General features: G+C 41.4%; 6 protein-coding genes and 4 pseudogenes across 12 annotated transcripts in view; 8 read left to right on the top strand and 2 right to left on the bottom strand.

The window, feature by feature from the left end:
- Positions 1–2,553: 2,553 nt before the first annotated feature.
- LOC308361310 (cytochrome P450 2J4-like) lies at positions 2,554–15,295 on the top strand (the record flags this gene model as incomplete). Its single annotated transcript, XM_080833605.1, has 9 exons — positions 2,554–2,748; positions 5,712–5,874; positions 6,103–6,252; positions 6,511–6,671; positions 6,780–6,956; positions 13,092–13,233; positions 13,342–13,529; positions 14,225–14,366; positions 14,558–15,295. The coding sequence occupies 9 exons, from the start codon at positions 2,554–2,556 to the stop codon at positions 14,731–14,733; spliced, it is 1,494 nt and encodes a 497-aa protein (XP_080689731.1). The 3' UTR covers positions 14,734–15,295.
- A 5,114-nt stretch (positions 15,296–20,409) lies between these two features.
- On the top strand, positions 20,410–22,879 carry LOC308382760 (cytochrome P450 2J4-like; annotated as a pseudogene). Its single transcript has 7 exons — positions 20,410–20,416; positions 20,532–20,681; positions 21,255–21,349; positions 21,566–21,705; positions 21,833–22,019; positions 22,309–22,393; positions 22,704–22,879. The product of its transcript is annotated as a cytochrome P450 2J4-like (transcript).
- Positions 22,880–26,732: 3,853 nt separating this feature from the next.
- LOC308361308 (cytochrome P450 2J2-like) lies at positions 26,733–32,021 on the bottom strand (annotated as a pseudogene). Its single transcript, XR_013969101.1, has 9 exons — positions 31,786–32,021; positions 31,177–31,339; positions 30,908–31,057; positions 30,153–30,310; positions 29,702–29,878; positions 29,146–29,284; positions 28,131–28,317; positions 27,735–27,876; positions 26,733–27,480 (listed from the first exon to the last, which is right to left on the bottom strand). The product of XR_013969101.1 is annotated as a cytochrome P450 2J2-like (transcript).
- A 3,128-nt stretch (positions 32,022–35,149) lies between these two features.
- Positions 35,150–44,046, top strand: LOC308361311 (cytochrome P450 2J4-like; the record flags this gene model as incomplete). The annotated part of the gene is made up of 9 exons (XM_080833606.1): positions 35,150–35,344; positions 38,944–39,106; positions 39,335–39,484; positions 39,743–39,903; positions 40,012–40,188; positions 42,390–42,531; positions 42,640–42,827; positions 43,496–43,637; positions 43,863–44,046. The coding sequence occupies 9 exons, from the start codon at positions 35,150–35,152 to the stop codon at positions 44,036–44,038; spliced, it is 1,494 nt and encodes a 497-aa protein (XP_080689732.1). The 3' UTR covers positions 44,039–44,046.
- Positions 44,047–63,105: 19,059 nt separating this feature from the next.
- On the bottom strand, positions 63,106–68,318 carry LOC308361309 (cytochrome P450 2J2-like; annotated as a pseudogene). Its single transcript, XR_013969100.1, has 9 exons — positions 68,127–68,318; positions 67,511–67,673; positions 67,242–67,391; positions 66,588–66,745; positions 66,137–66,313; positions 65,583–65,721; positions 64,561–64,747; positions 64,163–64,304; positions 63,106–63,908 (listed from the first exon to the last, which is right to left on the bottom strand). The product of XR_013969100.1 is annotated as a cytochrome P450 2J2-like (transcript).
- A 3,187-nt stretch (positions 68,319–71,505) lies between these two features.
- On the top strand, positions 71,506–79,439 carry LOC308361313 (cytochrome P450 2J4-like; the record flags this gene model as incomplete). Its single annotated transcript, XM_080833610.1, has 9 exons — positions 71,506–71,700; positions 75,302–75,464; positions 75,693–75,842; positions 76,088–76,248; positions 76,357–76,533; positions 77,763–77,904; positions 78,013–78,200; positions 78,896–79,037; positions 79,264–79,439. The coding sequence occupies 9 exons, from the start codon at positions 71,506–71,508 to the stop codon at positions 79,437–79,439; spliced, it is 1,494 nt and encodes a 497-aa protein (XP_080689736.1).
- A 2,185-nt stretch (positions 79,440–81,624) lies between these two features.
- LOC308361307 (cytochrome P450 2J4-like) lies at positions 81,625–96,932 on the top strand. Of its 3 annotated transcripts, XM_080833602.1 has the most exons (11): positions 81,760–81,850; positions 89,865–89,904; positions 90,410–91,435; positions 92,848–93,010; positions 93,240–93,389; positions 93,653–93,813; positions 93,921–94,097; positions 94,469–94,610; positions 94,753–94,940; positions 95,724–95,865; positions 96,092–96,932. In XM_080833602.1, the coding sequence occupies exons 3-11, from the start codon at positions 91,229–91,231 to the stop codon at positions 96,265–96,267; spliced, it is 1,506 nt and encodes a 501-aa protein (XP_080689728.1). In that variant the 5' UTR covers positions 81,760–81,850; positions 89,865–89,904; positions 90,410–91,228; the 3' UTR covers positions 96,268–96,932. The 3 variants fall into 3 exon arrangements, with proteins under 3 accessions (XP_080689730.1, XP_080689728.1, XP_080689729.1); XM_080833603.1 differs by lacking the exon at positions 81,760–81,850 and having other exon boundaries at positions 87,542–90,527; positions 90,664–91,435; XM_080833604.1 differs by lacking the exons at positions 89,865–89,904; positions 90,410–91,435 and having other exon boundaries at positions 81,625–81,850.
- Positions 96,933–99,318: 2,386 nt separating this feature from the next.
- On the top strand, positions 99,319–101,507 carry LOC308382758 (cytochrome P450 2J2-like; annotated as a pseudogene). The gene is made up of 5 exons: positions 99,319–99,502; positions 99,650–99,799; positions 100,299–100,471; positions 100,688–100,829; positions 101,332–101,507. The product of its transcript is annotated as a cytochrome P450 2J2-like (transcript).
- Positions 101,508–106,302: 4,795 nt separating this feature from the next.
- Positions 106,303–137,043, top strand: nek1 (NIMA-related kinase 1). Its single transcript, XM_080833685.1, is given in 38 exon segments — positions 106,303–106,343; positions 108,144–108,292; positions 108,491–108,587; positions 109,490–109,587; positions 109,980–110,063; positions 110,576–110,643; positions 110,812–110,898; positions 111,538–111,592; positions 119,558–119,758; positions 119,962–120,034; positions 120,148–120,320; positions 120,633–120,698; positions 121,284–121,343; positions 121,569–121,616; positions 121,736–121,816; positions 122,084–122,244; positions 122,732–122,878; positions 123,283–123,385; positions 123,831–123,917; positions 124,622–124,705; positions 125,013–125,090; positions 125,326–125,421; positions 125,676–125,837; positions 126,186–126,251; positions 126,381–126,633; positions 127,411–127,536; positions 128,290–128,460; positions 129,092–129,292; positions 129,409–129,504; positions 129,507–129,560; positions 129,783–129,882; positions 130,660–130,739; positions 131,081–131,289; positions 133,914–134,077; positions 134,416–134,774; positions 135,051–135,184; positions 135,792–135,924; positions 136,946–137,043. Coding segments are annotated over 37 exon segments (4,386 nt in total). The 5' UTR covers positions 106,303–106,343; positions 108,144–108,175; the 3' UTR covers positions 136,960–137,043.
- A 6,442-nt stretch (positions 137,044–143,485) lies between these two features.
- sh3rf1 (SH3 domain containing ring finger 1) overlaps positions 143,486–144,179 on the top strand; it is a 48,292-nt gene continuing 47,598 nt past the window's right edge. The window contains exon 1 of the mRNA XM_080860439.1: positions 143,486–143,773. The gene's annotated coding sequence lies outside the window, so the exon portion shown is untranslated. The remainder of the gene's footprint in view (positions 143,774–144,179) is intronic.

The following is a 144,179-nucleotide window of genomic DNA, read 5'->3' as shown; positions in this document are numbered from 1 at the left end:
TGACTTACCTCAGGTATGTGGAATTTGCATTTTTTTGAGCTGGACAAACATGTCCCATACAGGCTGTTCAATTTACACACATCCCTTCCGGGTTCTGAAATGCGGACTCTACCCTTAAACGTTTAGCTGTGTTTAGCTCATTTATACAATTTAGACCCATGTTGCTGATGTTCTCAGCAAGTGCTTGAAAGCCTTATTGTTTAAGCCTTTTCATTTTAAATTTAAGCCAAATAAATCATGCTTTGATTAAATAGTCTCTAGTGCGATGACCCTTATGTGGACCTAGCCCTTAGTTTGGTAGTTGCATCATGTGATGTGTAATCAGTCCAGTATCAGTATAATATGCACTGGTTAATAATTTCACCAACAAATACATGACCTCTCTCCCTATCTGTGATGCTTGAAATTGTTCAGACAAAATTTGCAGAGATATTTGTTGCTGATTATATGAAATAGTAATTATACTACTATAAGTAAAGTCCATTCAAAAGTTTAGTTACTTCAGAACTCTTTTCCACTGTTTTCTCATTGCATTTCAATAAGTGCTTCTTGAAAGATCCTATAGAAAGTGATCGGTGAAATACATTTTTGAAAGTAACCTTTCACAGGACCTGCACATTTGCGTTGAACCAGAGCCGGTCCTGGCCTCCCTGGGGCCCTAAGCAAAATTCTGTTAAGGGTTCACCTGACCTCGTAGGCCAGATAAACAACTGCTGTTGCCACACAGTCACACCTGACAGCCCAGGGCTCTCATTACAATCCCTCCTTTAAAACTCCCTCCTTGCTCCTTCTGTCTGTGTAAGTGTAATTAGGCCTATACAGAGCAGAATGAGGTATAAACATACAATATTTATTGAATTGAATATTTTCTATAGAAACTAAAAATAACTGAATATTTAAGAAATTGTAGAAAATAATAAAATATAACACTGCTTTGGCGTGATACAGCTCTAAGCAGGCCCGGGGTGGGTAATCGGGAGAATCGGGAGAGTTCCCGGTGGGCCGCTTCACTTCTGGGCCGGTCGAGAATAAAATGGTTTGACATTTGTCACGTTTGTCCATCTTCTCTTAAAGTAGAATACACACGATGTGCATTATGACACAGCAGCCTCTGCATGGGTTGTACCATGCGAGGAAGTTCTCCCCTCCCAAATACAGTTGGTTGGGTCCATAGCCCGTCTTTTCCAAAAAGTTTTCTCAGATAGGCTACCGATGGGCCGGCCCTACCTTAACGATACGAGGCAGGGAGGATGGATGGGAGGGAAAGGCCAGGAGGGGCTGAAAAAGCCAGGTTGAAAAAATGAAAGGCTTTGGAGGAGGATGCTGCCAAATGTGCCAAGCTTACCAATTTATTTTCAAGAGGACAAACTGGTAAAGAGAAAACAACTAACGTAGTAGCGTTGGTTAATATTGTTGCAGTGTTGTCAACCTATTTGCAAGCAAAATAGTTAAATTAGCCTTTTTATACCCAATATATGGCAATAGACTTAGAAATATTATGCAAAAACTCAAACTTGATCTGTGTATGCAGTAAAATGACTCCTGCTGAAAATGATGAGCCCAAAATGTGCAATGAGGAGGCCATGACTACACGTACAGGTAGAGAGGATAACAGAGTAAACCATATGAATTCAAGTTATTTAATGTAAGAAAGAGCAGTATATGACAGTAGCCTACTTGATGCAAGAAAAGAATTCCAGGGGAGATTTTAGATGATGAACCAGTAGCCTCATCTGATGCTGCCTTTGAGGTGAATGTCCATTATGTTGTTCTGGACACTGTGGCAGGTAGCATGGATAGGAGGATTTTAGCAAATGCAAAACTTGCCTCATTTCGCTTGTCTTGACCCTAAAAACGTTCCTGAAATAAAGATACATGAGCTCCCTAGCTCAGCAAGAAATCAGCAAATGTCTGCTTACGTAAGATGACAGAGCTACTGTTAGCACATTACGAACTGAGCTGTCTAGCTTGGCATACCATTGGAAGAGACTGAAAAAGTCCTCTCTTGAAGGTTATACTGTAGTGAGGTGGCACAGGAAGGTCAGGAGGATAGTGGCGCAATGTAACTATACTGTACTGTGAGTTGACCTGTAAACATAAGTTTAATATGTCTCCTTGTTGAAGAGTGGGATATGTTTCAAATGCTTTTTTTCTGCTTTTGTTAATTTATCAACCTATCCTTGTGCTGCAGTTGTCCGTTGGCGTTTATCGAATATAGTAAATAGTTTTTCATTCTCACTTTTGTCAGGCATAAAGTCACAGCCCTGGCTGGCAATAAAACAAGACACAAACAGACCAAGAGATGTACTGCCCAGGTAAGCAGGTGGGGAAGAAGAGAAAACTAATTTGGAACCAAATAACACGGAGATTTTCCTGTCCTGGTTGCTCTCTGACGCATAAGAACCTCAGTGTTGAGCAGCCGCAAAAGCCGCCTTCACTCTCTCTTTAATTGCTTGATAGTCCACAAAACAGGAAGTTGGCCTTAACCATACGCAATAGTCAACTGCTTGACTGCAGAGCAAGGTTCAACACGGACTTTGTCAGCTGTGCGAAATGACGGCGCTATTACATATATTGGAACTGTTAGACATCAAAAGCTTTTTGCTTTTTCTCTTCATTTTCCTTCTGGTGTTTGATTATATCAAAACCAAACCACCAAAGAATTTTCCTCCTGGACCGTGGTCATTGCCTTTTATAGGCGATTTGCATCACATTGACTTCACCAAAGTCCATCTACAGTTTGTCAAGGTAAATCATGCATATGTGAGACCAACCCCGGCTATGCGGACAAAACGAAGCTGTAAAGATTATGTTTGAGCTAGTTATTGCACTTCCAACTAAAGGAAGTGTCTACTTTAGGTAACATTAAAGACGCTGCGTTTTATTGACGTCGTATTAAAGGCGCCCAAAGCAACATAAGGGCATCAAAATGGAAATATTCTGGATAAGACAATCTTTATGATATTGACATTTACTTCACCATATTAGCACATTAGCATCATTATTTGATACTTTGGGCGTTAAAAAGAGCGCTAAAACAAGCCGCAAGAGCTTAGCCCTTTATTTATTGGTGCCAATGTGTGTCTCTTGGGTAGGAAAATTAGCTATTAGCTTAGTGTGTGACTCGGATCTGTGATGCCGGTGGACCTACTGACAAAGATTACATATTGCACTTGCCTTTTTTCCGTATTGTCTTAGTAGTAAGGTGTGGCAGAATCATCAATAGAAAGGAAACAAAATGTACATGTCCACAACACCTTTGTAACAACACGAAAACACTTGTGCTGTCAGTTTAAAGCGTTATTAACAGCGTTAAGGCAAACCTACGGAACCCTGGAGGGGTCTTTACAAAATGTTTCACATGTGCAGAGAACGTGCACTCGTTTAACTAGAACGTGCGCTTGTTTTACTACAATGTGCTCTCGTTTTACTATAGTGTGCTCTCGTTTTACTTTATTGTGCGCTCGTTTAACTAAAGTGTGCGCTCGTTTTTCTATAGTGTGCTCTCATTTTACTAAAGTGTGCCCTCGTTTTACTATAGTGTGCTCTCATTTTACTAAATTGTGCTCTCATTTAAAGCATTGTAAAACGAGGGAACCATTTATTAAAACGAGGACACTATTTACTAAAACGAGGGAACGATTTGGTACAATGAGAGCATCACTTAGTGTGTGCACGATCTACTTAACAATTTGTAAAACGTGCACTCGATATTGTCTTGAGTTGACACATTTAAACATGAGCACGTTACAACAATCCAGGAGATAGTGGAAACCTGTCTAGCGAGATGGATCTGGTCAGGGTATACCATGGTTTGGGCATGGCGTACAAGGATATATTGAGAACTTTAGCCACCCAGCATTAGCCTGGCCATTACCAGCCTGTGACTCCATTTCATTCCGTCTTTCAGTCTGGGCCAACCCAATGCATTTTGGTTTCCGAGATCGGCGGGTGCTTATCTTGAGGTTTAAAATCATTGGAGTTCCCTTAACCAATCAGCAACGTTTAGTAAGCATTCGGTAGATTAAACTCTTCTCAAAGCCAGTTGGGAGAAGAGCTACGACGTCCTTTCCAATCATAAAACTTACAAGAAAATACTCTTGTTCTCCTTTTAATTTTCTGATGTTCTCGAGAGTTGAGACAACTTTTCCGATAGCTTTTCGTGTCTTTTCCTCCCAGGCGAGTTTTGCGTCACAGCTCTGAACTGTTCGCTGATTGGTCCTGCAAAATTTTGAGTTCTGGAGACGATTGTCAATGGGGTTGGGCCAGACTGAGTATGAGCTTGAAATCAATTCAGGCGGAAATACGTAGGCTGGTGTCACCAGGCTAACCCAGCATGCCATGGTTATGAGTTTGAGCACATTAAAAAGGATGCTGAGAGCGAACCGTCTCCTTCACTTTGTTTCCACACCTCGCATGTGATTGAACTCCTCCTACAGATTTAATAGTAATGCCTTCAAACGTGGTCAGGTTACTCTTCAGCAATGGGGAATTAAAAGTTATGAGAGTCTTTTACAAAGTGTGAAGGGTGTGGGCGTGGCAGACCCTCAAACTATGCACTCTTCACAACTCCAGTCACTTATAACTTATGCATATATTGTCGAAAGTGCACGAAATTGAAAGTGGTGGGTCATTATGAGACCCTCTGAATGAGCAGAATAAACCGGGAAAATATCGGAAATGACAAAAGTGAGCACATTTTATTAAATCGAGGGCTCGATTAAAGGAAAACGTGCTCACGTTTTATTAAATCGAGGGCTCGATTAAAGGAAAACGTGCTCACGAATTATCACGGCCAGAAAAAATATAATTTAACGTGACCTCTCCCGGGTTCCGTACAAACCCATTTTAACGCCATCAATTTTTTTATCGCGCTTTTTTTTTTTTTTTTTTAGATTAACATTCTTTTTGGCCTCGCAAACTGTGTAGTGGGCTAACGTTACGTTTGAGTGAATGGTGAGCGAGATATGGCGAAATGGATGATAAAAAGATTCTGAATAGAACGTTTACCTTTAAAAGTTATGTTGTGCAAAAAAAGCGAGCTTCGCTGTTGTCTGAAAATGTCAACAGGCAGCTGGCTGAAAGCACAGAAGTTGTAGGCTTAACTTTTATTGGTAACCTAACTGTTACGGTTCATTGTTTTTGTAATAAGAGGCCTGACTTCTATGTTCACAGCAAACTTGAAAAAAATAAAATTTTAAGCCATGGTTTAACTGCACTATAGGCTGAGTCCTTGTTTATCTGAAATTTGCACTTTATAATTTTATTTTCTACTGCCCTGTTTGGCAATGTTGTTTTTCAATAAAATAAAACATCCACTTTTCCATGTTGATAAGAGCATTAAAATAAATAAAAAATGATGGGAAAAAATTAATTGAAGGGACATTAAGAATAGGTAAAAATGTGCGATTAATCGCGATACATTTTGAGTTAACTGTGACAAAAATGTGATTCATTGCGATTAAATATTTTAATTGTTTGACAGCACTGGTATACACATGTTAAGGGATACAAATTTCAGTGACACTAATTGATTTAAATGTAAACCCTTCCATGATGCTATTTCTGTGAGCTTAATTTTTTATAAAAAACCCAATTACCTCACCTGATTCGCTTGCTTGATGGCTGCACGTCCCTTTAATGCAATGTTGTGTGGATATTTGTATTTGGTTTATTGTGTCTTAGTAGCAGTGATATTGTGTCTCTTCCAGTTTGCTGAAAAATATGGGAACATTTTCAGTATTAGATTTTTTGGACCAAGGATTGTTGTTCTCAATGGACTCAAGCTAGTGAGAGAAGCATATGTCCATCAAGGAGAAAACTTTGCTGATCGTCCTTCCTTACCTATATTTGCTGATATTGTGGGAGACAAAGGTGATTTTCCACTACACAAAGGAGAAAAACCAAGATCATTGTCTTGAGTACTGTTAGCACTACCAGAGCTGGGGTGTCCCTCTCTACCTTTAAGACGCTTTGGATAAAAGTGTCTGCTAAATGACTAAATGTAATGTAAATGTACTGTGTAATAACTGTTACATACTCAACCTCTCCGTAAAGTACCATTCTGTTGTTTCAATCGTTATCTGGTTGGTTTCTGCTTAGGAGTTGTTGTGTCTAATGGATATGCTTGGAAACATCAGAGACGGTTTGCTCTGCACACCCTGAAGAATTTTGGATTGGGCAAAAGAAGCCTTGAGCCTTTCATCCTTCAAGAGTGCAGATATCTAAATGAAGCATTAGCTAATGAGCAAGGTAAATGAATAAGGCATATAATAATAAGGAAAAATCCAATTCAGTTCTGAGGAGCCTCAAGTTGGTGTGTGTTATCTCTGTACTTGTTTCATTCAGTAAATTCTCGTAAGTTTTGGATGTGTGTGTCCATACAGTCTTTTTACTTTGGTGCTCCCTGTTAAATCCCTCGACCCGCAGTGGCTTGTTAACAATGCTGTGTCCATCCCTATAAAAGTTGTGTGTGGCCTATCAAAATATGTTGACTTTTGCTTCTCCCAGGTAAACCATTCAATCCACTTTGGCTTGTTAATAATGCTGTGTCCAACATCATCTGCGTGCTGGTGTTTGGGGAGCGCTTTGAGTACTCCAACAATGACTTTCAGGCTCTCCTGAAGGACATCAATGAGGTCATCTTTCTGGAAGGATCAGCATGGGCTCAGGTGATCCTCTCCTCACACTCTAAGCTCTTTGCATATCCAGAAAATAAAACATGGACAGTTGATACCCTACTGTCTTCAAATAAGTGTATTCCTTTTTTGTCTTCTTAGTTGTACAACATGTTCCCGTGGTTGATGCGCAGAGTGCCTGGCCCACACCACAAAATATTTTCTCTTTGGGGAAAACAGATGAGCTTTGTAAAGAAAAAAATTGAAGACCATCGAGCAGACTGTGATCCGTCAAACCCTAGGGACTACATTGATTGTTTCCTTGGAGAAATGGAAAAGGTGAGTTCTAAACCTGATTGTTCAAATCCTTGATTGTGATTGGCTAAAAGCCGTTGTAAAATCCAGCATTACCTTACAATTTGACCTGATTACATTCCATATTACTGCGCAGCGAATGGCAAGGCATTCATATAGCGCATTTCATACCCAGTGTTCCATCTGGCTGTTGCGTTGCTTCAAGGGTTGCGTGGCAACGATTTATTTAGGAACTATAATTTTTAGTGGCGGAAGAATGACGGTTTATCATTAAACTGTTGTTTCTTAAATTGAATTGTCTTTAATTATGAAACCATATCAAATATGTGTAGTAACAGGTTTAGAAAAGCAATAAGCCCCGCGAGTCCGTGCTTTGCGCTGATTTTAGAACAGGTAAGGGGGTTTAACGGCACTCCGCTTCGCGTCGTGCCTAACAACTCCCTTACCTGTTCTAAAATCAGCGCAAAGCGCGGCCTCTTGGGGCTTATTGCTTAATTGAATCATTCCAATAAATGATTGGGTCATATACAGTTATATGTGAGCTGGATCCTTGATTGTGATTGGCTAAATGCAGTTGTAAAATCCAGCAGAACCTTTCAAGTTGTCCTCATAACATTCTAAGATTACATTCCATATTACTGCGCAGCGAATGGCAAGGCAATTTTATTCATAGCGCATTTCATACACGCGTGGAGCAACATCATCTGGGACACTGAAGCGTCAAAATCAGGATATCCCTCTGGCTGCACCAGCAAAGAGGAGCCCGTTTGAAAACTATTTCAACAATTGCACTTTTAATGGCGATATACAAATTAATGTGAATAAATAAGCACCCCTTTTTTGTTGGTAGCGCAAGTGTTCCATCTGGCTGTTGCATTGCTTCAAGGGGTTGCGTGGCAACGATTTATTTAGGAACTATACTGTGTAGTGGCGGAAGAATGACGGTTTATCATTAAACTATTGTTTCTTCAATTGAATTGTTTTTATTTAATTAAACCATATCAAATATTTGTTGTGACAGTTTTAGAAAAGCAATAAGCCCCGCGAGTCCGTGCTTTGCGCTGATTTAAGAACAGTTAAGCTTTGCGTCGTGCCTAACAACTCCCCTTACCTGTTCTAAAACCAGCGCAAAGCACGGCCTCTTGGGGCTTATTGATAGTTTTCAGTGACATCACTGCAATTGTTAGCTGACGGGCAAAAAGAACAGCGAAACAGCGAGAAACAGTAGTGAAAAACGCCGAGCAGTGCCTACTCAAATACGATTGCCATCAACCACAGACCATACCACTATAGCCAGACAGAAATATTCAGAAGGGAAAACAAATTAGGAACTTGTGATACATTTATTGCAGGTGTCCTGACATTTTTATTTCGTTAACCTCCCCACAGTCTTAAATTTAGTATACGAATAGAATCCTCACAACAATCACTTGGGAGATATACTGTACATTCATGCAATCATACAATCATAACATGTCTAATTTCAGGATCTCTCTCCCTCAACCCAGAATAGTAATCCATCTCTTTTTCACACACTGTTGAATGAATCGTAGAAATGTGAACACGCCAGTCACAAGATTGATCCATATACTGATTATCATTTAACAAATGCATGCTTACTGAAATTGCTTGAGTCATGTTTAACAAACCTATATAATCTATGCTTGCTGAAAAACTGCTTTAATAGTGAACTATGCTTACATACTGTTGAAAAGAGGTTTTGAAGTGAACACCTTATGTAGAACAATGTATGTGTTTAAATGCTGTTATAATTTTGAGTGTCTTTAGAAATGTGCAAGGCAGACAAAAAAGGGAAGTGTCATTTGGGGCCCTGAGTGTCAGGAAATGTGTGGTCAGGTCAGTTGGAGGCGAACACATGATGTTGGTGCAGATAATGAACACGTGTTTGTTAAAGTATGACATAGAGAAGAAGGTACTGAGCAAGTCTAACAAAGTTTAGAATGTATGACCTAAAAAGGAAAGGTCTGTGACTTGGGAGGAAGTAGACTGGGGATAAAAAGGGGAGACGCTGTGAGCTTTGAGTTAGTCTTTTGAGCTTGTTTTTTGCTGGAGCTAGTCGACAATAAATCTTTGAGGTACTAATTTATACCACAAACCCGATTCTGACTCCTTCAATGGGGGGGTAACTCCCCCCGCACTTGCTGCACGCCGTACCTTAGTACATCTGCTAGGAACCAGCATCCTGTTTTTGGAACGAGTCACCCGTAAGAGACCGGGACTCCTCTGAAACAGAAACCCTGGCAGCAGTGAGAAAAGGTATGTTTTCCTTCTCTTTCACGATAGAAAGAGAATACGAATAGGTGAACTCGTGAGAGACCTGGGATCCTGTTCGTATCTCGACTAAAACACACTAAAGAAGGAGTTTTGGAGTATGACATGATTTTCCGAACTAGTCAGTACTAAATGTTAGTGACAAAGTGCCGTCTTAGTTAATTGTGAGAGCTGTCGAAAAGGCTCTCGGCGTCGAAAAGCAAACAATTAATTATTTCTAGGAGGTTACTGAAGGATACATTTAACATGGCGCCCAACGTGTCGGCGTATTAAAGTCTGTTGGATACCGGGGTAAATTTCTAACGATAGACATTAATATTCCGTGAGCACGAACTCATGCTGATTTCCGTTCCTAGGATGGGAGTCTGACTTACCACCAGATAGGAAATTCAGACGTACAACTGTAGAGAAGAGTGAATTTGAATACGTGGTAAATCTAGAGCCCGTGTTTAAAGGTTAAAAAAAGGCACTTTTGAGGGATACCGAATTGATCATTCGTGTATTAATAAAGTGCGCTTCTCTCTGACGTGGGGCTATTTACTCTAATGATTGTTAGATACCAGGGTAATTTCTAATAATCGGGATAAGTAGTCCAGGTGCACGAACCCATCTGATTTCTGGTCCTATTGGAGGATAAAAAAAAATCTATGGTTAGTGCTTTTTAGTGTGTGCTGCTAATGCAGGTGGCGATACTAAAGTGTATCCCAGCAGGACAGCCACGGGCAAGGTCCTCCAGGAAGGAGGGCTTTGTATTCAACTAACAAAAACCCAAAGACAGTGAGAATGGATAATGGATCACATTCCAAAAATGCATTGCGTTGTTGTAAGAAAAAGGGAAATCATGTCATATCATCATGTCAAATCTAACTCCTGTGTGTTTGTCGAGGGGAAAATGGTTATTAGTGACAGCTAATAACACAGTGTGTCAGCGAGTGTGGAGGAATCGGTTCTAATTGGAAAAAGCAGCCTCTGGATTGCCAGAGGAAACTTAGGTAACAAAGTACAAGCCTTGCATTTGTTTAGATTGCATTGGATAGATAGATTAATTGAGTTAAGGTTTTGAGTTTTAAGTTTAATACTTTTAATATTCATTTTAAAAAGTTTAATGAATTCATTTGAATAAGTTTAATGAATTAATTTAGCTGCGTTGTTTTTTAGTATTTCTTTTTTTAGTTTTTGTTTTTTGTTCTTGTTACACTTTTCAAGCTGTTGTTCTTTGCGAACCAAGTGATTGAAGCAAATTTTGCGGAAGGGGCCAATCCGAGAGTCAGACGGGAGAGGCAAGCTGCTGTGGATGGAAATCCAAGCAGAGCCTCCTCGCTTTACTCACCGGAGTCCCCACTGCATGTTGCGACTGATATAAACCAGGATGAGCAGTTAGCCAATGATTATGGTACTGAGTTAACTGTTACTATACCTCATGATGATGAGATTGGGGCATATGCTATGCCTACTCCTAGAAATAGTCCGGAACCCATTCCGGCAGCCGCTTCCGAGAGAACCGACGATAAACAGTTTTACACAGAAGTAGCCAAAAGTAGCTACGGCTTTCCCATGGGGAGCCTTATGCGAAAATATAGAGATAAGATTCCTAGTACAAAAGCCAATCGAGGAACAATACCTACTACAAGCCCTTGCTGCGAAACGAATAAAACGAATAAAAACGTTCAAACGAATAAAACGAATAAAACGTTCGAGTAAAAACGAATTTTTGCAACATAGTTTACCTTCTTCGAGGCCGATGAGACCTGGAACGCCAACTCCTGTTCGACATAAAAGCCCGGCTAGGAGTCAGGGCCCCATTTGCACAGGGGTCAATGATAATTCAGCCGGAGCCATTAATGCGTTCAGAGGGCGCAGCCCAGTTAGATAGGCCGCTGTGAGATTGAGAGCGAGATGTAAAACAAGTAACTGAAGCAAATTTTGCGGGAGGGGCCAATTCGAGAGACAAGCGGGAGAGGCGAGCTGCTGTGGACAAAAAACCAAGCAAAGCCTCGTCGCTTTACTCTCCGGAGTCCCCGCTGCATGTTGCGCATGATATAACCAAAGAAGAGCCGTCAGCTACTGATTATGGTACTACATTAAGTGTTACTATACCTAATGATGAAGAGATTGGGGCATGTGCTATGCCTACTCGATAGAAAGAGAGTTGGGGGCAAAAAACCGATCTCCCATCCTGAATTGGTTTCAGAGCATTGAAGCATATTGAAACCTGATTGGGACTGGGGAGGCCGACCAAGAACCGATGATAAACAGTTTGATAAAGATAGTAGGATTTAGGTCATGTGATGGCTTAGGCTCTGCTCTGCATGCAAACTGGTGGGGGCAAGAAATAAAAAACAAGACAAAGAAAGCCCCGGGGAAACTGTACGAAGTGGCCTGTGAGTTCTGAAATCTCACATGAAAATGATATATGAAAATGATGAATGAAATTGATATATATGTAGCCTATATAAATATGACTGCATGTTATTTCTAATGAAATTAAAAGATGGTTTTCTTGCTGAAAATAAAGACGCTTTAGTCCTCAAGAATAATGATTGGGGTGGGATGAGTCATACTGGTCCGAAAGAGAGACTGTGTCTGCAGGCAAATGGACTTTTATTCTGGAGAAAGATGTGCTGGCAAAGAATCACGGTCTGGAGAACTCCTTGGTGGTCGTGTGGAGAGGACGGGTGCCAATGGGGCTGGTGGCTGGTCGGTTCAAGAGGAGGATGTTGAATGAATCGTAGAAATGTGAACACGCCAGTCACAAGATTGATCCATATACTGATTATCATTTAACAAATGCATGCTTACTGAAATTGCTTGAGTCATGTTTAACAAACCTATATAATCTATGCTTGCTGAAAAACTGCTTTAATAGTGAACTATGCTTACATACTGTTGAAAAGAGGTTTTGAAGTGAACACCTTATGTAGAACAATGTATGTGTTTAAATGCTGTTATAATTTTGAGTGTCTTTAGAAATGTGCAAGGCAGACAAAAAAGGGAAGTGTCATTTGGGGCCCTGAGTGTCAGGAAATGTGTGGTCAGGTCAGTTGGAGGCGAACACATGATGTTGGTGCAGATAATGAACACGTGTTTGTTAAAGTATGACATAGAGAAGAAGGTACTGAGCAAGTCTAACAAAGTTTAGAATGTATGACCTAAAAAGGAAAGGTCTGTGACTTGGGAGGAAGTAGACTGGGGATAAAAAGGGGAGACGCTGTGAGCTTTGAGTTAGTCTTTTGAGCTTGTTTTTTGCTGGAGCTAGTCGACAATAAATCTTTGAGGTACTAATTTATACCACAAACCCGATTCTGACTCCTTCAATGGGGGGGTAACTCCCCCCGCACTTGCTGCACGCCGTACCTTAGTACATCTGCTAGGAACCAGCATCCTGTTTTTGGAACGAGTCACCCGTAAGAGACCGGGACTCCTCTGAAACAGAAACCCTGGCAGCAGTGAGAAAAGGTATGTTTTCCTTCTCTTTCACGATAGAAAGAGAATACGAATAGGTGAACTCGTGAGAGACCTGGGATCCTGTTCGTATCTCGACTAAAACACACTAAAGAAGGAGTTTTGGAGTATGACATGATTTTCCGAACTAGTCAGTACTAAATGTTAGTGACAAAGTGCCGTCTTAGTTAATTGTGAGAGCTGTCGAAAAGGCTCTCGGCGTCGAAAAGCAAACAATTAATTATTTCTAGGAGGTTACTGAAGGATACATTTAACAACACACATCTTCTTCATCTCCCTATTTCTCTGTGTACTAACACACTTAACACTAGGCCTACTAGTAGTAGTTACAAAATATTATCCTCTCTCACATTCCATCTTTTTTTATCTCTACATTTCTTTCTCTACCTTTCTCTTTCTCACTAGTTTACGGATGATGAAGCATCAGGCTTCAATGTGGAAAACTTGTGCTTCTGCACTATGGACTTGTTTGTAGCAGGAACTGAGACCACATCTACAACCCTGCACTGGGGGCTGCTCTACATGATCAAATATCCTGAGATTCAGCGTTAGTGTTTGCACAGTGTCATGAAAGATCTGCTTAGATTTAATGTCCAATTAGATTTAAGGAAACCCCTCACATTTGTTAAACATTTCTAATATAAATCATTTTTAGAAAAGGTGCAAGAGGAGATTGACCGTGTGGTTGGATCCTCACGACCGCCCTCCTTAACTGACAGGGAGAACATGCCTTACACTGATGCTGTTATCCATGAGACCCAGAGAATCGGAAACATTCTGCCCTTGAATGTGGGCAGAAGTGCCACCAAAGACACCCAAGTTGGCAACTACATCATTCCCAAGGTGAGCTTGGCTCACTGTAGGCTCTACTGAATTTGAAATGGGGTATCTTGCTAAATAACTTCCAATAAATCAGCATTTTCTTGAATACTGTAGCTGCTTTTCCACTGCATGCTACCGGCACAACTCAACCCGACTACTCGCCTTTTTTTGGTTTTCCATTGAGCAAAATGGTACCTAGTACCTGGTACTTCTTTTGGTACCACTTCCGTCAAGGTTCCAAGTAAGCTGAGGCGCTACCAAAAGGTGAATGAAAGCTTTCTAGACTACTGAATGGTCAGAGGATCATTGGTCACTAAAATCATCATCACACATATGATATGTTGATGTTAGCTACTAGGTAAGCTTACCCTATTGCATTGCCTTTGAGTAACCAGAATCGTCTTGCATTCTGAGCTCTGATTTTTTTTTCAGCAGTCTTTTGTCTAGCTGCCTTCAGCCTCTCCTGAAACCGAATTTGTCTCCTTGCTATGACAAACCACATGGCAGTTTCATGCGGCATTGTTATGACGACCAGCTACATTGAGGGGTTACTAAACTGCAGTGGAAAATAAGTAGCTGTTACCAAAAGCGGTTAGAATCCAGCCGGTACCATGCAGTGGGAAAGCGTCTTATGGCTAGAATAATTCCCCAAATGCTGTAGTGTTAAGCCTAGCACTGTTTTGATTTATTTATGAACTTTTGCGTTGGTTCTTCAGGGCACAATGGTGGTGGCCAGCCTGACCTCTGTGTTGTTCGATGAGACGGAATGGGAGACCCCTCACACCTTCAACCCAGAACACTTCCTGGATACAGAGGGGAAGTTCAGGAGGAGGGAGGGCTTCCTGCCTTTCTCTCTTGGTGCGAATTTAGTACTGAACATGTCAGCAATGAGTCTTAAACATGTCATTGTAATTATGACACACATGAGCTTATGATATGATTTTGTCATTTAGTCAGATGTATAATTGGTAACCTGAAGAAAAATGTGTTCCCTAACACGTTTCTTTGATATTTCTTGACTGTGTGGTGTTCTGTTTGCTTTTTCTCAGGGAAGAGAGTGTGCCTGGGAGAGCAACTGGCCAGAATGGAGCTGTTCCTGTTCTTCACCTCACTGCTCCAGCGGTTCTCCTTCTCAGCACCACAGGGAGTAGAACCCAGTTTGGAGTACAGACTCGGAGCCACTCACAGCCCCCAACCCTATCAACTCTGTGCTGTTCCTCGCTGAGACACTTAGCTGAGCACTTTCTTTAAACTGCTGTGCTGCTTTCCGATACAAATATTTTTATGATTCCAGTATGTTGAATTTTACATATAATTCCACATAATATTATTAATATGGAAATAATATTATTATTATGTTGGTAGTGAATAAATGTTAAAATCAAATTTGTATACTTTACAAATGTATGAGGTAAGCAGTGATCAGTCTTAATTGTTCTTCTGCTCCCCATGCTGTTGTAGGGATTCTTGAGACAAGGGACAAAATGGGTTTTTAATTTCTAAAAATAAAAAGTTGATTTTTCCTAAATATATTTATATATCATAGTTGTCCCAGGTGTTGGCCTTTTGATGCTGTTGAAATACAATCTCCCAGTTCTAACATTTTTAACCATTTTGTCATGTTTGCCGGACAAGCCTGGGATTTTGTCAACACCATAAGACACCAAGAAACATTAAAAAAATGTATTTTGAATAAACTTATAGCAGTATTTTGACTTTTGGAGGTTATTTTAAGTTGTGTTATTCTATCTATGTTTTTAAACAAATACATTTACTTTAAAATATTTATATGATCAAGCTGCCGATTATTATAACTAGGGAAATATACATTTACAAATGTATGTTTTATTCTCAAAAACAAACAATGAGAGTCAGAAATACAGGTATTACAAATTTATTTAGGAAATACAGTGTTTTTATTGAGATAATCTGAGACAATGTAATAAAATGTCTTTTTAACAACAAAAATGAAGAGAAAACTCGTCTTATGGAGTTGACGCACAACAGAAATTATGATATTCATGAAATATTAAATACACAGAAGATATATTATTAAAATAGGAAGTAATGACACTACAATAGTAATGTATAAAATGTAATTAAATGGGCAAATGGTACATTTAAGTCCCATTTGTCAACACCATAAGATAAGTCGTCAACACCATAAGACAAAATGTCTTATGGTGTTGACGTCTAATGGAGTCTTACAGTGTTGACGAAATCTTCTATTTTTCATCACAACATGTGATTTCTTTGCAGAAGCCATCTTGTTTTTCACTAGCTGCATGTGGCCTCAACAATAAAGTTAGATTAAACTTTTATTTCTTAATAAAATCACATTAAACTTGAATTTTATCTGACACTCTATCTGACACTCTATGGTTGTGACATAGCTGGTTTTATAAAAGAAGATAATTCAGGAAAAAATTAGAAATATTTACTAACCAGAGCAGTGGCCTCATGGCATGTCCACCAAACAGGAAGTGGAAAAGGGGTCCTTAGAGAGTGAGTTGGCCAATATAATGCCTGATTTTTTGCATTTTTAGAAAAATCTTATGGTGTTGACAGAAACTCCGGACACAATTTCAATCACGTAAAAAGTACATAAATATATTTTTTAAGTAGTACATTTCTATACAGTTTGAATAATTACTTAAAATACATGATCACAGTAGCTATTGTGTTTGTTTTATTTTATTTAAAACTATTATTTAAGTATTGTAAAGTCATGAATCTTACTTTCGGACAAGGGTATTTTTAGCTTCAGGCAGCACACTAGGTGATATAAAATAATAAAATATTTGTAAAAAACATTAATTAACGTTTTGTGGTATAAATAAGTTCTTGTTTTATTGTTTGATCTAATTATTTCACATTTTTAAAACACATTTTAAGAATTACAATGAGTTTTATCTCACGGACATGTTTTGTCCCTCATCTCCAGTCCGTGATTGTAATCCAATACCTTTTTTTTTTATAAGATTCAGTGAATTGCTCCTCAAGGTCCTTAAGCTGTCTGGTCTGTGTGCGCCCCCAAAAAACAAAAAAAATAGCCCTGGCTTTGTATATGCAAAACAAATATAGTCGCTTAGACCAAGCATTAAACAATTCCAGCCAATCAACATGTTGCTTCAGAAGCACGGAAGGGAGGGTGTAATTTGATTGGCTGTTGAGCTCATTTATCAACAACAACATTCCCAAATGGATGGGTGAAAGAACAACAAAACGTTTGGAGCTAAATCAACTGCAATTTCCTGCTCACAAGCAGTCTTGGGTATTAATGCCAAACACCTTGAGGTTAATTTTTACTTCATGCCCTACAATAGGCAACAATTTAGAGCTTTGTTTTTCCACTCTGATATTCGATGGAGGTTTGCTCTTTAATTTGCTGTGGCATCACTCTAAGTCCACATAGTGGGCTCGAGACTAAGGGCCTGATTTACTAAAATGCGAGCGCTGCTTAATCTGCGTTCGCAAATTAACGCACAGTGTTTTTGCGCATTTTCCGTGGTATTTATCAAACCACATCTGCGCTGGGCACTATGTGCTTACTCCACCCTTTAAAGGACCTGATTTACTAACATTGATTTGCGAACGCAGCTTAATCTGGGCCTTTGCCAGGCGCACATTAACGCACGGTGTGTCCCCGCATTTCCCGTGATATTTATCAAGCCAGATCCTGGGCAATCATTATTTAGCGCACCGTTAAAAGACGGGAGAAATTGCCTGCAAGTTACTGCCCACCATGGAGATTCGAGGAAGAAAAAACTAAGGTTCAGTGGAGAGGAGATAGATATATTGGTTCACGTTTGCTCAATCATGATGAACCTGATTCAATGGGTTATATTGTTGTTTTGCCCGCCATCACCTACAGCGAGATGTTTAAAAGAACACGATTATAAATAATATGCTATTGGTGGCATTCATGCATAAACTGTCTATTATAACAATATAGGTGTGTACATGGTGAGATTAATACGTTCTGGGACATGGGTTCACTACAATATATCCCCACTGAAACAAATACATTTACCAAGTCAGGCCTCTCCAAAATCACCGTTGCTCACATGAATAGATGGCACTATTCCGGAAGATAAAACTGTCATGGACAGACCACTACCACGTAAGTCATGGTCATGTTGGCATCACATATGACCTGGACATTCATTGAATATGTGTGCTTTCTGTTTCGGTAAACGTGTTCGTGGATTGAAGGTGGGACTGTTTGCATGTGGGTGCAAGCAATGGTTCCAATTACGTTCGGAAAGTTTGCGATTTCAAAAAAAGGCCTGTTTGATGTCTCTAATTTCAGCTATGGCAGTGGGGAAATGTATTGACCAGCGCACCGTAGCAATGCGTCGAGTACCTGGGTGAATATTTGGCTGAGTGAAGGCTGAGATATGACAACTGCTGATGCTTTAACTGTTTGAAATGATCCGATGCCAAAATTTGTAATGTTGTCCTGAGTTTAACAACTGATGGAATGGAATGTGATCTCCGGTTGGAGGCTTCGATGTCTCTGATCTGGTTCAGAAGTATTGCGTGGCTGGTTAACCTGTACCGATTTGTGGATCGCTTAAAATGAAAAAGTATTATACGAGTTGAAAAAAATATTTCTGTGCGCTGTCTCTGTATATATCTTCGCCTTGCTCTTATAACTGGTGCAATATCAACGCTTTCAGACTCAATGGAAAATGCGCATCCTGGTTAAGACGTGCGTTTAGGAGGCAGAGAATTATCCCGCAAATTGAGACGTGCGCTCGACAGGCAGTTTTAGTAAATACCACGCAATACATCTAAGGCGCACTTACCTTCTCTCCTCCCATTAAATTGCGCTCCATGCCCACGTTCCACCCAGGTTTCCACCCACGTTTCCGTGCCTTTCCCTGTTCACACCCACAGGCGTTAATATGCGCTGCGCCCCATTAGTAAATACCGTTTTATGTTTACGACCGCTATTTTACGCCAGAAATGGGCGCAATCCTGTTAGTAAATCAGGCCCTCAGAGGACAAGGTTTACCTGGTGTTGTGAGGTTAGCGAAATGATTGCTCTCCTATATATTGTCGCGACGAAAGCCACTCTCTCGCAATTCCACAATCAATGGTCAAAAGGCCACATGTATTGATCTGAGGTTTATTGTAGTCATTAAGCCACAAAAAGGAGATGGTCCATGGATTAGCTCGAACTCATTGTATGAATGTCTGGTCAGACTTTTTAAAGGAACCTAGTTTCTCCCATTGTCTTGTGATTGGCTGTTCGCCAATCAGAATTTTCTATCTTATATTATATAACTCCTTAATGTGGGTGTTACCCCCTGGTGTGTGGTTTTTTTTTTAGTTGTGGCGCCTGGTGGGGCCCCTGGAATGTTACTGGAGATCACTTTTACGGCCGCATACATGTTTTCAAGCTGTTCAGCATGTTCACTGGTTTAAATGAGGCCTTTTATACTGATGAGTTAATCCATGTTCATCTAGTCATAGAAAAATATCCTTGTTTGACATCGAGAGCATTTTGGTGTTTATTTCCATTTTTCTTCTGATATATGACTACGTCCAAACCAAACTACCAAAGAATTTTCCCTCTGGACCGTGGTCATTGCCTTTCAGAGGCGACCTGTATCGCATTGATTTAAACTGAAGTGCTTAAAGGTAGGTCATGCAGGGGCAGCACATCTGCATATTATTTTGAAACCAAGCCCGGGATAAATGCAAAATAGGCCACGTGTTAAGGTAAAACAGTTGCATAAAGATCGTTTTCTGTTAATTCTAACAAAAAAATGCAAACTATAAACAGGTATAGTAACGTTGTGTAGAAACCGACCACACTCTTATTTGGAAAGTCCCTTGTGACTATCTACAGATGCTCAGATTATAATCAAACTATCTGTTGAAACTCTGTTACATACAATTCATGGTACCGGTTAGGGTTGTGGGTTGGATTTGGTGAAGGTGATGTTCAGTAAACAATTACAAAGACTGAACTTGAATTTCAATAAACCACCTGTAACATCTCTGTCGATGGACTAATCAAACAAAGTGTTACCTAATAACCTTAGAAACGCAGCATATTATTGACAACTGATTAACATGTATATTATAGCCATGAAGGCTTATAGACGATACCTATGAAGTGATTTTATGAGCCACTAGACCTTTAAACAAAGATAGGACTAGATTATGTCCTTGTATAGAGTGTGTGGAAATGTATCCATAATTACATAACACACATAATCTGTATCAATATCAAGAGTAGGTTTTTTAAAAAATAAATAGGCTAAGGGTTTTTCTAGAGTTCACTGTGGTAACTGCAGCCTGGTTAAACAAAACATGAGTAGTAACAACAAAAGGTTGAGTGGGCCTTTAATTTAAGCAGCATTTAACTCTGCTACAAACAAACCTGTGTATTTTTTGGTATTAGTTTTTAGAATGGTTCCAGAGTCAATACTCTCATTTTAGTTGTGTTGTATTAAAGAATTACGGGCACTGGAAAGGACACAGCAGCCTATGCATAATTTGCTCAACTCTAAAACAAGCCTGTCCTGTATTACTCTCCTTGGCCCTCGTTGTAATTACTTTATCTGCAATAAAATATGAACTTGTCTTAGTAGTGTAAATGCATGAAGTGACTTTGATATAAGATGTGATGAGGCTCGACTGTTATAATGCAATGTTGTATTACATTTTGGTTTATTCTATAGTGTTTTCATAGTTACATTTGGAAAGGTTACAAACAAATATGTTTTCTTCCTTTCAGTTTGCTGAAAAATATGGGCATATTTTCAGTATTCGATTGTTTGGACCACAGATGGTTGTCCTCAATGGACACAAACTAGTGAGAGACCACTCTTTGCTGATATTATAGGAGAAGACAAAGGTGATGTTTCCACCAAAGAAAAAACAGATGACGAGTATATCATTTAGACAATTGTGGAATACTACTGCATGTACCGTAGCCTATTCATTAGCATTGTAAAGTACAGTTTTATCCTGTTTGAAGTGTGTCTGTCTGGTCTCTGTGCTTAGGGGTGGTGACATCTAATGGATATCTTTGGAAGCAGCAGAGAAGGTTTGCCCTTCACACCCTGAGGAATTTCGCATTGGGCAAAAGAAGCCTTGAGCCTTTCATCCTTCAAGAAAGTAGATTTTTAAATGAAGCCCTTGTTAACGAGCAAGGTAAGTGAGAACAATGTATCTGTTACACAAACTCTGATACTGGAACAGATTATCGTTTGTGTCATGGAAAGCATTAACAATGCATAGAATAAGAATTAAAATTGACTTGGTATTGGGTTTAACCTGTTGTTGAGAGGATAGAGCTTGAGAAATAGATTAGCAATGAACACAAGTGGTGGATGCTGCAACAAGAATAAGCCGTCATATCAAAGACCTCAGAGACATTTCATGCAAAACAAGTATGCACCAGAGGAGGGTGCGCATATAGTAGCAGTCTCTGACCTGTCTCTTATCTGGTGAGCTAAACCAGGCTCTCCTGAAAAACATCAATGAGGTCATATTTCTGGAGGAAGGAGTATGAACTCAGGTGATCCTCCCTGCACACTTCTCTTAGCTTTTTTCCATATTTATGTTATAAATAATGATTGATATCTGTGACATTTTAAGTCAACATTCCATCATAATGAAATTGATTTTTGCTTTGTCTTTTCAGCTTACAGTATATTCCCATGGTTACTGCAACGAGTGCCTGGCCCACACAGGAAATACTAGTTTTTTGGAATAAAGTGATAGGCTTTGTAAAAAAGAGAATTGAGGACCATCGGGCAGACTATGATCCCTCAGCTCCTACAGATTATATTGATTGTTTCCTTGGAGAAATGGAAAAGGTGCTTTATTATAAACAAATACATGTAGTATTTAAAATGGTTTCAAACTCTCCCTCAACTCTCTCTCTCAGTTTATATTTCAGACAGACCTTCCTATTTTTTCTGTCTGATCACACTTTCTGTTTCATTCAATCTGTGTGGTCTGCCCTATGTCATTGTTTGTTCTTATGTTTCTCATGCCTCCAGTCTCAAAGTACTAACCACTGCCCCCTCTAGTGGAAGGATGATGAAGCATCAGGCTTTAATGTGGACAACCTGTCCATCTGCGCTCTGGACCTGTTTGTAGCAGGAACTGAGACCACATCTACTACCCTGTACTGGGGGCTGCTCTAGATGATTAAATATCCTGAGATACAGTGTGAGCGTTTACACAGTGTCAATCAAGATCTAACCACTAATAAAAGAGGATACATAATCCTTCACCATATTAAAGGTATTCTACCATACAATTTAATACAACATTTTCTGTTGCTTCAGGTTTAGGAAAGTGCAAGAGGAGATTGACAGCGTGGTTGGATCCTCACGACCGCCCTCCTTAACTGACAGGGAGAACATGCCTTACACTGATGCTGTTATCCATGAGACCCAGATAATCAGAAACATTCTGCCCTTGAATGTGAGCAGAAGTGCCACCAAAGACACCCAAATTGGCGACTACATCATTTCCAAGGTGAGCTTGGTACTTTCTCCTGCATATTAACATCTGCATCCTGAATGATTGTTTATTGTTTATTTGGATCACCATTATCTTCCACAAAGTGGTCGCTAGTCTCCCTGGGGTCCGATATTCATATACATTTAAGTAAAAGCAGTTCAGGTTATAAGAGAAAAAACATTGGAGAGTAAAAATTCAAGTTATACAAAGGGTATACATAAAACATGAATCATTTATATTTGTTTGCCATGAACATGTGTGCTGGTTCCTCAGGACACAATAGTGGTAGGCAACCTGATCTCAGACTCCTCACATCTTCAACCCAGGTCACTTCCTGGATGCAGAGGGAAAGTTCAGTAGAAGGGAGGCCTTCCTGCCTTTCTCTATTGGTACTTGTTTATCATTTAACATGTTAGCGTTGAGTCTTGACAGGTCTTGGCCAGATTGGTCACTCTAATAAGCAGGTAACAATAACAAATTTGCCCAGAGTTTGTGGTATTATTTTGAAATGTTGAAATGTACTAATTAAATCAGATGTTAAGGTTTTCACAATATGAGGCACTGTAGGACTTGTTACCTGCATACACTATGCTATTACGTACAATGCACACCTCTTACACTGCACATAGTGTTTCTGTTACCTGTCATTGTATTAATTAAACACATGAGCTCTGTGGTGTTCTGTGTGCTTTTTCTCAGGGAAGAGAGTGTGCCTGGGAGAGCAACTGGCCAGAATGGAGCTGTTCCTGTTCTTCACCTCACTGCTCCAGCGGTTCTCCTTCTCAGCACCACAGGGAGTAGAACCCAGTTTGGAGTACAGACTCGGAGCCACTCACAGCCCCCAACCCTATCAACTCTGTGCTGTTCCTCGCTGAGACGCTTAGCTGAGCACTTTCTTTAAACTGCTCTGCTGCTTCCCGATACACACACATATTTTTATGATTCCAGTATGTTGAATTGTACATAATATTCTACATAATGTTATTAATAATGCCAATGCTGGTAGTGAATTAATGTTCAAATCCTGGGTTCCATTGTGCTTGCTCTAAGGGGGTTCAGGCCCTGGGCTCTGCTAATAGCCTTGAGACAATTGTATTGTTTTTGGGGCTATGTAAATAAAATTTACTTGAATTGTAATATTTGGATCTAGTGAAATATTGTACAGTATTTAAAGCATTATAGAGGATAGTGTTGAGTTTTCACAGTTTTTAAACTTTTCCTTTGATTTCCTTCCTATTTCAATTATTGCAATTAAAAGGTCTATAAAATCATGTTTTAATACAGAGATGATCCGGTATAACCAATCTGGGTGTAAGTGGTGAGGGTAGTTGTCCTAAGTTAAAGGTATGAGGCCAGTATTACATAATCAATAAGTGTAGTTGTTTACATTGTTTTCTGTTTGGTGTATTACAAACAGGGTAATTCAAAATACATCACTACTCTGATTTTAAGTAGCTGACGTGTCATCGAAATTGCACATGGAAATGTTTTTAAGTGACGTTTAATCTTGTGACCACTACACTGAGGTAACACAGAATCGCTTTTATTTATTTAAAAACTTGGCTTATTTGGGCTCTTTCAGGGATGAGTAGGGTCTCTTAGGGTCTCTTAGAAATAAGCTGTGAATTATTTTAAACTTGAGCTTGGATTTGAGAACATTTTAAAGTAGGAAGTAAATAGACATGGATTTATCTGAAGAATTTTGAGTACTACTGTTAATGCACACACACACACACACACACACACACTAACACACACACACACACACACACACACACACACACACACACACACACACACACACACACACACACACACACACACACACACACACACAAACAAACACACACACACACACAAACACACACACACACACACACACACACACACACACACACACACACACACACACACACACACACACACACACACACACACACACACACACACACACACACACACACACACACACAAACAAACACACACACACACACACACACACACACACACACACACACACACACAGAGACTCAGCCATCCTGCTCTATGAGAGCATCAAGCCTAGTCCCCAGTGATAAAAAAATCCAGTTTGCCTTACACTGCAGACATGAGACATGACTCACCAAAGGTGTTGACTTCTGCCCTCTGCAGTTCACTAACATATCAGCACTAGAATGCCATTTCTGTTTATTGTTTTAAAGGAAAAACATTTTTTTATTGTCACGATTTCTGACTATGGGCTTTGACTGTCTGGGTAGTTATTTGTGACTTGCCAAAACCCATGGCTATCTGCCTATCTACGGGCCTCTATTGGTTGTATGTTTGTTATATGTTGACCTGACTGGCCAATGTCTGTGACAGTTGCTGTAACATGTTTGTCATGTGTGGTCATTTCCTTCTCAAAACGCCAATTTGAGTTCTCTTTTAAAATTTGGTTCCTGTAAGCACACAAACCCCCAGAAGTGTGTGTTTCAAAATATATATATATTTATACATTCTTAAATGTTCTGTGAGGTAGGATCTGTTGTGTCCTGATCATGGTCGACTTAGGGAATAAAAGCTGGCTTGTGTTTTTCTGATGGATTTGATGTGTGCATCAAAGGACAATGAAGAGTCCAGCTTGACACCAAGGTTTGTGACGAGTGTTCGTGATTTGGGTGATACCGGCCTTTTTTGTTTGATGGGGCGTGCCAATTGCTTCAGACTTGCCACCATTTAGCTGTAGTGAGTTGTTGCTCATCAAGTGCTGGATGTCATCCAGGCATTTGGTAGTCTGTGATAGTGCCAGGTGTTTGTCGGGTGAAGTTCGGATGTAGATTTGTGTGTCATCTGCATAGGAGTGAAATGGGATGTTATGACCTCGAAGTATGTTTCCCAGGGGTAGCATGTAAATTAAAAAAAGCAGGGGGCCCAGGACTGACCCCTGGGGGACACCGGAGGTAACACACCTAATGCTGGAGGTGCTGGATATTGCTAAGGGCAACATATTCCTTCCGTCCTGTGAGATAGGAATAAAAGAAGTCCAGGGCAGTGCCTGTAATTCCCACCTCCTGGAGGCGCCGAAACAGGATATTATGGTCCACTGTATCAAAAGCGGCGCTCAGATCCAGCAGGACTAGTAGGCTGGGTGAGCCAGAGTCTAATGACATTAGGAGGTCATTTTCCACCCTCACCAGAGCAGTTTCGGTGCTATGGGAAGGTCTGAAACCAGACTGGAAGGATTCATAAAGCTGGTGGGAGTGGAGATGGTTATGGAGTTGGAGGGAGACGACCTTTTCCAGGACCTTAGCTAGGAAGGGGAGGTTTGAGATAGGACGGTAGTTCGAGAGGTCCTCACGGTCCAGATAGTGCTTTTTGAGCACAGGTTTGATGGCTGCCAGTTTGAGGGAGGGGGCTACTTTACCAGTAGAAGGGACGTGTTTATCATGTGGGTTGCAGTGGGGACAATGGCTGTGAGGCATGCTTTCAATGAGATTTGGGGATGGATCCAAAGAGCTAGTGAAGGAGTTCATTTTTAAAACAATGCTGGAGAGCTCAGCTTGGGTGACCTCAGCAAAATGATCTACAAAGGTAAGTTGAGGGCAGCTTGAGACAATATTATCAATTGTTAATCAGTTGTTGCATAACTTTTGCACATATTTGGCAGAGATATAGTAAAAACATTTACATTTGTAATTAACGTTTACTATTTTTTTTAAGTGGCCTACCCTTTTTATAATGGTCAGTTTACTTTGTCTTATCCCATAGGGAAATACATGGGCTTTTATGTCCATTTATTGACTTGAGGATTATTTTCAGGGAGAGGCACAGGTAAGGCTTGGTTGGCTAGATTATCATGTAATGAACTATAATAGCAAGAGGCCATAATCAGGCACACCTGCCAGCCACTGAGAGATTACTAACGACTCTAATAGACTGTCCAAAGGTTTCACAGACAGCCCAGCGAGCTTTGTTAGATAGCTTGGGAAAACATGGTGGAAATGCAAAGTCATGGTCAACACTAAAGCACTGCAGACTGCTGTTTTTGTCTCTGTGTGCTTAAGCACACCCTTGGGTTGCCTCCCCTGAGACAGAGCCGGAAGAGAGTAGTTGCTCTGTTGACGTGTGTGTGTGTATGTGTGTGTGTGTGTGTGTGTGTGTGTGTGTGTGTGTGTGTGTGTGTGTGTGTGTGTGTGTGTGTGTGTGTGTGTGTGTGTGTGTGTGTGTGTGTGTGTCTAGAGGGGGTAGGGCAGCTGGACTGCCTGTTATGTAAGCTGAGTTCAGGCCAGTTTTCCTGGAATATCTGAGGGTGAATAGAAGTGCACACATTCCTTTTATGCACTCACTTGAACCCCACTCCGAAAGGAGGCAACAATGTATTTTCATCAGAGTATAAAATAGTAAAGGGCAAACAGTTTCTGTGAATCCTCACAATCTCACATTAAACTTTTGTTTTGGTCGATATCACTGTTTGACAGTTCTATACCTACACTACACACTTTTGAAAATGTTTTGTATTGTAGCTCACCCCCTTCAGAACCCCTAAAGCGAAATGTATACCCGCCACACCTGTCGTTGCGCAGGCCTAAGAGTGAAATCATATTTGTAATCAAGACTTAAACACATTAGAGGTTAGTGTTGCAGTAATTTTATTCAGTAGACTTATCACTGTCAACTGTATAGCTCAGATACAACCATCAAACCTTTCAGCACTTACTGTGTGTCTTTCTGTACACCATTGGCTATACATTGGCTATTTTTTAAGGGCTAGTTAATGCATTGTTCTAAGCTGAGTCATCTGTGAAGTGGGTGTGGTCCTGGGAAATCAAGAAGTATTCTGGGTGGGAGAGGTGAGGAAGACACCTATGGTATCACACCTATGTAGGACACAGCATTCCAAATGGCAGGATTCTTATCCAGAGACCCCTACATTCTAACCTAAGTCTAATTAAGAGGCAAAAATAGAAATAGTTATGAGATTTAATGGTTTATTGTCAATCATTAGTAATTCTGATCTTTAATCATGATTTGCAACTCCTCCAAAAGACAACATTAAGCAGGCTTATACATTTTATAGGAACAACGATAACTGGGTTTTTCACAATTATTGACATATACTGTACATGCAGAAATCTAAAGTGCAGATCAAGGGAAACATGCTATCTTTACATTGTTCAGCAGTTATTTGAACATTTACATATGATACCAGATCAGTTTTATTTTGTGACTATTTTTGTTTGTTTGTTTGTTTGTATGTTTGTTTGTTTGTGTGTTTCTGAAGTGGCGGGGGCTTGGCCAACACATCATGCACTTGGGCACCGTCAGCGTGGCTTGACACAGATCTTGTGGGGAGGAGGTGAGTAGGCGAAGCCCATCACTCCCTCCAGACCTAGCTCCACACCAGGGAGTGAGGAGAAGGAGAACCTCTGCATCAGTGAGGTGAACAGCAGGAAGAGCTCCATGCGAGTCAGCTGTTCTCCTAGACAAACTCTTTTCCCTGGGGACATTAATAATTCATGTTACAACATGAAGATAAATACCAGGCCTACATGCACATAGATCCCCAAGCAAAAATCAAGAATCAACAACAACAACAACAGCAATATTCTGTCTGGTGAGCGATTAATCATTAACTACCACTGCAACAGCATGTTTGATAATGACTTTGTGTGCTCAAATGTGTAACTGATGCGAATGTGTGTTGATAGATTAAGAAAAAGATTCATGGCTTGATAAACAATATTTGGTCACCTGCTGAAAATGGAAGAAAAGCATCTCTTCGGCGGAAGTGGCCCTCAGCATTCAGGAAGTGGTCAGGGTTGAAGAGGTGAGGTGTTGCCCACTCATTTTTATCATTCAGCACAGACGACAGGTTTGCTGTCACCATTGTCCCCTAAACAGAACACATAACAATGTGCTGTTTATTACTAGTTTGTTGCAAATAATTCATGCTGTATTCACAAAGGGCTTGGAGTTGTTTTAACACTGTTCATACAATCATCTCAAAAGTCAAACCTCTTATGTTTCAATGCAGGATACTCACTGGTGTTATCAATGATCAATAGCTTACGCTTTATTGGTAACAAGGTATTGCTCTGATACTGGCTGGTCAAATGATTGTTTGTCCAAAGTTCAAAGTTTATTTACCTTGGGTATAAAGTATCCACCCAATGTGGTATCTTTGGATGCTATTTCGGAAATCCTAGTGGTAGAACATTGCCAAATCTCTGAGTTTCATGGATGACTGCTTCGGTATATGGCAGCTTTGGTCTGTCTGTCATATCAGGGAGCCGTGACTGACCAATCACACTGTCTATCTCAGCCTGGACCTTTTCTGCAGAAGAGAAGCAGACCTTATCACTTAGATATAGCCTCATAAAGCTGATGTTTATAGTCTAGGAAACGTCTGATTACTCTATGTAGGCACTGTGGTCAGTATTAATGCATTAGCCTGGATACCAGACCGAACTTAGCCCCGCCCACAACATTTGAGGTCTGGAAGTTCGGTCTGGCACTGCTCCGTTGGGGAGAAATTATCAGAAGGCAGGATTCTGCCGGACCAATCAAATTGTCAGGGTGGGCTTTATACGATGATGGAGAGATGATCAACCGTAACGTTATCAACTACGTCACCAACGCTTGGTTTGAGTTCGTATTTAACAAACATGGCTGCCGCTGGAGAGCTAAAATTTGGGGATTCAAGTCTGTTTTAGAAGACACTGACAGCGCATTCATTTTGAAAGAGGAACAGAGACACGCTATCAAGGTATTTGTCGATCGAAAAGATGTTTTTGCCGTCCTTCCTACGCGATACGGTAAAAGTTGAATGTATCAGCTGGCCACGATGGTCATAGTACGTTGCTCTGACTGGTTCTAGGTATATCCAATTGAGCGAAGAGGCATTTCGTTTGAAACATGCCCCATAATCACAGCCCAATGGAGCAGTATCAGACTCATATTCTGACTAGAATTATGAGTATGACATCGTCAGGCTATTAATGCATTACAATAAACATTAACCATAAGTTTTTCTCTTGTTACCACTGTTGTTGCAACTGGACATTACATGGTAGATGAGCATTTTCATGGCCCTCAGTGACGATATTGGAATGAATGATTTTGACCAGGCATCACAGTGGTCAAAACCGTACTGATCACATACCCTGTATCTCAGGGTACTTTATCATGAAGTACAGGCCCCAGCGTAGCGTAGTGGCTACTGTCTCTGTCCCTGCCTCCACCATGTCCAGGGCGCAGACGACCAGGCACTCCAGGTTAAATCCTGCCTCATCATCCTTACTCTGAGAGGCAGAGAGAAACGGGAAGGAAGAACATACTTATACAGGAACTGCGTATGGCTGTATGTCTGGGCTCTGTAAAGCATTTGGAGACGGTTTTATTTGTTTTGACGCTATATCAATAAAATTGAATTGAATGTCTGTCTGTATGATGGCAGAATAAGATATGGCTGAATCTCCCTTCAATGTCAGTCTAATTTAAAACGTCCATGAATGTTAATGTTGCCTAATGGTGTTCAATCTAAATCTAATGTAGAAAATCTAATGTAAAAAACAGAAAAATGTTTAACAGAAAAAAACAATACATGTCCTGGATTCAGGGCCCAATCTGACATTTTTCCAACAAGAACAAACTGCCTTAGGTCCTTAAGACCTTTCCATCTCACCCAGATAGACGTCACATAATCACGTGGGTCTCACCTTCTCTATCTCACCCAGATAGACGTCCACATAATCATGTGGGTCTGACGGATCCCTGTCCTCAACGTGTTTCTGGATCTCCTGTCGCAGGAAGTCCGTGACTTTGGCGTAGTTGGAGTGAATTACCTGGTGGGGGCCTGGCAGGTAGTGGAAGAGCCCAGGGAAGGCGTTGTACAGCTGGGGAAGAATCACACATCAACAGCGATGAACATGGGAATGTAGATTAAGTTTGTTCATGTCATGCTGTGTATCAAACCTTTATTTGTCATACTGTGTATCAAATGTTTATTTCATTAATTTATAATAATTATTGTGTGTGTGCTAAAAAAAAAGCTTTGTACACAGGCTGTTAATTCAGGAGGACAGGAGGGGTGTAAATAGATTGGCTGTTGAGCTTAAATGTCCAAAAACTTTAGCCAGCATCATGATTGTAACTTATAACAGCACCGACCTGTGCCTGCGCAGACCCAGCCAAAAGAACCGCCTCGGTGTCTGCCCGGAGAAAGTATTGGAACCGCTCATCACTGTAGTCAAACCGACGCCCAAAAACGACGGACAAGATAACATTTGCTGTTGCACTGTTCAGCTTCATCTGGGGATCAAATGGGTCTTCAGGACCAAATAAAAACAACAAAAAGGAACAAAGATAATCATCAAGAATGCTTGGAAATATTCTGCTGATGAGAATAGATTGACTGCACTACCACTTTTTTGTTTTGTTCAGCAGTTTCAATTTTGCACCTTTGCTTATAAATCCCTCCGGCCATTTTTTTTCATGGGGACATGCTTCAACAACAACAAGGGGATGGCTTGCATATGCAACACATGTAGTCACTGTGTATAAAAATAAGGTACTGCTACTAATGAGTGTTGACTGCCAAAGAGAGCTTTCACTGACTTTGTCCCCTTACCTATGACACAGAGATAGTACATGTCAGAATGACAAATGGAATTACATACCCGACCTGACCACTCTTTGAAGTTGTACCTTCGGTCCACAGTCTCCCATTAATAATCACCAGCTTTACCAGCCATCCATTCACCTGGGTGCAGCCTCATTGATTTCTACTGACATTGCTTTAGTGGTATACGGGTCTCGGGTTACTCTGAGTATGTATTAATGTCTAAGCATGGGATTGATCTGTCTTTGACAGCACAGTGTTGTTTGTGTTGTTGTGATTGTTGTTGTTTGTATGTGACTCTCACCTCGTTCCTCCTTGAAGGCTTCACACAGGTAGTGGCACTCTTGCTGGATGTGAAGCTCCAGAGTTTTCCTGCCTTCCCCAAAGTGTCTTAGATGGGCGTTGGCAAATTTCTTCTGTATCTTCCACATATACCCGTTACTCAAGGCAATTCCTTAATTCATGCAGATTAATACAGTTAAAATCTAAATGTTTAAGATACAGCATATGGCCATACGAAACATGCATGTCAACATTTCAATCATGCAGCACAATATTGGTTTCCTTACTCACCAATTCCTTTAAAGACCTTATGGAACAGAGGAACAACAGGCCGGTCTGCAAAACTGTCCAACTGAGTCACAAGGGCCTCCTTCACCATCTTGTATCCTGATATAAACACTGTCTTCTCATTGCCCCACCTCAGGCTGAAGACATCTCCATACACCTCAGCGAGCTTTACAAAGGAAACAGACAGTGTAACAGAAGGTCAGAGATATCCTTACACATCATTCTAAGTAAATGGACACACTTCTTTCTTTTCTTTTATTCACATGTTTTCTATTTCGTTTTTCAGTAAAGGTACAGTCCTCGATTCTAGCTAACGGTTGTTGATGTTTTAACTAATATTTGAGCTAAGGTTTAGATTTCAGCCAATTCAATTATACTCCTACCCTCTGTGGTCCAAAAGCAACATGCCGATTGGCTGGAAAAGTGTATGGCTCGAGCCAAGCCACTTTGTTTGTTTTCCATTTACAGAGCCAACATTGTGCACAGACACCAGTTGATTTTAAGTGCACAATCTAAAACTATGATTTTTTTTTTTTTTTTTTTTTTTTACAAATGCTCAGTGCAAATGCATGAATGTGAAACAGCATATTGTTTTCTTTTTCCGTTTCTTACCTTTTCCATAGTTCTGAAATCTACTCCTGTGAAGACATTCCCAAAGACCGGAAGAGGCCAGGGTCCAGGTGGGTAATTTGTAGGGTTTTTGTTCCTGATCACATCCACCACAATCAAGAGAATACAGATAACAACTAACCATCCTTTTAAATCAAGCAAATCTAGCACCATGTGCAGAATCATGGCTCTGTGTGTTGCACAGGGAGAGTCTTCCTGTGAATGCTTCTCTGCTGTGAGTGGCTATTTAATCTGTGCCGTGCATTATGTAACCCATTCCACATTCTTCCTAAGAGTGAGGGGCTGTGGTGGGTGGAACTTCCTTTGTTTATAGAAATATGTGACAGCCTATTTATGCTCGATAACTCTCTGTAATGGGAGTGAAGTTCACTCAAAGTAAACTGCCTGAATAAAACTTGGAGTTGTGCCAAAAGTTCTCCTTGTCCAAAATTAATCTCTGAGAAGACAGGCATCAGATGTTTGTCTCTGCACCATGAGTACCAGGCAGAGTCTGATTAGCAAAGGACATGTTCAGATGAAAAGAGTCATAGGAAATGTTTTCTAGCTGATGTCTGTTTGATTCAAACTGATATCCACAACAATAAATGTAGTTTGGAGGTGTGATCTGAATTTCTGACTGTTATTCATTACAGTATATTGGTAATATAATTTAGAGCACTTTTTAGTGTAGAGTCACATGCCAGTGCTGGTCCCATGTGGATGTTCTCAGGAGAAGCAGTGGCTCACAAACATGTCTCGTATAGACTGACCTGGCAGCCTCCAGGTGTGAGAGAAAATGTGGATGTTCTCAATAGAAACAGTGACTTACCTCAGGTATGTGGAATTTGCATTTTTTTGAGCTGGACAAACATGTCCCATACAGGCTGTTCAATTTACACACATCCCTTCCGTGTTCTGAAATGCGGACTCTACCCTTAAACGTTTAGCTGTGTTTAGCTCATTTATACAATTTAGACCCATGTTGCTGATGTTCTCAGCAAGTGCTTGAAAGCCCTATTGTTTAAGCCTTTTCATTTTAAATTTAAGCCAAATAAATCATGCTTTGATTAAATAGTCTCTAGTGCGATAACCCTTATGTGGACCTAGCCCTTAGTTTGGTAGTTGCATCATGTGATGTGTAATCAGTCCAGTATCAGTATAATATGCACTGGTTAATAATTTCACCAACAAATACATGACCTCTCTCCCTATCTGTGATGCTTGAAATTGTTCAGACAAAATGTGCAGAGATATTTGTTGCTGATTATATGAAATAGTAATTATACTACTATAAGTAAAGTCCATTCAAAAGTTAAGTTACTTCAGAACTCTTTTCCACTGTTTTCTCATTGCATTTCAATAAGTGCTTCTTGAAAGATCCTATAGAAAGTGATCGGTGAAATACATTTTTGAAAGTAACCTTTCACAGGACCTGCACATTTGCGTTGAACCAGAGCCGGTCCTGGCCTCCCTGGGGCCCTAAGCAAAATTCTGTTAAGGGTTCACCTGACCTCGTAGGCCAGATAAACAACTGCTGTTGCCACACAGTCACACCTGACAGCCCAGGGCTCTCATTACAATCCCTCCTTTAAAACTCCCTCCTTGCTTCTTCTGTCTGTGTAAGTGTAATTAGGCCTATACAGAGCAGAATGAGGTATAAACATACAATATTTATTGAATTGAATATTTTCTATAGAAACTAAAAATAACTGAATATTTAAGAAATTGTAGAAAATAATAAAATATAACACTGCTTTGGCGTGATACAGCTCTAAGCAGGCCCGGGGTGGGTAATCGGGAGAATCGGGAGAGTTCCCGGTGGGCCGCTTCACTTCTGGGCCGGTAGAGAATAAAATGGTTTGACATTTGTCACGTTTGTCCATCTTCTCTTAAAGTAGGCTACACACGATGTGCATTATGACACAGTAGCCTGGGTTGTACCATGCGAGGAAGTTCTCCCCTCCCAAATACAGTTGGTTGGGTCCATAGCCCGTCTTTTCCAAAAAGTTTTCTCAGATAGGCTACCGATGGGCCGGCCCTACCGCAACGATACGAGGCAGGGAGGATGGATGGGAGGGAAAGGCCAGGAGGGGCTGAAAAAGCCAGGTTGAAAAAATGAAAGGCTTTGGAGGAGGATGCTGCCAAATGTGCCAAGCTTACCAATTTATTTTCAAGAGGACAACCACAAGTGGCAACTGGTAAAGAGAAAACAACTAACGTAGTAGCGTTGGTTAATATTGTTGCAGTGTTGTCAACCTATTTGCAAAATTGTTAAATTAGCCTTTTTATACCCAATATATGGCAATAGACTTAGAAATATTATGCAAAAACTCAAACTTGATCTGTGTATTCAGTAAAATGACTCCTGCTGAAAATGATGAGCCCAAAATGTGCAATGAGGAGGCCATGACTACACGTACAGGTAGAGAGGATAACAGAGTAAACCATATGAATTCAAGTTATTTAATGTAAGAAAGAGCAGTATATGACAGTAGCCTACTTGATGCAAGAAAAGAATGCCAGGGGAGATTTTAGATGATGAACCAGTAGCCTCATCTGATGCTGCCTTTGAGGTGAATGTCCATTATGTTGTTCTGGACACTGTGGCAGGTAGCATGGATAGGAGGATTTTAGCAAATGCAAAACTTGCCTCATTTCGCTTGTCTTGACCCTAAAAACGTTCCTGAAATAAAGATACATGAGCTCCCTAGCTCAGCAAGAAATCAGCAAATGTCTGCTTACGTAAGATGACAGAGCTACTGTTAGCACATTACGAACTGAGCTGTCTAGCTTGGCATACCATTGGGAGAGACTGAAAAAGTCCTCTCTTGAAGGTTATACTGTAGTGAGGTGGCACAGGAAGGTCAGGAGGATAGTGGCGCAATGCAACTATACTGTACTGTGAGTTGACCTGTAAACATAAGTTTAATATGTCTCCTTGTTGAAGAGTGGGATATGTTTCAAATGCTTTTTTTTCTGCTTTTATCAACCTATCCTTGTGCTGCAGTTGTCCGTTGGCGTTTATCGAATATAGTAAATAGTTTTTCATTCTCACTTTTGTCAGGCATAAAGTCACAGCCCTGGCTGGCAATAAAACAAGACACAAACAGACCAAGAGATGTACTGCCCAGGTAAGCAGGTGGGGAAGAAGAGAAAACTAATTTGGAACCAAGTAACACGGAGATTTTCCTGTCCTGGTTGCTCTCTGACGCATAAGAACCTCAGTGTTGAGCAGCCGCAAAAGCCGCCTTCACTCTCTTTAATTGCTTGATAGTCCACAAAACAGGAAGTTGGCCTTAACCATACGCAATAGTCAACTGCTTGACTGCAGAGCAAGGTTCAACACGGACTTTGTCAGCTGCGCGAAATGACGGCGCTATTACATATATTGGAACTGTTAGACATCAAAAGCTTTTTGCTTTTTCTCTTCATTTTCCTTCTGGTGTTTGATTACATCAAAACCAAACCACCAAAGAATTTTCCTCCTGGACCGTGGTCATTGCCTTTTATAGGCGATTTGCATCACATTGACTTCACCAAAGTCCATCTACAGTTTGTCAAGGTAAGTCATGCATATGTGAGACCAACCCCGGCTATGCGAACAAAACGAAGCTGTAAAGATTATGTTTGAGCTAGTTATTGCACTTCCAACTAAAGGAAGTGTCTACTTTTGGTAACATTAAAGACGCTGTGTTTTATTGACGTCGTATTAAAGGCGCCCAAAGCAACATAAGGGCATCAAAATGGAAATATTCTGGATAAGACAATCTTTATGATATTGACATTTACTTCACCATATTAGCACATTTGCATCATTATTTGATACTTTGGGTGTTAAAAAGAGCGCTAAAACTAGCCGCAAGAGCTTAGCCCTTTATTTATTGGTGCCACCAATAAATAAAGATTTGGAGAAAAAAAAATGTCCCCTCCCCACCGGCGGCGCTGGCAGCGCGATTTTCTATCAGTTCTCACCACACAACGACGTCTCATCTTTGCCCCTTGAATGTCGATATAATGGTATGGAGTTATTGAAACTTACTACGTGTAAAAAAGACTTGAAATTGAAAGTTTATTTTTCGAGTCTCAAGCCTCTAATGTTGCCTCGGGACATGACAACACAGTGGGAGTGCAGGGAGCATAGACATGTATCTATGTATCTATACATGTCTATGGCAGGGAGTACAGCTGCACTAGGGCCCGTGGCGAAAGGGGGCCTATCCTCAATCTCAATGCAGAAGAGAGACATTGAAGAACTGACCGGGCCCCATCAATTCGCAAATATTTCTTAATTACGGTGACAGTTATTCATAGTTATGAGCTATCACTTGTCCAATAACCATTTTAACAATAGTCAGTCTTGACAACAGCGAATAATTAATTTAGCCTCATTTGCCTTTTGCTGAATGAAACGAGTCTCGTTTTTATTAAGTAATATTGCCATCGAAAAATAGCAAGGATGTCTGGGTAATTTTGTTGTCAAAGATTCTATAGCCCACCCACACATGTTACGATTGTTTCCCGTCCTGTGTTGTGTTGCATTGCGTGTTGAGTAAGCGATAAGTAGACTACCCCATGCCCTTCAAACACAAAAGTGGCTGCAGGAAGCGGCACGAACGCAACGAGCAAGGGTTGCAAAACTGCCAAAATGATCTTCATTTGGATTTGTGGCAAAGAGTGTTCAGGAGAACGCTTCGTCTCTGACCCCAGCCCAACGGCAATGAGGCCCACCAGGGTAGGCTAATCACATAGCGTTTACTGTCTGATATACTGTCAACTCCTATAGTTCACGTCCTGCTTTTCAAGCAGCGATCTCTCAGCTGTCATGAGGGCAACAGATAGCAAAAGCTCAGATTGTGGATAACCACTTGGTTACATCAGCATTTGGCGAGGTGTGCACGGCTCTGTTTTGTTTCTTACCGTAGAATGCTTTTCTAAACGTCATGCATGTTACGTTTAATAATACGCTTACTGCTACTTGAAATAAATTTTTTTGCTTCAATGTCGTTAAAAGAAAGTTACTTTGCGCATAGGCCTACCTGATATTGTTGGAGGAAGTTTGTTTTGGTTGCAGCACACGAGGCGCTGTCGAGCGGCTGTTCCCATATATCCATAGCCTGGATACCAGCCTGAACTCTGCCCACAAAATTTTTGGTCTTGGAGATTCAGTCTGGAATTGAACTAGTTGGGAGGTATTCAAGCCCACAGAAAAGCGATCTGACCAATCAAATTGTAAGGGCAAGGCTTTATACGTTGATGGACAGATATAGATAGAATATACATCGAACAAAGATGGCGCCGTCTCGGGAGCTTAGTGGGACATATTTTATATGATTTAAGCTATCTACACGACTTTTTTTTATGTCTACATTGACTTGGTTAGTTGTGTATACGCAACCCGAATGTTGCCGAGGATTGTAGGTCTTAACTGAAGCACTCTAGACCATTATTGATAGGTTATGCTAACGCGTAGACAAAAAAAACATTGAAACGAATGGTAGCTTCTAGCCTTGAGTGCTAATTAAGTAACGTGAGCAGGCATATCTCAACAGATATTGACAGTGCATTCATTTTGAAAGAGGAACAGAGAAACGCGATCAAGGCATTTGTCGATTGAAAAGATGTTTTTGCCGTCCTTCCTACGGGATCAGGTAAAAGTTTAATCTATCAGATGGTAATACTACGTTGCTCTGATTGGTTCTAGGTATCCAATTCAGCGAAGAGAGAATTGGTGTTTTCATGACAACATATTGTAGCAACCCTTAATGTGTATTGTACATCATAAGTACATTGGTCTGCGTCTCGTTTAATTGCAATATCGTTGTTTCCGCCTGACATTACAACGGTAAGGGGGGCCCATTGACAAGCTTTGCACTCGGGCCATTGTTACGCCGCTGGGTCAACATTATGCTTTCATACGGGGTTTACAATACATCCATAACTTACATAATAGCGTACATAATAAAGTATTCGTAAAATAGATGGGCTTATAGGTAACAATCATAGCTCTGCCAAAGTCATTTGACTCTTGGGTAGGAAAATTAGCTATAGGTTGTTTACCCAAAATAGTGTGTGACTCGGATCTGTGATGCCGGTGGACCTACTGACAAAGATAACATATTGCACTTGCCTTTTTTCCGTATTGTCTTAGTAGTAAGGTGTGGCAGAATCATCAATAGAAAGGAAACAAAATGTACATGTCCACAACACCTTTGTAACAACACGAAAACACTTGTGCTGTCAGTTTAAAGCGTTATTAACAGCGTTAACGCACACCCATTTTAACGCCGTCAATTTTTTTTATCGCACTTTTATTTTTATTTTTTTAGATTAACGTTCTTTTTGGCCTCGCAAACTGTGTAGTAGGCTAACATAACGTTTGAGTGACTGGTGAGCGCGATACGGCGAAATGGATGATAAAAAGATTCTGAATAGAACGTTTACCTTTAAAAGTTGTGTTGTGCAAAAAAAGCGAGCTTCGCTGTTGTCTGAAAATGTCAACAGGCAGCTGACTGAAAGCACAGAAGTTGTAGGCTTAACTTTTATTGGTAACCTAACTGTTACGGTTCATTGTTTTTGTAATAAGAGGCCTGACTTCTATGTTCACAGCAAACTTGAAAAAAAGAAAATATTAAGCCATGGTGTAACTGCACTATAGGCTGAGTCCTTGTTTATCTGAAATTTGCACTTTATAATTTTATTTTCTACTGCCCTGTTTGGCAATGTTGTTTTTCAATAAAATAAAACATTGCTTAAAGCAAGCCAATCCACTTTTCCATGTTGATAAGAGCATTAAAATAAATAAAAAATGATGGGGAAAAAAATAATTGAAGGGACATTTAGAATAGGTAAAAATGTGCGATTAATCGCGATACATTTTGAGTTAACTGTGACAAAAATGTGATTAATCGCGATTAAATAGTTTAATTGTTTGACAGCACTGGAATACACATGTTAAGGGACACATATTTCAGTCACACTAATTGATTTAAATGTAAACCCTTCCATGATGCTATTTCTGTGAGCTTCATTTTTTATAAAAACCCCAATTACCTCACCTGTTTCGCTTGCTTGATGGCTGCACGTCCCTTTAATGCAATGTTGTGTGGATATTTGTATTTGGTTTATTGTGTCTTAGTAGCAGTGATATTGTGTCTCTTCCAGTTTGCTGAAAAATATGGGAACATTTTCAGTATTCGATTTTTTGGACCAAGGATTGTTGTTCTCAATGGACTCAAGCTAGTGAGAGAAGCATATGTCCATCAAGGAGAAAACTTTGCTGATCGTCCTTCCATACCTATATTTGCTGATATTGTGGGAGACAAAGGTGATTTTCCACTACACAAAGGAGAAAAACCAAGATCATTGTCTTGAGTACTGTTAGCACTACCAGAGCTGGGGTGTCCCTCTCTACCTTTAAGACGCTTTGGATAAAAGTGTCTGCTAAATGACTAAATGTAATGTAAATGTACTGTGTAATAACTGTTACATACTCAACCTCTCCGTAAAGTACCATTCTGTTGTTTCAATCGTTATCTGGTTGGTTTCTGCTTAGGAGTTGTTGTGTCTAATGGATATGCTTGGAAACATCAGAGACGGTTTGCTCTGCACACCCTGAAGAATTTTGGATTGGGCAAAAGAAGCCTTGAGCCTTTCATCCTTCAAGAGTGCAGATATCTAAATGAAGCATTAGCTAATGAGCAAGGTAAATTAATAAGGCATATAATAATAAGGAAAAATCCAATTCAGTTCTGAGGAACCTCAAGTTGGTGTGTGTTATCTCTGTACTTGTTTCATTCAGTAAATTCTCGTAAGTTTTGGATGTGTGTGTCCATACAGTCTTTTTACTTTGGTGCTCCCTGTTAAATCCCTCGACCCGCAGTGGCTTGTTAACAATGCTGTGTCCATCCCTATAAAAGTTGTGTGTGGCCTATCAAAATATGTTGATTTTTGCTTCTCCCAGGTAAACCATTCAATCCACTTTGGCTTGTTAATAATGCTGTGTCCAACATCATCTGCGTGCTGGTGTTTGGGGAGCGCTTTGAGTACTCCAATAATGACTTTCAGGCTCTCCTGAAGGACATCAATGAGGTCATCTTTCTGGAAGGATCAGCATGGGCTCAGGTGATCCTCTCCTCACACTCTAAGCTCTTTGCATATCCAGAAAATAAAACATGGACAGTTGATACCCTACTGTCTTCAAATAAGTGTATTCCTTTTTTGTCTTCTTAGTTGTACAACATGTTCCCGTGGTTGATGCGCAGAGTGCCTGGCCCACACCACAAAATATTTTGTCTTTGGGGAAAACAGATTAGCTTTGTAAAGAAAAAAATTGAAGACCATCGAGCAGACTGTGATCCGTCAAACCCTAGGGACTACATTGATTGTTTCCTTGGAGAAATGGAAAAGGTGAGTTGAATCATTCCAATAAATGATTGGGTCGTATACAGTTATATGTAAATTGAAGACTTGAAACGAGCTATCCCAACCCTGAGCTGGATCCTTGATTGTGATTGGCTAAATGCAGTTGTAAAATCCAGCAGAACCTTTCAAGTTGTCCTCATAACATTCTAAGATTACATTCCATATTACTGCGCAGCGAATGGCAAGGCAATTTTATTCATAGCGCATTTCATACACGCGTGGAGCAACATCATCTGGGACACTGAAGCGTCAAAATCAGGATATCCCTGTGGCTGCACCAGCAAAGAGGAGCCCGTTTGAAAACTATTTCAACAATTGCACTTTTAATGGCGATATACAAATTAATGTGAATAAATAAGCACCCCTTTTTTGTCGGTAGCGCAAGGGTTCCATCTGGCTGTTGCATTGCTTCAAGGGGTTGCGTGGCAACGATTTATTTAGGAACTATACTGTGTAGTGGCGGAAGAATGACGGTTTATCATTAAACTATTGTTTCTTCAATTGAATTGTTTTTATTTAATTAAACCATATCAAATATTTGTAGTGACAGTTTTAGAAAAGCAATAAGCCCCGCGAGTCCGTGCTTTGCGCTGATTTTGGAACAGTTAAGCTTTGCGTCGTGCCTAACAACTCCCCTTACCTGTTCTAAAACCAGCGCAAAGCACGGCCTCTTGGGGCTTATTGATAGTTTTCAGTGACGTCACTGCAATTGTTAGCTGACGGGCAAAAAGAACAGCGAAACAGCGAGAAACAGTAGTGAAAAACGCCGAGCAGTGCCTACTCAAATACGATTGCCATCAACCACAGACCATACCACTATAGCCAGACAGAAATATTCAGAAGGGAAAACAAATTAGGAACTTGTGATACATTTATTGCAGGTGTCCTGACATTTTTATTTCGTTAACCTCCCCACAGTCTTAAATTTAGTATACGAATAGAATCCTCACAACAATCACTTGGGAGATATACTGTACATTCATGCAATCATACAATCATAACATGTCTAATTTCAGAAGACTTGAAACGAGCTATCCCAACCCTGAGCTGGATCCTTGATTGTGATTGGCTAAATGCAGTTGTAAAATCCAGCAGAACCTTTCAAGTTGTCCTCATAACATTCTAAGATTACATTCCATATTACTGCGCAGCGAATGGCAAGGCAATTTTATTCATAGCGCATTTCATACACGCGTGGAGCAACATCATCTGGGACACTGAAGCGTCAAAATCAGGATATCCCTGTGGCTGCACCAGCAAAGAGGAGCCCGTTTAAAAACTATTTCAACAATTGCACTTTTAATGGCGATATACAAATTAATGTGAATAAATAAGCACCCCTTTTTTGTCGGTAGCGCAAGTGTTCCATCTGGCTGTTGCATTGCTTCAAGGGGTTGCGTGGCAACGATTTATTTAGGAACTATACTGTGTAGTGGCGGAAGAATGACGGTTTATCATTAAACTATTGTTTCTTCAATTGAATTGTTTTTATTTAATTAAACCATATCAAATATTTGTAGTGACAGTTTTAGAAAAGCAACAAGCCCCGCGAGTCCGTGCTTTGCGCTGATTTTAGAACAGTTAAGCTTTGCGTCGTGCCTAACAACTCCCCTTACCTGTTCTAAAACCAGCGCAAAGCACGGCCTCTTGGGGCTTATTGATAGTTTTCAGTGACGTCACTGCAATTGTTAGCTGATGGGCAAAAAGAACAGCGAAACAGCGAGAAACAGTAGTGAAAAACGCCGAGCAGTGCCTACTCAAATACGATTGCCATCAACCACAGACCATACCACTATAGCCAGACAGAAATATTCAGAAGGGAAAACAAATTAGGAACTTGTGATACATTTATTGCAGGTGTCCTGACATTTTTATTTCGTTAACCTCCCCACAGTCTTAAATTTAGTATACGAATAGAATCCTCACAACAATCACTTGGGAGATATACTGTACATTCATGCAATCATACAATCATAACATGTCTAATTTCAGGATCTCTCTCCCTCAACCCAGAATAGTAATCCATCTCTTTTTCACACACACATCTTCTTCATCTCCCTATTTCTCTGTGTACTAACACACTTAACACTAGGTCTACTAGTAGTAGTTACAAAATATTATCCTCTCTCACATTCCATCTTTTTTTATCTCTACATTTCTTTCTCTACCTTTCTCTTTCTCACTAGTTTACGGATGATGAAGCATCAGGCTTCAATGTGGAAAACTTGTGCTTCTGCACTCTGGACTTGTTTGTAGCAGGAACTGAGACCACATCTACAACCCTGCACTGGGGGCTGCTCTACATGATCAAATATCCTGAGATTCAGCGTTAGTGTTTGCACAGTGTCATGAAAGATCTGCTTAGATTTAATGTCCAATTAGATTTAAGGAAACCCCTCACATTTGTTAAAGATTTCTAATATAAATCATTTTTAGAAAAGGTGCAAGAGGAGATTGACCGTGTGGTTGGATCCTCACGACCGCCCTCCTTAACTGACAGGGAGAACATGCCTTACACTGATGCTGTTATCCATGAGACCCAGAGAATCGGAAACATTATTCCCTTGAATCTGGGCAGAAGTGCCACCAAAGACACCCAAGTTGGCAACTACATCATTCCCAAGGTGAATTTGAAATGGGGTATCTTGCTAAATAACTTCCAATAAATCAGCATTTTCTTGAATACTGTAGCTGCTTTTCCACTGCATGCTACCGGCACAACTCAACCCGACTACTCGCCTTTTTTTGGTTTTCCATTGAGCAAACTGGTACCTAGTACCTGGTACTTCTTTTGGTACCACTTCCGTCAAGGTTCCAAGTAAGCTGAGGCGTTACCAAAAGGTGAATGAAAGCTTTCTAGACTACTGAATGGTCAGAGGATCATTGGTCACTAAAATCATCATCACACATATGATATGTTGATGTTAGCTACTAGGTAAGCTTACCCTATTGCATTGCCTTTGAGTAACCAAATCGTCTTGCATTCTGAGCTCTGATTTTTTTTTCAGCAGTCTTTTGTCTAGCTGCCTTCAGCCTCTCCTGAAACCGAATTTGTCTCCTTGCTATGACAAACCACATGGCAGTTTCATGCGGCATTGTTATGACGACCAGCTACATTGAGGGGTTACTAAACTGCAGAGGAAAATAAGTAGCTGTTACCAAAAGCGGTTAGAATCCAGCCGGTACCATGCAGTGGGAAAACGTCTTATGGCTAGAATAATTCCCCAAATGCTGTAGTGTGAAGCCTAGCACTGTTTTGATTTATTTATGAACTTTTGCGTTGGTTCTTCAGGGCACAATGGTGGTGGCCAGCCTGACCTCTGTGTTGTTCGATGAGACGGAATGGGAGACCCCTCACACCTTCAACCCAGAACACTTCCTGGATACAGAGGGGAAGTTCAGGAGGAGGGAGGGCTTCCTGCCTTTCTCTCTTGGTGCGAATTTAGTACTGAACATGTCAGCAATGAGTCTTAAACATGTCATTGTAATTATGACACACATGAGCTTATGATATGATTTTGTCATTTAGTCAGATGTATAATTGGTAACCTGAAGAAAAATTACTTTAACACATACTTTTTAAGCTACAGACTTTGTGTTCCCTAACACGTTTCTTTGATATTTCTTGACTGTGTGGTGTTCTGTTTGCTTTTTCTCAGGGAAGAGAGTGTGCCTGGGAGAGCAACTGGCCAGAATGGAGCTGTTCCTGTTCTTCACCTCACTGCTCCAGCGGTTCTCCTTCTCAGCACCACAGGGAGTAGAACCCAAATTGGAGTACAGACTCGGAACCACTCACAGCCCCCAACCCTATCAACTCTGTGCTGTTCCTCGCTGAGACACTTAGCTGAGCACTTTCTTTAAACTGCTGTGCTGCTTTCCGATACAAATATTTTTATGATTCCAGTATGTTGAATTTTACATATAATTCCACATAATATTATTAATATTGAAATAATATTATTATTATGTTGGTAGTGTATAAATGTTAAAATCAAATTTGTATACTTTACAAATGTATGAGGTAAGCAGTGATCAGTCTTAATTGTTCTTCTGCTCCCCATGCTGTTGTAGGGATTCTTGAGACAAGGGACAAAATGGGTTTTTAATTTCTAAAAATAAAAAGTTGATTTTTCCTAAATATATTTATATATCATAGTTGTCCCAGGTGTTGGCCTTTTGATGCTGTTGAAATACAATCTCCCAGTTTTAACATTTTTAACCATTTTGTCATGTTTGCCGGACAAGCCTGGGATTTTGTCAACACCATAAGACACCAAGAAACATTTAAAAAATGTATTTTGAATAAACTTATAGCAGTATTTTGACTTTTGGAGGTTATTTTAAGTTGTGTTATTCTATCCATGTTTTTAAACAAATACATTTACTTTAAAATATTTATATGATCAAGCTGCCGATTTACGGAGGACTGAAAGTGCCAAAATTCAATAAATAAATACACCATCAATAATGATTTAAATGTGTCATTAATTAATTTAAATTGGAATTAAATAAATAAATGTTTCAATAAATGTGTCATTAATTAATTCAAATTGGAATTAAATACATAAATGTTTCAATAAATGTGTCATTAATTTATTAAATACCAATTAATTTTATGTAAAAAAAACACATTTAATTATTTCACTATTTAATTAATTATGTCATGGTCCTGTGTTGCAGCGCATCAATAATTTATTTTATCTGTCAAACTCACCCATCAAAGACAGTGGGCGGGGCTAACGCTGATTTAGTCTGATCCATTGCTTTAGTCTGAAGTGCCTGGAGAGAGACATTTTTCCACCGGTTCCAGCACCAAAACTTAACATTATGGAATCTTGTGACATGTTACTTTGGTTAAAATTGTGAGTTATTCACGAGTGGTCTTCTTCCAGCGAGAACGCAAATTCATTTCGATAAAACTTAAATTTTGTTTAACTTTTTAATACCATGTAGTACCATACGACCTAAAGTTAAAGTTCTGTTTACTTGATCACTTTAGACTAGAGTTTTTGAGATGCTCCATGGACCAGCTCAGCAGTAGTTAATTCCTCTGAAATAAACCTTTCAACATATTCACACCTATTTGCCTTGAGAAGTTTCTTGAGAACTCTTAGAATTTTCCACGACAAATAAAAGTTCTGTTTACTTGGCCATGGCTTTCTATATTTTCTCACGTAGATCAGACGAGTGGCAATTCAGTTCATGACGGGAGTTGACTAGCTACTTAACAACTGTAGGAGTAACCTACAGCAGCTAGTGCTAGTTACTACACGAACGTGCTTAGTCAAGAGCTTCTTTTTTTTCAAGTGGCAAGTCTTCTACAGTACACACAATACAAAACCAGCACTACATCACGGTCTCAGTTAATGATGCAACTACGGGTTTTCTACGAGCAGGCAATGCAGCTCATGATGGGAGTTGACTAGCATACTGTAGTAGTACCTCACGACAGCTAGCAGCTAGCTGCTACAAGAACTTGCTTAGTCAACTGTTAATATCAAGTGTAATATCACACAAAAACAACAAGCCAGATTGAAAGAGATAATGTATACAAAGCAGACAAACCAACACATTTTGATGGATGAAAGCCCTCTTTATTATTTGTAATGTGTTTGTTATTAGGTCTGTTGTCCTTTTGAACCCTGCTATCCAACTCTCCTCGTATTTACCCATACATTTTAGCTTTCCTTACTGACTTTTCAATTTTGTTTTGCATTTCTGTTGATGGCTAAATTGCTTTCGAGGTATTTAATCCATGGTCCACTACTGGATCGATTTTCCGTTTTCTTCATCTCGCACGCTCTGGATTTTTAGCGTTTAAGAAAAAGTTTTGTTTGACACAGTGTTTAGGAATGAGGCCTGCGTCAATCCAAATATCTTGAATCGGTAAGCCTTGACTTGATGTGCAGGGTAACCAATCAGGTTTTAGGAATCCGCCCACTGACTTTGATGGGTGAGTTTGACAGATAAAATAAATTATTGATGCGCTGCAACACAGGACCATGACATAATTAATTAAATAGTGAAATAATTAAATGTGTTTTTTGACATAAAATGAATTTGTATTTAATTAATTAATGACACATTTAATGAAACATTTATGTATTTATTTCCAATTTGAATTAATTAATGACACATTTAATAAAACATTTATGTATTTAATTCCCATTTTAATTAATTAATGACACATTTAAATAATTATTGATGGTGTATTTATTTATTGAATTTTGGCACTTTCAGTCCTCCATACCGATTATTATAACTAGGGAAATATACATTTACAAATGTATGTTTTATTCTCAAAAACAAACAATGAGAGTCAGAAATACAGGTATTACAAATGTATTAAGGAAATGCAGTGTTTTTATTGAGATAATCTGAGACAATGTAATAAAATGTCTTTTTAACAACAAAAATGAAGAGAAAACTCGTCTTATGGAGTTGACGCACAACAGAAATTATGATATTCATGAAATATTAAATACACAGAAGATATATTATTAAAGTAATGACACTACAATAGTAATGTATAAAATGTAATTAAATGGGCAAATGGTACATTTAAGTCCCATTTGTCAACACCATAAAATAAGTCGTCAACACCATAAGACAAAATGTCTTATGGTGTTGACGTCTAATGGAGTCTTACAGTGTTGACGAAATCATCTATTTTTCATCATAACATGTGATTTCTTTGCAGAAGCCATCTTGTTTTTCACTAGCTGCATGTGGCCTCAACAATAAAGTTAGATTAAACTTTTATTTCTTAATAAAATCACATTAAACTTGAATTTTATCGTCCACGGTGTTGACACTCTATGGTTGTGACATAGCTGGTTTTATAGAAGAAGATAATTCAGGAAAAAATTTGAAATATTTACTAACCAGAGCAGTGGCCTCATGGCATGTCCACCAAACAGGAAGTGGAAAAGGGGTCCTTAGAGAGTGAGTTGGCCAATATAATGGCTGATTTTTTGCATTTTTAGAAAAATCTTATGGTGTTGACAGAAACTCCGGACACAATTTCAATCACGTAAAAAGTACATAAATATATTTTTTAAGTAGTAAATTTCTATACAGTTTGAATAATTACTTAAAATACATGATCACAGTGGCTATTGTGTTTGTTTTATTTTATTTAAAACTATTATTTAAGTATTGTAAAGTCATGAATCTTACTTCGGACAAGGGTATTTTTAGGTTCAGGCAGCACACTAGGTGATATAAAATAATAAAATATTTGTAAAAAACATTAATTAACGTTTTGTGGTATAAATAAGTTCTTGTTTTATTGTTTGATCTAATTATTTCACATTTTTAAAACACATTTTAAGAATTACAATGAGTTTTATCTCACGGACATGTTTTGTCCCTCATCTCCAGTCCGTGATTGTAATCCAATACCTTTTTTTTTATAAGATTCAGTGAATTGCTCCTCAAGGTCCTTAAACTGTCTGGTCTGTGTGCGCCCCCAAAAAACAAAAAAAATAGCCCTGGCTTTGTATATGCAAAACAAATATAGTCGCTTAGACCAAGCATTAAACAATTCCAGCCAATCATCATGTTGCTTCAGAAGCACGGAAGGGAGGGTGTAATTTGATTGGCTGTTGAGCTCATTTATCAACAACAACATTCCCAAATGGATGGGTGAAAGAACAACAAAACGTTTGGAGCTAAATCAACTGCAATTTCCTGCTCACAAGCAGTCCTGGGTATTAATGCCAAACACCTTGAGGTTAATTTTTACTTCATGCCCTACAATAGGCAACAATTCAGAGCTTTGTTTTTCCACTCTGATATTCGATGGAGGTTTGCTCTTTAATTTGCTGTGGCATCACTCTAAGTCCACATAGTGGGCTCGAGACTAAGGGCCTGATTTACTAAAATGCGAGCGCTGCTTAATCTGCGTTCGCAAATTAACGCACAGTGTTTTTGCGCATTTTCCGTGGTATTTATCAAACCACATCTGCGCTGGGCACTGTGTGCTTACTCCACCCTTTAAAGGACCTGATTTACTAACATTGATTTGCCAGGCGCACATTAACGCACGGTGTGTCCCCGCATTTCCTGTGATATTTATCAAGCCAGATCCTGGGCAATCATTATTTAGCGCACCGTTAAAAGACGGGAGAAATTGCCTGCAAGTTACTGCCCACCATGGAGATTCGAGGAAGAAAAAAGTAAGGTTCAGTGGAGAGGAGATAGATATATTGGTTCACGTTTGCTCAATCATGATGAACCTGATTCAATGGGTTATATTGTTGTTTTGCCCGCCATCACCTACAGCGAAATGTTTAAAAGAACACGATTATAAATAATATGCTATTGGTGGCATTAATGCATAAACTGTCTATTATAACAATATAGGTGTGTACATGGCGAGATTAATACGTTCTGGGACATGGGTTCACTACAATATATCCCCACTGAAACAAATACATTTACCAAGTCAGGCCTCTCCAAAATCACCGTTGCTCACATGAATAGATGGCACTATTCCGGAAGATAAAACTGTCATGGACAGACCACTACCACGTAAGTAATGGTCATGTTGGCATCACATATGACCTGGACATTCATTGAATATGTGTGCTTTCTGTTTCGGTAAACGTGTTCGTGGATTGAAGGTGGGACTGTTTGCATGTGGGTGCAAGCAATGGTTCCAATTACGTTCGGAAAGTTTGCGATTTCAAAAAAAGGCCTGTTTGATGTCTCTAATTTCAGCTATGGCAGTGGGGAAATGTATTGACCAGCGCACCGTAGCAATGCGTTGAGTACCTGGGTGAATATTTGGCTGAGTGAAGGCTGAGATATGACAACTGCTGATGCTTTAACTGTTTGAAATGATCCGATGCCAAAATTTGTAATGTTGTCCTGAGTTTAACAACTGATGGAATGGAATGTGATCTCCGGTTGGAGGCTTCGATGTCTCTGATCTGGTTCAGATTTGTGGATCGCTTAAAATGAAAAAGTGTTATACGAGTTGAAAAAAATATTTCTGTGCGCTGTCTCTGTATATATCTTCGCCTTGCTCTTATAACTGGTGCAATATCAACGCTTTCAGACTCAATGGAAAATGCGCATCCTGGTTAAGACGTGCGTTTAGGAGGCGGAGAATTATCCCGCAAATTGAGACGTGCGCTCGACAGGCAGTTTTAGTAAATACCACGCAATACATCTTAGGCGCACTTACCTTCTCTCCTCCCATTAAATTGCGCTCCATGCCCACGTTCCACCCAGGTTTCCACCCACGTTTCCGTGCCTTTCCCTGTTCACACCCACAGGCGTTAATATGCGCTGCGCCCCATTAGTAAATACCGTTTTATGTTTACGACCGCTATTTTACGCCAGAAATGGGCGCAATCCTGTTAGTAAATCAGGCCCTCAGAGGACAAGGTTTACCTGGTGTTGTGAGGTTAGCGAAATGACTGCTCTCCTATATATTGTCGCGACGAAAGCCACTTTCTCGCAATTCCACAATCAATGGTCAAAAGGCCACATGTATTGATCTGAGGTTTATTGTAGTCATTAAGCCCCAAAAAGGAGATGGTCCATGGATTAGCTCGATCTCATTGTATGAATGTCTGGTCAGACTTTTTAAAGGAACCTAGTTTCTCCCATTGTCTTGTGATTGGCTGTTCGCCAATCAGAATTTTCTATCTTATATTATATAACTCCTTAATGTGGGTGTTACCCCCTGGTGTGTGTTTTTTTTTTTAGTTGTGGCGCCTGGTGGGGCCCCTGGAATGTTACTGGAGATCACGGCCGCATACATGTTTTCAAGCTGTTCAGCATGTTCTCTGGTTTAAATGAGGCCTTTCATACTGATGAGTTAATCCATGTTCATCTAGTCATAGAAAAATATCCTTGTTTGACATCGAAAGCATTTTGGTGTTTATTTCCATTTTTCTTCTGATATATGACTACGTCCAAACCAAACCACCAAAGAATTTTCCCTCTGGACCGTGGTCATTGCCTTTCAGAGGCGACCTGTATCGCATTGATTTAAACTGAAGTGCTTAAAGGTAGGTCATGCAGGGGCAGCACATCTGCATATTATTTTGAAACCAAGCCCGGGATAAATGCAAAATAGGCCACGTGTTAAGGTAAAACAGTTGCATAAAGATCGTTTTCTGTTAATTCTAACAAAAAAATGCAAACTATAAACAGGTATAGTAACGTTGTGTAGAAACCGACCACACTCTTATTTGGATAGTCCCTTGGTACAATCTACAGATGCTCAGATTAAAATCAAACTATCTGTTGAAACTCTGTTACATACAATTCATGGTACCGGTTAGGGTTGTGGGTTGGATTTGGTGAAGGTGATGTTCAGTAAACAATTAGAAAGACTGAACTTGAATTTCAATAAACCACCTGTAACATCTCTGTCGATGGACTAATCAAACAAAGTGTTACCTAATAACCTTAGAAACGCAGCACATTATTGACAACTGATTAACATGTATATTATAGCCATGAAGGCTTATAGACGATACCTATGAAGTGATTTTATGAGCCACTAGACCTTTAAACAAAGATAGGACTAGATTATGTCCTTGTATAGAGTGTGTGGAAATGTATCCAGAATTACATAACACACATAATCTGTATCAATATCAAGAGTAGGTTTTTTTTTTAAATAAATAGGCTAAGGGTTTTTCTAGAGTTCACTGTGGTAACTGCAGCCTGGTTAAACAAAACATGAGTAGTAACAACAAAAGGTTGAGTGGGCCTTTAATTTAAGCAGCATTTAACTCTGCTACAAACAAACCTGTGTATTTTTTGGTATTAGTTTTTAGAATGGTTCCAGAGTCAATACTCTCATTTTAGTTGTGTTATATTAAAGAATTACGGGCACTGGAAAGGACACAGCAGCCTATGCATAATTTGCTCAACTCTAAAACAAGCCTGTCCTGTATTACTCTCCTTGGCCCTCGTTGTAATTACTTTATCTGCAATAAAATATGAACTTGTCTTAGTAGTGTAAATGCATGAAGTGACTTTGATATAAGATGTGATGAGGCTCGACTGTTATAATGCAATGTTGTATTACATTTTGGTTTATTCTATAGTGTTTTCATAGTTACATTTGGAAAGGGCAAATATGTTTTCTTCCTTTCAGTTTGCTGAAAAATATGGGCATATTTTCAGTATTCGATTGTTTGGACCACAGATGGATGTCCTCAATGGACACAAACTAGTGAGAGACCACTCTTTGCTGATATTATAGGAGAAGACAAAGGTGATGTTTCCACCAAAGAAAAGACAGATGACGAGTATATCATTTAGACAATTGTGGAATACTACTGCATGTACCGTAGCCTATTCATTAGCATTGTAAAGTACAGTTTTATCCTGTTTGAAGTGTGTCTGTCTGGTCTCTGTGCTTAGGGGTGGTGACATCTAATGGATATCTTTGGAAGCAGCAGAGAAGGTAAGTGAGAGCAAGGTAAGTGAGAACAATGTATCTGTTACACAAACTCTGATACTGGAACAGATTATCGTTTGTGTCATGGAAAGCATTAACAATGCATAGAATAAGAATTAAAATTGACTTGGTATTGGGTTAAACCTGTTGTTGAGAGGATAGAGCTTGAGAAATAGATTAGCAATGAACACAAGTGGTGGATGCTGCAACAAGAATAAGCCGTCATATCAAAGACCTCAGAGACATTTCATGCAAAACAAGTATGCACCAGAGGAGGGTGCTTATATAGTAGCAGTCTCAAGTACTGACCTGTCTCTTATCTGGTGAGCTAAACCAGGCTCTGCTGAAAAACATCAATGAGGTCAAATTTCTGGAGGGAGGAGTATGAACTCAGGTGATCCTCCCTGCACACTTCTCTTAGCTTTTTTCCATATTTATGTTATAATTACAGTGCATGAAATGCCCTGTATTGTTATTCCTAGGCTTCTTCTTCTTCTTCTTCTTCTTCTTCTTCTTCTTCTTCTTATTCTTGTTACCTTTTTCTGCGATTAATTCAGCCCGAACCACTTAACGTAGAAACTTCATTCAAACTTTGTCGCGTAGGTCTTGTAAACGACACTTATGCTATGTATTTTTCACTTTTCTAAACTTTATACTTTTTAAGATATTAAAGAAAAACGAATATAAATTTCTCCCATTGACTTACATTGGGCCATTATGACATCATAATAGGGTCTTTAAACTGGCTTGCACCTGTGCTTTACTCTGCCGTGCTAAGGCAAAAGACCGTAACTTCAAGTTTGGTCAAAAATGAGTTTTTGACGTATTTGTAAAATATCAGCAGTAATTAAACAAATGTACTGATATTAAATGTACTACTAACATGCCATTATCAAATTAAAGCCAGTGACATCAGTATTTTGGTTGATTTCACGATGTATAGGCTACCGACAGTTAGCATACCAAGCTAGGTAGCATTACCATTAGAATTGCATGGCAGATATGCTAAGCTATCGGGCTATTCCCCCACCCAGTGCCTGTGGCTAGTCCGAAAAAGGTGCATCTAAATCGGGTAACTTCGCTTGGCGAGCGGGGGCATGTGGAGGGGGAAAATGGGCCTCATTCTCTATCGTTCTCTCTCTCTCTCTCACACACACACACACACACACACACACACACACACACACACACACACACACACACACACACACACACACCCCAATGGACTGACATAGATGTTTTATGTGTTTCATGTGACAATTCAAGTTCATTGTTTTATGTGCTTAATGTGATAATTCAATGGTGTGTGTGTGTGTGTGTGTGTGTGTGTGATAATCATTGTATTGGTAATTGTGATAAATGAAATAGTATTACTACTGATTAATTAATAGGGTCATTATTCCATTGTTATCATACCACTGAGCTTTAACATAGAAGTTACTGCCTTCTGCCTTAGTATGCTTCACTGACACCTGTGCCAAATCCAAAGAACCTCTTCTCTCTCTGTCCCTCTCAATTTAACTGTAACTAGGAACATTAAGACACAATCCATTCTCTATTTTTTTTTCTCTCCATCTCTCCATCTTTCTCTCTGTCAACTTTCTCTCACACTCAATCTCTCTTCTTCACTCCATTTTTATCTCCTTTTTTCAATATTTTCACTCTCTCTTTATCTCTTCATCCAGAGCCACTCTTGTTCACTCTTCTTTCCTTCTTCCACTCTTCTTTCCTTTCTTATTTTCTTCTTCCATTTTTCTTTCCTTCTTCCACTCTTCTTGCCTTTCTTTTTTCCTTCATCCACTCTTCTTTCCTTCTTCCACTTTTCTTTCCTTTCTTCACTCTTCTTTCCTTCTTACACTCTTCTTTCCTTTCTTCTTTCCTTCTTTCACTCTTCTTTCTTTCCTTATTTCCTTCTTCCACTCTTCTTTCCTTCCTTCACTCTTCTTTCCTTTCTTCTTTCATTATTTCACTCTTCTTTCTTTTCTTCTTTCCTTCTTCCACTCTTCTTTCCTTTCTTCACTCTTCTTTCTTTTCTTCTTTCCTTCTTTCACTCTTCTTTCCTTTCTTCTTTCCCTCTTCCACTCTTCTCTCCTTTCTTCACTCTTCTTTCCTTTTGTCTTTCCTTCTTCCACTCTTCTTGCCTTTCTTTTTTCCTTCATCCACTCTTCTTTCCTTCTTCCACTTTTCTTTCCTTTCTTCACTCTTCTTTCCTTCTTACACTCTTCTTTCCTTTCTTCTTTCCTTCTTTCACTCTTCTTTCTTTTCTTCTTCCTTTCTTAACCTTTGCATTTCATGCACTGGTATTTCCTTCAGGAAATGCATTTTCTAGTTAATGATTGATATCTGTGACATTTTAAGTCAACATTCCATCATAATGAAATTGATTTTTGCTTTGTCTTTTCAGCTTACAGTATATTCCCATGGTTACTGCGACGAGTGCCTGGCCCACACAGGAAATATTAGTTTTTTGGAATAAAGTGATAGGCTTTGTAAAAAAGAGAATTGAGGATCATCGGGCAGACTATGATCCCTCAGCTCCTACAGATTATATTGATTGTTTCCTTGGAGAAATGGAAAAGGTGCTTTATAATAAACAAATACATGTAGTATTTAAAATGGTTTCAAACTCTCCCTCAACTCTCTCTCTCAGTTTATATTTCAGACAGACCTTCCTATTTTTTCTGTCTGATCACACTTTCTGTTTCATTCAATCTGTGTGGTCTGCCCTATGTCATTGTTTGTTCTTATGTTTCTCATGCCTCCAGTCTCAAAGTACTAACCACTGCCCCCTCTAGTGGAAGGATGATGAAGCATCAGGCTTTAATGTGGACAACCTGTCCATCTGCGCTCTGGACCTATTTGTAGCAGGAACTGAGACCACATCTACTACCCTGTACTGGGGGCTGCTCTAGATGATCAAATATCCTGAGATACAGTGTGAGCGTTTACACAGTGTCAATCAAGATCTAACCACTAATAAAAGAGGATACATAATCCTTCACCATATTATAGGTATTCTACCATACAATTTAATACAACATTTTCTGTTGCTTCAGGAAAGTGCAAGAGGAGATTGACAGCGTGGTTGGATCCTCACGACCGCCCTCCTTAACTGACAGGGAGAACATGCCTTAGACTGATGCTGTTATCCATGAGACCCAGAGAATCAGAAACATTCTGCCCTTGAATGTGAGCAGAAGTGCCACCAAAGACACCCAAGTTGGCGACTACATAATTTCCAAGGTGAGCTTGGTACTTTGTCCTGCATATTAACATCTGCATCCTGAATGATTGTTTATTGTTTATTTGGATCACCATTATCTTCCACAAAGTGGTCGCTAGTCTCCCTGGGGTCCGATATTCATATACATTTGAGTAAAAGCAGTTCAGGTTATAAGAGAAAAAACATTGGAGAGTAAAAATTCAAGTTATACAAAGGGTATACATAAAACATGAATCATTTATATTTGTTTGCCATGAACATGTGTGCTGGTTCCTCAGGACACAATAGTGGTAGGCAACCTGATCTCAGACTCCTCACATCTTCAACCCAGGTCACTTCCTGGATGCAGAGGGAAAGTTCAGTAGAAGGGAGGCCTTCCTGCCTTTCTCTATTGGTACTTGTTTATCATTTAACATGTTAGCGTTGAGTCTTGACAGGTCTTGGCCAGATTGGTCACTCTAATAAGCAGGTAACAATAACAAATTTGCCCAGAGTTTGTGGTATTATTTTGAAATGTTGAAATGTACTAATTAAATCAGATGTTAAGGTTTTCGCAATATGAGGCACTGTAGGACTTGTTACCTGCATACACTATGCTATTACGTACAATGCACACCTCTTACACTGCACATAGTGTTTCTGTTACCTGTCATTGTATTAATTAAACACATGAGCTCTGTGGTGTTCTGTGTGCTTTTTCTCAGGGAAGAGAGTGTGCCTGGGAGAGCAACTGGCCAGCACCACAGGGAGTAGAACCCAGTTTGGAGTACAGACTCGGAGCCACTCACAGCCCCCAACCCTATCAACTCTGTGCTGTTCCTCGCTGAGACGCTTAGCTGAGCACTTTCTTTAAACTGCTGTGCTGCTTCCCGATACACACACATATTTTTATGATTCCAGTATGTTGAATTGTACATAATATTCTACATAATATTATTAATAATGCCAATGTTGGTAGTGAATTAATGTTCAAATTCTGGGTTCCATTGTGCTTGCTCTAAGGGGGTTCAGGCCCTGGGCTCTGCTAAGAGCCTTGAGACAATTGTATTGTTTTTGGGGCTATGTAAATAAAATTGACTTGAATTGTAATATTTGGATCTAGTGAAATATTGTACAGTATTAAAAAGCATTATAGAGGATAGTGTTGAGTTTTCACAGTTTTTAAACTTTTCCTTTGATTTCCTTCCTATTTCAATTATTGCAATTAAAAGGTCTATAAAATCATGTTTTAATACAGAGATGATCCTGTATAACCAATCTGGGTGTAAGTGGTGAGGGTAGTTGTCCTAAGTTAAAGGTATGAGGCCAGTATTACATAATCAATAAGTGTAGTTGTTTACATTGTTTTCTGTTTGGTGTATTACAAACAGGGTAATTCAAAATACATCACTACTCTGATTTTAAGTAGCTGACGTGTCATCGAAATTGCACATGGAAATGTTTTTAAGTGACGTTTCATCTTGTGACCACTACACTGAGGTAACACAGAATCGCTTTTATTTATTTAAAAACTTGGCTTATTTGGGCTCTTTCAGGGATGAGTAGGGTCTCTTAGAAATAAGCTGTGAATTATTTTAAACTTGAGCTTGGATTTGAGAACATTTTAAAGTAGGAAGTAAATAGACATGGATTTATCTGAAGAATTTTGAGTACTACTGTTAATGCACACACACACACACACACACACACACACACACACACACACACACACACACACACACACACACACACACACACACCAACACACACACACACACACACACACAAACACACACACACACACACACACAAACACACACACACACACACACACACACACACACACACACACACACACACACACACACACACACACACACATACACAGAGACTCAGCCATCCTGCTCTATGAGAGCATCAAGCCTAGTGCCCTGTCTATCAAGCCTAGTCCCCAGTGATAAAAAAATCCAGTTTGCCTTACACTGCAGACATGAGACATGACTCACCAAAGGTGTTGACTTCTGCCCTCTGCAGTTCACTAACATATCAGCACTAGAATGCCATTTCTGTTTATTGTTTTAAAGGAAAAACATTTTTTTATTGTCACGATTTCTGACTATGGGCTTTGACTGTCTGGGTAGTTATTTGTGACTTGCCAAAACCCATGGCTATCTGCCTATCTACGGGCCTCTATTGGTTGTATGTTTGTTATATGTTGACCTGACTGGCCAATGTCTGTGACAGTTGCTCTAACATGTTTGTCATGTGTGGTCATTTCCTTCTCAAAACGCCAATTTGAGTTCTCTTTTAAAATTTGGTTCCTCTAAGCACACAAACCCCCCAGAAGTGTGTGTTTCAAAATATATATATATTTATACATTCTTAAATGTTCTGTGAGGTAGGATCTGTTGTGTCCTGATCATGGCCGACTTAGGGAATAAAAGCTGGCTTGTGTTTTTCTATGTGCATATGTGGTCCCAACTGACCCTTAATATTCACTTATTCAAGATTATATAGTCTAAATATTGCCTGAGGGGCTGTTACACCCAGGACGCTGCACTCAGAGAGCGTCGTCTGGCACTGCCACCTGTGCAAACACGGCAATCCAGACTATTCTCATTTAATAATAATATAATTATAATGGATTTTATTTTTATAGCACACTTTCACATACAAAGACGTCTCAAGGTGCTTTACAAGGTCACAACAACAATAAGGCAAGGTAATAGGAGTGCAAAAATAGCAATTAAAACAGTGCATTCTAAAAACAATACAGAAAATAAATAAAAACAAAAAAACAGGACTTTTGGTGAAGGCAGATATAAATAGATGGGTTTTGAGGTGTGCTTTAAAAGTGGTGAGGGAATCCAAAACCCTAATGTTCTCCGGGAGCTTGTTCCAAAGTCGTGGCCCCAGCGAGGAGAAGGCACGATCTCCCATTCTGGTTATATTTGCCCGGGGAACTGCAATCAGGTTTGCGTGTCCACAGAGATGGGCAGTATTTCAATTACTTGTATTTGAAATACAAGTTAATTTGCTTTTGGGTATTTTGTAATTTGTATTTGATAGGGCCGATAAAAAATTGAATGTAATTTGTAACAAAATACTTTAGAGTGGAGTAATTTTGTATTTAAAATACTCAAAATACTTTCTCCAGTGTTTAGGCAGAAGGAGATTTTTTTTCTGTCGGATTCTACCATGAGACCATCTGATCTGCCTCTGAATGTCATTGTCGAATCAGTCAATTTGCCAAAGGTGTTGCTTCTTATGGCCCGCCCCAAGGAAATCACCCCAGATCTCTCTCATGACTCATGTTAAATCAATTTTTTTCACAAAACAGGGTTGTGGTCGAAAACTTAGAAAGCTGTCTTGATCCTTGTCAATTTATCTTCATTAGTACACCGACTTAAAGGAGGTTCTTTCAAAGAGCTAATCGAGTTATTGCACTGAACGTTAGCCATCTTGACACAATGTGACTTGATGAAAGCCGTGTGATGTCCTTATACGCAATTAGAGCTAAGGTCCGGGACGCAATCTGGCACTCTGTGCCTTGGCGAGACTCTCCACTTTGTGAATGAGGCGCACCTCACCTAGGACGCGATCTGGCAGTCTGCGCCTGGGCGAGACTCTCCACTTTGTGAATGAGGCGCGTCTCACCTAGGACGTGATCTGGCACTCCACGCCAGGGCGAGACACTCCACTTTGTGAATGAGGCGCGCCTCACCTAGGACGCTATCTTGCACTCCGCGCCGCATTGCGGCAGGGACCCGGGCGCACATGAGACTCTTATTAAAGATCTTAGCCTACTATAAACGTTGTTGAGACTCGCACTAAAGATCTAACTCATTCTCACAGAGACAAAACAAATAGCTACACGGTCATTTATCTGTGCGATGTCACATGTGTGCGCCAGTGTTGTCAATCACATGTGGGGGCCAATGTTGTCAAAGATAATCTGTAACTTGTGGAAGTTGTATTGTTAAACGGTGAGTACTTTGGTAGATTAAAGTATAAACCTTGAATACAAATGCTAGTACAACTTCTATACGTTATCTGTAAGGTTGTGAGTGTGCAGTGGTAATGTAAGTTGGATTCGTAAAACGTATTTTAGGAAATAAATGACATTGCTTGACGTGTAGCTATTTGCAGAGGTTAAATTGGGCCGGGGCTGTCCGGGGCGGAGCCCCGGCACATAAGCGGCCGGGTCTGGAGTTCTGCTGCTCAGCAGCTCCAGCCGATTTTGGCAGCCTGCCTAGTCCATTCACGAGCAATGTTGTCCTACTCATTTACAACCTTTCCATTGCAAATCTATGTTGTTTTAAAACACAATTCTAAATAATGGTAGGGATAGGCTGGCCTAGACATCTGGAGCAAGTTTGAGAAGTAGACATATCGCGCACGAAACTTGCGTAGCAGCTCCTCCTCCCAGATCAGACAACACAACGTCAATCGGTCATCATCAGACATATCGTAGTAGACAGGTGAATGGCGAGGTAAGATAAACAAAATTAAAGGTGCACGGTATTTTGAAAGAGGTCGATCATCACCAATAGGCTAATATCATTAGATATGGGCTTGCATTTTCATTAAGCAGGAAAAATTAAGCGTAGACATGCAGGGATAGCCTGCTACTGGTGTGTCAACTCGCAAGAGCTAGTTAAAAAGAACAATGCTGCTAATTCTAAATGATTTAGCAAGTAGTCTATGCGATCTCCGAATCACATTTCTCATTCCTAGCTGGATGAATTTCAAACTTATTTGTATCTATGAATCAGCTCTTAATGTGACCTCATCAAACACACTCAAAATCTGCAGAGTACATATTAAGCAACATATAAAAAATGCTGGAGTTGTTGGCTGCTTGCTTCACTGCTTGTGGATGGTTGCTCATCATCTGAATCTTCCTCCTTTTTTTTTACTCACAAAAAGTTAGGGATATCTGGCTTTCGGGTGAGTAGTGTATTTTTAGCATTGACCCTGTGAATATTTTTTAAATAAAAAACATTTGATAAGAGAAAACTAACCTACTAACAAATACTTTCCATTTCCCACCACTTGTTTGTCATGTCATCCATTCATATAGATGTGAATCAATCAATACTAATACAACTTTCACGGTGATGTGTTTTTTGTTTAATTTGGCAACTTATTTACTTTAATCCACGAAAGATTTGTGAAATTTGCCCCTCCGGGTCAGAGCCCCCCCACATAGAAAATCCCTATTTAACCCCTGGCTATTTGTCTCTGTTTTGTTACCGACTTTCAACTTAATACAAATCTCAATAACGTTTATAGTAGGCTACGTGTATTGTTTTGTCTCTGTGAGAATGAGTAAGATCTTTAGTAAGAGTCTCAACAACGTTTTTAGTAGGCCTAAGATCTTTAAAAAGAATATCATCGGCGCGGAGTGCCAGATCGCGTCCTAGGTGAGGCGCGCCTCATTCACAAAGTGGAGAGTCTCGGCCAGGCGCGGAGTGCCAATTCGCGTCCTAGTCCTTACCTGGCAATTATGTATGACAAAAGCAAGGTGGGGATAGCCCTCCCGGAAGCCATAGAGATTGCAATGAGAGCCCTGTGGCGGCGGTTACAAACATGAAAAAAAGGATACGGAACTACTGACATGGGCCCATCATAATAGCCTGCACCTGGCCCCGTGGTTACTACGTTACGCCACTGAATAGCCCAAACCTGAATGTTCTGCTATACCAAATTGTGAGAAAACTGAAAATTCAGAAAAAGTATTTCCTGTATTTTAAAAATACAAAATACATGTATTGTATTTTGTTACATTTTCTGGCAACAGTATTTTGTATTTTATTTTGATACATTTATTTGAGGGGTATTTTGTATTTTGTATCAAAATACATTTTGATGTATTTTTGCCCATCTCTGCGTGTCCAGCCCAAAGAGTGAACTAGGAGTAGGACTTTGAAGACTATTCTCTGGTTGATTGGAAGCCAGTGGAGGGAGTGGAGGACTGGGGTGATGTGTTCGGATTTCCGTGTCTTGGTGAGAACCCGGGCAGCACTGTTTTGAACATACTGCAGCCTCTGAATGGTTTTTGCTGGTAGACCTGCCAGCAGAGAGTTGCAGTAATCCAGACGGGAGCTGATAAATGCGTGCACCAGCTTTTCTGCAGCATGTTTGGGAAGAGAGGGTCTCAGCCTTGAGATGTTTCTCAGGTGGTAAAATTATGTTTGGCAGATGGATTTGATGTGTGCATCAAAGGACAATGAAGAGTCCAGCTTGACACCAAGGTTTGTGACGAGTGAGGAGAGAGGGGTGGGGTGACCATTTATCGTGATTTGGGTGATACCGGCCTTTTTTGTTTGATGGGGCGTGCCAATTGCTTCAGACTTGCCACCATTTAGCTGTAGTGAGTTGTTGCTCATCAAGTGCTGGATGTCATCCAGGCATTTGGTAGTCTGTGATAGTGCCAGGTGTTTGTCGGGTGAAGTTCGGATGTAGATTTGTGTGTCATCTGCATAGGAGTGAAATGGGATGTTATGACCTCGAAGTATGTTTCCCAGGGGTAGCATGTAAATTAAGAAAAGCAGGGGGCCCAGGACTGACCCCTGGGGGACACCGGAGGTAACACACCTAATGCTGGAGGTGCTGGATATTGCCAAGGGCAACATATTCCTGCCGTCCTGTGAGATAGGAATAAAAGAAGTCCAGGGCAGTGCCTGTAATTCCCACCTCCTGGAGGCGCCGAAACAGGATATTATGGTCCACTGTATCAAAAGCGGCGCTCAGATCCAGCAGGACTAGTAGGCTGGGTGAGCCAGAGTCTAATGACATTAGGAGGTCATTTTCCACCCTCACCAGAGCAGTTTCGGTGCTATGGGAAGGTCTGAAACCAGACTGGAAGGATGGGGCGCCCCTCTCTACCTTCAAGAAGCTCTTGAAAACCCAACTCTTCAGAGTGCACCTCCCTTCCTAACTGGCACCTTGGCTTAACTTGCACTTAGGCAGTGACAGTCCCGCACTTCCATTTCTTTTTATGTCGTTTTCTATTTCTTAAAAAAGCAGTATTTATTGTTACACCAGGTTTTATTGCTCTTAGCTTGACTGTTCTCTCCCTTGTACATCGCTTTGGACAAAAGCGTCTGCTAAATGACTAAATGTAAATGTACTTCCACCTATTTGGCACTATTGCATCAAAGTGAGAACCCAAGGTGCTACTTTACTACTAATTCGCCTATTGTTGTACATTTTCAGTTGCATGTCCTCTAACTGCCAGCACACTTACAGGACTTAATTAACGTTTACTATTTTTTTTAAGTGGCCCTACCCTTTTTATAATGGTCAGTTTACTTTGTCTTATCCCATAGGGAAATACATGGGCTTTTATGTCCATTTATTGACTTGAGGATTATTTTCAGGGAGAGGCACAGGTAAGGCTTGGTTGGCTAGATTATCATGTAATGAACTATAATAGCAAGAGGCCATAATCAGGCACACCTGCCAGCCACTGAGAGATTACTAACGACTCTAATAGACTGTCCAAAGGTTTCACAGACAGCCCAGCGAGCTTTGTTAGATAGCTTGGGAAAACATGGTGGAAATGCAAAGTCATGGTCAGCACTAAAGCACTGCAGACTGCTGTTTTTGTCTCTGTGTGCTTAAGCACACCCTTGGGTTGCATCCCCTGAGACAGAGCCGGAAGAGAGTAGTTGCTCTGTTGACGTGTGTGTGTGTATGTGTATGTGTGTGTGTGTGTGTGTGTGTGTGTGTGTGTGTGTGTGTGTGTGTGTGTGTGTGTGTGTGTGTGTGTGTGTGTGTGTGTGTGTGTGTGTGTGTGTGTGTGTGTGTCTAGAGGGGGTAGGGCAGCTGGACTGCCTGTTATGTAAGCTGAGTTCAGGCCAGTTTTCCTGGAATATCTGAGGGTGAATAGAAGTGCACACATTCCTTTTATGCACTCACTTGAACCCCACTCCGAAAGGAGGCAACAATGTATTATCATCAGAGTATAAAATAGTAAAGGGCAAACAGTTTCTGTGAATCCTCACAATTTCACATTAAACTTTTGTTTTGGTCGATATCACTGTTTGACAGTTCTATACCTACACTACACACTTTTGAAAATGTTTTGTATTGTAGCTCACCCCCTTCAGAACCCCTAAAGCGAAATGTATACCCGCCACACCTGTCGTTGCGCAGGCCTAAGAGTGAAATCATATTTGTAATCAAGACTTAAACACATTAGAGGTTAGTGTTGCAGTCATTTTATTCAGTAGGCTTATCACTGTCAACTGTATAGCTCAGATACAACCATCAAACCTTTCAGCACTTACTGTGTGTCTTTCTGTACACCATTGGCTATACAGTGGCTATTTTTAAGGGCTAGTTAATGCATTGTTCTAAGCTGAGTCATCTGTGAAGTGGGTGTGGTCCTGGGAAATCAAGAAGTATTCTGGGTGGGAGAGGTGAGGAAGACACCTATGGTATCACACCTATGTAGGACACAGCATTCCAAATGGCAGGATTCTTATCCAGAGACCCCTACATTCTAACCTAAGTCTAATTAAGAGGCAAAAATAGAAATAGTTATGAGATTGAATGGTTTATTGTCAATCATTAGTAATTCTGATCTTTAATCATGATTTGCAACTCCTCCAAAAGACAACATTAAGCAGGCTTATACATTTTATAGGAACAACGATAACTGGGTTTTTCACAATTATTGACATATACAGTACATGCAGAAATCTAAAGTGCAGATCAAGGGAAACATGATATCTTTACATTGTTCAGCAGTTATTTGAACATTTACATATGATACCAGATCAGTTTTATTTTGTGACTATTTTTGTTTGTTTGTTTGTTTGTTTGTTTGTTTGTGTGTTTCTGAAGTGGCGGGGGCTTGGCCAACACATCATGCACTTGGGCACCGTCAGCGTGGCTTGACACAGATCTTGTGGGGAGGAGGTGAGTAGGCGAAGCCCATCACTCCCTCCAGACCTAGCTCCACACCAGGGAGTGAGGAGAAGGAGAACCTCTGCATCAGTGAGGTGAACAGCAGGAAGAGCTCCATGCGAGTCAGCTGTTCTCCTAGACAAACTCTTTTCCCTGGGGACATTAATAATTCATGTTACAACATGAAGATAAATACCAGGCCTACATGCACATAGATCCCCAAGCAAAAATCAAGAATCAACAACAACAACAACAACAATATTCTGTCTGGTGAGCGATTAATCATTAACTACCACTGCAACAGCATGTTTGATAATGACTTTGTGTGCTCAAATGTGTAACTGATGCGAATGTGTGTTGATAGATTAAGAAAAAGATTCATGGCTTGATAAACAATATTTGGTCACCTGCTGAAAATGGAAGAAAAGCATCTCTTCGGCGGAAGTGGCCCTCAGCATTCAGGAAGTGGTCAGGGTTGAAGAGGTGAGGTGTTGCCCACTCATTTTTATCATTCAGCACAGACGACAGGTTTGCTGTCACCATTGTCCCCTAAACAGAACACATAACAATGTGCTGTTTATTACTAGTTTGTTGCAAATAATTCATGCTGTATTCACAAAGGGCTTGGAGTTGTTTTAACACTGTTCATACAGTCATCTCAAAAGTCAAACCTCTTATGTTTCAATGCAGGATATACTCACTGGTGTTATCAATGATCAATAGCTTACGCTTTATTGGTAACAAGGTATTGCTCTGATACTGGCTGGTCAAATGATTGTTTGTCCAAAGTTCAAAGTTTATTTACCTTGGGTATAAAGTATCCACCCAATGTGGTATCTTTGGATGCTATTTCGGAAATCCTAGTGGTAGAACATTGCCAAATCTCTGAGTTTCATGGATGACTGCTTCGGTATATGGCAGCTTTGGTCTGTCTGTCATATCAGGGAGCCGTGACTGACCAATCACACTGTCTATCTCAGCCTGGACCTTTTCTGCAGAAGAGAAGCAGACCTTATCACTTAGATATAGCCTCATAAAGCTGATGTTTATAGTCTAGGAAACGTCTGATTACTCTATGTAGGCACTGTGGTCAGTATTAATGCATTAGCCTGGATACCAGACCGAACTTAGCCCCGCCCACAACATTTGAGGTCTGGAAGTTCGGTCTGGCACTGCTCCGTTGGGGAGAAATTATCAGAAGGCAGGATTCTGCCGGACCAATCAAATTGTCAGGGTGGGCTTTATACGATGATGGAGAGATGATCAACTGTAACGTTATCAACTACGTCACCAACGCTTGGTTTGAGTTCGTATTTAACAAACATGGCTGCCACTGGAGAGCTAAAATTTGGGGATTCAAGTCTGTTTTAGAAGACACTGACAGCGCATTCATTTTGAAAGAGGAACAGAGACACGCTATCAAGGTATTTGTCGATCGAAAAGATGTTTTTGCCGTCCTTCCTACGCGATACGGTAAAAGTTGAATGTATCAGCTGGCCACGATGGTCATAGTACGTTGCTCTGACTGGTTCTAGGTATATCCAATTGAGTGAAGAGGCATTTCGTTTGAAACATGCCCCATAATCACAGCCCAATGGAGCAGTATCAGACTCATATTCTGACTAGAATTATGAGTATGACATCGTCAGGCTATTAATGCATTACAATAAACATTAACCATAAGTTTTTCTCTTGTTACCACTGTTGTTGCAACTGGACATTACATGTCATGAGGTAGATGAGCATTTTCATGGCCCTCAGTGACGATATTGGAATGAATGATTTTGACCATGCATCACAGTGGTCAAAACCGTACTGATCACATACCCTGTATCTCAGGGTACTTTATCATGAAGTACAGGCCCCAGCGTAGCGTAGTGGCTACAGTCTCTGTCCCTGCCTCCACCATGTCCAGGGTGCAGACGACCAGGCACTCCAGGTTAAATCCTGCCTCATCATCCTTACTCTGAGAGGCAGAGAGAAACGGGAAGGAAGAACATACTTATACAGGAACTGCGTATGGCTGTATGTCTGGGCTCTGTAAAGCATTTGGAGACGGTTTTATTTGTTTTGACGCTATATCAATAAAATTGAATTGAATGTCTGTCTGTATGATGGCAGAATAAGATATGGCTGAATCTCCCTTCAATGTCAGTCTAATTTAAAACGTCCATGAATGTTAATGTTGCCTAATGGTGTTCAATCTAAATCTAATGTAGAAAATCTAATGTAAAAAAAAAAAGTGTTTAACAGAAAAAAACAATACATGTCCTGGATTCAGGGCCCAATCTGACATTTTTCCAACAAGAACAAACTGCCTTAGGTCCTTAAGACCTTTCCATCTCACCCAGATAGACGTCACATAATCACGTGGGTCTCACCTTCTCTATCTCACCCAGATAGACGTCCACATAATCATGTGGGTCTGACGGATCCCTGTCCTCAACGTGTTTCTGGATCTCCTGTCGCAGGAAGTCCGTGACTTTGGCGTAGTTGGAGTGAACGACCTGGTGGGGGCCTGGCAGGTAGTGGAAGAGCCCAGGGAAGGCGTTGTACAGCTGGGGAAGAATCACACATCAACAGCGATGAACATGGGAATGTAGATTAAGTTTGTTCATGTCATGCTGTGTATCAAACCTTTATTTGTCATGCTGTGTATCAAACGTTTATTTCATTAATTTATAATAATTATTGTGTGTGTGCTAAAAAAAAAGCTTTGTACACAGGCTGTTAATTCAGGAGGACAGGAGGGGTGTAAATAGATTGGCTGTTGAGCTTAAATGTCCAAAAACTTTAGCCAGCATCATGATTGTAACTTATAACAGCACCGACCTGTGCCTGCGCAGACCCAGCCAGAAGAACCGCCTCGGTGTCTGCCCGGAGAAAGTATTGGAACCGCTCATCACTGTAGTCAAACCGACGCCCAAAAACGACGGACAAGATAACATTTGCTGTTGCACTGTTCAGCTTCATCTGGGGATCAAATGGGTCTTCAGGACCAAATAAAAACAACAAAAAGGAACAAAGATAATCATCAAGAATGCTTGGAAATATTCTGCTGATGAGAATAGATTGACTGCACTACCACTTTTTTGTTTTGTTCAGCAGTTTCAATTTTGCACCTTTGCTTATAAATCCCTCCGGCCATTTTTCATGGGGACATGCTTCAACAACAACAAGGGGATGGCTTGCATATGCAACACATGTAGTCACTGTGTATAAAAATAAGGTACTGCTACTAATGAGTGTTGACTGCCAAAGAGAGCTTTCACTGACTTTGTCCCCTTACCTATGACACAGAGATAGTACATGTCAGAATGACAAATGGAATTACATACCCGACCTGACCACTCTTTGAAGTTGTACCTTCGGTCCACAGTCTCCCTCTGAGTATGTATTAATGTCTAAGCATGGGATTGATCTGTCTTTGACAGCGCAGTGTTGTTTGTGTTGTTGTGATTGTTGTTGTTTGTATGTGACTCTCACCTCGTTCCTCCTTGAAGGTTTCACACAGGTAGTGGCACTCTTGCTGGATGTGAAGCTCCAGAGTTTTCCTGCCTTCTCCAAAGTGTCTTAGATGGGCGTTGGCAAATTTCTTCTGTATCTTCCACATATACCCGTTACTCAAGGCAATTCCTTAATTCATGCAGATTAATACAGTTAAAATCTAAATGTTTAAGATACAGCATATGGCCATACGAAACATGCATGTCAACATTTCAATCATGCAGCACAATATTGGTTTCCTTACCCACCAATTCCTTTAAAGACCTTATGGAACAGAGGAACAACAGGCCGGTCTGCAAAACTGTCCAACTGAGTCACAAGGGCCTCCTTCACCATCTTGTATCCTGATATAAACACTGTCTTCTCATTGCCCCACCTCAGGCTGAAGACATCTCCATACACCTCAGCGAGCTTTACAAAGGAAACAGACAGTGTAACAGAAGGTCAGAGATATCCTTACACATCATTCTAAGTAAATGGACACACTTCTTTCTTTTCTTTTATTCACATGTTTTCTATTTCGTTTTTCAGTAAAGGTACAGTCCTCGATTCTAGCTAACGGTTGTTGATGTTTTAACTAATATTTGAGCTAAGGTTTAGATTTGAGCCAATTCAATTATACTCCTACCCTCTGTGGTCCAAAAGCAACATGCCGATTGGCTGGAAAAGTGTATGGCTTGAGCCAAGCCACTTTGTTTGTTTTCCATTTACAGAGCCAACATTGTGCACAGACACCAGTTTATTTTAAGTGCACAATCTAAAACTATGATTTGCTTTTTTTTTTTTTTTTTTTGTTTTTTACAAATGCTCAGTGCAAATGCATGAATGTGAAACAGCATATTGTTTTCTTTTTCCGTTTCTTACCTTTTCCATAGTTCTGAAATCTACTCCTGTGAAGACATTCCCAAAGACCGGAAGAGGCCAGGGTCCAGGTGGGTAATTTGTAGGGTTTTTGTTCCTGATCACATCCACCACAATCAAGAGAATACAGATAACAACTAACCATCCTTTTAAATCAAGCAAATATAGCACCATGTGCAGAATCATGGCTCTGTGTGTTGCACAGGGAGAGTCTTCCTATGTGAATGCGTCTCTGCTGTGAGTGGCTATTTAATCTGTGCCGTGCATTATTTAACCCATTCCACATTCTTCCTAAGAGTGAGGGGCTGTGGTGGGTGGAACTTCCTTTGTTTATAGAAATATGTGACAGCCTATTTATGCTCGATAACTCTCTGTAATGGGAGTGAAGTTCACTCAAAGTAAACTGCCTGAATAAAACTTGGAGTTGTGCCAAAAGTTCTCCTTGTCCAAAATGAATCTCTGAGAAGACAGGCATCAGATGTTTGTCTCTGCACCATGAGTACCAGGCAGAGTCTGATTAGCAAAGGACATGTTCAGATGAAAAGAGTCATAGGAAATTTTTCTAGCTGATGTCTGTTTGATTCAAACTGATATCCACAACAATAAATGCAGTTTGGAGGTGTGATCTGAATTTCTGACTGTTATTCATTACAGTATATTGGTAATATAATTTAGAGCACTTTTTAGTGTAGAGTCACATGCCAGTGCTGGTCCCATGTGGATGTTCTCAGGAGAAGCAGTGGCTCACAAACATGTCTCGTATAGACTGACCTGGCAGCCTCCAGGTGTGAGAGAAAATGTGGATGTTCTCAATAGAAACAGTGACTTACCTCAGGTATGTGGAATTTGCATTTTTTTGAGCTGGACAAACATGTCCCATACAGGCTGTTCAATTTACACACATCCCTTCCGTGTTCTGAAATGCGGACTCTACCCTTAAACGTTTAGCTGTGTTTAGCTCATTTATACAATTTAGACCCATGTTGCTGATGTTCTCAGCAAGTGCTTGAAAGCCCTATTGTTTAAGCCTTTTCATTTTAAATTTAAGCCAAATAAATCATGCTTTGATTAAATAGTCTCTAGTGCGATGACCCTTATGTGGACCTAGCCCTTAGTTTGGTAGTTGCATCATGTGATGTGTAATCAGTCCAGTATCAGTATAATATGCACTGGTTAATAATTTCACCAACAAATACATGACCTCTCTCCCTATCTGTGATGCTTGAAATTGTTCAGACAAAATTTGCAGAGATATTTGTTGCTGATTATATGAAATAGTAATTATACTACTATAAGTAAAGTCCATTCAAAAGTTTAGTTACTTCAGAACTCTTTTCCACTGTTTTCTCATTGCATTTCAATAAGTGCTTCTTGAAAGATCCTATAGAAAGTGATCGGTGAAATACATTTTTGAAAGTAACCTTTCACAGGACCTGCACATTTGCGTTGAACCAGAGCCGGTCCTGGCCTGCCTGGGGCCCTAAGCAAAATTCTGTTAAGGGTTCACCTGACCTCGTAGGCCAGATAAACAACTGCTGTTGCCACACAGTCACACCTGACAGCCCAGGGCTCTCATTACAATCCCTCCTTTAAAACTCCCTCCTTGCTTCTTCTGTCTGTGTAAGTGTAATTAGGCCTATACAGAGCAGAATGAGGTATAAACATACAATATTTATTGAATTGAATATTTTCTATAGAAACTAAAAATAACTGAATATTTAAGAAATTGTAGAAAATAATAAAATATAACACTGCTTTGGCGTGATACAGCTCTAAGCAGGCCCGGGGTGGGTAATCGGGAGAATCGGGAGAGTTCCCGGTGGGCCGCTTCACTTCTGGGCCGGTAGAGAATAAAATGGTTTGACATTTGTCACGTTTGTCCATCTTCTCTTAAAGTAGGCTACACACGATGTGCATTATGACACAGTAGCCTCTGCATGGGTTGTACCATGCGAGGAAGTTCTCCCCTCCCAAATACAGTTGGTTGGGTCCATAGCCCGTCTTTTCCAAAAAGTTTTCTCAGATAGGCTACCGATGGGCCGGCCCTACCGCAACGATACGAGGCAGGGAGGATGGATGGGAGGGAAAGGCCAGGAGGGGCTGAAAAAGCCAGGTTGAAAAAATGAAAGGCTTTGGAGGAGGATGCTGCCAAATGTGCCAAGCTTACCAATTTATTTTCAAGAGGACAACCACAAGTGGCAACTGGTAAAGAGAAAACAACTAACGTAGTAGCGTTGGTTAATATTGTTGCAATGTTGTCAACCTATTTGCAAAATTGTTAAATTAGCCTTTTTATACCCAATATATGGCAATAGACTTAGAAATATTATGCAAAAACTCAAACTGGATCTGTGTATGCAGTAAAATGACTCCTGCTGAAAATGATGAGCCCAAAATGTGCAATGAGGAGGCCATGACTACACGTACAGGTAGAGAGGATAACAGAGTAAACCATATGAATTCAAGTTATTTAATGTAAGAAAGAGCAGTATATGACAGTAGCCTACTTGATGAAAGAAAAGAATGCCAGGGGAGATTTTAGATGATGAACCAGTAGCCTCATCTGATGCTGCCTTTGAGGTGAATGTCCATTATGTTGTTCTGGACACTGTGGCAGGTAGCATGGATAGGAGGATTTTAGCAAATGCAAAACTTGCCTCATTTCGCTTGTCTTGACCCTAAAAACGTTCCTGAAATAAAGATACATGAGCTCCCTAGCTCAGCAAGAAATCAGCAAATGTCTGCTTACGTAAGATGACAGAGCTACTGTTAGCACATTACGAACTGAGCTGTCTAGCTTGGCATACCATTGGGAGAGACTGAAAAAGTCCTCTCTTGAAGGTTATACTGTAGTGAGGTGGCACAGGAAGGTCAGGAGGATAGTGGCGCAATGTAACTATACTGTACTGTGAGTTGACCTGTAAACATAAGTTTAATATGTCTCCTTGTTGAAGAGTGGGATATGTTTCAAATGCTTTTTTTTCTGCTTTTGTTAATTTATCAACCTATCCTTGTGCTGCAGTTGTCCGTTGGCGTTTATCGAATATAGTAAATAGTTTTTCATTCTCACTTTTGTCGGGCATAAAGTCACAGCCCTGGCTGGCAATAAAACAAGACACAAACAGACCAAGAGATGTACTGCCCAGGTAAGCAGGTGGGGAAGAAGAGAAAACTAATTTGGAACCAAGTAACACAGAGATTTTCCTGTCCTGGTTGCTCTCTGACGCATAAGAACCTCAGTGTTGAGCAGCCGCAAAAGCCGCCTTCACTCTCTTTAATTGCTTGATAGTCCACAAAACAGGAAGTTGGCCTTAACCATACGCAATAGTCAACTGCTTGACTGCAGAGCAAGGTTCAACACGGACTTTGTCAGCTGTGCGAAATGACGGCGCTATTACATATATTGGAACTGTTAGACATCAAAAGCTTTTTGCTTTTTCTCTTCATTTTCCTTCTGGTGTTTGATTACATTAAAACCAAACCACCAAAGAATTTTCCTCCTGGACCGTGGTCATTGCCTTTTATAGGCGATTTGCATCACATTGACTTCACCAAAGTCCATCTACAGTTTGTCAAGGTAAGTCATGCATATGTGAGACCAACCCCGGCTATGCGAACAAAACGAAGCTGTAAAGATTATGTTTGAGCTAGTTATTGCACTTCCAACTAAAGGAAGTGTCTACTTTTGGTAACATTAAAGAAGTGCGTTTTATTGACGTCGTATTAAAGGCGCCCAAAGCAACATAAGGGCATCAAAATGGAAATATTCTGGATAAGACAATCTTTATGATATTGACATTTACTTCACCATATTAGCACATTTGCATCATTATTTGATACTTTGGGCGTTAAAAAGAGCGCTAAAACTAGCCGCAAGAGCTTAGCCCTTTATTTATTGGTGCCACCAATAAATAAAGATTTGGAGAAAAAAAAATGTCCCCTCCCCACCGGCGGCGCTGGCAGCGCGATTTTCTATCAGTTCTCACCACACAACGACGTCTCATCTTTGCCCCTTGAATGTGGATATAATGGTATGGAGTTATTGAAACTTACTACGTGTAAAAAAGACTTGAAATTGAAAGTTTATTTTTCGAGTCTCAAGCCTCTAATGTTGCCTCGGGACATGACAACACAGTGGGAGTGCAGGGAGCATAGACATGTATCTATGTATCTATACATGTCTATGGCAGGGAGTACAGCTGCACTAGGGCCCGTGGCGAAAGGGGGCCTATCCTCAATCTCAATGCAGAAGAGAGACATTGAAGAACTGACCGGGCCCCATCAATTCGCAAATATTTCTTAATTACGGTGACAGTTATTCATAGTTATGAGCTATCACTTGTCCAATAACCATTTTAACAATAGTCAGTCTTGACAACAGCGAATAATTAATTTAGCCTCATTTGCCTTTTGCTGAATGAAACGAGTCTCGTTTTTATTAAGTAATATTGCCATCGAAAAATAGCAAGGATGTCTGGGTAAATTTGTTGTCAAAGATTCTATAGCCCACCCACACATGTTACGATTGTTTCCCGTCCTGTGTTGTGTTGCATTGCGTGTTGAGTAAGCGATAAGTAGACTACCCCATGCCCTTCAAACACAAAAGTGGCTGCAGGAAGCGGCACGAACGCAACGAGCAAGGGTTGCAAAACTGCCAAAATGATCTTCATTTGGATTTGTGGCAAAGAGTGTTCAGGAGAACGCTTCGTCTCTGACCCCAGCCCAACTGCAATGAGGCCCACCAGGGTAGGCTAATCACATAGCGTTTACTGTCTGATATACTGTCAACTCCTATAGTTCATGTCCTGCTTTTCAAGCAGCGATCTCTCAGCTGTCATGAGGGCAACAGATAGCAAAAGCTCAGATTGTGGATAACCACTTGGTTACATCAGCATTTGGCGAGGTGTGCACGGCTCTGTTTTGTTTCTTACCGTAGAATGCTTTTCTAAACGTCATGCATGTTACGTTTAATAATACGCTTACTGCTACTTGAAATTATTTTTTTTGCTTCAATGTCGTTAAAAGAAAGTTACTTTGCGCATAGGCCTACCTGATATTGTTGGAGGAAGTTTGTTTTGGTTGCAGCACACGAGGCGCTGTCGAGCGGCTGTTCCCATATATCCATAGCCTGGATACCAGCCTGAACTCTGCCCACAAAATTTTTGGTCTGGGAGATTCAGTCTGGAATTGAACTAGTTGGGAGGTATTCAAGCCCACAGAAAAGCGATCTGACCAATCAAATTGTAAGGGCAGGGCTTTATACGTTGATGGACAGATATAGATAGAATATACATCGAACAAAGATGGCGCCGTCTCGGGAGCTTAGTGGGACATATTTTATATGATTTAAGCTATCTACACGACTTTTTTTTATGTCTACATTGACTCGGTTAGTTGTGTATACGCAACCCGAATGTTGCCGAGGATTGTAGGTCTTAACTGAAGCACTCTAGACCATTATTGATAGGTTATGCTAACGCGTAGACAAAAAAAACATTGAAACAAATGGTAGCTTCTAGCCTTGAGTGCTAATTAAGTAACGTGAGCAGGCATATCTCAACAGATATTGACAGTGCATTCATTTTGAAAGAGGAACAGAGAAACGCGATCAAGGCATTTGTCGATTGAAAAGATGTTTTTGCCGTCCTTCCTACGGGATCAGGTAAAAGTTTAATCTATCAGATGGTAATACTACGTTGCTCTGATTGGTTCTAGGTATCCAATTCAGCGAAGAGAGAATTGGTGTTTTCATGACAACATATTGTAGCAACCCTTAATGTGTATTGTACATCATAAGTACATTGGTCTGCGTCTCGTTTAATTGCAATATCGTTGTTTCCGCCTGACATTACAACGGTAAGGGGGGCCCATTGACAAGCTTTGCACTCGGGCCATTGTTACGCCGCTGGGTCAACATGATATGCTTTCATACGGGGTTTACAATACATCCATAACTTACATAATAGCGTACATAATAAAGTATTCGTAAAATAGATGGGCTTATAGGTAACAATCATAGCTCTGCCAAAGTCATTTGACTCTTGGGTAGGAAAATTAGCTATAGGTTGTTTACCCAAAAAAGTGTGTGACTCGGATCTGTGATGCCGGTGGACCTACTGACAAAGATAACATATGGCACTTGCCTTTTTTCCGTAATGTCTTAGTAGTAAGGTGTGGCAGAATCATCAATAGAAAGGAAACAAAATGTACATGTCCACAACACCTTTGTAACAACACGAAAACACTTGTGCTGTCAGTTTAAAGCGTTATTAACAGCGTTAACGCAAACCCATTTTAACGGCGTCAATTTTTTTTATCGCACTTTTATTTTTATTTTTTTAGATTAACGTTCTTTTTGGCCTCGCAAACTGTGTAGTAGGCTAACGTAGCGTTTGAGTGACTGGTGAGCGCGATACGGCGAAATGGATGATAAAAAGATTCTGAATAGAACGTTTACCTTTAAAAGTTGTGTTGTGCAAAAAAAGCGAGCTTCGCTGTTGTCTGAAAATGTCAACAGGCAGCTGGCTGAAAGCACAGAAGTTGTAGGCTTAACTTTTATTGGTAACCTAACTGTTACGGTTCATTGTTTTTGTAATAAGAGGCCTGACTTCTATGTTCACAGCAAACTTGAAAAAAAGAAAATATTAAGCCATGGTGTAACTGCACTATAGGCTGAGTCCTTGTTTATCTGAAATTTGCACTTTATAATTTTATTTTCTACTGCCCTGTTTGGCAATGTTGTTTTTCAATATAAATAAAACATTGCTTAAAGCAAGCCAATCCACTTTTCCATGTTGATAAGAGCATTAAAATAAATAAAAAATGATGGGGAAAAAAATAATTGAAGGGACATTTAGAATAGGTAAAAATGTGCGATTAATCGCGATACATTTTGAGTTAACTGTGACAAAAATGTGATTAATCGCGATTAAATAGTTTAATTGTTTGACAGCACTGGAATACACATGTTAAGGGATACATATTTCAGTCACACTAATTGATTTAAATGTAAACCCTTCCATGATGCTATTTCTGTGAGCTTCATTTTTTATAAAAACCCCAATTACCTCACCTGTTTCGCTTGCTTGATGGCTGCACGTCCCTTTAATGCAATGTTGTGTGGATATTTGTATTTGGTTTATTGTGTCTTAGTAGCAGTGATATTGTGTCTCTTCCAGTTTGCTGAAAAATATGGGAACATTTTCAGTATTCGATTTTTTGGACCAAGGATAGTTGTTCTCAATGGACTCAAGCTAGTGAGAGAAGCATATGTCCATCAAGGAGAAAACTTTGCTGATCGTCCTTCCATACCTTTATTTGCTGATATTGTGGGAGACAAAGGTGATTTTCCACTACACAAAGGAGAAAAACCAAGATCGTTGTCTTGAGTACTGTTAGCACTACCAGAGCTGGGGTGTCCCTCTCTACCTTTAAGACGCTTTGGATAAAAGTGTCTGCTAAATGACTAAATGTAATGTAAATGTACTGTGTAATAACTGTTACATACTCAACCTCTCCGTGAAGTACCATTCTGTTGTTTCAATCGTTATCTGGTTGGTTTCTGCTTAGGAGTTGTTGGGTCTAATGGATATGCTTGGAAACATCAGAGACGGTTTGCTCTGCACACCCTGAAGAATTTTGGATTGGGCAAAAGAAGCCTTGAGCCTTTCATCCTTCAAGAGTGCAGATATCTAAATGAAGCATTAGCTAATGAGCAAGGTAAATTAATAAGGAAAAAAATCCAATTCAGTTCTGAGGAGCCTCAAGTTGGTGTGTGTTATCTCTGTACTTGTTTCATTCAGTAAATTCTCGTAAGTTTTGGATGTGTGTGTCCATACAGTCTTTTTACTTTGGTGCTCCCTGTTAAATCCCTCGACCCGCAGTGGCTTGTTAACAATGCTGTGTCCATCCCTATAAAAGTTGTGTGTGGCCTATCAAAACATGTTGACTTTTGCTTCTCCCAGGTAAACCATTCAATCCACTTTGGCTTGTTAATAATGCAGTGTCCAACATCATCTGCGTGCTGGTGTTTGGGGAGCGCTTTGAGTACTCCAACAATGACTTTCAGGCTCTCCTGAAGGACATCAATGAGGTCATCTTTCTGGAAGGATCAGCATGGGCTCAGGTGATCCTCTCCTCACACTCTAAGCTCTTTGCATATCCAGAAAATAAAACATGGACAGTTGATACCCTACTGTCTTCAAATAAGTGTATTCCTTTTTTGTCTTTTTAGTTGTACAACATGTTCCCGTGGTTGATGCGCAGACTGCCTGGCCCACACCACAAAATATTTTGTCTTTGGGGAAAACAGATTAGCTTTGTAAAGAAAAAAATTGAAGACCATCGAGCAGACTGTGATCCTTCAAACCCTAGGGACTACATTGATTGTTTCCTTGGAGAAATGGAAAAGGTGAGTTGAATCATTCCAATAAATGATTGGGTCATATACAGTTATATGTAAATTGAAGACTTGAAACGAGCTATCCCAACCAAGAGCTGGATCCTTGATTGTGATTGGCTAAATGCAGTTGTAAAATCCAGCAGAACCTTTCAAGTTGTCCTCATAACATTCTAAGATTACATTCCATATTACTGCGCAGCGAATGGCAAGGCAAGGCAATTTTATTCATAGCGCATTTCATACACACGTGGAGCAACATCATCTGGGACACTGAAGCGTCAAAATCAGGATATCCCTCTGGCTGCACCAGCAAAGAGGAGCCCGTTTGAAAACTATTTCAACAATTGCACTTTTAATGGCGATATACAAATTAATGTGAATAAATAAGCACCCCTTTTTTGTCGGTAGCGCAAGTGTTCCATCTGGCTGTTGCGTTGCTTCAAGGGTTGCGTGGCAACGATTTATTTAGGAACTATACTTTGTAGTGGCGGAAGAATGACGGTTTATCATTAAACTATTGTTTCTTCAATTGAATTGTTTTTATTTGATTAAACCATATCAAATATTTGTAGTGACAGTTTCAGAAAAGCAATAAGCCCCGCGAGTCCGTGCTTTGCGCTGATTTTAGAACAGTTAAGCTTCGCGTCGTGCCTAACAACTCCCCTTACCTGTTCTAAAACCAGCGTAAAGCACGGCCTCTTGGGGCTTATTGATAGTTTTCAGTGACGTCACTGCAATTGTTAGCTGACGGGCAAAAAGAACAGCGAAACAGCGAGAAACAGTAGTGAAAAACGCCGAGCAGTGCCTACTCAAATACGATTGCCATCAACCACAGACCATACCACTATAGCCAGACAGAAATATTCAGGAGGGAAAACAAATTAGGAACTTGTGATACATTTATTGCAGGTGTCCTGACATTTTTATTTCGTTAACCTCCCCATAGTCTTAAATTTAGTATACGAATAGAATCCTCACAACAATCACTTGGGAGATATACTGTACATTCATGCAATCATACAATCATAACATGTCTAATTTCAGGATCTCTCTCCCTCAACCCAGAATAGTAATCCATCTCTTTTTCACACACACATCTTCTTCATCTCCCTATTTCTCTGTGTACTAACACACTTAACACTAAGCCTACTAGTAGTAGTTACAAAATATTATCCTCTCTCACATTCCATCTTTTTTTATCTCTACATTTCTTTCTCTACCTTTCTCTTTCTCACTAGTTTACGGATGATGAAGCATCAGGCTTCAATGTGGAAAACTTGTGCTTCTGCACTCTGGACTTGTTTGTAGCAGGAACTGAGACCACATCTACAACCCTGCACTGGGGGCTGCTCTACATGATCAAATATCCTGAGATTCAGCGTTAGTGTTTGCACAGTGTCATGAAAGATCTGCTTAGATTTAATGTCCAATTAGATTTAAGGAAACCCCTCACATTTGTTAAACATTTCTAATATAAATCATTTTTAGAAAAGGTGCAAGAGGAGATTGACCGTGTGGTTGGATCCTCACGACCGCCCTCCTTAACTGACAGGGAGAACATGCCTTACACTGATGCTGTTATCCATGAGACCCAGAGAATCGGAAACATTCTGCCCTTGAATGTGGGCAGAAGTGCCACCAAAGACACCCAAGTTGGCAACTACATCATTCCCAAGGTGAGCTTGGCTCACTGTAGGCTCTACTGAATTTGAAATGGGGTATCTTGCTAAATAACTTCCAATAAATCAGCATTTTCTTGAATACTGTAGCTGCTTTTCCACTGCATGCTACCGGCACAACTCGACCCGACTACTCGCCTTTTTTTGGTTTTCCATTGAGCAAACTGGTACCTAGTACCTGGTACTTCTTTTGGTACCACTTCCGTCAAGGTTCCAAGTAAGCTGAGGCGTTACCAAAAGGTGAATGAAAGCTTTCTAGACTACTGAATGGTCAGAGGATCATTGGTCACTAAAATCATCATCACACATATGATATGTTGATGTTAGCTACTAGGTAAGCTTACCCTATTGCATTGCCTTTGAGTAACCAGAATCGTCTTGCATTCTGAGCTCTGATTTTTTTTTTCAGCAGTCTTTTGTCTAGCTGCCTTCAGCCTCTTCTGAAACCGAATTTGTCTCCTTACTATGACAAACCACATGGCAGTTTCATGCGGCATTGTTATGACGACCAGCTACATTGAGGGGTTACTAAACTGCAGAGGAAAATAAGTAGCTGGTACCAAAAGCGGTTAGAATCCAGCCGGTACATGCAGTGGGAAAGCGTCTTATGGCTAGAATAACTCCCCAAATGCTGTAGTGTGAAGCCTAGCACTGTTTTGATTTATTTATGAACTTTTGCGTTGGTTCTTCAGGGCACAATGGTGGTGGCCAGCCTGACCTCTGTGTTGTTCGATGAGACGGAATGGGAGACCCCTCACACCTTCAACCCAGAACACTTCCTGGATACAGAGGGGAAGTTCAGGAGGAGGGAGGGCTTCCTGCCTTTCTCTCTTGGTGCGAATTTAGTACTGAACATGTCAGCAATGAGTCTTAAACATGTCATTGTAATTATGACACACATGAGCTTATGATATGATTTTGTCATTTAGTCAGATGTATAATTGGTAACCTGAAGAAAAATTACTTTAACACATACTTTTTAAGCTACAGACTGTCGTGTTCCCCAACACGTTTCTTTGATATTTCTTGACTGTGTGGTGTTCTGTGTGCTTTTTCTCAGGGAAGAGAGTGTGCCTGGGAGAGCAACTGGCCAGAATGGAGCTGTTCCTGTTCTTCACCTCACTGCTCCAGCGGTTCTCCTTCTCAGCACCACAGGGAGTAGAACCCAGTTTGGAGTACAGACTCGGAGCCACTCACAGCCCCCAACCCTATCAACTCTGTGCTGTTCCTCGCTGAGACGCTTAGCTGAGCACTTTCTTTAAACTGCTGTGCTGCTTTCCGATACACACTCATATTGATTCCAGTATGTTGAATTTAACATAATATTCTACATAATATTATTAATAATGCCAATGTTGGTAGTGAATTAACATTAAAATCAAATTAGTACACTTTAAATGTATGAGGTATACTTCAAAATCTCGGAAGTGTTTGGAATCAAGAGCATTTTGGTGTTTATTTCTATTTTTCTTCTGATATATATGACTACGTCCAAACCAAACTACCAAAGAATTTTCCTTCTGGACCGTGGTCATTCCCTTTATAGGCGACCTGTATCACATTGATTTAAACTGAAGTGCTTCAAGGTAGGTCATGCAGGGGCAGCACATCTGCATATCCCTACGAAACCAAGCCCGGGATAAATGCAAGATAGGCCACGTGTTAAGGTAAAACAGTTGCATAATATTACTTTAAGATCGTTTTCTGTTAATTCTAAGAAAAAAATGCAAACTATAAACAGGTATAGTAACGTTGTGTAGAAACCGACCACACTCTTATTTGGAAAGTCCCTTGTGACTATCTACAGATGCTCAGATTATAATCAAACTATCTGTTGAAACTATGTTAAATACAATTTATGGTAACGGTTAGGGTTGTGGGTTGGATTTGGTGAAGGTGATGTTCAGTGAACAATTAGAAAGACTGAACTTGAATTTCAATAAACCGCCTGTAATGTCTGTGGTAACTGCAGCCTGGTTAAACAAAACATGAGTTGTTCCAAGAAAAGGTTGAGTGGGCCTTTAACTGAAGCAGCATTTAACTCTGCTACAAACAAACCTGTGTATTTTTTTGTTATTAGTTTGTAGAATGGTTACAGGGTCAATGCTCTCATTTTAGTGTGTTGTATTAAAGAATTACGGGCACTGGAAATGACACAGCAGCCTATGCATAATTTGCACAACTCTAAAACAAGCCTGTCCTGTATTACTTTCTTTGGCCCTTGTTGTAATTACTTCATCTGCAATAAAATATGAACTTTTCTTAGTAGTGTAAATGCGTCTGGTTACTCTGATGTAAGATGTGATGAGGCTGTACTGTTATAATGCAATGTTGTATTACATTTTGGTTTATTCCATGGTGTTTTTCATAGTTACATTTGGAAAGGGCAAATATGTATTCTTCCTATCAGTTTGCTAAAAAATACGTGCGTATTTTTAGTATTCGATTGTTTAGTTTTCCTCCATGGACGCAAACTAATGAGAGATGCATATGTCAAGCAAGGACAGAGCTTTGCTGATTGCCCATCCTTAGACCTCTGTTCCACTGTTTTCTCATTGCATTACAATAAGGCCATCTTAAAAGAAGCTAACTGGATAGAAAGTGATCGGTAAAATACATTTATGAAACTAACCTATCACATGACCTGCACATTTGCGTAAAACCAGAGCCGGTCCTGACCTCCCTGGGGCCCTAAGCAACATTCTGTTAAGGGGCCCACCTGACCTGTGAGCCAGGTAAACAACTGCTGTTGCCACACAGTCACAACTGACAACCCAGGGCTCTCGCTACAATCCCTCCTTTAAAACTCACTTGGTGCTTGCTCCTTCTGTCTGTGTAAGTGTAAGTAGGCCTATGCAGAGCAGAATGAGGTATAAACATATATTATTTGAATTGAATATTTTCTATAGAAACTTAAGATAAGTGAATATTTACAGAAAATTGTAGAAAAATATTAAAATATAACATTGCTTTGACATGATACAGCTCTAAGGCTGAAAATAGTCAAATAAAAACAATGAAGCTGAGTGATTAACGATGGCTGTTCCCGTGCAACGCAGTTGTCTTTTCCAAGCTGCAGTTGTCCGTTGGCCTTTATCGAATATAGTAAATAGTTTTTCATTCTCACTTTTGACAGGCACAAAGTCACAGAACACAGCCCTGGACCTGTCTGACAATCAAACAAGACACAAATAGACCAAGAGATGTAGGCTGCCTAGCTAGGTTAGCGGGTGGGGAAGAAGAGAAAACTAATTTGGAACCAAAGTAACACGGAGATTTTCCTGTCCTGGTTGCTCTCTGTTGCGTAAGAGCAGGTGCAAAAACAGCCTCCCCCCACTCTCTGTTAAATTGCTTGATAGTCCAACAAACAGGAAGCTTTCCTTACCCAGAGTCCCAGACGCAATTGCTTGACTGCAGAGCAAGGTTCAATACGGAGTTGTCAGCTGTGCGAAATGACGGTGCTATTACATATATTGGAACTGTTAGACATCAAAAGCTTTTTGCTTCTTGTCTTCATTTTCCTTCTGGTATTTGACTGCATCAAAACCAAACCACCAAAGAATTGTCCCCCTGGACCGTGGTCATTGCCTTTTATAGGCGATTTACATCACATTGACATCACCAAAATCCATCTACAGTTTGTCAAGGTAAGTCATGCATATGTGAGACCAACCTGACTATGCGGACTAAACGAAGCTGTAAAGATGATGATGTTTGAGCTAATTATTGCACTTCCAACTAAAGGAAGTGTCTACTTTTGGTAACATTAAAGACGCTGCCTTTTATTGACGTCTTTGTAAGACCTGTGTGAAGTTGGCCCCCCGTCTCATTCAAAATATTAAAATAACACTGCTGTTCGTTTGTGCTAGGTTTGTGCTGGTTTGTGCCGTAAAAATTATCGTTTGTGCTGGTAAGGATTTTGAGTAATTCAAAATTGCATTTTTCTGGCATGTGACGTCACCCAGCCCCCCGTTCACGCCCAAATCTCATCAAAATAGTCCCAATCGTTAGTGCTACGTTTGTGCTGGTTTGTGCCGTCAAAAGAAATTGTTTTGCTATTATGGTTTCATAGACATTCCCGTTTGATTTTTCACACATGACGTCACTCAGCCCCCCGTCCACCTTCAAATCGCGTCAAAATGGTCTCTATCGTTAGTGCTACGTTTGTGCTGGTTTGTGCAGTCAAAAGAAATATTTGTGCAACTATAGTTTAAAAGGTATTCCAGTTTGATTTTTCTCACGTGACGTCACTCAGCCCCCCGTCCATCTTCAAATCGCGTCAAAATGGTCTCTATCGTTAGTGCTACGTTAGTGCTGGTTTGTGCTGTTAAAAGAAATGTTTTTGATACTTTACTTTTTAAGTAATTAATAAAACTTTATTTTCCCTTCTTGTTATGTAAACAGACCACTTGTTATGCAACCAGCACCCATAGAACGTTCAAATCGTGTCAAAATGATCTCTATCGTTAGTGCTACGTTTGTGCTGGTTTGTGCAGTCAAAAGAAATGTTTGTGCCACTATAGTTTAAAATATATTCCCGTTTGAATTCTCTCATGTGACGTCACTCAACCCCCTTCAAATCGCGTCAATCTGGTCTCTATCGTTAGTGCTTCGTTAGTGCTCTTTTGTGCTGTTAAAATAAATGTTTTTGATACTATACTTTTTAAGTCATTATTCAAACTTGATTTTGCCCTCTTGTTATGCACACAGCCCACACTGTCAACCTTCAAATCGCGGCAAAATGGTCTCTATCGTTTGTGCCAGGTTTGTGCTGGTTTGTGCTGTTAAAATAAATGTTTGCGATACTATTCAGGTCTGTGCTCTGCCCTTTTTCTGTTTTATAACTTTGTCTCCCTTGTGTTGTCACGTGTTCTTTCTTCCTGTGTTTGTTTGCCTTTGTCTCCTCGTGTCTGACTCCTCACGCCCTTTCCCCTGTGATGAGGTACAATGTGCCCTCGTAGGCTACTCCTAGCGCAAAACGTTCAAGCAGCACTAAGGAGTTTTTGGCTCCCCTAGTCATTTCCCTACCGACACCCATGGCAAGGCCGGAGATGCCATTCTCCGTATTAAAAGTAATTGTAGCGGCACAATTGTAATGTTGGGTGCTATATCTTACCTTTTATTGTGGTGTTCAGTAATCCTGTCGCTCATTAGTTCCTCCTCAAAAACCTGCTCTCTACCAGCGGCTTCCAGCTGTACACCCCGTTGTGCAGGTCAAAAGGGATTGGGGAACGATAGAGAGGTCACCCAATCACTTGATCCCAGAGTTCCATAGAGACCCTGACCTTCACTGGCTATCCCAAGTCCAGTTTCATGGTCCCCCGCACCCCCCCTGACTGACCCACCTGTCCAGTTGTTGTCAATACAGAAGCTGGAGGAGAGCGTCATCATTAGCGTGTTCATCAGTCAAATCACGTTCATCCTGCCATCCATATCTTGAGAGTGTGCGTTTGAAATACATACCGTTCTTATTTTGTTATTAGGACTTTGACATCATCTGTTCTTACCGGACAATCAGTGGCCTTCATACAAATCCTTTTGGGATTCATTCATTCACATATCCCTATTATTTTATCACTTCACAATAGTTTATAAACATTTACTAATTGGTACAAATATAGCAGAAAAAAATCACAAACTTAGGACAAACAATTGAGACTATTTGTATGACATTTTGACGTTGACAGAGGGCTGTTACATATGGGGCGCCGTTTGTAAAATGTTGCACGTTCTAAAATCCTGCTCAGTTTTGGCACATTTAGCATTATAATACGGGGGAAAAAGCAAGACAATATTAACATGTCACCTTTTCAAACATTTAGAGAGAAATTGTTGTTTAAGTTGTTGTAAATAAATGTTAATGTTAATGTTAAATGTTATATGTAAATGTTATATATATATATATATGTAAATGATAAATGTAAACGTAAATATTAAATATAAACTTAAATGTTTAATGTTATATATAAATGTTAAATATAAGTGTTAAATGTAAATGTAAAATATAAATACTTAAATGTAAACGTAAATGTTAAATGTATATCTAAATGTTAAATGTCCGAATTATGTTCAGTCTACATTTAAGATTTGGCGCCAGAACATTACAATATTTACGGTAATTCGCTCGTGGAGCGGGATGTGGTGTTGGTTGCAGCACTTGTTCCCAATGTAGGTCGGTTTTGGAGAGCCGCCCTAACGCCAGCTGCAACAGCTTTCTCTATAATTAAAGCTAAATCTAATTCATTTGGACTTGCCATCTTGTTGTCTTGTCGTTATCTCGTGAATAAAAGACCGCGCTTTTCTCCATTCAAAAAACCCGTTGCTTCACGAGCGAATTACCGTAAATATTGTAATGTTCTGGCGCCAAATCTTAAATGTAGACTGAACATAATTCGGACATTTAACATTTAGATATACATTTAACATTTACGTTTACATTTAAGTATTTATATTTTACATTTACATTTAACACTTATATTTAACATTTATATATAACATTAAACATTTAAGTTTATATTTAATATTTACGTTTACATTTATCATTTACATATATATATATATAACATTTACATATAACATTTAACATTAACATTAACATTTATTTACAACAACTTAAACAACAATTTCTCTCTAAATGTTTGAAAAGGTGACATGTGAATATTGTCGTGCTTTTTCCCCCGTATTATAATGCTAAATGTGCCAAAACTGAGCAGGATTTTAGAACGTGCAACATTTTACAAACGGCGCCCCATAGTTACATAGCAAAACAACATAGCAAAATCAAGTTTTAATAATGATTTAAAAAGTATAGTATCAAAAACATTTCTTTTAACAGCACAAAAGAGCACTAACGAAGCACTAACGATAGAGACCATATTGACGCGATTTGAAGGTGGTTGAGGGGTTGAGTGACGTCACATGAGAGAATTCAAACGGGAATATATTTTAAACTATAGTGGCACAAATATTTCTTTTGACTGCACAAACCAGCACAAACGTAGCACTAACGATAGAGACCATTTTGACACGATTTGAACGTTCTATGGGTGCTGGTTGCATAACAAGTGGTCTGTTTACATAACAAGAAGGGAAAATAAAGTTTTATTAATTACTTAAAAAGTAAAGTATCAAAAACATTTCTTTTAACAGCACAAACCAGCACTAACGTAGCACTAACGATAGAGACCATTTTGACGCGATTTGAAGATGGACGGGGGGCTGAGTGACGTCACGTGAGAAAAATCAAACTGGAATACCTTTTAAACTATAGTTGCACAAATATTTCTTTTGACTGCACAAACCAGCACAAACGTAGCACTAACGATAGAGACCATTTTGACGCGATTTGAAGGTGGACGGGGGGCTGAGTGACGTCATGTGTGAAAAATCAAACGGGAATGTCTATGAAACCATAATAGCAAAACAATTTCTTTTGACGGCACAAACCAGCACAAACGTAGCACTAACGATTGGGACTATTTTGATGAGATTTGGGCGTGAACGGGGGGCTGGGTGACGTCACATGCCAGAAAATGCAATTTTGAATTACTCAAAATCCTTACCAGCACAAACGATAATTTTTACGGCACAAACCAGCACAAACCTAGCACAAACGAACAGCAGTGTTATTTTAATATTTTGAATGAGACGGGGGGCCAACTTCACACAGGTCTTAGACCGAGATGTTACGCTGCACTTAACCATAAGACTATTTATCAATGACAGGTCAACATGATATGATTTCATACGGGGGTTACAATACATCGAGAACTTCGAAGCGTACATAATATAGTACGCGTTCGTAAAATAGACGGTCTTAGGTAACAATCATAGCTTAGCCATGTGACTCAGATCTGCAGGTAAGGCCATAGCTGGGAATTGGTACAATTCGCCTGCGCGAGAGTCGCTATTCGCTTCACGCGAGAGTCGCCATTCGCTTCACGCGAATCAGGCACAATTCGAGTGGGCGAGACACTTTGTGAATGAAGCGCGCTTCACTTGACGCGATCAGAATTGCACAGAGACGGGTGCATATGAGACTGAATTGCACAGAGACGGGTGCATATGAGATATATACGTTGTTGACAATTCTCACAAAGACACGCGATCTGAATTGCACAGAGACGGGCGCATATGAGACATATAAGTTGTTGTAATGTCATTTATTTCTTTAAAATATAAATTACACACCAATAATAAAATACACACTCACAACATATAAAATACACACTCACAAAATATAAAATACACAATTCGAGTGGGCGAGAGTCGCCACTTTGTGAACGAAGCACGCTTCACTTAGGACACGAACTATAAAGACGACAACTCATTCAAAGACAAAACAAATAGCTGCACGTAACCTATAAACATTCACTGTAAAACGCAATTTGTTGGCATTACTTAAAAAAAGTTAGGAAACCGATTGCCCCAAAATTTTCAAGTAAAGTTGCTCATCAATTTGAAGTTGTTTTAGCTGAAAAGAAATATGTTACGACAACTCATGTCATGGTAGTACACTTGAGTCCAGGTAACTCAAAATCATTAGTTATCATCACTGAAAAATGTTAGTCAGGACCACTCATGTCATTGTAGTACAATTGAGTAGAGTTAACTCAAAACTCATTAGTTATCATTACTACAATAATATTAGTCCAGACAACTCATGTCATTGTAGTACAAATTAGTACAGTTAACTCAAAATCATTAGTTCGGGTCACTAAGAAAATGCCAGTTCAGAGAACTTAGTTATGTTCAGCTAGCAGGACTCATTAAAACAAGTTATCCTTACAAGGCTAAGTGTTCACAATACTAGGAAAATCTTAGGAAACCGATTGCCTTAAAATATTCAAATAAACTTTACTAAAAGTGTTAAGTTGTTGAAACAAAGACAGACAACAGTATCAGGGAATCACTGAAACACTTTATTTGTTCTCAGACAAGATAGCAAACAACCAGTCTATTGAAAGACTCCAATTGCACAGAGACGGGTGCATATGAGATATATACGTTGTTGACAATTCTCACAAACACACGCAATCTGAATTGCACAGAGACGGGCGCATATGAGACATAGACGTTGTTGTAATGTCATTTATTTCTTTAAAATATAAATTACACACCAATAATAAAATACACACTCACAAAATATAAAATACACACTCACAAAATATAAAATACACAATTCGAGTGGGCGAGAGTCGGCACTTTGTGAATGAAGCGCGCTTCACTTAGGACGCAAACTATAAAGACGACAACTCATTCAAAGACAAAACAAATAGCTGCACGTAACCTATAAACGTTGAGACTTTTATTAAAGATCTTACTCATTCTCGTGGTCGGTAACAGCAACAATAACAAAACAGAGACAAATAGCTACACGGTCAAGCAATGTCATTTCATGTCATTTATTTCAAAAACAAACAATCAGAGTGTAATAGCTCTGGTTCCAAGACACAAAAAAGCCAGGAACCAGGTCTGATGGCCCATCAACCTACACAAAAGGCCAGGAGTCGCCTTGATGGTTCTAACCTGGTGCTGTGTAAACTACCTTGTGGGTGTTGAATTGTTTTTTTTTTTGTTCAGCCACTTAACATTTTATAGTGTATTCATATCTATATCTACTTATTTAAAATTGTTGTCCCTATTCATTGTATTTATGTCATATCATGCCTCTTACCTCATATTCATTGTACTTATATCATATCATGACTCTTACCTCATATTCATTGTACTTATATATCTTATCATGTCTCTTACCTCATTCATAACCTCTATTGCTACCTTCACCTGTACCTGTATCATATCTGCACTAATGACCAACTATTGCTGCCAATGTTACTACTGCTCATACCCCATATATCTTGTACTGTCATATCATACTGTATATATCCCATCTATTAATTTTTATATTACCACTATGCAGAATACTCTGCACTCTTCTGCTATGGTTCTTCTGGTTAGATTCCGTTGCATTGTACTTATATCATGACTCTCTTACCTCATATTCATTGTACTTATATCTTATCATGTCTCTTACCTCATTCATAACTTCTATTGCTACCTGTACCTGTATCATATCTGCGCTAATGACCAACTATTGCTGCCAATGTTACAACTGCTCATACCCCATATATCTTGCGCTGTCATATCATACTGAATACAAATGCTATACAATACATTATCTGTAAGGTTGTGAGTGTGCAGTGGTAATGTAAGTTGATATTGATATATTGATATATGTTTTTATTCAGTCACACACAGTAACAACAAACAAGTTCAACACAAATAATAATACATTCAAAGTGACTGAAAAGGCACAAGCTGAAGCATAATGCTTGTATTTAAGCCTGTCCTGTTTGACCAATTTAAGCTACCCATGCATTTTTTTTTTTTTACAAGTAATACATGTAATGGAAATAAAAAAACAAACAAAAGAATTGCCTCCAAAAAGTTAGTCACAAGAACAGCAATGAAGCAAGATCCCAAATAAACAGCACAAAATCCTGCATACATTATGGACACTTGTAGCCCTCAAAAATGGCTTTAGCTACCTTCCCTTTGAAAACAAAAAATGTCTTACACTTTGTTAAGATTATGTTAGCATCATTCCATAATGAAATTCCAACAACAAATATACATCTCCTTTTAATTTATTTTTTGGCATTTGGTACAGTAAATGTACAGACATCTCTGAGATTATATTTTGTCTCTTGAAATGAGAAAAACCTTTGTATGCTGACTGGGAGTTGGTTTGATTTAGCTCGATACATTATTTGCATTATTTTATAATATACCAGATCATTACATTTCATAACAAATGATTTCATAAACAATGGGTTAGTGGGTGCATAATAATCAACCTTATTTATTATCCTTATGGCTCGTTTTTGTAAAATAATGATTTCATTGACAGTTGTTTTATATGCCAATCCCCAGACTTCCACACAATATGATATGTAGGGAAGTATAAGTGAACAGTAAATAATATGTAAGGCCTTATAGTTTAACATGCTTCTTGATTTGTACAAAATTGCTATCATCTTAGAGCTCTTTCCTTTGATATAATAAACATGTGGTTTCCATGTTAATTTATGGTCAATGACCACTCCTAGAAATGTTATCTCGGTCACTCGTTCAGCATCACTTATTTTTAATTGAATGTCCTTACCTATTTCCTTTTCGATTTCCAAAGACCATGAATTAGTTTTTTTATTTTTCTATTGAGTGACAATCTATTAACATCAAACAATGTTTTGAGGATTTCTAAATCTCTTTCAATAGAAGTCAAGAGTTGCTGTAAATTATTACCAGAACAGTAGGCTACATGTTTGTATCAGTTGGATTCGTAGAACGTAATAAATTACAATGCTTGACCTTCGTGTGGCTATTTGTCTCTGTTTTGTTATTGTTGTTGTTACCGACCACGAGAATGAGTAAGATCTTCAATGTGTTGGGGAGTATGATTGGGTGTTTCGTACTCACGGATATTGGTGCTCTACCTATTCGTCCACCCACCTTCATCATGCCATCTTCAATGAATGGATCCAGACTCAAAAGAGAGCTATCCGACTTCACTGGTTGGTTCTTATTCAGGAGTTTGAATTCTGAGTTCAAGTGGCGTTGCTGTTCATAACGAATGATTGATTTCTCTGCTACTTCTAGGTCCTCCACTGTTAAGCCTTTTGGCTCATCCTGCCTTCTAGTGAGTATTTTTCCCTTTTTCAGCAGAGATCTCTTAAATTTGATGAGCCATGCCACTGCTCGTACTAATTTTTTCCATGAAGAGTAGTGCTCAATCAATTTGGTGGTGGCAGCATTGGTGAGATTGACAGTGATAACAGTGATGTCAGGCTTTACCTCTGGGTCACCTTGAGGGATGTGGCTGAGGTCCTGTGGCAAGCTAGGCCATTGACTTTCATTCTGTGATAGGAAGAGGGGGCCGTTAAGCCACCTGGTGGAGGTCAAAAGTGGCATAATGTGCAAGCCACGTGATGCATCATCTGCAGGGTTTTGCTCAGAGCGTACATACCTCCATTGCTGCTTTTTGGAGAGGTTGTGGATTACTGCCACTCTGTTTGCCACCTAAGTATGAAACCTTTTTGTCGTGTTGTGAATGTACTTTAGTACGGTTGTACTGTCGGTCCCGAAAGTGGACGCACTCAATTCCATGTGGAGTTCTTTCTGTAACATCCTGTCCACCTTCACAGCCAGCGTTGCGGCTGCAAGCTCCAGTCTAGGGATTGTCAGCTGTTTCAGAGGAGCTACTCTTGCTTTCCCCAGAACGAATGCGACGTGAACATCATTGGTGTCGTTGGTGAGTCTAAGGTAACTTACAGTCCCATATCCTGACTGGCTTGCATCGCAGAAGTGGTGCAGTTCGGCAGTCTTTACAGTGAAATTCATGCACCTGTCCATCTCGAATCTGTCTAACTGCTCCAATTCAGTGAGCCATCTTTTCCAGGGTCCAGTCATCTCATCAGGAATTAGATCATCCCATCCATATCTTTCCTGACAAAGCTTTTGCAGGATCTGTTTGGCCTGAAGTGTGAAAGGGGAAAGGACCCCCAGTGGGTCGTAAAGGGAACTCACCACGGAGAGAATGTTGCGTCTGGTAGGGGCTTTGTTTTTCACTGCCATACGAAAGGTGAATTTGTCATTTTGGATATTCCATTGTATTCCTAATGCTCTTTCCAGTGGTGGTTTGTCTAGATCCAAGTCAAGTGTTTTCACAATTGCAGCTCTGTGGCTTTCAGGGATGGTTTCCAGGACTTTGCAGCTGTTGCTCACCCATTTATTCAAAGTGAAGCCACCTTGGGCACATGCCTTTCTCAAGTCACTGGTAAGCTGGATTGCTTCTTGTACAGTGGGTACACTCCTTAGACAATCACCCCACATTGCTGCACATTAACCGCTCTGACCACACAAAACAGCAGCCTCCAACAAAACCCACCAACAGCAATGCCCCTGTAGGAAACACTCAGGTGTCAGCAATTCATGCAGCAACAGGGGCCAGTAACAACTGTGCAATGGCGATTGTACCAGTCCAGATCAAAGTGGCAAATGGAAACAAGATCATCCAAACGTATGCTTTCCTTGATCCTGGCAGCACAACCTCCTTTTGCACTGAACAGCTGATGGAGAAACTGAACACCAGAGGGCGCAGTACCCAAATCACCCTGAGGACCATGGGCCAGGAGAGGCCTGTGAAATGCTACGAGGTCACAGGACTGGAGGTTGGTAGCATAGATAACAGTGTTTATATTGATCTACCAAATGTTTACACTCAGAAATCACTCAGAAATCCATCCCAGTCTCCAGTCTGTGTTGGAGCCATATTGTGATTTTGTGTAACCTTAATTTATTTAACCTGTAAATGGAAGACTTTAGTTAGCTCTTACTTTCCTGGACCTGAACACTCTCTGGCTTGTCAGCGCACCTATAGGTGATTTGGAATGGCACTGTGAACCCCTCCCTTTGACGCGCATTGGTGGCGGGAGTCACAGACCTTAATTAATTGGTACACTCACAGGTGCCTGGCAGACAGAGTGTGTGTAGGAAATAGTTTTCGACCGCATAGCGTTATCCAAGCTTTATTGCTTATTTCTTTGTTTGTTTGATGAAATGGAAAGTCAACCGGACTGTAGACAATAAATGCAAACATCTCAACTTTAATGTCACTCTCCGTGCGTGCTTAATTCAAGAATGCGCGTCTGAAACGCCATACTCTGTCTCACGTGGCCAAAGAAAAGTTTGGTTTAAAAATTGGCCTTTACAAGTCTCAACAACGTTTATAGGTTACGTGCAGCTATTTGTTTTGTCTTTGAATGAGTTATCGTCTTTATAGTTCGCGTCCTAAGTGAAGCGCGCTTCATTCACAAAGTGGCGACTCTCGCCCACTCGAATTGTGTATTTTATATTTTGTGAGTGTGTATTTTATATTTTGTGAGTGTGTATTTAATTATTGGTGTGTAATTTATATTTTAAAGAAATAAATGACATTACAACAACGTATGTCTCATATGCGCCCGTCTCTGTGCAATTCAGATCGCGTGTCTTTGTGAGAATTGTCAACAACGTATATATCTCATAAGCACCCGTCTCTGTGCAATTCAGTCTCATATGCACCCGTCTCTGTGCAATTCAGATCGCGTCAAGTGAAGCGCGCTTCATTCACAAAGTGTCTCGCCCACTCGAATTGTGCCTGATTCGCGTGAAGCGAATGGCGACTCTCGCACAGGCGAATTGTACCCGTTCGCATACAAGACCTTAGCTCAGATCTGTGCTGCCTGTAGACCTACTGACAAAGATAATATATTGCACTTTCCTTGTGTCTGTATTGCCTTAGTAGTAAGGTGTGTTCAGAATCATCAATAGAAAGGAAACAAAATGTACATGTCCACAACACCTTTGTAACAACACGAAAACACATGTTAAGGGATACATAATTCAGTGACACTAATTGATTTAAATGTAAACCCTTCCATGATGCTATTTACATAGTGTGAGCTTCATTTTGAATAGTAACCCCAATTACCTCACCTGTATTGCTTGCTTGATGGCTGCACGTCCCTGTAATGCAATGTTATGTGGATATTTGTATTTGTTTTATTGTGTCTTAGTAGCAGTGATATTGTGTCTCTCCCAGTTTGCTGAAAAATATGGGAACATTTTCAGTATTCGATTTTTTGGACAAAGGATTGTTGTTCTCAATGGACTCAAGCTATTGAGAGAAGCATATGTCCATCAAGGAGAAAACTTTGCTGATCGTTCCTCCTTACCTTTATTTGCTGATATTGTGGGAGACAAAGGTAATTTTCCACTACACAAAAGAGAAGACCAAGATAATGATGTCTTGAGTACTGTTAGCACTACAGGAGCTGGGACGTCCCTCTCTACCTTTAAGAAGCTTTGGATAAAAGTGTCTGCTAAATAACTTAATGTAATGTAAATGTGCTGTGTAATAACTGTTACATACTCAACTTCACCGTAAAGTACCATTCTGTTGTTTCAATCGTTATCTGGTTGGTTTCTGCTTAGGAGTTATTTTGTCTAATGGGTATGCTTGGAAACATCAGAGACGGTTTGCTCTTCACACCCTGAAGAATTTTGGATTGGGCAAAAAAAGCCTTGAGCCTTTCATCCTTCAAGAGTGCAGATATCTAAATGAAGCACTAGCTAATGAGCAAGGTAAATTAATAAGGCATATAATAATAAGGAAAAATCCAATTAAGTTCACAGCTGAGGAGCCTCAAGTTGGTGTGTGTTATCTTTGTACTTGTTTCATTCAGTAAATTCTTGTAAGTTTTGGATGTGTGTGTCCATACAGTCTTTTTACTTTGGTGCTCCCTGTTAAATCCTGCGACCCGCAGTGGCTTGTTAACAATGCTGTGTCCATCCCTATAAAAGTTGTGTGTGGCCTATCAAAACATGTTGACTTTTGCTTCTCCCAGGTAAACCATTCGATCCACTTTGGCTTGTTAACAATGCGGTGTCCAACATCATCTGCGTGCTGGTGTTTGGGGAGCGCTTTGAGTACTCCGACAATGACTTTCAGGCTCTCCTGAAGGACATCAATGAGGTCATCTTTCTGGAAGGATCAGCATGGGCTCAGGTGATCCTCTCCTCACACCCTTAGCTCTTTGTTATCCAGAAATTGAAACATGGAAAGTTGATACCCCACTGTCTTCAAATAAGCGTATTCCTTTTTTGTCTTCTTAGTTGTACAACATGTTCCCGTGGTTGATGCGCAGAGTGCCTGGCCCCCACCAGAAAATATTTAGTCTTTGGGAAAAACAGATTACTTTTGTAAAGAAAAAGATTGAAGACCATCAAGTAGACTATGATCCTTCGATCCCTAGGGACTACATTGATTGTTTCCTTGGAGAAATAGAAAAGGTGAGTTGAATCATTGTGATTGGGTCATATACAGATATACGTATGTAAATTGAAGACTTGACACAAGCTATCCCAACCAAGAGCTGGATTATATACTATTAGATTTAGTATATGAATAGAATCATCACAACAATCACTTGGAAGATATACTGTTCAATCATGCAATCATACAAGCATAACATGTCTAATTTCAGGATCTCTCTCCGTCAACCCAGAATAGTAATCCATCTCTTTTTCACACACAAATCTTTTTCATCTTCCTATTTCTCTGGGTATTAACACACTTCACACAGATAAGTAACAAAAAATTATCCTCTCTCACATTCTATTTTTCTTTATCTCTCTCTACATTTCTTTCTCTTTCTCTGTAGTTTACGGATGATGAAGCATCAGGCTTCAATGTGGAAAACTTGTGCTTCTGCACTCTGGACTTGTTTTTAGCAGGAACTGAGACCACAACTTCTACCCTGCACTGGGGGCTGCTCTACATGATCAAATATCCTGAGATTCAGCGTAAGTGTTTGCACAGTGTCATGCAAGATAACCACTAATCAGAGATGCTCTGCTTAGATTTAATGTCCAATTAGATTTACGGAAACCCCTCACATTTGTTAAACATTTCTAATTAAAATTATTTATGTGGCTTCATTTTTAGGAAAGGTGCAAGAGGAGATTGACAGCGTGGTTGGATCCTCACGACCGCCCTCCTTAACTGACAGGGAGAACATGCCTTACACTGATGCTGTTATCCATGAGACCCAGAGAATCGGAAACATTATTCCCTTGAATGTGGGCAGAAGTGCCACCAAAGACACCCAAGTTGGTGACTTCATCATTCCCAAGGTGAGCTTTGCTCACTGTTGGCCCTACTGCTTTTGAAATGGGGTATCTTGCTAAATAACTTCCAATAAATCAGCATTTTCTTGAATACTCTAGCTCCTTTCCACTGCATGGTACCGGCACAACTGGACCCGACTACTCCCCTTTCTTGGTTTTCCATTGAGTAAATCTGGTACCTAGTACCTGGTCCTTTTTTTGGTACCACTTCCATCAAGGTTCGAAGTAAGTTGAGGCATAACCAAAAGGTGATGTGAGAGCATTTAAGACTTCTGATTGGTCAAAGAGGATTGTCACTAGAATTATCATTACACTTATGCTGTCATTAGCTACCAGATAAGCCTACCCTCTTGCATCGCCTTTGAGCAACCAGAATTGTCCCAAACGCTCCTCTTTTTTTTAGCAGTCTTTTGTCTTGCTGCCTACAGCCTCTCCTGAAACCGAATTTGTCTCCTTGCTATGACAATCTACAGCCACATACTGACATCATGGCAGTTTTATGCAGCGTTGTTATGACGACCAGCTTCATTGACTGGTTACTAAACTGCAGAGGAAAATGAAGTAGCTGGTACCAAAAGCAGGTAGAGTCTAGCCAGTACCATGCAGTGGAAAAGTGGCTTATGGCTAGAATAATTCCCAAAATGCTGAAGTGTGAAGCCTAGAATTGTTTTTATGTATTTATTAGTGCTGTCAGTTTAACGCGTTATTAACGGCGTTAACGCAAACCCATTTTGTGTGAAGCCTAGCATTGTTTTTATGTATTTATTAACTTTTGCGTTGGTTCTTCAGGGCACAATGGTGCTGGCCAGCCTGACCTCTGTGTTGTTCGATGAGACAGAATGGGAGACCCCTCACACCTTCAACCCAGAACACTTCCTGGATACAGAGGGGAAGTTCAGGAGGAGGGAGGGCTTCCTGCCTTTCTCTCTTGGTGCGAATTTAGTACTGAACATGTCAGCAATGAGTCTTAAACATGTCATTGTAATTATGACACACATGAGCTTATGATATGATTTTGTCATTTAGTCAGATGTATAATTGGTAACCTGAAGAAAAATTACTTTAACACATACTTTTTAAGCTACAGACTGTCGTGTTCCCCAACACATTTCTTTGATATTTCTTGACTGTGTGGTGTTCTGTGTGCTTTTTCTCAGGGAAGAGAGTGTGCCTGGGAGAGCAACTTGCTAGGATGAATCTGTTCCTGTTCTTCACCTCACTGCTCCAGCGGTTCTCCTTCTCAGCACCACAGGGAGTAGAACCCAGTTTGGAGTACAGACTTGGAGCCACTCACAGCCCCCAACCCTATCAACTCTGTGCTGTTCCTCGCTGAGACGCTTAGTTGAGCACTTTATTTAAACTGCTGTGCTGCTTTCCGATACACACAAATATTTGTATGATTCCAGTATGTTGAATTTTACATATAATTGAACATAATATTATTAATATTGAAATATTATTATTATTATGTTGGTAGTGAATTAACGTTAAAATCAAATTTGTATACTTTAAATGTATGAGGTAAGCAGTGATCAGTCTTAATTGTTCTTTCGCTCCCCATGCTGTTGTTGTGTATGTCAGAATGAAAATGGGTTCCATTGTGCTTGCTTTAAAGGGGTATAGGCCCTGGGCTCTGTAAAGCGCTGTGAGACAATCAATCCTTTAACTCTGTGCTGTTCTTCGCTAAGATGCATATAAACTTTCTTTGTATGCTGTGCTGCTCTCTAAATCTGAACAGGACATCTGATCAGATTGTAATATTTACTATAGGTATTGCTGTGTATGTAATACACAGCGAAACAAGTAGGCATAACCTTAAAGTGTTCTACGGTATCACATGCTATGAGGCATACATAGATGAAGTGGGGATCCACACAACAACAATGTCTTTCTTGTATATTACAGTATTTATTTAAGGGTTTGTTACATATGTGCATTTATACAGTATGGGACCGTATAAGTCTAAGCTTAGTGTTTACCTCAATGGGTGCCCAGACAATGTCAGTTCATCTTTATACATAAACTTCATGCAATAACTTGACTAGTTTCTTTGTTTTGCACTCCTTGCACTGTTTCCTGGCCTGCTCTTCTTCCCCTACCATGTTCTCTCTCCCTTCACAGCCCAAGCACACACAGCATCTTTACATGGAAGGACACTTTATAATGTACTTTAGGGACAAATGCCCCATAGTATGCTATTAAATATCCAGTCCGTGATTGTAATCCAATACCTTTTTTTAATAAGATTCAGTGACTTGCTCCTCAAGGTCCTTAAGCTGTCTGTTCTGTGTGTGCGCTCCCAAAAAAACAAAAAAAATAGCCCTGGCTTTGTATAGGCGAAACAAATATAGTGGCTTGGACCAAGCAATAAACAATTCCAGCCAATCAACATGTTGCTTCAGAAGCACAGAAGGGAGGGTGTAATTTCATTGGCTGTTGAGCTCAGTTATCAACAACAACAATCCCAAATGGATGGGTGAAAGAACTACAAAACGTTTGGAGCTAAATCAACTGCAATTTCCTGCTCACAAGCAGTCCTGGGTATTAATGCCAAACACCTTGAGGTTAAAACATGCCTATCAATATGCAACCATTCAGAGCTTTGATTTTTCCACTCTGATATTCGATGGAGGTTTGCTCTTTCACTTGCTGTGGCATCACGTGCTTGAGACTAAGAAGACAAGGTTTACCAGGTGTTGTGAGGTTAGCGAAATGACTGCTGTCCTATATATTGTCGCGACGAAAACTAGCCACCCTCGCAATTCCACAATCAATGGTCAAAAGGCCACATGTATTGATCTGAGGTTTATTGTAGTCATTAAGCCCCAAAAAGGAGATGGTCCATGGATTAGCTCGATCTCATTGTATGAATGTCTGGTCAGACTTTTTAAAGGAACCTAGTTTCTCCCATTGTCTTGTGTTTGGCTGTTCGCCAATCAGAATTTTCTATCTTATATTATATAAGTCCTTAATGTGGGTGTTACCCCCTGGTGTGTGGTTTTTTTTTTAGTTGTTGCGCCTGGTGGGGCCCCTGGAATGTTACTGGAGATCAATTAATTACTTTTACGGCCGCATACATGTTTTCAAGCTGTTCAGCATGTTCACTGGTTTAAATGAGGCCTTTCATACTGATGAGTTAATCCATGTTCATCTAGTCATAGAAAAATATCCTTGTTTGACATCGAGAGCATTTAGGTGTTTATTTCCTTCTGATATATGACTACGTCCAAACCAAACCACCAAAGAATTTTCCTTCTGGATCGTGGTCATTGCCTTTCATAGGCGAGTCGACCTGTTTCACATTGATTTAAACTGAAGTGCTTCAAGGTAGGTCATGCAGGGACAGCACATCTGAATATTATTTTGAAACCAAGCCCGGGATAAATGCAAAATAGGCCACGTGTTAAGGTAAAACAGTTGCATAATGTTACTTTAAGATCGTTTTCTGTTAATTCTAACAAAAAAATGCAAACTATAAACAGGTATAGTAACGTTGTGTAGAAACCGACCACACTCTTATTTGGATAGTCCCTTGTGACTATCTACAGATGCTCAGATTATAATCAAACTATCTTTTCTCTGTTAAATACAATTCATGGTACCGGTTAGGGTTGTGGGTTGGATTTGGTGAAGGTGATGTTCAGTAAACAATTAGAAAGACTAAACTTGAATTTCAATAAACCACCTGTTACATCTCTGTCGATGGACTAATCCAACTAAGTGTTACCTAATAACCTTAGAAACGCAGCATATTATTGACAACTGATTAACATGTATATTATAGCCATGAAGGCTTATAGACGATACCTATGAAGTGATTTTATGAGCCACTAGACCTTTAAACAAAGATAGGACTAGATTATGTCCTTGTATTAAGTGTGTGGAAATGTATCCAGAATTACATAACACACATAATCTGTATCAAAATCAAGAGTAGGTTTTTTAAATAAATAGGCTAAGGGTTTGTCTAGAGTTCACTGTGGTAACTGCAGCCTGGTTAAACTAAACATGAGAGTTGTTCCAACAAAAGGTTGAGTGGGCCTTTAATTTAAGCAGCATTTAATTGCTACCAACAAACCTGTGCATTTTTTTTGGTATAAGATTTAAGAATGGTTCCAGGGTCAATGCTCTCATTTTAGTTGTGTTATATTGGGACACAGAAGCCTATGCATAATTTGCACAACTCTAAAACAAGCCTGTCCTGTATTACTCTCCTTAGCCCTCGTTGTAATTACTTCATCTGCAATAAAATATGAACTTGTCTTAGTAGTGTAAATGCATGCAGTGACTTTGATGTAAGATGTGATGAGGCTCGACTGTTATAATGCAATGTTGTATTACTTTTTGGTTTATTCTATAGTGTTTACATTTGGAAAGGGCAAATATGTTTTCTTCCTTTCAGTTTGCTGAAAAATACGGGCATATTTTCAGTATTCGATTGTTTGGACCACAGATGGTTGTCCTCAATGGACACAAACTAGTGAGAGATGCACATGTTAAGCAAGGACAGAGCTTTGCTGATCGCCCATCCTTACCACTCGTTGCTGATATTATAGGAGGAGACAAAGGTGATGTTTCCACCAAAGAAAAGACAGATGACGAGTATCATTTAGACAATTGTGGAATACTACTGCATGTACCGTAGCCTATTAATTAGCATTGTAAAGTACAGTTTTATCCTGTTTGAAGTGTGTCTGTCTGGTCTCTGTGCTTAGGGGTGGTGACATCTAATGGATATCTTTGGAAGCAGTAGAGAAGGTTTGCCCTTTACACCCTGAGGAATTTCGCATTGGGCAAAAGAGGCCTTGAGCCTTTCATCCTTCAAGAAAGTAGATTTTTAAATGAAGCCCTTGTTAACGAGCAAGGTAAGTGAGAACAATGTATGTGTTACACAAACTCTGATACTGGAACAGATTATTGGTTGTGTCATGGAAAGCATAAACAATGCATAGAATAAGAATTAAAATTGACTTGGTATTGGGGTAAACCTGTTGTTGAGAGGATAGAGCTTGAGAAATAGATTAGCAATGAACACAAGTGGTGAATGCTGCAACAAGAACAAGCCATCATATCAAAGACATCAGAGACATTTCATGCAAAACAAGTATGCAACAGAGGAGGGTGCGCATATAGTAGCAGTCTCAAGTACCGACCTGTCTCTTATCTGGTGAGCTAAACCAGGCTCTCCTGAAAAACATCAATGAGGTCATATTTCTGGATGGAGGAGTATGAACTCAGGTGATCCTCCCTGCACACTTCTCTTAGCTTTTTTCCATATTTATGTTATAAATAATGATTGATATCTGTGACATTTTAAGTCAACATTCCATCATAATGAAATTGATTTTTGCTTTGTCTTTTCAGCTTACAGTATTCCCATGGTTACTGCAACGAGTGCCTGGCCCACACAGGAAATATTCGTTTTTTGGAATAAAGTGATAGGCTTTGTAAAAAAGAGAATTGAGGACCATCGGGCAGACTATGATCCCTCAGCTCCTACAGATCATATTGATTGTTTCCTTGGAGAAATGGAAAAGGTGCTTTATTATAAACAAATACATGTAGTATTTAAAATGGTTTCAAACTCTCCCTTAACTCTCTCTCTCAGTTTATATTTCAGACAGACCTTCCTATTTTTTCTGTCTGATCACACTTTCTGTTTCATTCAATCTGTGTGGTCTGCCCTATGTCATTGTTTGTTCTTATGTTTCTCATGCCTCCAGTCTCAAAGTACTAACCACTGCCCCCTCTAGTGGAAGGATGATGAAGCATCAGGCTTTAATGTGGACAACCTGTCCATCTGCGCTCTGGACCTGTTTGTAGCAGGAACTGAGACCACATCTACTACCCTGTACTGGGGGCTGCTCTAGATGATCAAATATCCTGAGATACAGTGTGAGCGTTTACACAGTGTCAATCAAGATCTAACCACTAATAAAAGAGGATACATAATCCTTTACCATATTAAAGGTATTCTACCATACAATTTAATACAACGTTTTCTGTTGCTTCAGGTTTAGGAAAGTGCAAGAGGAGATTGACAGCGTGGTTCGATCCTCACGAACGCCCTCCTTAGGGCTCAGATACACATACGCGTTTTTGTAAAAACGCGACGCTAGGAAATACATTGATTCCTATGGTACGGCGCGCTTTCACGCAAAGCGTTGAGTCTTGACAGGTCCCAGAGTTTGTGGTATTATTTTGAAATGTTGAAATGTACTAATTAAATCAGATGTTAAGGTTTTCGCAATATGAGGCACTGTAGGACTTGTTACCTGCATACACTATGCTATTACGTACAATGCACACCTCTTACACTGCACATAGTGTTTCTGTTACCTGTCATTGTATTAATTAAACACATGAGCTCTGTGGTGTTCTGTGTGCTTTTTCTCAGGGAAGAGAGTGTGCCTGGGAGAGCAACTGGCCAGAATGGAGCTGTTCCTGTTCTTCACCTCACTGCTCCAGCGGTTCTCCTTCTCAGCACCACAGGGAGTAGAACCCAGTTTGGAGTACAGACTCGGAGCCACTCACAGCCCCCAACCCTATCAACTCTGTGCTGTTCCTTGCTGAGACGCTTAGCTGAGCACTTTCTTTAAACTGCTGTGCTGCTTCCTGATACACACACATATTTGTATGATTCCAGTATGTTGAATTTTACATAATATTCTACATAATATTATTAATAATGCCAATGTTGGTAGTGAATTAATGTTCAAATCCTGGGTTCCATTGTGCTTGCTCTAAGGGGGTTCAGGCCCTGGGCTCTGCTAATAGCCTTGAGACAATTGTATTGTTTTTGGGGCTATGTAAATAAAATTGACTTGAATTGTAATATTTTGATCTAGTGAAATATTGTACAGTATTTAAAGCATTATAGAGGATAGTGTTGAGTTTTCACAGTTTTTAAACTTTTCCTTTTATATCCTTTCTATTTAAATGATTGCAATTAAAAGGTCTATAAAATCATGTTTTAATACAGAGATGATCCTGTATAACCAATCTGGGTGTAAGTGGTGAGGGTAGTTGTCCTAAGTTAAAGGTATGAGGCCAGTATTACATAATCAATAAGTGTAGTTGTTTACATTGTTTTCTGTTTGGTGTATTACAAACAGGGTAATTCAAAATACATCACTACTCTGATTTTAAGTAGCTGACGTGTCATCGAAATTGCACATGGAAATGTTTTTAAGTGACGTTTAATCTTGTGACCACTACACTGAGGTAACACAGAATCGCTTTTATTTATTTAAAAACTTGGCTTATTTGGGCTCTTTCAGGGATGAGTAGGGTCTCTTAGGGTCTCTTAGAAATAAGCTGTGAATTATTTTAAACTTGAGCTTGGATTTGAGAACATTTTAAAGTAGGAAGTAAATAGACATGGATTTATCTGAAGAATTTTGAGTACTACTGTTAATGCACACACACACACACACACTAACACACACACACACACACACACACACACACACACACACACACACACACACACACACACACACACACACACACACACACACACACACACACACACACACACACACACACACAAACACACACACACACACACACACACACACACACACACACACACACACACACACACACACACACACACACACACACACACAAACACACACACACACACACACACACACACAGACTCAGCCATCCTGCTCTATGAGAGCATCAAGCCTAGTACCCTGTCTATCAAGCCTAGTCCCCAGTGATCAAAAAAATCCAGTTTGCCTTACACTGCAGACATGAGACATGACTCACCAAAGGTGTTGACTTCTGCCCTCTGCAGTTCACTAACATATCAGCACTAGAATGCCATTTCTGTTTATTGTTTTAAAGGAAAAACATTTTTTTATTGTCACGATTTCTGACTATGGGCTTTGACTGTCTGGGTAGTTATTTGTGACTTGCCAAAACCCATGGCTATCTGCCTATCTACGGGCCTCTATTGGTTGTATGTTTGTTATATGTTGACCTGACTGGCCAATGTCTGTGACAGTTGCTGTAACATGTTTGTCATGTGTGGTCATTTCCTTCTCAAAACGCCAATTTGAGTTCTCTTTTAAAATTTGGTTCCTGTAAGCACACAAACACCCCAGAAGTGTGTGTTTCAAAATATATATATATTTATACATTCTTAAATGTTCTGTGAGGTAGGATCTGTTGTGTCCTGATCATGGCCGACTTAGGGAATAAAAGCTGGCTTGTGTTTTTCTATGTGCATATGTGGTCCCAACTGACCCTTAATATTCACTTATTCAAGATTATATAGTCTAAATATTGCCTGAGGGGCTGTTACACCCAGGACGCTGCACTCAGTGAGCGTCGTCTGGCACTGCCGCCTGTGCAAACACGGCAATCCAGATTATTCTCATTTAATAATAATATAATTATAATGGATTTTATTTTTATAGCACACTTTCACATACAAAGACGTCTCAAGGTGCTTTACAAGGTCACAACAACAATAATGCAAGGTAATAGGAGTGCAAAAATAGCAATTAAAACAGTGCATTCTAAAAACAATACAGAAAATAAATAAAAACAAAAAACCAGGACTTTTGGTGAAGGCAGATATAAATAGATGGGTTTTGAGGTGTGCTTTAAAAGTGGTGAGGGAATCCAAAACCCTAATGTTCTCCGGGAGCTTGTTCCAAAGTCGTGGCCCCAGCGAGGAGAAGGCACGATCTCCCATTCTGGTTATATTTGCCCGGGGAACTGCAATCAGGTTTGCGTGTCCAGCCCAAAGAGTGAACTAGGAGTAGGACTTTGAAGACTATTCTCTGGTTGATTGGAAGCCAGTGGAGGGAGTGGAGGACTGGGGTGATGTGTTCAGATTTCCGTGTCTTGGTGAGAACCCGGGCAGCACTGTTTTGAACTTACTGCAGCCTCTGAATGGTTTTTGCTGGTAGACCTGCCAGCAGAGAGTTGCAGTAATCCAGACGGGAGCTGATAAATGCGTGCACCAGCTTTTCTGCAGCATGTTTGGGAAGAGAGGGTCTCAGCCTTGAGATGTTTCTCAGGTGGTAAAATTATGTTTAGCAGATGGATTTGATGTGTGCATCAAAGGACAATGAAGAGTCCAGCTTGACACCAAGGTTTGTGACGAGTGAGGAGAGAGGGGTGGGGTGACCATTTATCGTGATTTGGGTGATACCGGCCTTTTTTGTTTGATGGGGCGTGCCAATAAGAATTGCTTCAGACTTGCCACCATTTAGCTGTAGTGAGTTGTTGCTCATCAAGTGCTGGATGTCATCCAGGCATTTGGTAGTCTGTGATAGTGCCAGGTGTTTGTCGGGTGAAGTTCGGATGTAGATTTGTGTGTCATCTGCATAGGAGTGAAATGGGATGTTATGACCTCGAAGTATGTTTCCCAGGGGTAGCATGTAAATTAAGAAAAGCAGGGGCCCCAGGACTGACCCCTGGGGGACACCGGAGGTAACACACCTAATGCTGGAGGTGCTGGATATTGCCAAGGGCAACATATTCCTGCCGTCCTGTGAGATAGGAATAAAAGAAGTCCAGGGCAGTGCCTGTAATTCCCACCTCCTGGAGGCGCCGAAACAGGATATTATGGTCCACTGTATCAAAAGCGGCGCTCAGATCCAGCAGGACTAGTAGGCTGGGTGAGCCAGAGTCTGATGACATTAGGAGGTCATTTTCCACCCTCACCAGAGCAGTTTCGGTGCTATGGGAAGGTCTGAAACCAGACTGGAAGGATTCATAAAGCTGGTGGGAGTGGAGATGGTTATGGAGTTGGAGGGAGACGACCTTTTCCAGGACCTTTGCTAGGAAGGGGAGGTTTGAGATAGGACGGTAGTTCGAGAGGTCCTCACGGTCCAGATTGTGCTTTTTGAGCACAGGTTTGATGGCTGCCAGTTTGAGGGAGGGGGCTACTTTACCAGTAGAAGGGACCTGTTTATCATGTGGGTTGCAGTGGGGACAATGGCTGTGAGGCATGCTTTCAATGAGATTTGGGGATGGATCCAAAGAGCTAGTGAAGGAGTTCATTTTTAAAACAATGCTGGAGAGCTCAGCTTGGGTGACCTCAGCAAAATGATCAAGGGCTAGGCCATCACGGGGGGCAAGATCCGAGGTAAGATCAGGTTGGTCAGGGGTGATGTTGCGCCTGATGTTATCGACCTTTGATTTGAAAAAGTCCATGAAGCGGTTGCAGTCATCAGAGGAGGGAGTATTGGTGGAGGAGCTGCAAGGTTTGAGGATCTGATTTATAGTGGAGAACATTTGTAGTTCCACGTTGGTGGAACGAACTGCCTAGCACTACCAGAGCAGGGGCGCCCCTCTCTACCTTCAAGAAGCTCTTGAAAACCCAACTCTTCAGAGTGCACCTCCCTTCCTAACTGGCACCTTGGCTTAACTTGCACTTAGGCAGTGACAGTCCCGCACTCCCTTTTCTTTTTATGTCGTTTTCTATTTCTTAAAAAAGCAGTATTTATTGTTACACCAGGTTTTATTGCTCTTAGCTTGACTGTTCTCTCCCTTGTACATCGCTTTGGACAAAAGCGTCTGCTAAATGACTAAATGTAAATGTACTTCCACCTATTTGGCACTATTGCATCAAAGTGAGAACCCAAGGTGCTACTTTACTACTAATTCGCCTATTGTTGTACATTTTCAGTTGCATGTCCTCTAACTGCCAGCACACTTACAGGACTTACACTGATGTTTGTATGTATGATAGGGGACAGTACTCCTTCTAAATTCACCAGTTAGACACCATCACCGAAGCCTAGGCCAGGTAGAGCTAGTTAGAGTGCAGTTTATTAGCTCAATCTGTGCACTTTCTATCTAAACTTTGAGTTAAAAAAAAAAGTGGCCATTGGCCTTGGCAATGCCCAAATCAACTAACAACCAGTTGCATTGGATCTTTTTGGATAGGCCTTCACACAGAGCAAATGGGGTGAGGTTATCCTTAGGTGACAAAATGTATTATTGATAAAAATCCAAGGGCAAAGAATATGTTTTCACATTCCTATATTTCTGCAGACCGTCAAGTGTAATACATGCAATGATTGATGTAATTAAAATTATGAATATACCTATATCAAGTCCACATCAGTTTGTATTGGTAAAGTTCTTCTTACTTATGCTAAAAACAAGAATCACATTTTGAAAGAAATCGTGTGTATGAAAACTGAAGACGTTGCTAAGGAAAGTTAAACATAGACACACAAACATGCTGTAAGTGACAGCTCTCCTAACCATAGACATAGTAAGACCTAACATGTTCTCTGTCCGTTTGACCAATGAAACGCGAGCTTGGTGGGATTTCAACTTAGATAGGTAGTTTGCGAATGCCGCCCATCACTACAGGACACACGTCTCGTGAAAAGGTTTGGCGCAGCGTTGGAGTGTGCAGTCCATCAGATGGTAATATTATGAGAAATTTCAGTTTTCTGCTAGGTGTTGTCATTCATTCACACTGGTCTGTGTAAATCAGTGGTCGTTTCTATGACTTTTGTGCTGTTGACTTAGCAAGCCAGCTAACACTCGCTTGCTATAATAGCTGACAAGCTAACTTGGCAGACACAGAAAATTCATTATAACTTGGCTATTAAAGCTAGTTAGCTAATAAGCTAGCTTAGAGATGCGGTTCGTTGGAAAGAGAGACCATCACTTAGGCTAGTTATATTTCAGCAAACGCACTATCAGCAGTTAAGTTAAGATGCCAATAATACACAAAAGTAGAACAGTAAAAGTGTAAGATGTATAACTTCAGTTACGTTATCCCGGCTGACGTTAGGGATTTGGAACAAGGGTGGGCTGAAAATGAAATGTAAGACCTTTGTTGTTATTTTACTAGCCTATACCGTTATCCGGTCCTGTTTGTTCAACAGATGTGCGTGGTGCTGTCAGTACAACTCATTTGTAACTGCATATGTATTGATTTCTGTACTGGTTGTACGTGTAAGTTAGTGATCAGAGCTCGCTGGTCACTGTCCCGTTGAGTCACTTTTTTATTACCAAAGAAAACCACTGCCTTTTCCACAGGAACCTACCGTCGTTCTATAACCGATCTCCCAAGATCAAATCGCCCAAGATCAAATCGCCCATACAAATGTACTATTTAGCGGTCGTCTGTACCGTTACATTTTTTGTCGCAAAACTGACGACGCTTTTAAGTAAACACAAATACCGGAGCTCATCAGACTGAGCGGTGCCTTGCTCAACACTGTGCATGGCATCTTCTTTGTAATCTGTGACAGCAAAATTCAGTGTGTGTGTGACGCTAGCGTCTTCGTAAGGCGTACGGATCAGCCTAATTCTGTCTGACATGTTATAACTAATTCATATGTGCACAAACTGCAGCCCCCTTTTGCGTTTGGGATAAGTGCTCTCTTCCTACGGTGATTCCAGAAAAGCACTACATGTGGAGCAGTAGCTATAGTGTCATCTGTTTTCTGTGTGGGTTGGACTGGCTCTTTTATATTTAATGTGCGCTGTACCCAATTTCAAACTATTTTTACTATTGTTGAACTGTTAAGTCTCAATCTTCATACTCATATTGTCAGGGATAAAAAGATACATGGTTGTACTCTGGTCAGGATACTCCACATTGTTGCAGATGCATGAACAGAAGACCATTCTAAGCAAAATAAATGATAGGCCTATATATATATATTTTTTTTACATAAATGAGGTCCATGTCCTCGTAGTCTTTGTCCTTGGAACTGTGGCCTGTGGAGGCGGTGGAAATGTCACTCTCAACGGGTCATCACGGCATGGTGTTGGGTCTGTGGATAATTAACCTCACGCTAAGTAGATGGATATGTTGCACGTGTTTCCATATAATTTGTTCTGCCATGCGACTGTTGCTCTAGCTTCAAAATAACTAAGCGTTCATGCGTATGGAGATATTAATTTTAAAATCCACAAAAGGTCATTAATCGTAGTTAATGTCCCATAAATCGCACAAACATTTTGTTGACTGTGACAGAGCAAGTCCAGAGGTTGCGTCTGTAGTACAACATAAGCAGTGTATTGACTTGCAAGTTGCACCTGTAAGTGATGATTTCAGGTACTTTCTGACATTATTGTACAGTTTGTAAATTTCAGTCAGTGTGAGCTTCCAGGTTCTGATTTGTTCTTTAGTGTGCGTGCCTCTGTATAAATGTGGCTGATCACTCTCTGATACTTGTTTGTGGGGTGTTGTTGATTGCCTGTTCACAGTCACAGTATGAGGCATCAGCCTTTCAAAGAATATGGAGAAATATGAGAAGGTGAAGAAGATCGGAGAAGGCTCTTTTGGGAAGGCATTCCTGGTTAAGTCAAAGGAAGATGGCCACCAATATGTCATCAAGGAGATTGGCATCTCCCGGGTGAGTTACTATGAGGGAAATGACGGGGTGGGGTTATTGCTGTCAAGGGGTCAGGACTGCAACCTTGAAGCTGTCACGCTTAGAGTTGCTCCAACAAAAGATGGCACCAGGACGACAAGGGGCTTGCTCTCCCTCTTTATCTCTTTTTCTTAAATCATTCCTTCTGTTTTTTTCTCCTTCCCCCATCGTTTTTGACAGATGTCTAATAAAGAAAGGCAGGAGTCGCGGAAGGAGGTTGCAGTCCTCGCCAACATGAGTCACCCAAACATTGTCCAGTATAAGGAGTCCTTTGAAGGTAAAGCCACTCGTTCTAGTCATTTAGAACATCTCCGGTGTGTACACTATTTCACTGTCTTTTGTTAAACTGAACATTTAACATTATGTTGTGTGATCAAGCATGCAAATTCAATTAATTACGCGATACAGTGTTGGAAAAAACAACTGCATATGAGAGTGTGTGTGGGTGGGTGGGTGCTGTATAGCTTGATTATCAATGTTGTTACTTAGCCAGTCATGCATATACAACGTTAATGCTTAAATGATTTTCTGCTCCTCATATTCTCTCTGATAAATAGGGTAGGATGGCAAATTACTTTTTTCCTCGCTCTTCTCAAAGTCTAAGTAAAGAATGGTTGTCAGAGTGATTGCTACAGTGGTAATGGATCAGACGTGTGTGTGTGTGTGTGTGTGTGTGTGTGTGTGTGTGTGTGTGTGTGTGTGTGTGTGTGTGTGTGTGTGTGTGTGTGTGTGTACATGTGGAGGAAAAGGATCTCTTAATTGAATTCGGGAGGAAGGGATGTCATTTCTCTCCTGATGATGTCGCACAATGGCCATTACTGATGTTAGTTCAAAGATGATGATAAAGATCCCAAGTCTGACTGATTTAGTTTTCTCTCATAAATGCCATACCTAATTAGCTGTAACAGTCTATGACAGAAGACTGGTTAGAAACGAGCCTAACATCATGGCTAAGCAAAATGGCCAGAGTGGCCTGTTCAAGCATGTCAGTCTATTGTACCCTTTGTACCTTGTTAATTTTTTTTCTATGTTGCTCTCCCCTTCTTCCTTTGCCTTTGCCTCTCCCCCCCCAATCCATCTCCTCTCTATCTTTCTTTCCCTCTCTCTCTTTCTCTATCTCTCGCCCTCTCTCCCTTTCACTTTACCACCCACCTAACCCCTCCATCACTTTCCCTCCAGAGAGTGGTTGCTTGTACATCGTAATGGACTACTGTGAGGGAGGAGACCTGTTTAAGAAGATTAACTCTCAGAGAGGGCTGCTCTTCCCGGAGGAGCAGGTACGAGTGACCGTTCTGAAATATGAACATATCATTTGGGTTTGGAAGTCACATGAGTATGTATGGAGACTCAGATGAGCGAAAAGTACGTCTTAAATAGGACACGGAAATGTTTTCAGAGTAGCTCAATAGAATAGACTCTCCATACATGCATACTGGTATTTGTGTTCTCTCTCACACACACACCACACACACACACACACACACACACACAAATATACACATACACGCATACATACACACACACACACACATATGTCAGGTCATATTTTGAGCAGAGACCAGCCATGCTGACTCAGCAGAGCCGTAGACGTGTTCACACCGGCAGGTTGCTGATATGAAGGTGACTTTGATCCAGTCTTAATCAAATAGATTTTTCTATTATCTCCAAGATCCTGGACTGGTTTGCACAAATCAGCCTGGCTCTGAAACACGTGCATGACCGAAAAATACTTCACCGGGACATCAAGTCACAGGTAAGCTGAATGCGAACGCCTCACCTGCTCTGCACATTCCTGTGTAGTGCTCCTTGTGAAATATGCATGCCTATTGAGGCACATCACACAGTGGCTATATTTTACATCAACCAGTGGCCCGGACAAGTGTCTGTATTTATTTTAAAAACACTAACATTGTCACATTGTGATTTTGTGATTGTGGTAGTTTATTGGATGTCTCATGTCCACTGAAACTGTATGTTAGGACATCCTGAAAAATGGATGCAGTCAATCAAATTTCCTTACATCGAAAATATATCCATATCCATAAATATGTCATATTCTGTTAACTATAGAAGCGGTAATTAATATGTTTGATAATACACATTGCTGTTGAAAGCATTGACTTCAACAAAAGGAATTTTCTGTAAAATTCTCTGACTTCACCCCTGATTATTTTTGTATATTGGGATACTTCATTAAGTGATCTGTGATTAAGTGATCTGTGATAAGTGATTAAGTGATGAGGTGATTTGTGTGTGCTTTTACAGAATATCTTTCTGACCAAAGATGGAACTGTACAGCTGGGGGACTTTGGGATCGCTAGGGTTCTGAACAGGTGGGTAGCTGCCTTTGCGAGTCAGAACCGTATTTGCTGCTTTAAGAACTCCCCTGTATCTGTACTTAAACACACATATACACACACACACACACACACACACACACACACACACACACACACACACATACTTCTAGTCTGGTAGTGAATAACTCTTTCTCCATGCAGCACTGTGGAGTTGGCCAGGACCTGTATAGGAACCCCTTACTATCTTTCCCCAGAGATTTGTGAGAACAAACCCTACAATAACAAGAGGTAAGCTGCAGCCTTCTTTCAGTGTTCTTGAGTGTGTGTGTGTGTGTGTGTGTGTGTGTGTGTGTGCTTGATGCCGTGTGTACAGTATGTGTTTGTGTCAGCATGTGTGTTGGATGTAGAGAAAGAAGCAGTCTTTTGACATAAATCACTTCTGCTACATGATACAGTACAATTACAATCAATCAATCACACACACACACACACACACACACACACACACACCAAGGCAGACACAAGCGCTCAGTAATACTTAGTCATTACCCTGTAGATGTTCGACTGATGAGATGAAGTAATGGTATCAAGTCTTTCAGCCAAGCATGAGTCAGAGAGTCTCTATTACCTTAAGGCAGGAACTCGATATTGATCCTCTTTAAACGCCTTTTGTCCTCTGTGTAACCCTGGTGCCAGTGAATAGTGTGTGTATAATGTGTGTATGTGTGTGTGTATGTAGAGTTAATCTTTGTAGAGGGTGTTCTGCATGTGCTGGTTATGATAATATTTCAACCCTCAAGTGGACAATGTATGGTAACCACTCCCCTCCCCTACTCCCCCCTCCCCCCTCCCCCATTTCTTTTTTCTTCTCCTTCTCTCTGTCTATCCCTCATCCTCTTTTTCCTGCTCATTCATCTCTCTCTGTAGTGACGTTTGGGCCTTAGGGTGTGTCCTGTATGAAATGTGCACGCTTAAGCATGCAGTAAGTACCCAGTGGAGCAGCTGTTCCCTATATGTGTGTGTGTGTGTGTGTGTGTGTGTGTGTGTGTGTGTGTGTGTGTGTGTGTGTGTGTGTGTGTGTGTGTGTGTGTGTGTGTGTGTGTGTGTGTGTGTGTGTGTGTGAAAGAGACAGACACAGACAGACACAGACAGACAGACAGACAGACAGACAGACAGCTACTAACTGTGTGATTGGTTAAGTGATTCTGTCCGGTGTCACACAATTAAATTGCGCGTGACCAGATCTGGGTATGACATTGTATTCCTTTTCCAAAAGGTCAATTTTAGTGCTCCTCTGTGAGCGGTTCTAGTAGAGGAAGCCAGTGGGGTGATTTTGATTTTTGCAAACACTTCTTATATGGGGCCCCAAATTGGCTTAATCAAGTACAATTAAGCAGATATACATTTCAGATTTGTTGGTGTAGTGGCACATCTGTGTCCCAAAAGTTCGTTGTACCACCTTTGCAGCTTGTCCAACAACCAGTATTTGAATCACTCGACTGAAACCAAGTTTCCTTTTATGATGTTTACTTAAAGAACTGAAAAAATACATTTACATAAGAAATTAAAGGGCTCGGTACAGATCGGTCAAAAAACTGTGTTGCTTCCACCGTATCTAGCTGCAATCAGACCTTGAAAGTGCAAACGGCAATATTAATGTTACGCATTACGTAGTGGAAGCCAAATTTACATTTCACAATAAAAGTATGCTTTTATCCATCTTTTAATACTAACTAATTTATGCATTTTAGAAAATATAATCATCATGAATTTCTTTAAATTAAATTAAGCATTTTTAAACATTTTTAATCTAAATTATTATTCTACATGAATTCCCCATTAACTGGCTCTTACATTACCCGGCCCCAATTGGTTAGGCTGGAAACTAAGCAATTATAAACTTAAACATTAAGAGCCAAAATACTTAAACTAAAGAATGTCCACAAATATCAACTTGTCCTTCTTCATTAGTCCTCTGGCGGAGCTTCCAGAAGCAGGCATAGCTTGTTCACAGGTCGCTCCAGCGTGCTGGTCTTGGTCTTCACTTTCACTCTTCTCACTGCTCCACTTGAGTCTGGCAGTGTCTCCACTACTTTCCCCATGACCCAGGAGTTGCGAGGAGAGGAACTGTCCACCAACAGCACTACATCGCCTGCCATGAAGTTCCTTCTAGGTTTCAGCCATTTCTGTCGCTCCTGAAGAAGTGGGAGGTACTCGCGTGTCCAACGAGCCCAGAATAAGTCTGCGAGGTATTGGACTTGCTTCCATCTTCTTCGGGTGTAGGTGTCATCTTTGCTGAAGACGCCTGGAGGCAGGGTTGGTTGAGCCTTCAGAAGCAGCAAATGGTTCGGAGTTAAAGACTCAATGTCATTGACATCATCCGACACACTTGTGAGCGGCCTGCCATTCATTATACTCTCGACTTCACACATTACTGTATGGAGACTGTCATCAGTCACTGACTGATCTTTCAGTAGGGAATTGAGGATCCTTCGGGCAGTGCGAATTTGCCTTTCCCAAACCCCACCCTGGTGGGAGGCGGCTGGGCTGTTGAATATCCACCTTATCCCCTTTGGTTGCAGGTCTCTCTCAATTCTCTCATTATCTAACTGTTGGATGGCTTCCCTTAGCTCTCGTTCAGCCGCCACAAAATTTGTGCCATTGTCTGATCTCATGGTGGTAACTTGGCCTCTCCTACATATGAAACGGCGAATGGCGTTTATGCAGGAGTCCGTGTCAAGGCTGTCAGCCACTTCGATGTGCACGGCTCGGAGGGTGAGACACGTGAACATTACCCCGTATCTCTTGACAGTACCCCGGCCCCGTTTAACATCAAACGGGCCGAAGTAATCCACGCCGGTGTTCGTAAAAGGAGGTTAATCTGGGAGGAGGCGATCTTCCGGCAAGTTTGCCATCTTTTGCTCACCAACCTTGCCAGTCCTCCGACGGCACACCGTGCATTTACCGATGATCTTCCTGATTGCAGAATTGGCTTGTGGAATCCAATATTTCTGCCTTATTTGAGCCATCACATAATTGCGTCCACAGTGGCCTGTTCTTTGATGTATGTCCCTCAAGATTAAAGTGGCAACTTTGCTATGTTTAGAAAGAATCACCGGATGTTTGGAACTTTCAGGCATAGCGGACTTGTTAAGTCTTCCACCTACTCTCAAGGTGTCATCTTGAAGAATCGGGTCAAGCTTATACAACACACTGTTACAGCTGAGCTGGCTTCCATTCCTCAGGACCTTGATTTCTTCCTCAAAGTGCTGTCTTTGACTGAACTTTATTATTTCTGCTTCAGCAGCGTCCAGATTATCCAAGGTAAGTAATGTCTTTTCGGTTCGAAACTTCATGTGTTGTTCTAACTTTTTTCTTTGTTTTTCAGGGTCACGTTCAGTTTGGCTGATTGTTCTTAACGCCTCTTTGCGTTCTTCTTTACGCTCCCTCAGAGCATCCTTTACCTTTACAATCCAAGCCACTGATCGTTTGAGTTTGTTCCAATCAGAATGATAGGTAAGTAGCTGGTTCATTGGTGCCATACTTTCTTCAACTTTGACCGTGTGAACAGCGACTGTGTTCTTGACCTCCGGGTCATCTTCTAGGCTTTCATTCTTTCGCACAGGCTGTTCTGGCCAATCCTTTTCATTCAGCAGAAAGTCTGGTCCACTTATCCACATTCCTCCTTCGACCAAGCTCTTTGCCTTCAGGCCTCTGCTGGCTTGGTCAGCAGGATTTTCATTTGTTTTGACATACATCCATTGTGAGGGTTTGGTTGCTTCTCGGATCATCGAAACTCTATTAGCAACAAACGTTTTGAAACGTGCTGTTTCACTGTCGATGTATCTAAGCACCGTAGTGCTGTCTGTCCAGAAGACAGATTGTTGCAGTGGAATTTGCAGTTCTTCATGCAACATCTTGTCGACCTTCACTGCGACAACTGCTGCGGTCAACTCAAGCCTGGGGATTGTGACTTTCTTCAGCGGGGACACTCTTGACTTTCCCATAAGGAAAGCACAGTGCTTCTCGCCATGTTCATTCTCCAGCAGTAAATAAGACACAGTGCCGTAGGCGTATTCTGAGGCATCCGAAAAATGATGCAACTGCGCTGAGGTAGTGCATCCGAAGTTGGTGGGTTTCAAACATCTACTTACATGGAAGTTGGAGAGGTAAGTGACCTCTTCGAGCCATCTGCTCCACTCTTCTGCATGCTTTCCATCAATGTTTTCATCCCAGCTAAGATGTTCCTTACAGAGATCTTTCAACAAGAGCTTAGCAGGCAAGATAACCGGTGCCAGAAAGCCGAGAGGATCGTAGATGGAGTTTACGATTGACAAGATTCCTCTTCTGGTCACTGGCTTGTCTTGCAGCTCTATTTTGTACGTGAAAGTATCGGATTCTGTGTCCCACTGTACACCGAGTGTTCTTTCCACTGGTAGAGTGTCGTGCCGCAGATCCAGGTCTCTGACCTCAGTGGCTCTGTGCTCTGCAGGGATTGACGTTAGCACCTTTCTGCTGTTGCTCATCCACTTTGTTAAGGTGAACCCTCCACTGCTACACAAGGCTTGAAGATCCTGGACCAGTCTCACTGCATCGTCTTCGGTGGCTACACTCTTCAGACAGTCGTCTACGTAGAAATGGCGCAGGACTGTCTGAACCGCGTCTGGAGATGCAGTCTCTCTGTGGTCCTCCGCAGTTCTTCTCAGTGCGTATGACGCCACACTGGGAGAAGAAGTGGCTCCAAAAAGGTGCACTGCCATTCGAAACTCCTCCATGGGCTCATCGAATCTGCCGTTGGGCCACCAAAGAAAGCGGAGTAAGTCTGCATCATGTTCTGGCACATTAACTTGATAAAACATTGACTCAATGTCTGCCATCACTGCTACAGGCTCCTCGCGGAATCTGAGGAGGACACCAACCAACGTGTTGGTCAGGTCGGGCCCTTGGAGCAACTCACTATTCAGACACCTATCTTGGTATGAGGATGTGCAATCAAATACCACCCGAAGCTTCTTTTTCTTTGGGTGGTAAACCCCATGGTGCGGTATGTAAAACACCCTGTTGTCCCCTCGGGTCAGTTGGTGTGTTGGAACCCGAACCGTGTAGCCCTTGGTAATGATTGCTTCCATGAAGTTCTTGTAAGAACTCAGGATTCTTCTTGAACTTCCTTTCCAACGACGCAATGCGTTGCTCTGCCACACAACGATTATTGGGCATCTGGAGCTTCTCATTTCGGAGTGGCAATCCGACACAGTAATGCCCATTCTCAAAGACTGTTGTCTTTTCCACAGACCTCAAAAATTGCTTGTCTTCTCGAGACAGCTCTTCCTTGTCATCATAATTGCGTTCCAGGAAGTCAGCATTGTACTGTTGGATCAAAAGGTTTTCTATCTCCAACAATGAGATTCTGTTCATGAATGCATGAGGTGGTTCATTCTCAGTTTCATTTCTTCTTACAGGTCCACTCAAGACCCATCCGATGGTCGTTTTGATGGCATAAGGACCTCCATCTTGACCGTTAATGATGCGCCAGGGCTCCATTGCTCTTGCACAGTTTGCTCCAATAAGCAGGCCTACATCAGCTTTCAGCTCGGGCAAGCTCACTTCACTGAGATAAGGCCACTGTTGGATATCAGACTGCTTGGGTGCGTTTCCGGCATGAACAGGTATGCTGCTGTGAGTAAACACCTTGGGCAACTCGACGTATATACTGTCCTCCAGCCCACACACTTTAAGCTCTGATAGAACCAGACTGTCCATGAGCTTCTGGTTTTCTGGTGCATCTTGACCCATGGTGCTGAGACGTATTCTGGTTGGTTTCCCTTTCACATTCAATTTCTTTTGCAGATCTTCCGTGCAGAATGTTGCCGTGCTTCCCGGGTCAAGAAGGGCGTAAGTTTCCACATACTGGTCACCATTCTTCGACTTGACTTTCACCGGTACTATCCATAGCACACATTCCGCTTCTCCGGCCCCTGTGAGGGCGCAAGACTCTGCTGTGATGGGAACCTCAGCGGCTAGCACCTCTTCACCAGTAACGCCATCATTCTTTCTTGATGAGGCGGAACTGCCATCCTTTTCTTTGTGCAGAATGTCAGGGTGCTTGAATCCACATTCTTTGCACTCTAATTTTCGTTTACAGGATTTGCTGAGATGGCCAGGGATCAAGCATCCAAAACATAGACCCTTTGATTTCAGGAATTCCACTCGTTCTTGATGAGGCTGGCCTTTGAGCTTACCACAAGCAGCAAGAGCATGTGACTGCTGACAGTATAGACAGGGTTTATCAAAGGCGTTCACCACTTTTCCACTGCTAGCAAACTTGACTTTGACAGTCCTTTCTTCAGGAACAACATTGGTTGCGAAACTGCTTCCACGAAACTCCTTTTTCACAGCCTGCTTTCCTTTTTGGTTCGTGTTTGCAGCTGTGGGTGAGCGGCTTTCAGAAATGTCACCAAAGAGAGGATCAATTGCTATCTTAGCTTGGCGGTCTATGAAGTTCACCAAATCAGTAAATCTGGCCCTGTGACCACGTCGTTCTTTGAGGTCGAAAGCTGCTGTTCGCCAACATTCTTTCATTTTGTAGGGCAGCTTGGATATCAACGCACGCAGATTGGTAGGATTATCCATCTCTTCTAAGAACTCAATATCTTCCATAGAGTTACGACATCCTATCAGGAACATTGCGTAAGCATTTAACGCTTTTCCATCATCTGCCTTCACCTGTGGCCATTTGAGAGCTTTCTCCATGTAGGCACTGGCAATCCGAAGCTCATCTCCATAATGCCTATGCAGAAGTCGTTTAGCTTCCTTGTAGCCCTTGCGTGGTGCCATGTGAGCGCAACTACGAACGAGCTCTTGGGGCTCACCATCTGTAAACTGTTCCAAGAAGTATAATTTATCCTGGTCGTTGTCTGTTTTCTGCTCTATGGCATGTTCAAATGCTCTCATGAAGGACTTGAACTGAAGTGCATCACCTTTGAACACGGAAATGTCCTTCATGGGTAGCTGTGAAAGCTGTTGTTGCTTCACTAGCAATTCAGTAATTGCGTTCTGCTTCTGCATGACTGACACAATGTCATTCCCTGTTTGTGTTCTATGACTTTGGTTCTGGACTGGCTGTGGCTGTTGTAGCATTCGTGTGCGCTGCACTTGTCTTGGTGCTTGAACATTCGCTGTAACGTGTTGCGGTAGCGACATGTTAACTCTTTTCTTCTTTATGTTCCCACTTAATGATTTTTGCACTGACAAGTGACTACTTCTGCCATCTTCCAATATGTCATACTCTTTAAGCACTTGCATTTTTGCATGACTTTCAGCTAATGCTGTCTCCAGTTCTAATTCCTCCATTTCAGCTTTAATTCTAATTTTTTGGAATTCAAGCTCCTGTTGTATCTTAATTTCTTGGAATTCAAGATCCTGTTTTTTCTTCAGCGCTTCTTGTCGTTTCATTAGAGCGGCATGCTCTGCTTCCTGACATGCACGTGTGGACGATACACGTGAAGTGTTGGAGGCATTACTTACACGAGAGTGTGCTTTTACAACATTACTGGCCCCTATCTGTGAAACACTGTCACTGGGCAAAACAGTATCTTCTTCACTTATCGCCTGTTCAGTAGGATAATCTGAGTTTTCCTCATATGTGGAATCATGCACTTCTGCCAGCCATCTTTTAGTTTCTTTCATGAAGCCTGTTATCTGATCCATTTTAGGTTCATACCAATCATTTTGGTTCTGAATTTTTTCCTCTTCAGACAGCATACCGCACACTTCATAATTGAGCCCATTAAACTCGTTTAGAGACTGTGCAAAATCACTCTCCATCTTATTCTGAACACTTTTCACATTTTGAGCATCACACCTCAATGTCTCTATCTCTTTAATTTGGCTGTTTAGAATGGCTAACGTTCGTCTTCTCAATCCTATGAACCGTTGTAATTTCTCCTCCTTTCCTTTCTCAGTTAGCTTGCGCTCTCTCCCCTGTTCCAATTTATCCTCGTCACGCTTGTCAGCATCGCCGTCAGCCATCATTATTATCGCGGAGTTAATGTGCAGTAAGCAGGCACAAAGTTTAAAGCACTTACTTCAAAGTTGCCTTTCTTCTCTAACTGAGTGCAAACAAACTGTCCAGAATTCACAAAAGCTCCATATTGGCCGAATGCGTTACTGATATGCTAACATGTCGTCTCAGACAGTTAAACTGAATCCAGTGGAAATTTACCGACAGGTTTTAACTTTAATTTTCGTTGGATCTCCTTCACTCATCAATATGACGTCTTTTCTTCACAATATTAAAATACAATGAAGGCCTTTCGTTACCTTTTCCAGGAGAATCATTCAAAGAGTTACCCGTTTCAGTCTTAACTTCTCTCGACGAGTCGCGAGCTTCTTCTTCTCTCAGCCGCGTTGTCAATGCAATCCAGGCAACGAGACTCCATTAGCTAGTTTTTTGACTAATGTAGTGGCACATCTGTGTCCCAAAAGTTCGTTGTACCACCTTTGCAGCTTGTCCAACAACCAGTATTTGAATCACTCGACTGAAACCAAGTTTCCTTTTATGATGTTTACTTAAAGAACTGAAAAAATACATTTACATAAGAAATTAAAGGGCTCGGTACAGATCGGTCAAAAAACTGTGTTGCTTCCACCGTATCTAGCTGCAATCAGACCTTGAAAGTGCAAACGGCAATATTAATGTTACGCATTATGTAGTGGAAGCCAAATTTACATTTCACAATAAAAGTATGCTTTTATCCATCTTTTAATACTAACTAATTTATGCATTTTAGAAAATATAATCATCATGAATTTCTTTAAATTAAATTAAGCATTTTTAAACATTTTTAATCTAAATTATTATTCTACATGAATTCCCCATTAACTGGCTCTTACAGTTGGGAAGAAAAAAAAAAGACCCCTGAACTTTTTTGTTTGTGGCTTCTCTCAGTTTGAAGCGGGGAACATGAAGAACCTGGTTCTGAAGATCATCCGGGGCTCCTACCCCCCGGTCTCGTCGCACTACTCCCAGGACCTGCGCAGCATGCTGGGCCAGCTGTTCAGACGCAACCCCCGGGAGAGACCCTCGGTCTGCAGCATCCTGGGCAAGCCATTCCTCTCCCGCAGGATACAAAGGTTTCTCACACCACAGGTGAGTGGCTTGTAAAAACCCACACACAGGTTTCAAGGAGTTACACAAATAGATGCTGGAGTTATGCATGAAAGCTGTTTAAGTACACAGTTTTTTAAAGAAGGGATGTGTTAATGTGCTGACACCTGATCCTTACATCCAGGCAATTTGTATCCGACAGCGACTCATTTATTTAGTATCTGAATCTTGTGCTTTTATTTCAGCTCATTGCTCAGGAATTCAGCCATGGCGCTCTCCATAAGCATCCCAAAGTGTGTGTAGCGCAGGGTCCACCAGGTAATGCAGTAACGGTACCCAAACACACCACACACACCCTATATCTACAGTAAACAAGCACACGTGTTTGATGAGTGAGGTGATTTCCACCCTTTCTCCTGCCCTCCGTCCAGCAAAACGCCCAGCCTCTGGTCCAGCAGCTGTCTCTCCTGCTCAGAAGATCACCAAACCAGCTGCCAAATACGGAGTGCCTTTGACTGTCCGGAGGCCCTCGGATGCGGTCCGCAAGGCTGCCGATGCTGGCAGGAAGCCTGCCGAGCGGAAACCTGTGGCCAAACCTAAACAGGTTAGAGGAGCTGGACAGTGTGCAGGGGGAAACCCCAGTCCTAGCATAGACTATGGTTTAGGGTTAGCTGAATTCTTGTCTACCCCTGGTTGCATGTGTTTACGTGTGCGTCTGTGTGTGTGTGTGTGTGCGTGTGAGAGAGCATGAGTGGGTGTTTGAGTATGAGAGGTGGGTGTTTGCATGGGTGCCTTATATGTGTGTGTGTGTGTGTGTGTGTGTGTGTGTGTGTGTGTGTGTGTGTGTGTGTCAATGTGTGTTTGTGCGTGAGTGTGTGTTGAGTCTGAGACTGAACCCCGGTGTCGTGTCGTCCAGGCCCCACCCCCAGCAGTGCCTCAAAGGAGAGCGAGTCGCGCTGAGGAGGAGAGAAGGAAGTCTGAGGTACCACTGATGGCGCCCCCTATCTCCCAACCCCTGGCATTAACCTCCTGCGCTGTCGGCTTCCATTCTCTCTGAGAGACACAACACTTCTGCTTGGCACTCCAACTTTCCTACTCTGTCAACCTGACCTGTAGTCCCTCCTGCCCTTTCCTCTCTTGACCCCCCCCCCCCCCCCCAATTCATGCATTCCCTCATTCAATGGGGAGAGTTGTTCAGCATTTGGGCCCTCCCCCTCTGCACTTACCCTGCCCTTCCTCTAATGTGAGCTGGCCCTATGTTTCTGTGATATATTAGATCAGTCAGCTGTGTTCCTTTTGCCATCTAGATTCTAAGCCCCCTTTAAACAGAGCTCTTCTGAGGGTTCCGTATTCCTCCTGTCCTTCTAGCTTCCCCTTGGTGTAACTAAAAAGTTTACAGTGGTTTCTGCCTGCACAGCACTTGTGGTCTACTGAATATTTAATGCACACCCAAATATTACACTGTAAACATTACCAAATGGTTCAGTAAGCAGTTTAGTGATGGCTTGCCCACTCGATGTGAGCAGGGGAAATATATGCGTTACCTGCCTCTCTGTTTAATGTGCAGGATGCAGTGAGGAAAAGGCGACTTGAGATGATGGAGAAAGAGAGGAAGAAGAGAGAACAGGTGGGCAACGTGGCTTTAAGTGGCCTGGTCGTGACATGGAAGAAAAAGCTTTCATGTTGAATTTGTTTATAATATTATTTGAGTGCATTTGTGATGTGGGCTTAGACTTAATCTCTATCTTGCTCCTGCTATCTAATCTGTGCTTGATGATGCCATGGACCAGGGTTTTGTTGCGCAGAGGATTGTAATCGTTGTCATGCTTTTATTACTTATTATCTATTCTAGATATTCCTGCTGAAGGCTGCCCAGATCAGAAGATTTGAAAAGGATAAGGTATGTCTTGACACTGTGCAGAGATCGCAATGCTAATTTTGTTGGTGTTAACTTTTCACATTTAAAACACTAGATCAGGCCAGGTGGTAGATAGTTTTCTGTATTTGGTTTTTCTCCAGGTTAGCCATATCAATCGAGCGAGAGAGCAGGGGTGGAGGCATGTCCTGAGCTCCAGCGGTGGCAGCAGTCCTGAGAGAAAGGTGCATTCTTCATCATCTTCATCCTCACCACCATTTTTCAGCCAAACTGTTTTTGCCTTCCTTAAAAAGCCATACGTATATATACACACACACACACACACACACACACACACACACACACACACACACACACACACACACACACACACACAGTGGAACAGTTGACAGTGGAATCAAAGATATCAGACAACCAATTCTGTGTCACTTTAGTGTCTCCGCTTCTCTACTTCAGTCTTCTAACTGCTTTATTTCCTACCCCCTGGTCAGTTTTATGGTGGTGGGGGTGGCATGATGGCAGCCTCTCCTGCCCACGCACCCAGCCACGCCCCCGTCCAGCCCCCAAACAGATATGACCACTTCCTGTCTGCCCTGGACCAGCTTGCCAAACCTCAAGAAGGAGCCAAGGCAGCAGGAGACATACCTGCCAGGTGAGCTGCGCATATGCCTGGGTTTTAAAGGTGCAGTAAGTACTTTTCGTGTTATGATATAAAAATCTCGGCCTACAAACGTAACGAAATTTTGAAGGAACAGTAAACTGTTTCGTTATATTACTGTGTACCTCAGGACTGTTGACGTTTTATAGGACAAGGAATTTCAACTGATGGACTGACAAGAATCCACATCCTTTTTTTACTAAATCACACTTGCAAATTCGCTCACTGCCGCACCTTTAACGTGTGATAGTGCTAGTGGGATAGTGCCCCTTTAACGTGGGATAGTGCCCCTTTAAGGTGGGATAGTGCCACTTTAGGGTGGGATAGTGCCTCTTTAACGTGGGATACTGCACCTTTAAGGTGGGATAGTGCACCCTTACCGTCGGATGGGTTGAAGAGATTGATGAATGGTTTGCCTATGCATGAGGGCAGAAGGCTGGCTGATTCTGATGTATTAATCACACACATCTCCCTGTACCAGGGGTGCCATGGGTGCTGCTACCCCAGCACTGCCGAATGGCCACGTTGGACCCTCAGGCCTGGCACGTCCACACGAGGGAGATGCGGTGAAGGTGAAGGTGGAGGTCAGGAGGTTGGAGCAGGTCTCCAAAAATGCGAATGCAGACAGGTCAGTCACTTACAGTTCACAAAACACCCATGCCAACAGGTCAGTCACTAACAGCTCTACAAACATGCCCATGCCAACAGGTCAGTCACTAACAGGTCTTGATAAACACCCATGCCAATAGATCACCAAAAGCCCATGCCAACAGGTCAGTTACCAAAAATGCAGATAGCAAAGGGTCAGTCAGTTATATGTGCTCAAAGATGTCCATGCAATAGGTCAGTTATAAACTAATGATCAAAAATGTCTGTTAGGCTGGGCTCACTCAACTTCACACTCAAAGCCAATAAAAATGTAAAGATGTTCCCATAAGGGGATACAAATTTGTAAACCTTTTGTTGTGATTTGATCAGCTCTCCAGTCTATGATTGGGCAACACATTTAAAGGGCCTTTCTTTTCTGTGCAGGCTGCGGGGTCAGGTGGCTGCAGGGCGGGCCTTTCAGGTGGAGGAGTTCCTGCAGAGGAAGAAGGAGGCCATGCTGAACAAAGTGCGGGCTGAAGGACAGCTGGTAGGAGCTCTCCTCTCTCCTCTCTCCTCTCTCCTCTCCCTATGTCTGTTAGTACTTCAGGCTGGCTGACAAGAATGACCCCAGCTGTGATTGATTGTGTTGGCTTTCAGTCATGTTTTTTTCCCCTTCTGTGCTTTCGAAAAATGAGGTGATACAGATTGTTTATAAAAAGTGCCTTTGGAGGTGATGTTCATCTACTGATCTTAAAGATGTCTGACTGGGGTGGTCTTATAGATGGCTGACTGGGATGGTCTTAAAAATGGCTGACTGGGGTAATCTACCCACATCCAGAGAGCGCTTTAATCTGCTTGGTATGAAAGTAAACAGTGTCATCGTTACTAAGTGCACAGTGAGGTTCAGCTCAGTGACGACGTGTGTGATGATGTTGATGGTTGGTCGAGTTGGCCGCTAGTCTGAAATGATGGTTGACTTGAATGGTGCACAGGGAACGCGGCGAAACCTGGCCGCAGGCTTTGGGAGCAGACCTGGCACCATGCGGTGCAGGAGACCCAGAGTGAACAAGGAGGAGGAGGTAGGAGCCCAGCCACGGACGCTCCCCTCCCACACCTCCTCCCTTCATATTCCCCCCAACCCCATCGCCATCGCCTGATTTGCGTTATCATTGTTGTCGTTTCAGTATGTTTCCGCATGCGGCACTCCCTTGTAACGTTGCTCACAACTGCAACCTGGTGCACAGTCCCCCTACCTTGCCATGAGGTGTGAGTGAGTGAGTGTGTGTCTGTTTAGTGTGTCTCTGTGTGCGTTTGCACATATACATATGGAGAGACAGAAGCACTTGTGTGTGTGTGTGTGTGTGTGTGTGTGTGTGTGTGTGTGTGTGTGTTTGTGTGTGTGTGTCTTACTAACAGGTTGTTGTTGTTGTTGTTGTTGTTGTTTTTTATATTTTTTATCTCCCAGACAGGTTCAGTTTCTCCTCTCCTCTTTTTGTTGCCCCGGTTACTCCTCATGCTACCTTGCTTCTGACAGCCATATGAAAAGCAGCACCTCGGTCACAGCCCTCATTTGGATTTGCTTTGGAGTTCCTCCCTCATTGATGTGTTTCTGTTGCCGTTTGCTTTGATTTCTCATTGAGATGCTTTCAGATCACCTCCCCTCAGCACCCGCATCCCACGCGCCACCTGCGACTGTCTTGTCTCTCATTTCCCGTGAGCGTTATCTTCTGTTGCTCAAGTCTGTCTGCGGTTTTAAATATTCTCTCTCCTTTTCTTGTTTTAGGAGTACCTGTCACGGCTGAGGCAGATCAGGCTGCAGAACTTCAATGAGCGGCAGCAGATTAAAGCCCGTCTGAGAGGCGAGAAGGTACCTCCAGCACCTCCAGCCCGCTCTGGCAGACGAACAGTTCAAAGGGCGTACCTGCCTCTCGCTTTGCCTAATGAGGACTTCATGCATAACGTTCCTTTTGTAAAGTTGTCTAAAGAAAAAAAGATTTATGTTAATTACTTTAGAGACAACACTAGAATGTGTAGGGTTTATATATTTTGAACATTTCATTGTTGTTCTTGTGTCCTGTTGATATGTAAATAAGAATGTCCAGATGGTGTGTTGGTGTGAACATGTGAATATTACGTGGTGGTGAAGTGATCTGTTCTCTTTGTGTTTTTCTCAGTATGACAGCGACGGCTCGGACAGTCACGAGTCTTGTGAGGAGGCCGAGCTGAGGAAGAAGAAGATCGAGGCGCTGAAGGTGAGTCGATCAGAACGCTGCCTCTGAAATTCCATTGCACTCTTCTCTCGGAGCTGTTGTTTTGCATCGTCAAATTCAAATGAATTCTCAAAACCCCCCCAAAATAAAAAGAGAGCATTACTTACAGAAGTGTGTACGTGTTTTAGTCTTATGCTAAGCAAATGCTTTGGTGACGTTGATGGGTAATAGTTGCCTGAGTGGTTGTGTAAGAGGCCTGGTCCTGTGCGTGTGGCAGGTCCAGGCAAACACACGTGCTGCAGTGCTGAAGGAACAGCTGGAGAAGAAGAGGAGGGAGGCGTACGAGAGGGAGAAGAGAGCCTGGGAGGACCACGTAAGTCTCCTCCTATCCTCACGCTTTTCTCCTTCTCCTCTTCCTCTTGCCCCTTCCAGCTTTTTCCTCTCCTTTGTTGTCTACTCTTCCATTTTACTCCTCTCCTCTCCTTTTTCCCTTTCTTTCCCCTACCCTCCTCTCCGCTCCTCTCTTCTCTCCCCCTTTCTCCTCTCCTCCTCTCCTCTCATCTCCTCTGCTCTCTTCTCCTCTCTGGACATAGATGACAGTCCCTGTCCTCCTCTTCTCTCCCCCAGCTCAATGTTCGAGGAGTGAAGATGGGTGGGGTAGCAGCTATTGCCCCTCCCCCTCCCCCTGACCCCGCTCCCCAGCCTGCCCCCACCTTCCCGGCCCTGCCCTCCCACAAACCCACCGCCCCGGCCATCTCCATGACTGCTGCACTGAAGGACGTTGGAGCGGTCAGTCCTGGCAACCGATCACACACCTGTGGCCCGCGCACATGCGTTCGTCCGGGCCAGACCTGAGATACTGAGTCTGTAGGATTACAGCAAGTGCTGCTCAAAGCCCCTTGTGGTTCTGTACAGCTACCTCATTTTGATGCTATGTGCTATGACCTAAATGTTATCACCATGCTGCAGCAGTTAAGCTACAGCAATGAGGCAGACAGTAAAAAAAATCACAGGGGATTGTATTTAATCACAGTGCATGCGCCATATGCAGTTTGTCGATAGTTAAAATATTTAGATTAAGACTTGACTGAAAAGCAAAAACGCTAATATTTTGCTATTTGTTTCTTCCCCTTGCAGTTAGCGTCAGGCCAGAACTCTCCTATGAAGGAAGAATCCCCCAAGATTGAGGCACCTGTCCTCCAGGTGAGAGTATTTCATTTGACTGTACAGCCATGCTCATGTCAACACCTTGATGTTAGATTGTCAGGGCACACTGTGGACCTTCTCATGGTTCTTTGTTTACCTGTAACCGGTGTCCCTGTGTGGTGACAGCCACAGAGCGAGAAGAAAGAGATCCTCCGGCGACTGAATGAGAACCTGAAGGCTCAGAGCCAGGCACCGGGGGAGGGCGAGGCTGCGGTGACTGTGACGGAGGGGCCTTGTCCCGCCCCGCAGATGGACCAGCCAGTGGTGGTGGAGGAGAGGCCGGTCTCCGGGGGCGACCGCAAGAGGTGGGAGGCGGGAGCTGCGCCTGTCTTCCCTGTGGCACAGCAGACTTTAGAGGAGACCTGCCTGACCTCACCTGGTGAGACTTATGGCTAGACACACACACACACACACACTCTTTCACATGCACACACACACTCTTTCACATGCACACACACACTCTTTTACACGCACACTAACACACTCCCTCACACGCACACTCTCTCACACACACACACACACACACACACTCACTCTCTCTCTCTCTCTCTCTCTCTCTCTCTCTCTCTCTCTCTCTCACACACACACACACACACTCGCATATACAAACACAAACTCAGGCCCCCCCCCCTCTCTGACACTCACATACACTTATGCAAACACACATACATGCACACATTGCTGCCCCTGTTTGAGTTTAGTCAAGGAATGGATGTTGTATTTAAGACGTAGTCAAGCTATGGAGCTTGTTCAAATACAGCTGCTTTCCCACTTTTCAGTGGCACAAATCCATTGACTTTAACACTCTAAGGTCCAAGGCCTTTAAGTCTTTTCTAAGTTGACTGACATGCCTTGATGTTTTTGTACATTTTGCTTAACTAAAAACATTGATGCACAAATGGAATATATGATTCTATTCTAGAAGACCTCAGCAATAATATTAGAAAAGGGTTCAATGTTTCCGTGGTTGTTCTTTTTATGTCTCTAAGACGAAAACTCAAAAAAAAAAAATATCCCGGACGAGGGATATAGACCTTTTAGTGTTAAGACCCATTAAAAACATTGTAAGTATCCAGTAAAAGGCTTCCGGAAGGGGCAGAATTTGCCACCTAATGTTAGTTTTATTTCATGACCTGAATGTTTTGCTCTCTCCCAGCCTCCCAGAGTGTTTCCCCTGATGAGAGACTGCCATCTGCTGGTGACAGGCGGAAGTGGGAGACGGCGGCTCCTCTTCTAGCTGTGGCTCAGCAGACACTAGATGAGACCTGTATACCAACACCAGGTCTGTCCCACTGCTCAGCGCTCACTGCCCTCTGTCAGCCACTCACTTTTTAAATAAGTGGTTCCCATAGATTGAGACACTCACACATTACCTGCAATTTTTTGCTATTTCAATTTTAGTATTTAAAAAAAAAAGCAGATGCCAGCTGCTGCATAGCTTTCAACATTGTTTCTACATTCGAACTGTTAAATATTATAAACTTAATTTCATCAAGCAGTTAAACTTTTTTTTTTTCTTTTTTGAGCCGAGCTCTTGTTTAAAACTTTTTTTAACTGTTTTAACTTCCCACCTGGTGACAAGTCCGTACAGTGTTCATGATGGGCACATGTCCGTTCTATATACAGACTACTTAAACTTTTAACCGTGGGTCCCGTCCCACAGTTTGGGAACCACTACTCTAATGGAGAATAGTGTGTAAACAGGGATCCTCTGGGTTAAGAGTGTGCTCCTGGAGCTGTGCTGGTAGAGCAAGGTGCCAACAGGGAGCACACATACTGATGAAAGTGTGTATCTGCACTGTATTACAAGTCATTTTAGCTAAAAGGGTCTCCTACATGTGTAATTGTTAATGTGGTGTGTGTGTGTGTGTGTGTGTGTGTGTTTGTTTGTGTGTGTGTGTGTGTGTGTTTGTTTGTGTGTCTGTGTGTTTGCGTGTGCGTGCACCTATCTGGGTGTGTCACATTTTTGCGACTTTGGCTAAAAAGGTCCCCTACATATGTACAATTGTGTCACGTTCTTGTTCTCTGTCTACAGAACAAACGGCTGGTGAGGTCATCTGTCTGGAGGCGTGGCAGGGGGCGGGTCCAAGGAAAGTATGGGGGCAGAGTCCAGACACTCAGGTCCTTGAAATGCTAAAAGAGGCAGAGCTTCAGCCCCTTACCCAGCTGTTGGGCAACGCCAGCATCTGTGATAGGCCACTCACAGGTCAGTCAAGAGACACTGCCATTCCATCCCCTCCACGATTCAAACGGTAGGGCCTGGTTAGGGTCCAGTCTGTAGGGACTAGTTTAGGTTCAGTCTGTAGGGACTAGTTTAGGTTCAGTCTGTAGGGACTAGTTAAGGTTCAGTCTGTATGGCCTAGTTTAGGTCCATTCTTTAGGGACTAGTTTAGGTCCATTCTTTAGGGACTAGGTTAGGTCCAGTCTGTTGGGCCTAGTTAAGGTTCAGCCAGCTGCACGACTAGTTTAGGTTCAGCCGTCCGCACGACTGGTTTTGGTTCAGCTGGCCGCATGACTGCCTGGCCTACAGTGGCACTAGAATGTTTGTGAACTCTTTAGAGACCTCTGGAAATACGTTTTTCCACCAGCGTCTCACCATCAATTTTGATGACTTGCATGAAGATCACACCTTAAGTCGCATGCTTATGGTCAGGAATCTCAAAGGGTTTGGTGACCTCCTAACAAAGTTACACCTGTGTCCACTTTCAGCCTGTGTATTTGCTTGTTGCTGAGGTCTGGTTAAATAAAACGTTTCTTTTACCAAAACCTTGACAGTTTTTATTTTTAATTTTTTAAAGAACTTACTGGTTGTATTCTCTCATTGGTTGATTCTGCAGACAGCCTTAGTCCATTAGTTGGGCATTCCACTGACCAGGAGGGGACCAAACCAGCACCACAGACACAGTCGAGCACATCTGTCGCTGCTCCAAAAACAGACGAGCCAATTCCGTTGGAGGTCAAAGGTGAGGAGGAAGCAACGGTTTCAGCGGAGGAAACGTTAGAGCCCCAACCACAGTCCACAGGCGGGGCAGGAGATGGTAAGAAAACATTCATATGGATTTAACTCAATAAAGACATGCTTAAATTAGTATTGCATGTTATGGTAATAATCTATGTAATTGCATTACAGTAATTCCCTTAATTCAAATTGCAGACGCATGCACAGATGAAGTGTTTTATGTTTTAGATGGAGGTCAATCTGGATTTCCTGTTTCTTTGTCAAACTATGGTGGAATCCTACTGGGACTAACAAAGGGTGCCAGTTAAGAATGACTTTGATAATGAAGAGAAAAACTGCACTCTCAAGTATAAACTCTGGCCTATTCATTTATTGGGTGACAGCCTCTAAGCCATCTTCAGTGTCTAAAAGACATTGATAGAGTATACCAACAGAGTGCAGCTATTCTCTCCATGATCTTCATGAATTTTTCCTCATTTCGCTCTCTCTCTTTTCTTTCCTTATTTCTCTTTTTTGTTTCTCTCTCTTTCTGCCTTTCGCTGCTCCCCCTTCTCTTTGCCGTGTATTAGATGAACTGGAATCGCTGGTGCTGGAGGAGGGGCCCCAGCGGCCCGTAAATCCCCCTGCCAAGGTGCTCCAAGCCTGGGGGCCAGATGCTTCACCGGCTGGGTCAGTACCAGGGGGACCTTCCTGGAAGGAGCCAGGGCATAGTTTCCCTTTAGACGTAGCGCTTATTGCTTAGTCCTTATACAAATTCAACAGAAGGGGAAAGTCGTCCTTTTAGCAAATTTCAAAAATAGAAGTTGAAGTAACCGTTACTTGGGACAAAATGAATTGCCCAGAATACTAGGGAGGGTGCAGTTGATTCATCATAATATGCTGAAAGCAAACCAGTAGCCTCTAATGTAGATTAATGCCAGATCTGCCTCCTGCTCTGCGCTGTGATGACACAGCAGGTTTGCAGAGACTGTCTCCATTCGTCATGTTCTTAGCTCTCTCACGGTAAGCATAGTTTAGCGAGATCAGGAGATTTCTGCACAGGATATTTGGAGCTTAACCCCTTAGCTGAGTAGCTTGGGAAAAGGTGCAGAGCTTTGAGTCTTGTGACTGCTTGGAGGATGGTAGTTGGCTACTGAGATCCAAAGTGTAGGCTCAGAACTTTTGAAATGGAGTTTTTTCTTAAAAACTCTTCTTGCCGTGTGCTCGCTGATTGCCATGATAAAATCCTGCTACCAGTTGTTTCCAGTAAGAAAATCTGATAGGGCAGCAGAAAACGTTGCCATGAAGTGGTTTCCGTACATGGTATCCGAGAGTTCGAGAATGAGTATATGAGCACAGTAGCCCCGATACCTGATGCTGGTACTAGTTCCTACAGTGCAGTATAGCGTTTTAGTCTTGCAAGTGTATTGTTTTGAACGGTAATCAATTTAAGTTGTTCTCTTTTAGGCCACCAGGGGGCAAAATCGCACCACACACAGAGAAGAGGGAACAGACAGGGAGCGAGGAGAAGCCAGCAGAGCCTTCAGGTGGGTAGTAGACAGAGATGGATTACTCAAAGCTGTAGACAAGGACCACACACACACACACACACACACACACACCCTATTCTTAATTTGGATCTGGTAATAACAGATGGTTCTTGTACTCTCCTCTTCTCTGCCTTTCCCTCTTCTTGCTTTTTCCTAATTCATTTTCATCTGTCTCTTCCTTTCTCATTCGTTCACTCATATGCTCTCTTTGTCTTTTTCTCATCTCTCACTTTTTTCCCCCTCACCCTGTGACTTCTCTCTCTCTCTCTCCCTCTCCCTCTCCCCCTCTCTCTCTATCTATCTCTCTCTCTCTCTCTCCCTCCCTCTTCCTGCTGTAGGCGTTCCCCCGTGTGATGAGCCCCTCTTCCTAAGGCTGTGTAGCCCCGCTCATCGCCGCACCGTGGCCTTGGCCCTGATGTCGGCGCAGTCGTCCATGGAGGACTCGTCATCCTCCCGCTCTCGCTCCATCTCCCCCATGCGCTCCAAGCACCAGGACAATCTCCTCATCGGCCTCTCCACCGGCCTCTTCGACGCCAACAACCCCATGGTGAGCAGGGCAGGGTCGCTTTGGGTTGGCCCGGGGCGAGGCGGGGCGGGTTTGCCCAGATCCTGGCCTTACAGGCCTGTGGTCCAGCAGGCTCCTTCTCCGACTCCCCACCCTAAGTTTGACACTTAGTCACATAGATTTAGGGAAGTATCAAGGGTTATCTGGAAAAGTGTGTGTGTGTGTCTGTGTGTCTGTGTGTCGGCGTCCTTACTTTTAAATAGTATTGAAACAACATTGGAGTCAGTGGCTCTATCAGTGGTGATGCCATGTAGACCCAGACGTGACCGTATAATGGACAGACAAGACACTCACACGAACATGATAGTCATAGCTCATTCTAATGCCTTTCCCAATTCTGTGTCAATTCTTGGAGTAATACATTTTGATGTAAGCACCATAACACAGACAAATACGCAATGGAGCAAAATTAATGGTGTCACCCAGAAGCACTGCCTTCCAGAAGCCCTGGAATGCCCTGGTAATTAGCCCATAACTAAACCTAATACGGGTGCCACTGTGCAGATGGAGTATTACTCTAATAATGATGATCATTAGAATCGCATTACCAAGGACCCCAAGCTGTTTGATCTCTCGGCTGTCAGCGAAATGGATGTGCTAACTTTCGAGTTTTTATTACCAAAAGTTTGTGAGACGTCCTCTCAGTAGGCTTCTGTAATAGTGCTAAAATCACCAAAGCCTCCCTGCCTCACCAGGGACGGATAGAGAGAAGACAAATGGAGAAAGTAAAATGGTTGAAGCTCTGATCTTGCTGGGGATGGATGCCATGTTGATGATACTTTGCTGATGTTGCAAAATCCCAAGGCGAATGCTAGCTTGATTAGGAGGTTTTGCGTGTTGTTTCCCTAAGACGGTTGACATATACTGTACATGTATTGTTTAACATCGTGTCTCAGTGTGCCAGTGTAGAAAAGGGTCTTTTGAGGCTGTCCCTGAGTGTGACTATGAAAGGTTATAGTTGGTGCTATATTTAGTCTTCTGTACTTTAGAAGAAGAATATTTTTGCCCCCCTCCCAACCTGTGCGGCACAGCAAGATTCCAGTTCACTGGCCACTTGCAGGCCACTGAGACGGAAAAGAACATAACCTTGCGGGTCGCACCAGTTTCCTGCCATTCCAGTGCCATGCCGGCCCTGGCTGTGGGACCCCCCCCCCCCCCCTCTCCGGAAGCAGGCGCCCCAAATGGGTGATGGGGGTCCGGGTCTGGCTTATTTATAGCACTCTCATTTAGCCCTTTATTAATGAGAGGACGTGGAGCGCAGTCAGGGCCATTCATCACATGACCTCCATCACGGCCTGACGGGATGGCAAGGACTCTCACCTTCCTGCATCTTTAATAAAGCCCGACCGCATGCAGGAGAGGTGAGGAGGAGGAGGAGGAGGAGGAGGAGGGGGGACTAGGGATGGTGGGATCGGCAGTGAAGGGGAAAGATAGAGATGTACTGGAATGTGTGTGTGTGGGGGGGGGGGGGGTGGGGGGGGTGTTCTGTGTTTGTGTTGGATGGACAGAGAGTGCTGCACAGTCTGCACTGTATTGGGCTCCTCTGACTGGAGCGTTATTAATGCAATTTTTCCACATCCTTGATGTGTCGCCATACCAGAGGCCTTTCAAATGGCGTGGCTTGTTTTCTCTCTCTCTCACACACACATATATATACACACACATATACACACATATATACACACACACAAAGATATACTCACACATACACATACACACACACACACACATGCTATACAAACTTCCACGATCCCACATGCTGTACACACATTCACACTCTCACACGTGGATATACACACTCTCACACATCCACATGCCCCAGTGATTCTCTCACCCACACTTGTTCTGACACATATGTAACACACACACACACACACACACACACACACACTCTTTCCTCCCCCACTGGCCTTTTTGTCACTTTTTTTCCCCCCGTCTCTGTGGTCTCTTTCTTTCCCATGCACATCCTGAGTCAGTCAGCCTCCAAATCCCACCACACGCACAGGCTCACTGTTTAATGTTTGCTCACTTTTCCACTGGAGCCTTCATTCAGGGCTCTCTGTGAAACTAAAGTGATTCCCAGCGACGCACTGTGCTGTTATGTGACCGTATGTTTTCACTCTGTCCTTGCAGTAAAGTCAAAGATAATTGTTGCCACGGATGAGGACCCAAATTCCCAAACCACACGCTTACTTAGATGAGTTGTATTCTGAGGAGTTTTCTGAGTAAGGAGTGTTTTGGGTGACCCAGAGATTGGTGTTCCACATACCAAAAAGGTTTCAGGGCACCATGAAGGCTTGCATCTGGCTACTTATTTAACTTCTTTGGCACATCTGTTTGGTGTTACATGCAGATGGAACTTTCCCATGCAAAGTCTTGACGGCTCCTTTTTTTTTCAGAGACATAATGTAAAAATGTATTTTGCAGTCACTTTGAAATCCAAAATGTGTGTTTCTTGTGTGATGATGTCTGATATTGCATGGTCTGCTGCCTTATGTTCGTTCCCAGACATGATCTCATAACACTTGTTTTTGTGGCCATTTTGAAAGCTAAAATAGTGTCTCTTTCTTTTAACATAGCTTGTCTGATGTGTTTTTTGTGGTCAGATGCTACGAACGTGCTCTTTGCCCGACCTCAGCAAGCTCTTCAAGAGCACCGAGGCAGACGCAGACGTCACGGAGGGAAACGGTGCCGTTGCCCCTGACAACAACCTGGAGATCGAGGACCTGGAGGAGAACGGCAAAGCAGATGAGCAGTCCGAGGCGGAGGAGTATGATTGACTCTGACTTGTTTGCGTTCATATCCATGTTTACTGTCTGCAGACATATTTGCTCCCTGGCACCCCGATTAGATGGGTCACAAAGTAATCATGTGCAATTACACACTAATACACAGATGTGTGTCAGACGCTGATGATATGTCGTGTGTGTGTGTGTGTGTGTGTGTGTGTGTGTGTGTGTGTGTGTGTGTGTGTGTGTGTGTGTGTGTGTGAGTGAGAGGGGGGTGTTCTGTGTTTGTGTGCATGTGTATGTGTGTGTGTGTGTGTGTGTGTGTGTGTGTGTGTGTGTGTGTGTGTGTGTGTGTGTGTGTGTGTGTGTGTGTGTTCAGTGCCTATGAGGATGAGGACGACTTACGGGAGCTGCGAGCCTCCATGGAGAGACTTCTGCAGGACGCCCAGAGCGAGGAAGAGGATGCGTCGAATGGGAGCCCGGGTGATGAGGACGAAAGCTGCTATAATGGGGCAGAACGAGGTGCAGAGAAAACTGGCACGCGAGGAAGCACTGAGGAAGAGGAGGATGTGGACGGAGGTTTCAACGGAGTGGGAGCTGAGGAAGAGGATGGCACCTCCAGCAGCAGTCCTGATGAAGAGCCCGCTGGGCCGCTCACTAACGGGGTGGAGGAGGAAGAGGAGGAGGAGGAGGAGCATCATAGCAGTGAGGACCAGCTGAATGAGGAATGGCAGTCAGGTACAGTTCTACACAGAGTTGCCCAGTCTGATCACACGTGCACACGTGCCAAGGCAGAGCAGATGAGATGACCCATTTGTCATATGCATGTGTATGTATGAGATTTAGAAATCGACCTGTGTTTCTGGCAGTGTGAGTTGCTTGCGTGTGCCTGTGTGTGTGTGTATGACTAACAGTGACAACGGTGTGTGTGTGTGTGTGTGTGTGTGTGTGTGTGTGTGTGTGTGTGTGTGTGTGTGTGTGTGTGTGTGTGTGTGTGTGTGTGTGTGTGCTCAGATGACAGCGAGGAGGACGAGGTAGATGAGCTGGAGCAGCAGGACAGCATCTTCAGTCGTCTGGAGGAGCTGCGCTTCCAGCTGGAGAAGGAGATGGGCTTTGAGAACTTCATCGAGGCCTACAACAACATCAAGGTGGGGTGACCTCCAACACACACACACACACACACACACACACACACACAGTCACACACACAGTCCAGCCTTTCTCTAATACATTCACTCTCTAGCAGAGTGGAGCTCCCAGCCTATTATATTGCACCTGATTCAGCACATCGGGGCCTTTTGGGGATGTGTGAATGTGAGAGCCAGGTGTTAGATTTGGGTTGTAGCTGAAGAGACTACAGGGAGAGAGATGTCAGGTAGAAGTATTAGGCTAGTGTGTACTTCTACAGAGTCTCCATAATTCAGAGCAACTACCTCCTTGACCACACACACACACACACACACACACACACACACACACACACACACACACACACTCAGTTGATTCATTATTTGAGACAGGCCACTCAGGTCTGTGGTCAGCTTTCTTCATGGGCAGTGACCTTGTTTTTTTCCCCATGTGGCGAGTGTGTCTGTCCTGTGATGTAATGGCCATATGTGGAACAAGTATTGTGTGCCACATATGGCCATTGCATATGCTGAATGATCATTTTTTTTTTAAATATTTTGTGTGTGCTTCTGCTATGATGCAAATGGTCAGTGTGTGTGTGCACTTTCCACTCTCTGCTGGCTGCAGGCCATTCATGAAGATGAGGATGAGAATATAGACATGGGCCCCAGCATACTGCAAAGCATCCTGGGAACAGAACACCAGCACCTTTATCCCAAGATCCTTCACCTGGTTATGGCCGACGGAGCGTATCAAGAAGGTAACACACACACACACACACACACACACACACATTGCTCAAGTTCTTTAGGAAATTGAGAGGACACTGGCATAGACTGGACAAACTTGATCCACATTTAATTTGACTTGCAACAGATCAGAAGCCTTTTGTATCAGAACATCCGCTTGCACCATCTGTTGTGAGACAAAGACATTTGGCTCTAGTACTTCCAGTCCCTTCGTGTACATACATGTGAACTGTTATAGAGTGTTTTCAACTAGGAGAATGCCTTACTGTGTATTCATATATACATCAGATCTGTGATTTTAATATGCAAAACACACACACACACACACACACCACTCTCATAGAACTTGAATGCGTCCCTCATTTATAAGCCGAGTGCTGGTTGCTGTGGCCTACATAAGACTGTGTGAGTGTGTGAACATCTCGGGATCAGGTGTTTACACGGACACACATTGACACCTGAGTCTCCCACGCAGATCTCCCCCTCAGTGTCTCCTCTAGTCACTGTTAATATTGCTTTCAGATGGTGGGCAGAGCCCGCTAGGGGCCCGGTATGTGGAGGTGTTGATGGGTGGAGTTGGTCGGGGGCCAGATGTCTGGGGCAGAGGTGGACTCAGGACCCCGAGTCTGGGGTGGGATAATCCTTCTCACGGCTCCAAGTGTCTTCCAGCCAAGGCTGGGGAGATCTAATCTTACTCTCCTCACTGAAGGGCTGGATCTGCTCCTCCTGCAGTTCCAAGAGTCTGACGCGATTCCTCCTTTTATTCCCCCTCCCCCTCCCCTTCATTTTCTCCATCTCCCTCTCTCTTCCACACATATAAACACAAACACTCTGTTTTTCTCTCTCTCACAAACACACACTTTCTCCCTCTCTCTACTCCTTTTCTCTCTCTCTCTTACACACACTCTATCCTTCTCTTTCTTTCTTCTATCCCCTTTCTCTCTTCCTCTCGCTTTCTCTCTCTCGTTCTCCTCTCTCGTTCTCTCTCTCTCTCTCTCTCTCTCTCTCTCCTTCCCTCCCTCTCTGTTGCAGATAATGATGAATAGAAGCCATTCATCCACCCAGGCTGGCAGCTCCAGACAATCTGTTGGCAGACTGATGTCTTCCCAGGATGCACTTGAGGGTTTGTCTGCACATTGGGGGATGGGGGTGGGGTGGGATGGGGAGAGCAGTGTTAGTTGGGGAAGGATGAGGGCTTGGTTAGGCCTCCGTTGGAGGTGTAGGTCTCAGGCACTTTTGCATGGAGAATGCTGAGGTAGTTCACTTGAAGAATGACAGTCTGTCCTTCCATATTTTAGTGATTGTCACACTGTTTTGTAAGTAGTGTAACGTGGACACGAATGAAAGTACAGCAAAGTAATATGTAATATGGCAGAACGTAACCAAAGTCTAATAAGTTGTTCCGTGGGTAACTGTCGACAGCACGGTGCTCCTTTTTTATTTAAGTCCCAAGGCCTACCAGGTCGTAGGTCAGAGGTCAAAGATTAATTTGCACTTCGGGGGTCGGGGACTACTTCATAACACTTGTCAGATCTCACTTGCTTGACCTTTCTCTCGAGACACGGACTACTCCTAAATCAGGACGCACCCGTGTCATCTCCTGTCCAACCAGCTCGACCTCGTTTTTTTTAAACTTTTTTGTCCCGGGTAAACTTTTTACAAAGCTTGGTCAAATGCAGTTCTCAGATTCTTCTCAGATTTCTCACAGTTTTCGCACTAATTAACACTACCGGTTTAATGTTTACATGGTGAATGGCTGTTAGATGGAAAATGCAGGTCACTATGGTAGCAAAGAAAATGCAATGCAAGGAACTCCTACTGTTATGTCAGGATGTATGTTGACTGTACAAAGAATTGTAAGATATATAAATGAAAAGCAAGGAAATCAATTTATCACAGAATGTTGCTCTTTGATAATGAGGCAGAAACTATGTATCTTTTTAATAATAAATAAATGCTTACATTTTCTAAATATGGTTGTATTTGGTGTGTGTGTGTGTGTGTGTGTGTGTGTGTGTGTGTGTGTGTGTGTGTGTGTGTGTGTGTGTGTGTGTGTGTGTGTGTGCGCTTTGATGTTGAGGCACAGAACTAGATAAAACCCTTAACTGACAGCTGGTTGGTTTCAGCTGTTTGGATTTCCTTGAGTCCTGTCTGGATAGGTGGGTCTTTAATGCAAACTTCTCTCTGATTGGTTAAGTTGGGCTGTCTGTCAGCAACAGGTGTGATGTAGCCACACCCATCAGATGAGGAGACCGTCTGGGACTTCCCCTGAGCCAACCCAAACGTTTAGACCACATGACCTTGCATTCTCAGACAACCACAAATAACGGTGCATGTGTCTTTGCTTTTGTGTGAGTGTGTGTGTGTGTTTCTTGCACACCTGGTCTAGCCTGTTCTTCTTTTTATACACTCAGCCTACAATCATCTGAGGGTAATGTCAAAACAGCTTGTCCATCGCACAATCTGGAAATAAAGCAGAAAACAAGAGGCTACAGGCTTAATTTCATCCTGCCCAGACACTTGAGTAATATATGTAGGAGTATGATGGTGGATAGTGCAAGTCATTTGTACAGCATATATCAGCAAGACTCACAGTGACTACATTTGATGTTCCCTTCATTCTCATCCAAGTATTTAAAACAAATTGTCAATTGAACAATTGAAAATAAAAATAAAATGTTGAACAGCATCAAATAAATCCAGTATTTTACTGAACAATACGATGTTGAATGATCCAACAAAATATTTCATCAGCTTTTGATGCAACACATGAACTTCAATTTTATATTTTCAATATTTTTGTCATTATATTTATTATTCATCCCATTTATACCATTCCCAAAAATGCTCTCATTTTCCAATTCCATTTCATGTTTCAGTGGTTCAGACGTAACTGTTTTCTTTTGTGAAAAATGCTCACTCTCGCTCGCTTGCTCTCTTGCTTCTCTCTCTCTCTCTCTCTCTCTCTCTCTCTCTCACTTCGTTCTGGTCTGCCTGTGTCATCGGAGTGTAAACAAGCGTACCTGCTGGTTGGTGAAATGAGCCAGAGAATAGGGGTGAAATCACAGAGGTGCACAGGGTCTGATGGAGATGCGACATGACGTGTCTGTGATTAATACTTGATGAGTGCAACTGGGCATGTGTTTGTTTGTTTATTTAGTTATTCTTTATTTTTTTTGTTTAATAAACAGACTGCAGATGTTAAAACACCTGTTCTCGCTCCCCCACCCCAAACACATGAATTATTCACGTTTGAATTCCTATTGTCTTCCTGACGTTCAGAGGTATGTTGGGGGCTGGGATTGCCTGGGAAGTCAATGCACTAGTATACACTATTGCGGTGTCGTACAGGGTCATTTTCTCCATGAATCTACAGCTGTGTTGTCGTTTTTCTTAGACTTGTGAGTCATTGCTACTGCAACCGCTCCTTTTCACTGTAGGGAGCTGCTGGGTTGGGGTGGCCGTGGTGACACATTTCCACAAATGCCTTTGGGTTTATAGCTGGTCCAGTTGGGTATGTCCTCTCACTTTATTGTATATACATCTGGGATACATGCCCACTGCTGTTTCTTTTGTTGAAAATCGCATTATTTAATCCACCGTATGAATTGAATTAACCCTGGCAACATGGCGGCTTACGGGATTGGGAGGACAGAGGCACACTGTAAGGGGAATCCAGTGACACAATTCCATGAGTGACAGTAAATATCCCAAACAGCTTAAGCACGTGGACCCGACACCCATAGTCAGAAAAGGATGCATTATCATAGGCTGATTTGATCTAAATTGGCTCATTTTTCCCAGGTGCTGTCGTTTATTCATGGCTTCCCAGGGAAAGAAATAATTGACTTCCCTCTTGGAATCTCCCCAAAGTCTCTTCCCTCTGATAAGCCGCTCATTCTTCCTCTCTCTGTCTCTCTCTCTCTCTCCTTTCTTCTTTTCTTCTTCCTCTGCTTCTCTTTTGTGAGCCGCATAATTTCTCATATTTCAGGGAATGGAAACCTGCTTACTTATTAATTCACCTTCAAGTCTTGGTCCTCCTGTATAATCTCTCGTCCCTGCGCCTGTGGGTTTGCTCTCAGGTTTGATTTCACATCGGAGGGTGGGTGGGTGGGGGGGTATTGTAATGCAAATCTGCGAAGCGCCACAGTCCCCCAGACCCTAAATCTGGGCTATCTTCGCTCTTATTCCCTTTTGCACCAGTAGGTGTTTTACAGCGACAATTTAATTAACCCCTGCTCCAGTTAGGTTCATTTATTACACGGCTTAGCATCCAATCCAGTTTACTCTGCTCTGCTGGGACACTATGATAAAACTGTGCCATTAAAAAAACAAAAGTCTAAATCTTTTACTCATGCTCATTGTGTATTGAGCTAACACTGGGTTATTTGGCCTGTGTGTTCAAAGGAGGATTTGCTCAGTTTGTCCTCAGTATATTGTCTGCCTCCAGACCAAATTTTATTGAGTGCTTACACACTGTGGTTGAATGTGATTTAATTGCGTGTGATTTAACATTGTATTTCCCTAAGTGCATCTCTCCATCCTAAACCCCATTGGCAGTTAAGTTAATAAAGATTGGCTGAAAAAGGGTTCTTTTCCTTCATCGAAATAATACGGGTCACACATTCGAGGACTGTGGAGGACTTCTAACTGGTATGTCATTTCAATAAAACAAAAATAGTCTTTTTTTTTATCTGTCTGCTGTCTGGCTTTGAAGAGGACTTGAAGCAAATCGTCATTGGCACCATGGCAATAGGCATCATCATTGTCTCATAAATAATGCATGTCAATGTGAAAAAGAGAGCATTTTCATTTAGTATAAATCTCTCATGGGTCATGTGTATTACAACGTTTCAGCCTTTTGGTTTATGTCTTCATCTCCCAAAATTGATGTAGTGTTTGTGCTCCCCCCTCTTCGCCTTGTTCCTCTGGTGCTGCACTGAGGGACCGGGAATGTCATATTGTCTTGTGGCTTCATTTTGGGGTTTTTGAAAGCTTGTCTGTCTGTCTGTCTGGCAGCTCCACCCTCGTCTTGACTAAGTGACCTAACCCAGACAAGCGCAGACGGGTAGAAACATCAACCCACGCTGTGACTGTCTCTCCAGCCAACGCTTGAATTTGCAAAGCAGGTTTCTGGTGATTCTGGCGGTGGCAGTGGCCATGCAGTGAGACTCTGGGGGCTCACTGAATCCATCAACTCCATTGTCAGGCCTTGGTTCTCCTTTCAGGGCAAAGATGGAAGCATATGTCATGTCATCTCTCTCTCGCTCTCTCCCCCGCTCCTGCCTTTTATAGGCAATAACACAGCTGTCACCTCAATCATGTGTGTGGTCTCATTGTGTTGGTGTGTGTGTGTGTGAGTGCGCCTGTCTAAATGTACACAGCGTAAAATTGTAGGCCTCAAACACATAATGATCATAAAATGTGGTCTTGTATCTGTCACCAAAGGATGGCTTTAAATGTAAAAGGTTTTGATGTTTAAATGTCATTTGTGATTTGTAGGAACAAAAGCGTAGAATGCATTTTGGATGTCCACCCAATGTCTTTGTATTTTCCAGTCTGACCTGGTGCTCCCATGCACACACATACATGTACGTGGACAGGTTTACATGTGTACATTTATGAGAGTACATGCAATATGTACATGTATAGCAATTACACTGCGTTATCTTTGGTCCAAAGTGTGTGCAAAACCTTCTCCTTACACCTTGGACTTTATTTATTGGGATAGGAATGCTGTCTGCATTCCTTAAAGTGCTAAATACCTCTGTGAAGGTGCGTCCAGTGTTTTACACTCTTCATCTGTTTGGGTCTCAGCTGTGTTCGAGCTGTGCCTTTTAATAATATATCTATTGTTGTGTGTTGTTTGTGCATTTGTGAATTGTGTGTATAGTCACATTTGATTTGTCTCATTCTCTCTTGCATGTTTGAGTGGCCATTGTGGCTCAAGGTGTACCCACTGCTTGTGCTGTCACATGATGCTAAATATAGGAAACTCTACCTCCACACAGAGCTTGGTGGTACACCGGCAGGGGCGGGTATCTGAGGGTCAACCAGGAAGTAAAAGCTACGGCTTTAAAGTCCGTCCCTTCCTCATGGGGGCGGAGCACGTGTCTCGCAGCAACAGTGAAATATGACCTGAGAGCTCCTGCTGGGTCCAATGGGATCACATCCAACAGCAAAGAGCCAACATGCCATAAATCACACACGTTTATTGTTCTCTCTCTCTCTCCAGGTCTCTCCCAATATGCAGAGTCCTGAAAATAGGATCGATATAAATCTTTCTCTTTATTGTTTTATTTTCTCCCTCCTCCATGTCGTCTCTGTTCTTCTGAGGCTCTGTTCTGTGTGTGGTCAGAGGGAGAAGAAGATCAGAAGAAACTGGGATTAAGGAATGATAAATGTAATTCTTGGCATATGTACACTGTTTTCTTTATTAATAGTAAAAGTTGCCACTTAACAACAAGAGACGAATGGTGTCTTAAAAGATCATGCTCAAGGGTAAAAACATGGACAGGATGTCTGCATTCTCTTATAGAGACATGTGGATTATACTGTTACATGAGCACCTCATGGTTCCACCTTTTAATGGGTTAGTGAAACATATTCAACATGATGATGACCGGACACCACTACCACCTATAGCAATTCGCCACCAATAGTCTTTATGAGAAAAAAAATTGGATTGCCACATGTAGCTATATTGTAGGCTAAACTAGTGTTTTAATATGTTATATGTGATGTCCTGGAGTCAGGTTATTCTTACTCATGTGTTCCACAGTTTCCTCTGTGGAACGTGGAGGGAATATGGAATGTCAGGGCGATGTGCACAGCTGAGTTGTTTTTCACGGCAGCATGTTGTGTCATAGTAAAGTTCCACACTGATAACTACATGAATGATGTAACTGACGTGTGCACTAACACGTCTACCAGTGTAACCTTTGCCTGGTGTGAAGGGGGGGGGGGGCAGTGGCACTGCACAGTAGCCTGTGGCACATATTTGAGTCATATTCCAAATGCATGTGTCTCAGGCCAGCATAAGCATGTTGTAGCCTAAAAACTAAAGGTAAGATACAATAAATGTAATAATTAAAGAATGAAATTAAATGGCAAATAGTATTTTCAAAGGAAGACTGCAACATTTCTTTGGAGTGAAAGCTACTTATTCCATACGTTTAAGTGTTGTCTGGATTAGAGTCTTGAATCCCAACTTAATAGACTGCCTACAAAAAAACAAAGAAACTATCTTAGTACAGGTCTGATTAATAATGCGGGAGGCAACCACACACAATGTATTTCACGAAGGATCACGATTGTGTTCTACGGCTTTCTGAGCACTTGAATTCTTTGTTGTTCATTATTATAAGTTGAATTGATGTGGCTTAAAAGTCTGAAGTAAGCTTTTATATTAACAACGACAAGGTGCTGATATTTTTTTTTTTAAAGCGTGTGACTGGTAGCCAACGGTAGACTACACTACGCCCGCCCGACAAGAGTCAGTCGCTCTATATAAGCCACTGGGGGTGCTACAAAGTAACAATCGAGTTAATCATGGCGTTCGGGCACGGACGCTGCAGTTCTGTTCCCATTTCTTTCTTTTCCTTACCCTGATACTCTTCAAACACTTTCTCACCCATTCACCGACTACCCAAACGTCAGACACGATGGCCTGAGAGCCATCGTTTTAACTTTGCGTCGAGAGACCGAGAAAAACACAACAAACAACGGGCGTCTCTGTGAACTGGAGCTTGGGAAAGTATCGAGAGGCGGCGATTCGCGTGCTTGGTCGGCTGTTGAAGTCAGAAAGAAATTGTTCTGGAAAGAGAGGAGGGGGTTCGAAAAGGAGGCGCAGTCTCCGAGGTAGGTTAACATTTTTGTTTCCAAGGACAAATTCCGATAGAGGTATGTTTGTGCACTTACAACGGTAATGTAAATGTCCTCTGTTTAGCAGGCAACTTGTTTCTACTCTTATTGTACGGGTAGCTTTGTTAGATCCATGTAAACAGTGGTTCGTGTTATACAGTAAGGCTATGTATCCGTTTAGTAACAGCCCACGGCCTGGAATTGATTCACGGTTATGTTAGGTTACATTATCCACATATCAATATCCCTAATGCGAGCACTGTTTGATGGATTGATGTTTAGTTAGTAGATAGTTCGTTGGGACCGAGGATCAGTAGGCTAGCCCCTATTCCTTCCAACTGAAACTTACAGAAGTTCTTCTTCTTAGTATCTCCAGATACTAAGTGGGTTAAGAGAGTCATAT

The sequence above is a fragment of the Sprattus sprattus genome (assembly GCF_963457725.1).
Source record: "Sprattus sprattus genome assembly, chromosome: 2".
Taxonomy (NCBI): domain Eukaryota; kingdom Metazoa; phylum Chordata; class Actinopteri; order Clupeiformes; family Clupeidae; genus Sprattus; species Sprattus sprattus.
Note: the sequence above shows the minus strand (reverse complement) of the source record. Positions and strands in the feature narration are given on the sequence as shown.

Coding starts and splice junctions, on each gene's coding strand:
- LOC308361307 (XM_080833602.1), top strand. CDS start 91,229: ATGGCGATTGTACCAGTCCAGATCAAAGTGGCAAATGGAAACAAGATC. Junction 93,011..93,239: donor TGATATTGTGGGAGACAAAG/GTAATTTTCCAC, acceptor GTTTCTGCTTAG/GAGTTATTTTGTCTAATGGG. Junction 94,941..95,723: donor GTGACTTCATCATTCCCAAG/GTGAGCTTTGCT, acceptor TTGGTTCTTCAG/GGCACAATGGTGCTGGCCAG.